This window comes from Artemia franciscana, chromosome 2 (assembly GCF_032884065.1).
Source record: "Artemia franciscana chromosome 2, ASM3288406v1, whole genome shotgun sequence".
Lineage (NCBI taxonomy): Eukaryota > Metazoa > Arthropoda > Branchiopoda > Anostraca > Artemiidae > Artemia > Artemia franciscana.
Genome location: NC_088864.1, coordinates 16037036 through 16157488, shown reverse-complemented (window position 1 = coordinate 16157488; position 120453 = coordinate 16037036). Strand labels below are relative to the sequence as shown.

At 34.5% G+C, this 120453-nt stretch overlaps 2 protein-coding genes and 1 non-coding gene across 10 annotated transcripts in view; 2 read left to right on the top strand and 1 right to left on the bottom strand.

The window, feature by feature from the left end:
• Positions 1 to 1904: 1904 nt before the first annotated feature.
• On the bottom strand, positions 1905 to 93580 carry LOC136037885 (chromosome-associated kinesin KIF4A-like). 5 transcript variants are annotated; one of them, XM_065720749.1, is made up of 19 exons: positions 93294 to 93580; positions 80757 to 80947; positions 78633 to 78785; positions 73839 to 73936; positions 69563 to 69771; positions 67113 to 67288; positions 65578 to 65925; positions 60595 to 60828; positions 57891 to 58072; positions 55619 to 55763; positions 49374 to 49595; positions 46534 to 46858; positions 43399 to 43556; positions 37001 to 37114; positions 32655 to 32852; positions 25289 to 25495; positions 19139 to 19387; positions 11633 to 11673; positions 1905 to 3211 (listed from the first exon to the last, which is right to left on the bottom strand). In XM_065720749.1, exons 1-19 carry the CDS (start codon positions 93532 to 93534, stop codon positions 3151 to 3153), a joined length of 3552 nt encoding a protein of 1183 aa, XP_065576821.1. In that variant the 5' UTR covers positions 93535 to 93580; the 3' UTR covers positions 1905 to 3150. The 5 variants fall into 5 exon arrangements, with proteins under 5 accessions (XP_065576821.1, XP_065576815.1, XP_065576840.1 ...); XM_065720743.1 differs by having other exon boundaries at positions 1905 to 2916; XM_065720768.1 differs by lacking the exon at positions 19139 to 19387.
• Trnak-cuu (transfer RNA lysine (anticodon CUU)) lies at positions 5306 to 5378 on the top strand. The gene has a single exon. It is a non-coding gene; the product is annotated as a tRNA-Lys (tRNA).
• A 6832-nt stretch (positions 93581 to 100412) lies between the features above and the next one.
• Positions 100413 to 120453, top strand: part of LOC136037862 (origin recognition complex subunit 5-like) — a 98901-nt gene continuing 78860 nt past the window's right edge. Inside the window, exon 1 of one of the 4 annotated variants that reach the window (XM_065720715.1) lies at positions 100413 to 100437. In XM_065720715.1, coding sequence (XP_065576787.1) covers positions 100432 to 100437 — 6 coding nt within the window. In that variant the 5' untranslated portion in view covers positions 100413 to 100431. Of the gene's footprint in view, positions 100438 to 104896; positions 105005 to 105035; positions 105151 to 120453 lie in introns of those variants that run through there. The other 3 variants (XM_065720732.1, XM_065720727.1, XM_065720719.1) reach the window with 3 other exon arrangements.

The window sequence follows — 120453 nt, the reverse complement described above, 5'->3', positions numbered from 1 at the left end:
CACTTTGTTTTGATTTCAATCGCTCACCGAGGGATTGTATGCTGGATCTGGGATTTTACTAAACACTTTCTTTAAAATCCTCCCCAGAACCCCAATCGTGCAGTGTAGAGGACACAAAATCCGTGGCAACCCGAGCGATATATATTTTTTAGCCAGGGTTAATGCAGAGCAGAATAACTTAGCAAACCAATGGCCAAGACTGTAGTCCGACAGTGACGAAGGACCATTGTAATAGTCCATTCCATAACCAAATTGTCTTGATCAAAGAGTATGAACATAGCAATCAATATCAGGATAAATGAATGTATTTTTTCAATTAGCCATTTTGTTGCTGAATGGGGTGAAAATGACATGTATTCACAACAAAAAATGTGTCCTTAAATGGTTTACTTTTAATGTACCGAAACTGCTATGTTGTTTTGCGTTTTCAGTAAAGCGCTAATTTACAGTATTCCTAAAACATAAGGAAATATCACCAATTGGTTTATTTGCACTATTTTTACAAGCAAATGTTAGATAAGTTGTGAAGTAATAATTTTTACCCGTTTTAAGTTTCAACTTCGCTCTTTACTTCTCTTAGAAAAACGGAAGTTTTTCAAAAATTAATTTGCACCCTTTCTTAAATTAATTACAATAAGTAATCCTTCTTTTAATATATAACTTCGGTTGGTTCCAGAATCACAAGCGTACACTTCTCTACCCTTCAAGAGGCAAGACCTCCATTCCCTTTTGAATCAAAATGTTTGACAAGTTCAAAAAATGAGTGCATCACATTTACAAAAAGATGTCCTCTAAAATTTTTCGTCAATTAAAAGGACACTAGAATATTGAATTTCCATTCGAATGAGCCATCAAACAGCTGTCTACGATGTTCTTGTTACCCGCTAGCCCTGGAAAAAAGAAAACACATCAGTGCTACTCAAGCCAAAAAGTGTTTTCCTTGTTGTTCAAGGTGGCAGACTGTAATTCCCCTGTACATGGTTTTCGACCATGCTGATCATAATGGTGAGTACTTATGACACATGGATGGGAACTCTGTGAAATTCTGTCTGGCTCAGCTGTAAGTTGTAACTGTCTAGTGTTTAGTTTCATCAATGCATTTGACCTATGATCATCACCTTTATACAATTTGTTCCTGATTGTTAGGAGCTTTTGACGGAGTCTTCACATATAGATCCCTACCCAGAAACGTGGAGAAAATGATCTTGAATGAGACATGGTATTTCTATATTCACACCATGTAGACACGCTGGTAATTTTTCTGGAATTGACCGATGTTACATTGACAATAAACTTGGACCGTCCATGTGGTGAAAGGACGGATGGTTCCAAAAGAAGATCTGATATCCTAATAAATGACCAATACAGGGGGAAAGTTCAAATACAGATATTTATTCGAAGGCCAGTAGCACACTATAATCCAGCAGGCTCTCTGACCAGAACATACGTGAATTTAGATTCCAAATTTGTGAATTAGGAGAAACTGCTGTCTAAGCAACTTATTTCGTGCCATGAAAAAAGATGACTAGACGAGTAACAACTGAGCGAAAATGGAAACGAAGAACGAACAGAACAGGTAGTATGTTGACTAGCTGACAGAATGAAATAGCACTTTAGGTGGTTTCTCAGAAAATAGGTACTATTTAAAGGACTAATGTGACTTTAGGGATATACAAGACCTGCAATATTAATTGGTTCATAGGTAACATTTACATTTAGAGTAATATCTGCAGTCAATACCAATAAAAAGTTTTTATTGACCACAGCATTCTTACTATAGTAGCCACTCAGACCATTTTAATCACAGTGACAAAAATATTTTCCTACAAAAATCAGTGGCTTCGTTTAACATTTGTAGTTTGACTAACTGAGAACCTATAAAAAACAAACAAAATAAATAATAATTTTAGTGCAAATTGATTTATTTCACTTAAAAAGACATAAAAAACGAAAATAAAATACACACGTCAATTCGACGACACTTCTTTCAACTCGTTTTTTTATTACCATAGTTGTACAATAAACACAGATTGAAAAGACTAAAAACAAATCTCAGTTTTTTTCTTTACATTCCCCCTTAGCTAATAAAGGTAATAAAGCATCCCAATCGTGGTTCTATCAATTTTGGTAACCTTTCGTAAGAGGATTCGCAAAATACTGCTTTTAAGTCGCATTAAATAGTACAACATATTTTTAGGATTTTGCCCAATAGATAAAACAAAAAGGGTTATTTTTTTTTTCAATCTGGGAAACATTTCTATGTCTCGTGTGACATTCATTATGAATTACTAATTGTTTATTAGCGCAGCGTTGACTACTATACTCTTTTAATTTTGCTCATGAGTCAATATTAATGATAAATAGAAAAAAATATATTGCAACTAGTCTTTTTTCAATTAAGCTTTCAAAATTTCTAGCAAAGTCTCTTAGAATTTTGATTAAGCTTCGAAAAAATTTCAGTAAGGATTCTAGAGCTATGCCGAAATGAATTGAGCTCATTTACCTTACAGTAATTACCCATGAATACTACTAAGAGGACTTTACCAATTAACTTATTTATAATTAAGAGTTAGTAATTAATCCATTAATTTTGCTTTAATAATAAATAATAATAAATTAAAAAACTATAATATTATAAAATGCAAAATAATAAAAATAATAAAAATATGAATGATAATAAAAAAATGAGTAAATTATATGATAATAATATGATGTTTTTAAAGATGATTAATTTAATACATAAATTACAAGTTAAAAGCTACTGTACACCCAAACAATTTTCAAATTCAAATTAAACTCTTCCGAAACGGCAAAAGTCAGGCCCGAGTACACGAACTGAACTTCATTCACATTATAATCGGACTAAAAGTGGTAATCATCCTTCTTTTCTTTGCTTCAAATTCATGCAATTCGGATCTGGAAATTAAAAAAAAGTCCACTTTTAAAAACTCTAGCTAAAATACAAGGACACCCACAAAAAAAAATTACATTTTCTGGAAAAATAGCACTTTTATCAAACCTCCCAATCCCCTTCCCTGGAAGAATCCTTTAAGAACCTTCGCTAATTTGGCCTATTTTACAATATGAAATGCATACTCTCGTCAAGCAAAAGCTACGGAGAACGTAAGGATACAAGAGACGTGGTCCTTATCAATTGGAATAACTGCCGGTTCTTCTTTTCTTCGGGGAAACGAAATCCTCATTTATTTGTCTGAAAATAACAATCAATTTAAACTTATAATTAGTACTAGAAAAAAACAATAAAACAAATATAAAATATAGAAACTACACAGTGCTTGATATTTTTGACGTGATACCTTAAATTAGATATTTCTTTCCAAGGCCACACTGGCTTTCTATGACGAGAAAAAGTAAACGTTCCAATAGGGATAAGTCCATTTATTAGACAGTGACAATAGATACAAAGTCTGTATATTTGGTCGAAATATCCAGACTTTAGTATCTGTTCTCACTGTCTAATAAATGGACGTATCTCCATTTGAAGGATTGTTTTTTGGCAATACTTCATGTAACTAAAACAAGCTTTAATTAATATTTACCAAGTCACTGCACGTTCATGGCAATGCCATCTAAGGTTTAAGTATCATTGTTGAGGCTGAGATTCGTAACTTAATGGCAAAGACTAACAGTTGTCGATATTAGTAGTGGCCGAAATTAAAATCTTAATGGCCAGGTTGTCAATCAAAGATTGGGGCCAAGTACTCAGGGGTCTTACCATTGTCATAGTTTATGTAGCCTACTAGAAGTGTTGGCAGTCTAATTATTTTTGCTTTTTGATTTTCACGATTCAATGTCGTAACACTGATGTAAACGTGATACCACCCTAAAAAATTATTAATTTTGAGACTACCAAAAGAATAGTCTTAGAAAAAAAAAGAATAACAGTTAATAAAAAAAAAGTTAAAGCAAAATACGAGCCATATTTTTTAATTAAGGTCAACATAAGTACACAACGAAAGATTATTTCAAAAAAGTAAATTTATTTTCAGAAACTACATACTTTACTCTATTTTTGGACATAGTTACCAAATTTTGAATCACTTATCATACCTCTCAACTAATTTTAAAGTCTAGTCTTTATAAGAAATTGCCGGTGGCCGACGTTTACCCCAAACTCCAGAAAATACCCCCCATGGAAAGTACCACCCCCGGTAAATATCCCCTCGTGGAAAATAAGGCTTTCCATATTTGAGAATTTTATTTGAGTTTTGTTTTTTAATTTCCGTGGGGGGAAGAAATTTTGGTACTTGTATATTGTGCGCCACTCGCTCAAGTTTACGCTGTGCAAAACTCGAAAGCAAACGGGTTTCTTTCAGCTTAGCGCGGGACAAGACAAAGATAAGTGATAGAGTATATGGGAAATATATAATTTGAGCTATATATTTGCACATAAGGGGGAGGGGGAAGTATTTGGGCAGTTTGAAGTCAGAAAACGATTCTTACTTCATATTTTGCAGAATTTATGTACCTAACACATTTTGCATGTAGACCCGCTACACTTTACCCCTCCCCCCTGTTGTGTAGATCTATAGTCCAAATTTGTTTCTAAAGTAGCGAAGAAACTAACGAAAAGAGAGTTTGTTATTAACACGATTCTTGACCTATTTCATAACGCGATTCTTGAGGACACCGGTTAGTTGGCTCTGACTAGTGATAGAATATAGTGTCTCACCATGGATTTTCAAATTAAGATTTGGGATTTGCCAAGGACCGAACAACAGTCAATTATATTTTTTCCAAGGGGTTGTTGCCCAAAACAAAACAGTACGTCAATGACGTCAATTGACACACCATGACTTTGCATTCTTACGAGAAGCAACATCTTTGGAAGTGTAACCTAACCTTCATTAGCATTAACCAAACTTCAATTCTCAAGCGTTTCTCGTATAATACATAAGTACCAAATAAAACAAAATATGATGAAAATATAATACTTAATTAACGAAATTGTGAAAACTACAACAAAGAATTATGGAAGGAGGGCCGCTCAGAGCACATAATATTAAGTACGTAATCTAAACTAGCTTAACTTAAATACCAACTAAATATTTAATTTAAATATAGCTACAATGTATTTCCCCAGCGATCCGAAGCTAATTGTCTGGTATTAACACCGTGAAAAACGGGTAATGTCTAATGTTCACCATACAAGTTCACGAGTCTCATTATATAACACACAAGTACCATTGATTTTTCCCCGGGCACCACCAACCCTAGGAACAGCTTTTAATGCATAGAACTTATGATATTACTTACAAAACATTTACGTCTTATATTCATATAAGCCCGGCTAGCTCAGTCGGTAGAGCATGAGACTCTTAATCTCAGGGTCGTGGGTTCGAGCCCCACGTTGGGCGTTTTTTTCCAGCTGAAGTTTCCATATGGAAGTTTTTACTCTTCCCTTTAAACTTAAATCAGGAAAGGATAAGTGAATGACAATTGGTTAAAACAGGTAAATTAGACCATGAATATAGGAAGTTCGTATAAAATTGGTCAATCGATTACTTAAATCTTACTTTTACAGTTTGTCCGCTCGTAGAGTCAAAAAGAATAAGAATATTCCAAAAAATCCAATACGATAATGCTTGAATATGCTAAAAAACGTTGACACACCTATGTTTGTGGAAGAAAAGGAGATCCACAGGAAAGGGAAGGGGTATTACCTCCCCCCTCCAAAGATAGTACATATTGTAACGTTCGGTGAAAATATTGTGCTGCTGTGACTAAATTTTATCTTTTTACATACATTATATTGTTTATATCTGTATTTCTATATTCTTTTTTTTTTACATTAAAATACAGTTTCACAGACACAAAATTCCAGTTCATCTTATGAGACTTTTCTGTTGTGCAATCAGAAAGTTTTCAAAACACAAAACCTTAATCAAACAGTTCGTGGTAACGAACTGTAAAGGAGCGACCCGGCTCAATAGTAAACGAAACTCTAAAAAACGGAATTTTGATACCAAAAGATAGATCAAAAGAATTGGATTTTCATGCTGATTTTAAATATACAAGTTTCATCAAATTTAGTCATTGTAATCAAAAGTTACGAGCCTGAGAAAATTTTCCTTATTTTGGAAAAGAGGGGGAAACACCCCCTAAAAGTCATAGAATCTTAACGAAAATCAGCATTCAGCGTATCAGAAAACCCTATTGAAAAAATTTCAAGCTCCTATCTACAAGAATGTGGAATTTCGTATTTTTTGCCAGAAGACACATCACGGGTGCGTGTTTTTTTTTCAGGGGTTATCGTATCGACCAAGTGGTCCTAGAATGTCGCAACAGGGCTCATTCTAACGGAAATGAAAAGTTCTAGTGTCCTTTTTAAGTGACCAAAAAATTGGAGGGCACCTAGGCCCCCTCCCACGCTCATTTTTTCTCAAAGTCAGCGGTTCAAAATTTTGAGACATCCATTTTGTTCAGCATAGTCGAAAACTATAATAACTATGTCTTTGGGGATGACTTACTCCCACAAAGTCCCCGGGGGAGGGGCTGCAAGTTACAAACTTTGACCAGTGTTTACATACAGTAATGGTTATTGGGAAGTGTACGGACGTTTTCAGGGGGATTTTTTTTTTTTGGGGGGGGGGGGGGTTGAGGGGAAGGGGCTATGTGGGAGGATCTTTTCTTGGAAGAATATGTCATGGGGGAAGAGAAATTCAATGAAAAGGGCGCAGGATTTCTAGCATTACTGTAAAAAAGAAAGAAAAAATAAACCTGAAAAAGTTTTTTCAATTGAAAGTAAGGAGTAGCATTAAAACTTAAAACGAACAGAGATTATTACGCATCTGAGGGTCTCTTCTCCTCCTAAATACCTCGGTCTTTATGCTAAAGTATTTTTAGTAAATTCGACTATTTATTCTACGGCCTTTTTGATTCAGGGGTCATTCTTAAAGAATTGGGACAAAACTTAAGCTTTAATGTAAAGAGCGGGGTATTAACGAGGGGCAAACCCCTTCATATATATAATAAAAATATAAGAATATAGAAGTTTGTTACATAAGTTAATTCATAAGTTACGTATATTTTTTACTAATAAAAACGTTCGTTAAAAATTAAAAGTTCTAGTTGCCTTTTTAAGTAACCGAAAAATTGGAGGGCAACTAGGCCTCCTTCCCCGCCCCTTATTTCTCAAAATCGTCTGATCAAAACTAAGAGAAAGCCATTTAGCCAAAAAAAGAATTATTCTGCAAATTTCATTATAATAATTTATGTGCGGAGAGCCAAAATCAAACATGCATTAATTCAAAAACGTTCAGAAATTAAATAAAAAAACTAGTTTTTTTTAACTGAAAGTAAGGAGCGACATTAAAACTTAGACGAACAGAAATTACTCCGTGTATGAAAGGGGTTGTTCCCTTCTCAACGCCTCGCTCTTTACTCTAAAGTTTTTTACTGTTTAATAAAGTAGAATTGAGAGAGAGAGTCAAACTTTAGCGTAAAAAGCGGGGCGTTGAGAAGGGAACAGCCTTTCATACACGGAGTAATTTCTGTTCGTTTTAAGTTTCAATGTCGCTCCTTACTTTCAGTTAAAAAAATTGTTTTTTTATTTAATCTAACATTTCGAATCAAAAGAAAATTTACGCCCCTCCCCGAAAACCCGTAATCGTCGAGAAAATTTGGCGTTATAATTTTAAATAGCTATTATCCCCAGGAATCCTGTACTAGTACAGCGGATTGTTCTCTACTTCGCAGTATATTTTTGATCCCAGCTGCTGCAATTTGGAGGACAAGCTTGTTACATGTCAGTGTAAAACAGACCCCGATACTGAAACGTTGACAAGTATCGACTTCCTATGTATCATCAATAGTTCTGGTGGATCTTAATAATTTTATCCCGATTATTCCCAAGACTAACGGGCCCATTTGATATTTTTATTGTCATGAAGAGCATATATCGTGGCTGTAAAACTCACATTAAAACTGACTTGTTTGTCACTTTAATATAGTAATTTGTTTTTAATTGCTTAGGCACAAAAGTTTTATTTATTTTTCGTTCCAATTAGAAATGCGGGGAAGGCTTCATTTTCAAGCAGGAATGTAAACTAATTTGTTGTTATATGCGTTAACAGTAAACTGAGGAAGCCAGGACCCTCATGAAACAGTGAAAGAAAAGTAAAAGACATAAAAAATAAATCATAAAAATGGTATTAATGGGGACGAGCCTGTAGCTCTTCTTCTAAAAGACCAAAAAGGAAAAATGAGGATAATTTTCTAAAGTTCAAAAAACAAAATGTTAAAACTTATTATTTGTTATTCCCCTTCGTTGTTATTATCATTGCTTCTTCATATAACACTGTTTGAGCCCATTTTGATATTGTCTTCCGTTTAAAGAGGATGGGTAACTTATAAGAGCTGGAACTGGAGCTAGTGTCGACAGAAAAGCTATCAACGACACCTAGCGAATGGCGACACTTATGCATTTTTTCAACGCAATAATAAGAATAATTAAATTAATTCGTGTAATTGGTAAAATTAGGGTAGTTACAAGTGTCTGATCTCAGTTCTTTACCGAAAAACCATTACAAAACTTGAAAAAATGACAAGTGTCGCCAAACATTAGATGGAATTTTGATGTGTTTTTTACTCTTCCTACTAGGTCCTTACTCTTCCACCAGTTCCTACTCTTATAAGTTACCCGCACTGTTTGTTCTGTTTTGTAAAAGGTTGCACTGATTGATTGCTTATTTTTTAGTCACATAAACTATCCTGTAGAGATTAAAGTTTAGAAATAAAACGTCCTTGCAAATTACTTGGAACCATTGATTCATTTGACTGTTCCTCCCTGAACACTTTCCATAATGGACTTTGTTTATTGACATAGGTATTTTGTAAACCACACGGGCCTGCCATAAAAAAAAAAAAACAAAAGAAATTTATATAGAAAAACTATGTAAAAGATAAACGAGAATAGAATTTCACAAGGCCAACGAAATTACTGAACGAAACAAAACAGATATTTCCCAAAACCGCCTCTCTTCTTCAGCGCTATAGTGCGGAATATTTTTGATGGTTCTCCGCGTTGGTTGACATTTCAATTTTTCAGTTTTTATAATTTTGGCTTTTTTTGCTGCTTTGCGTTTGCTTTTCGTGCTATTTGTTTTTATCCGGTTTGATTCCAGTTTCAAAAAATGTGAGCATGTTTCCTTCTAACTTTCTCCTACAGCGCTAAAAAAGGGAAGTGGTTGTCTTTTCGAAATATCCATTTTATATCGTCCAGTATTTTTAATGGCCTTATGAAACCCTATACTCGTTTTTCTTTTCTTTTGGTATTTTATTCTTTTTTATTTACATTTTCTGATCAAGAAAACACAAACCCTAAAACGCTACCAAGGATATTTTTAATTAACGTGTACTTATTAGTCAGTTGTTTCAGCACTGGAGCTTGATAATTATTCATTTCCAGATTATTACCCGCCACTAAGCACTTTTAAAAATTAAAAATTAATTAAAAAAAGAATTCTAATCATTATATAAAAAAATACAACAAAAAAAAAAAAAAACAGCAACGACAGTGAGGCTCTTTCAATGCCTCGCTTATATACTAATCAAATGAAGAAACACACCTTTCAAAGCTGAGATGCACTTTGTGAAATCAGAATCTGTCAATGCTTGTTCTTGACTGGCAGGTCAAGGATTATCAGACACCAATTAGCGTATATCAACGTTGGAATGATACGACATAGTTTCTAATTTTTATAAAATAACAATGATATTAGGTAATATCACCACCTTTCAGTCTGATAGCATGTCAATCTCATCTGATCCCTGTTTCTATATTTTCCATTAATTACGCTTATGATCAGTTACCTTTACATTTTTCTGGTGTTTTAACAAATTTAATATTTCATAATTACTATACAATCTGGCATTGAGGTTTTTCACATGAAAGTTGCCCGACACCAAGAGCAGGGTATTTTCCTGCTCTTGGTAATATTTCATAATTACCATACAATCTGGCATACAGGTTTCTCGCATGAAAGTTGCCCGACATCATGAGCAGGGTTCAGCATTCGACATAATAGGCTACAATTTTATAGGTCCATTCCAATTACTATAAATATCTGCGATGACTAACATCAATTCTAATGTTGACTAAATAAATATCTTACGCAAGTAGGTTAGTGCTCAATGCCTTGCTTATATACTAATCAAATGAAGAAAAACCACCTTTCAAAGCTGAGATACACTTTCTGAAATCAGAGTCTGAAATGCACTGAACTGAGAGTAGAAACTATGATTCGCAGAAAGCTAAATTCAAGTTTAGGACAGAGCAGAGACATTCCTAGGGTTGCTGGTGCCTCAGGTGAGATTAATTACAGTGCCCCCCCCCCCTTCTTGACTCAATATACAATAAAAAAATGAATCAAAGTAAAAAATTTGATCAAAGTGGGCAACCCCTCAGCCCCCGCCCGCTACGGTGTCTGAGGAAGCTACCCCAGTCACCACCCTTTGAACGGGTCCAGGTCAAGGCTGTATAAAAACCGAGTCTTGCAAGATTTGCAAGTGGGTCATATAGTGTTGAATATACTACACCAAATTTTTAACTTTAAATTGATGTTAGTTTAACAAATGAAAAAAAAAGCTGGCAACCATATAACCCATAATAATTTTACCCAGAGCAGAGTAAAAAGTTTTCATGCTTATGCATTCGTTAAATGTCTCAGAGACTTAAAAAAGCAGCCGGCAGTGTGCTGCGGCACTGAGTTTAGGAATCATTGAGATTTAGATTTAGGGAATTAACGATACTCTTTATTTTAGCGGATAAAAACACGGGAGCAGCTTTTGGCAAATTCCTAAATTTTGAGGTCAACACTGGCCAAGCAATTTTGACATGTTCCATAAACATGTCAAATTGTTAGTTGGCATGTTTCAATGTTAAGGCCTCCTGGGCCCATTAAAAAAAGAAACAAGGTCCTTGCCGCGTTTCGTACGGTAAGATTGTTTCCAATCATGCACGTTTCAACAGAAGAGGACTGGCACGACTATATTCCGGTTACTGCCCTCCCCCCTTGCAGCAATTGCTTTTCCCAGCAGTCAACAAGGACGAGAAGCTACTTAGGATAGGTTACTTTAGATACTGTAAGTAGCTAATCTACCTCCCTCGGTTATTCCACGATTATACCACAGCAGGCAAATTGTCAGGAAGTGTTTGCTGCCAGATACCCGACACATGTAGCTGAACTCGCGTTTACCTTAGCACGTAAAACACAAAACTATTTGGGTCGATGCGACTCATTTGAAACCTTTTCTGTTTATACGTGATGTTCGCCGTCCATTGTGTTTTTTTGTTGTTATTTCCTATTTTCTTTTAGCATTGTTACTTTTTTTTATACTGTACTCCACATTTACTTTGTTGTATTTGTGGGTAAAAATTAAAAAACATTTCTTATAGTAATTATATGTGTGGCTGTTTCTAATGACCTTTTTGTGAAATTAATGTATACACCTGGGAAATTTTAATCTTACCACATGAAAAAAAAGAAAAGATTCGATGAATACAAAATGAAGAAAAAAGAAGGCTGAATTTTATTAAAAACCGAAGAAAAGTTTTTATAAATTATAAATGATAATTAAAATGAGCTAAATATAGGCTGAATGTACTTACTCATTGTTGCTTGTCTCTCCATTTTGGCTATCTATGTTCTCCTAAAAGAAAAGAGCAAATTAATTGGCAAAGCTCATTTAACATCAATTTCACAAAATAGTACTAAATAAAACATTTTGCAAGTTCAAAATCAGGACTGGGTAGGAAGGAGTAAAGGAGTAAGGTGCTTAACAAGTCAATAAGTATAGAGGTATGCTAGGTTCTGTAAGGAACTGAATTTAGCTTCGGCAGCCAGATATACCCTCATCCCACAAAAATAAAGTATTCTTGAGAACAAATTATCGGTTCATTTTGGTTTCAGATCAGAACTGAAAAGTCTGTTCTTGGGGCCGAAAAAACTGTTTTTTAATGCGAAGAAACATTGGTGAAAATTGACTTTTTTTTTTTAATTTACTTGAGCTGATGTGCTCTAGGTTTAGCCACAGCTAGATCTAACGTTATCCGAAAAAAGAGTGATCCTAAGGGCAAAAATTAGGTTCATTTCTGATTCAAACAGGACTGGAAAAATACGCTCTTCTAGCCGACAAAATTGAATTTCAATACAAAAAAAGAACTTTCTGTTATATACTGGTGAAATATAATTCTGGTATTATTTTATTTTCAATATTTAAAATCAAATATATAATGCTTTAGTAACATTATTAGCCATTAGATTTATTGTTCGATAAGATCTTTCGCCCATAGAAAAGACGAAATATTCGTTTGCCATATAGTTGGCAAATGAGATGCCAACTAGATGGTATTCGCCATTTATGGTGCGATACAGATAATTTCATATTTTGTATTGTATTTGTCACTACAGGTTACTTTTCTGTGTTGTTTTTCCTCTCGATGTTCGAGAATAATAGCCTTTATAATCACCTTCAATTATTTAATCTTTCAAATATATTTAATATTTTTATATAAACAAGTTGCCTTATGTATATTTCTCTGCCAATAAATAAATTATATACCGCAGTCTATTTAATTTCGACCACTATATACATGTACTTGTCATCACTCTGTGAAATCGTACGTCAACTTTTAAATTTAGTTTAATTAAAACATGTGATATGTTTTCGAGTATGGTAGGTAATTTTTTTTCTTGTGTCTTGAAACGTAAGATATACTTATTTTATTTTGTTCTTTTCATTGTTACTGCATTGGCTAAATGGATAATTAATTTTGGACAAGGATATTACCTTTATTAAATAAAGAAACAAGTTTTTTTTTAAAAAGTAAGGAGCGACATGAAAACATACAACGAACAGAAATTATTCCGTATATGAAAGGGAATGTCCCTTCCTGAGCGCCCCACTCTTTACGCTAGTTTTTTTTATTGTTTTAAAAAGCATAGTTGTGAGAAAGAGTCATACTTTAGCGTAGAGACCGGGGCGTTAAGGAAGGGGCATTATCTTTCATATACGGAATAATTTCTGTTCGTTTTAAATTTTAATGTCACTCCATACTTTCAGTTAAAAAAATTTTTTTTTTTAATTTCTGAACGTGTTTGAATTAATGCAGGTATTGATTTTAGATCACCGTGCATGAATAATTAAAACAAAATTTGCATATTAACTTTACTCTTTTTTAGGCTAAATGGCTTTCTCAAAATTTTGATCGGACGATTTTGAGGAAAAAGGGGTGGTGGAGGGGGCCTAGTTGCCCTCCAATTTTTTGGTTACTTAAAAAGGCCACTAGAACTTTTAACGTTATTTACGAACGTTTTTATTAGTATTAAATATACGTAACTTACAAATTAACTTACGTAACGAACTTCTATATTCGTATATTTTTAGTATGTATTTGGACGGGGGGAGGGTATTTCCTCGTCAACACCTCGCTCTTTACACTGAAGTTCGAATTTTGTTCCAATTCTTTGAGAATGACCCCAGAACCACAAAGGCCGTTTAATTAGAATAAATACCTCTTTTGAAATTACTAAAAATACTTTATCGTAAAGAACTAGGTATTGAGGAGGGGACGAACCCCCTCAAATACGTAATGATTTTGTTTGTTTTAAGTTCTAATGCTGCTCCTTATTTTCAGTTGAAAAAACTTGTTTTTTTTTCATTTAATTTCTCAATGTTTTTGAATTAATGAAGATTTGATTTTGGCTCATCGTATATGGATAATTACAACGAAATTTGAATATTAATTTATTTTTTTTGGTTAAATAGCTTACTCAAAGTTTTGATCGGACGATTTTGAGAAAAAACGGGCGGCGGAGGGGGCCTAGTAGCCGTCCAACTTTTATGTTTACTTAAAAAGACCACTAACTTTTAATTTTATTTATGAATGTTTTTGTTAGCGATAAATATACGTAACTTATAAATTAACTTAAGGAACGAACTTCTATATTCGTATATTTTTATTACGTATATGAGGGGGTTCGCCCTCTCGTCAATACCTCCCTCTTTACACTATAGTTCAGATTTTGCTCCACATCTTTAAGAATGACCCCTGAACCACAAAGGCCGTTCAATTAGAATAAATACCTCTTTTAAAATTAATAAAAATACTTATTGCGAGAGATTAGGAAAACTTATTGTGAGGGAAAGAGCGAGGTATTAAGGAGGGGACGAACTCCGCCATATATGTAAAAATTTCTGTTCGTTTTAAGTTTTAGTGTTGCTACTTACTTTCAGTTGAAAAAAAACTTTTTTTTATTTGATTTCACCTTGTTGTTTTAAATAATGCTGGAAAATCCAGCGCCCCCTTCATGGAAATTCTCTTCCCCCATAATAAATTCCTCCATGGAAAGATCCTCTCACATAACAAAAAAAACGGTTTTTTAGAGTTTCGTTTACTATTGAGCAGGGTCCCTCCTTACTGCAGTTCCTTACCACGAACTGTTTGATATCACCCAGTGTTTCCACGTATTTAACTGAATTTCCTTCTATATTCGTATATTTTTATTACGTATATGAGGGGGTTCGCCCTCTCGTCAATACCCCCCTCTTTACACTAAAGTTCAAATTTTACTCCAAATCTTTAAGAATGACCCCTGAACCACAAAGGCCGTTTAATTAGAATAAATACCTCTTTTAAAATTACCAAAAACACTTATTGCGAGATATTAGCAAAACTTATTGTGAGGGAAAGAGCGAGGTATTGAGGAGGGGACGAACCACATCATATATATAATAATTTCTGTTCGTTTTAAGTTTTAATTTTGCTACTTATTTTCAGTTGAAAAAAACTTTTTTTAATTTAATTTCACCTTGTTGTTTTAAATAATGCTGGAAAATACAGCGCCCCCTTCATGAAAATTCTCTTCCCCCCATGATAAATTCCTCCATGGAAAGATCCTCTCACGTAACAAAAAAAATCTGTTTTTTAGAGTTTCGGTTACTATTGAGCCGGATCCCTCCTTACTACAGTTCCTTACCACGAACTGTTTGATATCACCCAGTGTTTCCACGCATTTAACTGAATTTCCTTCTAATACACTAGTCTAACGTGGATATAAATGAAAACATAGACTTTAAAATATAAGATACAGACTAGCAGTTTTCAAAGTTTTTATCATGACCTGTTCCCCGAAACTTGATTATCAATAGAAATTGCGCCTAGTAAAGTAGAATATATAAATCTATATTACGGAGATATATCATTTTAAAACTCTTTTTTATTCATTTGATTTTACAGAAAATATTGTGTATGTTTTCTTATTTTGAACCAGTAGTTCCAAACCGATTCCAGGCCATGCCCCACCTAGGCATTTCTAAAATCCTAGATCTCTCGTGATATTCAAATTTTTTATTCAAAATTTTACATGTATTCACCTTAATGAAACTTATAGGGTCATTAACTTGATATCTAATGAAAATGATTTTCTGAATGCAACACCTTATGTACAATGCATAGCGTCATAGCAATACTATTGTGGATCTTTTTTGCTTTTTAAATGCATTTGAATGTGACGTCATTCACATGAAAAATGTTTTTTTTTTCAAAATTAAGGCTATAATGCGTAGTTAATCAAAGGGTGCACGTCCAGTCCATGACCCACCAAAACATTGCCGCAACCCACCAGTACCCACATTGAGACACAGAGGGAGGGATCCACTGACAATTCCTTACGACAGCTTCGCGGACCTCCGGGGTTCTTTGAACCCTAAAATAAAAATCACTGATAGAGACAATAGGTAAACTTTCGAAATGTGTGTCATAACTTGAAGCATTCCAAATTATAAACAACGGTGACTGGATTTCTAAAGTTCATACAATGGTTTATTAGTTCGTATATTAACTAGGCCAGAACTAAACAACTTCTATCCGAGGCGAAACAGATTTTACCATGTGCTGTGTATTGAGCTGTTCATGGAATGACTAATATCTTAAATATAGCAATAATTGCAAAATACAAGCTTTATTTAATATTTTATTGTAACTAAGACAATGTCTGCATGAAAGATTAAACTAATATATGACACTGATTATTCAATTATATCAAGTACTAGCTGTTGGGGTGGCGCTTCGCGCCACCCCAACAACTAGTTGGTGGGGGTGCTTCGCGCCCCCCCCCCAGCCCCCCGCGCGCGTAAGTCGTTACGCGCCATATTAGTTACGCGCCATTGCAGTTGTGTCCCTGTGTCCCACCTGTGAATATATATATATATATATATATATATATATATATGTTTTTAACTACGTAAAACTTGCGAATATACAACATTCTTCGCTGTCCCATTGTCTGTACATATAAATAGATTGTCAGGTTTACCGACTCTTGAACATGCAACATATAATTGTCCATGGGAAAAACAATCCGTATTCAGATCTATACCTCATTATTCTAATGATTGTCCTTGAGCTTTGTTGATGGTGATTGCTAATCAAACATTCCCTGTGTCCCCATCGTCATTTATATATCCCCCTGTGCCCCCCGGCGTCCCCGTTGTAGTTGTGTCCCTGTGTCCCAGTCGTCATTTATAGTCGACAAAAATGACGTCAGTTGACACACAAACATGACGTCAGTCGACACACACGTCCCAGTCGTCATTTGTGTCCCGGTGTCCCAGTCTGTAATTTCTCTTTGAGAGTCCCGGTCGTCATTTATATTCCCTTTTTTTTTTTTTTTTTTTAATTTTCTTTTTCTCCTTTATTTTTCAGTTTTTTTCTTTTTTTAGTTTTTTTTTTCTTTTTCAGTTTTTAGTTTTTTTTTCTTTTTAGTTTTTTTTGCTGTTTTTACCCTTTTTTAGTTTTTTTTTCTTTTTTAGTTTAGTTTTTTACATTTTTTTAGTTTTTTAACTTTTTTAGTTTTTTTAGTAGTTTTTACCTGTTTTTAGTTTTTTTCTTTTTTAGTTTTTTTTTCTTCTTTTGTATTAATGCTAAAGCCAAGGTTCGAACCTGGAACCTCTCGGACCTAGAACCTGGAACATAACGCTTTACCAACTCAGCTACTTCGGCTTGAATACATTTACCTTTTTTATTTTTTTTTGTTTTTTTTTTTCATTTTCTTTTTCTCCTTTATTTGTCAAGTTTTTTTCCTTTTTTAGTTATAATGTGAGTTGTTCTTACTTATTTACTTGTTTCTTCTTACTTTTTTCTTTTCGTGTGTTTAATTGTCGTTTTTTTGTGTTGTTTTTAGTTATTTTTAACAAACAACTTTTTTCTCTTACTTAAACTGTTTTTTTCGCTTTCTTTTCGAATGAGAAAGGCTCCCGGATGTGGGGCCGAAATACTTGGAGCTTTTTCTTTAATCAAAATGTTCTTTTTTGTTCAGTGCTTTGTTGAATTTACAACCCATTTTTCTTACTTAATTTTTCGTAAATGGAAAAGCAGTGTGGCCTAAGAAATTATATACAATCCAAATCTCCGTTCCTCGCACTGTTTTTAATTGTTTTAATATGCTTTATTATCAACGAAAAAATTATTCTACTGTACCAGCTTAATTTTTTTTAGTTAATGTAATTAACTCTTATAATCAATAAAGGTTAAATTTCTCAGATTGTAGGCTATAATAACACTATTTCGCAATTCTATTATAGCGGCCTAAACGACAACTTATTTTTGGAGAAGTGATTCCCTATCATTACTATTACTTAACGTGATTCTCTTTTCTTTTGTAAATATTTTTTGGCACGCATCAATTCTTTAGAAGAACCCAAATTTTAATACGTATTTCCTTATTTGTGTAGGCCTATTTCTTTGTTTAGGGAGGCAAATAGATCATTCCAGAATAGGTTTTACCTTGAAAGGTGATGCTCTCAAATGCATCTCAGCCACCTTTAAAATTTAAAGTATAGAATAAGGCCGTTCGCTAACACGAATCACTAACTGAAAAAAAGGATAAGCACGAGTTTTAATTTTAATGCACCCACCATCCAGGACTTGGGACTTAAACTGGATTTAGGATTCAAGAACTGGAATGGTCTAAGTCAATTGGTTTCTACAAGTAAATTTAAGTATTCAAATAAAAAAGTTTATTATTATTGTAAGTAACAATCCTTATTTCTAGAGATATCCCCGAGTACAAGCTAGAATTCAGTAAAGTGCTTTGACGCACTAAAACACGAAATAAAAGTGAACAGGGTCAGATTAGGTTCTGAGAGTTTAAATCATATGATATCTTGAAAAAAAAACATAGAGGTTCCGAATTTTGAAGAAGACGTCTTCAGGTATCTACAAAATAATTTGTCTTGGAGGGAGAGGGGACATTTCCAGAGGGAGGGGAAGCACTGCTTAGCCAGGAAACAAAAGTAGACGAACGAATTAAACAGAAAAAAATAAGAAATCGTCCGAGCAACTGTTAAGAGTCTCAATATTTCTGAGGGAGCACCAAAAGCAAAGCGTATTTCAAACTTGATTTGGCCAGAAGGGTGTTTAACAAAGTTTATTTGGAGCAATAATTAATGTTTGGCATGAACAGGATTTTATCATTGGCTTCTCTGAAGTCACTGAATAAAATGTGTTAAAGTATTTAATGAAAAAGTTTTATTGTTATTATTAAAGACAATTTCTAATTCTTATTTGTGTCCCTGAGAATGAGCCATAATTCAAAGAAATGCATTTGACAATAAAACAAAAAAATAAAAGTGGCCTTGGTCAGGTTGTTCTCTGAAAGTTTAAAATGTTTCCCTGTCCACTGCCATGTATATATAAAATAATTTCGTTATGGATGGATATTTCCGTGAGGGGGGGGGGGGAGTTTCTCCTATTCTAAAATCAAAAAAGGGGATCCATCAAACCAAGAAAGTAAGATATCATCGGAATGCCTTTTGGCTATAAATGATGACGATACTGTGCGCTAGAAGCCTAAGAAAATGAGGATAAACATAAAATATAAAACAAACCATAAAAATAAAATAAGTGAACTTGGTCAGATTGGTCTCTAATAGTCTCGATTACACGATACTATGGAAAAAACACGAGGTCTAAATTCTGAAGAAGACAGATTCACAGTCAGGTACGTGAAAAAACATTTAGTTTTGGGAGACGGGGGGGGGGGGAGGATTATTTCTGAGTGCAATAGGTTAGATGTGTTTCTAAAAGCCCCAAATATAAGAGGCATAAAATTACCTTATTCAATGTTACGTGTCCAAAAGAATTTCCACACTTCATAATGACAGAACATTTACACTTCTCATCACAGGGCCGTTTCTCTTTAACGCAGAGGCAGTTGGCACAAGCGCCAGAAGTGCATCGACAGTTGCTAAGACTCTGACGCTTTTTCGGCTTCGAAACGCCCACTGATGCTTCCATACTACCCTCTCCAGAATCTTCAAATTTAATTGTCGCTTTGATACTAGTACTATTGTCTGTCCGGAACTAAAAATCAAAATGATAATGAAATTTCAAAAAACACAGAAAAGAAAGAGAAGCAGCGAAGTAAAGATGGCATTGCTGACATGTTTAGATGTACTAGTCAATAGTTGAATTAGCTACATGCAGTGATTTCAATTGGAGGGGCGGACATTCGACCCTCTTGTATTTGAAAAACAACCTTTTCGGACGGAGGGAGGTATTTTAAATTAAGAATGCCTCTTTTTTGGTGTTGTTGTATATTTGTTAAAATTGAGAAAAACGATCAAATTTGCACACCTCTTTATTTTGAGAAATGAATTTTGTCCTGCCCCCCCCCCCCCCCCAGGATTTTCAGAACGCAGGCAACATAAATCGACACCGGTAAAACTATACCTTTTACACTTCAGAAATTACGACGAGTGTTCTTCTGATATTCAAACATTTAACCATGACCATCGTTACAATGCATAATCTCATAGACTATTTTACCTTTTCTGTGAATTTTTTCGAGAAAAAACAAAGGTAGAATCCCTATAATTATACTGGATTATAAATTTACAAAAGAGACCCATTCCACATCAGTCATTCATTTTCATCTCATTCTTCTCATCCTTCAATTTAACTTAGATGGCACCTGTGTCTCTCAGCCTATAAAACAGTCATTAGAAAATTGAGGTCGCACTAGAATGTGGGAAAACCTGAAATTAGAATCCCTGTCTGCAATAGAATGTCACAACCTAAGAATAAAAACTATTCTACTTTCTATAAGGAACCAAAATTGAGGAGATACTCTGCCATTTAAATAGTTATTTCCGCTCTTTCAAGTGGTTTGTATGACGGTTGTGCCAAAACGTTTGTTATTTAGTGAAATAAAATTTAGTTTTATCCTAACCACAGCTTAGATACCAATAAAGTTATGAAAACTCGATTTATTTTTGGGACACAGTGCACGGTAGCGGCTGAAGACATGAAACTGGCAGTCTGAATCTAAAAGTCGGAGCCACAGCTTAGATACCAATATCCAATCTACTACCAATCTAAGCTGTGGTTCCCGCCTATGGTGTTATAGTACGATGTACGCGTCGGAGCGCGACCAAGTTCAGAGCTCTGTACCAAAAGCTTCTCATGGGCAAGATAGGAGTTTTCATAACTGTATTGGTATCTAAGCTGTGATCCTAATTAACAGTTCAAGACTTTTCGTCCAAGCAAAATAACCGTTCAAGAAAGTTTAGCTGAAACAATTCTATTAATTGGGCTATGATCGATTGAAAAAGACAATTTTAAATCTTTAATTGCTCTTTCCTTGGAATGACTTTCAAAGCAGTATGACAGTTTCACTCTCAGGGCGTGGTTTTGACATAAGCCATAGACATGTAGAAAATTGCACAATGATAAATTTACATGAACTTCAAAATGGGGAAGGGTCAGCACGACTCTGTTACTGTCACAACACTAATCAGCAAGATTCTGTCAAAACATTAATAACTGTTCGACGACCGTTTGCGTAGGTGCTTCAACCTGACCTTATATTCGGTGAGTTTCATCTACGATAATATATTTCAAAAGTAATTCAAGTGATCACTAAAACTATTTTTTTTATAAAAAAAAGTACTTTTGCTCTGAGTTTGGAGATAAATGTTCAAATAATTAAGAATATATTTCCTAGCTTCCTTAAAAGTTTTTTTTTTCAAATTTATCGAATTTTATCGGAACAGTCTTATATTAGACGCTTGCAGACCCTTGAACATTACAAAAGCTTTCGTGGTAGCATCCTGTCGTGGTAGCATACCTGCCTCTTCTGACCAAATCCTGCGAAAAATTTCATTTGAGATGAGGTTGCTGTTTGTTTTTCTTTGAAGATACACAGAGCAGCTATAATATGATAAAGGATAGGTTTGGACCTCAAGGGAATTTATAATTGTCCAGGTTAGAAAAATAGTCTTCCCATGAAAAATCCTCAAGGTTATCAGAGCTTGCCAAACATCCAATTAAATCCAACTATACAGTTAGAGAATTCTTTTTGGTATTTTGATGGCTGCATATCAACAAGTGGATAATGGATATTAGAGATTCACTTTAAATGTCAATTTGCACTAAAAAAAAAAAAAAAAAAAAAACACTGCCAAAGATTAGCTCTCTTTCAAGTTGGAAATTTGTTAATTTTGGGCCTCTATTCAGAGACAATCTGTGAAAGTAGTCTTTTTTTTACCTTTTTTATTCAATTATAATTCTTGGCCTATTGTAAATCGTTGATTTGTTTCATTTGTTGAAGTATTTTTATAATTCAATTACCGATTTTCAAGGAAAGAAATAAATATTTTTAATTATTTTCTATTTAAATGTGCATACATTGCCGGTACTGTTGATGACATTAAAAGTATAATTCAGTGTTACAACTTTCACTCAGTTCCTGTTTGTTATACTTTTACTGCTTCTAGTTTTCTAGCATCTATTTATCATGCATCACTCCGTAATAGTTTTCACAAGCATCAAGCGTCATTCAAAAAAGGCTATAAGCCTACATTTTATGAACGATGACCTGTAATAAGAAGCAGCGTAATAGCGCTGCCTAAGTAAAAAGCGATGTGGACACAATATATTATTTATTTATGATTATTATTTATTTTTAGTTTAGACCGGGGGACTTCGTATGGAAGAAGTTGTCGTAGAAACTTTGAAAAGGAATAATACGGTTGGAAATAGTCAAAAGTGATTGGAGGACAACTAACCCCCCTCCCTCGCCTACGATTTCCAAAACACATTCAATCAAAATTGTGAGGTGGCCGTTTTTTTAAGGTAGTTGAAAGATCCAGAAATTATGTCTTTGAGGATGAAGACCCCCCTCCCCCACAAATGGATATGCCCTGGGGGCATTTAAAGTTTAAATTACAAAGGGTGATCGTATAAACTTCGGAGGGGGCCTCCCCTCCCCCACACCTCATATTTTCCCGAATTATTTTTTGCTTTATGTTTTTTGTTTAGACCAGGGCAAATTGTATCGAAGCAGTTGTCATAGAAACTTCAAAAAGGGCTCATTCGATTGAAAATTGAAAGGGCTAGTGCTATTTTTAATAGTTGAAATGATTGCAGTGCAACTAACCCCCTCCCACAATTTTCCTAAATACATCCAATCAAAGTTTTGAGATAGTCATTTTCTTCAACATATTTGAAAGGTCCAAAGGTCCAGAAATTATGTCCTTGAGGATGAAAACCCCCCTACAGCTCTCAGGACAAGGGTTGTAAGTTCTGTCCAGGGGCATATAAGGTATATACAGAAAAGGTGATCTGGAAAACAATGATTAAGTTTAAAAAATAACTAGCATGTTTTAAAATCATGCAATACCAATCTACCTGTTAACTTGTTCCTCGCTGATCTAATGTGAATTTTAAGAAATAAGTTACATTTATAAGAAATAACTATAAAATTAAGAAAATTGAGAATAAAATAAAGAAATAAGCTAAGAAATAACTAAATCACATTCGATTTAGACTAAGTTACGCTCTTGCTTTATAGTGTTAAAGGGAAATGACAGGTAATAGGTTGGTTATTTTTTTTACTTCAGTTTTCTTAATATTCATTCCAGAATACATTATAGTTACTTCAGCAAAAAATATAGGCTTACTATGGTTTGACCGGAATTTTAAAAACATATTAGTAAATTAAAGCCAAATATATTGATTTATACCTTGTAATTATTAATATAGAATTATTACATTTTGGTATTATCGTATAAATTGAGTATGCAAACCAAAATATATCGCCTTATACACACTATAACATAAAATTAGTGAAAAAAAAAATCATCCTTCGTAATTACTATGTAGGGACTAAGCTACTGCACCAACGAAAGTGGCCTTGAGTTGTTAAACTTGTCAATTTTGTCCAATCCATGATCCCGCTATAATCCCACAATGATTGAAACAACTAGGAAAAGCAAAATTAGTTGGTGAAAAATGCAGATTTATTTGCCTGCCTTCTGCACCAATAAGCGGATTTACCAAGTAAAAGCACAAACTAAAACCCGACAAGTGTCATACGAACAGATTAGCAAACTCGTTCGTATCCTGTTCCTTGGTGCAATTAACAAGTGACTCTTTTTGCGTTTTCTTTGTTACAGAAAACGCTTTGTTATAAAGAACCGCTTTGTTTAGCGTTCATTTTTAGCGTTACGATACCTATTTGAATAAATGAATTATTATAAGGATATGAAACTAATAGTACAAGAACATTGAATGATTACAAAACCGAAAATATTTTTGGCGGCACAACAGGAAGATTTCGGACAAATTCGTCGATGTTGAGCTACAAAAAGTGAAGGGACTGTACTTTTCTGGATATACCTTAAGTCTTGCGTAAAAAAACTAACAAATAAACCATATTTATTCTACTTAACTTTGATAGACTGTATATCAATCTAGAAGGTATTTGTATTTTCGTTTCATACGTATGAGCATTGATTTATGACACTTGAGTATCAATAGGGCTCAAATGCAGTGACCTAGCCCAAATACTTTTAATGATTAGCTAAGAATTAATACTTAGGAATCTTATATATGATAATAAAACTGAAAAATCGGAAGGCTCCCGGTACAGACCGCGTTTCAGAGGAAATGATCAAGTCCAACCTAAGACGAACCTTAGACAGATGGCGATACCTTGGATAAATCCTCCGTACACAGATCACTGACTTCGTAAGATGCTACCCCACTGGCAACCGGAAGGCACGAGTCACCGCAGATGAACAAAGAGCATGCTTCGTAAAACGTACGAACGTGATAGAACAGCCCTCCAGATAAGTTTCATCACAGAGTAGAAAGACATCTACGCAGCGGCCTAGTTGAGGGAAAATGAGAGATTGGACATCTACTGAAACCCTTTGTGGCTCTGGAGGAGCTAAGGTCTAAGGCAATGAGCTCTATTCCAAGAATATTTCGAAAATGATAATTCTAATCAAACAAAATATCATCAATAATGAAATGTATTTAGATAAAAGGAAAAGCAACGATGATATTGAGTTTTTTACAAACTTGCTTTTTTTTGCTTGTTTTGCATTTGCTTTTTTTGTATTTTTGCAATGCTTTTTTTGGCATTTTAAAGATAAGATTCAACCAAGGTACTTATAATACCGAATACCTAAACATCGATAAAATTAGACTAAGAAACCACAAGCTTAGATGTCTGTGAAATTCAACCAATTGCATAAATAATTCTCTCTGACATAGACTATAGAACTCCTAATCAGTAGCTCAATGAAAACCGAAAGCCATAATTTTGGTCCCAGGAAAGAACTATACGTAACTTTCTAAAAAATAGTGTTATTATCATTAATAGGACTTGTCACCCGCCTTTTTCATTAGACCCCTCTGACCATAAACCATAATTGACAGCAAAGAAAAAAAGAAAGAAGAAAAACAAAGCAACAAAACCAAAGTGTTACTCAAATAACACAAATAAATAGTGTCAGCGGGAACAAATAACTTAACCTTTTTAAACTCAGTTAATAAACTTTGGTGTAAATTCAAGATATAACAAGAATACACCTTTCTAAGGTTTAATTTATAAACTTAATAATCCTCTATGACATTTTGGTCATAGACCTCTAATCCTCTATAACATATCTATGACAATCCTCAATGCCCTTCAGCTCACAAAATATAGACCAAAACTTTTCAAAATACAATGTCAGATTCATCAATCGGGCTTGAGCTTCACCTTTTTTTGTTAAACCATACCTTTTTCTCCCAATGAACGATAATTGAAAGCATTGTAAAAAAAGGGAAAAGCAGCACTTTGGGCAAAACCAAAGTGCTGCTCCCATAACACAATTAATCGGTGTCAGCTTGAACGATTACCATGACCTTTTTAAAGTTCAGTTTATAAACTTTGGTGTAAATAATTCAAGACAGAACAAGATTATACAATACCCTGCTGGTGATAGCTTTTACTCGTTTATAGCCTGGAGTTTTTTGCCATTCAGGGTCATCTTCGGTTTCATCCCCACTGTCAATCGAGTCTTGAGATGAATTGAAAAACTCAGCAATTGTGTAGCGAGGGGTACATATCTTGTCACCCGTTTTAACTTTCTTCTTCTGCTTAGAACTGTTAGCACTCTTCTCAGGTGTCTTGTGAAACTACAAAAAAAAGTTTAAAAACACTGGTAAGAAAATAAAAATGATCTAACGGTGATAAACAATTTCAAGCCTTGATGCTTTCATAGTCCCACAATATAGTGATAACATGTTTGAGATCAGAAAAGAGTTGGCGCGAGAGGGAGGTTTTGTCATTCAGAAAATAGCTCTAATGGTATTCGATGGTAAAAAAAAAAAAAAAGAAAAAAAAAATTAATTTGATTCAATACCTTTTAGGAAGAAAGTCAACGTCAATATAAAAATAGGACTCTTAAAGAATAAGTGGTACCAGACACAACTTCTGGGGATTAAAAAAATAGCATAGCCCGTTGATTGCTTAACATTGATAAGTTTTTAAGACGACAAAAAATTTTGGGAATTCAAAGTCATTGCGTAACCAGTTAAGGAGTGGTCGGGCTCAATAGTAACCGAAACTCCTGAAAAAAAGGAGTTTAATTAATAAGCCGAAAGGATAGACTTTTCATGCTGATTCCATATACAAAATTTATTAGGTTTAATATTACCAATCAAAATTTGCCTGATTTTCGAAAGAGGGGTTATTTCGCCCTAAGAACTCAAGGGGTCGTAATGAAAATCGTAGTATGAGATTCAGTACATCAAAGAACCATACTGAAGAGGCTTTCAGATCTTATCTACAAAAATGTGCGATTATATATATATTTTTTTTTGTCAGAAGAAAGATGACACATGCGTATTTTTTTTCCTCCCAGGGTATGATCATGAACCAACAGTTCTAGAAGATCGGGAGAGGGCTCATTGGGACGAAAATTAAAGGTAGTGCCTTTTCAAGTGAAAAAAAAGGAAGAAGATTGGAGTGAAACTATCCTCATTGTATGCCCCTTTCTTCTCAAAGACACTAGATCAAAATTGTGAGATATCAATTTTGCTCAGCATAGTTGAAAGATGAAATAACTATGCCTCTTGGTATGATAGAACTCCCACAGCCCCTGGGGAAAGGACTGAAATTTGCCCATTTTTACCCGGCAAACAGTAATGTTTTTATTGCCCAAACAAGCGTTTGTAAAAGCTGGAAGACCATTTTTTCACCCCATCTGAGCTTGATATGAATGTACCTTAAAAAAAAAATTGAAGGTTTAACACATAAAAAGAGTTCAGCCTGCTACACAGGAAGTGTCAGAGCCCTTTCTACTTCATTCAGCTTTTAAAGTACTGCTACTACTTTTAACTCACCGCAGCACCAAACTACCTGAGGTCAACACAGCTACACACGCTCCTCTTCCAATCCAATCTATTCAAGGCCTCCGTCTTTACACTCTCCCAGGAAGTTCCCGTTTCCTTTAAATCTTTATTTGTGACATCCTCCCTCCTCAGACGAGACCAACCTGCTTTCCGTTTAGCCCTAGACGGTTGGCCAAATACGACAATCCTCGGCAATCTGTCATCCTTCATCCACAGAACATGGAATAGCCTTCTCAACCTTTCTTTCATTATATTGCTTTTAAGATAAAATACTCTAAAATACAAATTCAGAGTTCAATGCGTTAACAGCTAAAATTGGATATCTTATGAACACTGCTAAATCAGTGAGTTTCTTGTCAATTGAATTAATTTAACATTTCACAATATTTGGTTTGGGATCATAGAGTCTTTTAATACTGACCTAAGCTTCATAATTAATTCAGTGACCTTGTTATTTCGCAACAATTGCCTTGGAATTATAGAGACTTTTAATCCTGACCTATGCTTCATAATTAATTCAGTAACCTTGTTATTTCGCAACAATTGGCTTGGAATTTGTAATGTCATATATCAGTGACCTATATTTATAAATTGAACGGTTTAAATTGTGTGGTGGTTGAAAACAGGTGCCTTGAAAAGATGCCAAGTATTAGCGAACAATCGGAGGATCTGAATGACTTTGAACTAATATATTCGTCTGTGTTAAATTTTGTCCAAAGTAATTGGCAGAATTCGATTTCTGAGAAGGAAATTATTGAATATGGAGTGGATTTTTTTGAATCACCAAAAATAGTTGAAGCTAAGGCTGATTTATGGTCGAAACTTGTGCCTGATGAAATTCCCCCTCGCCGCAGTAGTGCAAAGTCTGCAACCAGTAATATTAAAGACATGCTCGATCTTTTGAAGAAGTGTGATGAAGCTAGCATCTCTATGCCAACTTATGTTATTAAACTTCCAACTGAAGTTCCAGTGTTGCCGGCTATGGCCTATTCACAATTGGCCTCTAAAGTTTCTAAAGTTCATCAACTTGTTCAAATTGTGTCAGCAGAGTTGGACAATTATAGCCTCAATTACCCTCAGTTACCAAAACCTATAGGCTCTAATCGCCAGTCAACCACTATTGTCGTCTCTCAAGTGCCGTCTCATCTATCGAATCCAATTAAAAGGAAAAATACTATTGATAAAATCAATGGCCATGAACTTGTATCCAGTATTCGCCCGGTTCACGATAAGTGGTATGTAAATATTGATAAATCTGCTGCCGAAGACTTCCGTGCATCTGTTCCCGTCATTCTCGCCGGTACGTCAACCAAAGAAATTTCTAAGAAATATTCGGCCATTATAAAAGGTGTTCTAGAGAATTATGCGATTCAGTCTTTCACAAATTGTAGCGGTATTGTTGCTGCCAAAAGGCTGGGCTCTTCGAAAACAGTTAAGCTTGATTTTGTGGATTCTTTTGCTAAAGCAGCTTATTGCAAAGACGGTGTACGAATTGGTTATGAATTCTTTAGACTGAGCGAGTTTAAGGAAATTCCAAAGTGTTGTTTTAAGTGCCGATCGCCCCATCACTTCCAGTCTTCTTGTCCCAGTCCTGCGCCCAAATGTGCTCGTTGTGCCGGCCCTCATATTAGTTCAAAAGAAAATCCACGCAATGCCTCACCAAAATGTGCCAATTGCAATGGTGAACACGTGTCCTTTAGCATGTCATGCTCCGTTCTCCGTGGTTTTGCTAGTCAACAAACCTCTAAATGACTACAAATTTCAATCATATTGCACAATATCAATGGCACAAAAAATAAAGATGCTTATATTGACGATCTGTACGAGAACTTCGACGTTATCTCCCTGCAAGAAACTTAATGTGTTAACTGCCTCTAGCAGAAATTTCCTTCATCGAAGCTCTGTTCATTCGGTTTTTACTTCTGATGCTGTTACCACCCGTGGCCACCCTTCTGGAGGCCTGGCCTGTATTTTAAAAAAAAGTATTGATCTTTCGAACTCATCCCTTTTTTATTCGGATAAGCACATTCTTGCTGTAAGAGTAAATAGTACTGTGTTTGCTAATGTTTATCTTCCATATAAAAATAATACAATGGAGTCAATAAATAAATTTGCTATTACATGCAAGTCTTTAAAGTCCATGATGAATCGTGTCAAGGAAAATAAACTTGATTTTATAGTTCTTGGTGACTTTAACACGGATTTGGATGAACAAAGTTATCGATACCGAGAAATATTGGAGTGCATGCCCCCTTACGTGATCCTGAAGAAAGATTTATCATACTCCTACATCCATCAATCTGGTAGTGTTTCTAATATTGATCATATAATTAGTTCGTCACAGCTAAAATGCTTATTCATATTGATATTGAGTCTGATGACATTGACTATCTATCGCTTTCATTTACTACTAAACTGAAACGTAACCTTTGCAATGTTGCCCCTATTGGGAATTCTAAATGGTTTAAATGTAGTACTTAGAAAAGAACCGATATTGCTTTATATATTGTCTTTATCTACACTGCTTAATTGTATTCGTGTGCCTTATCATCTACTCTAATTGCAAGTAAAGGGTAGTAAGCATGATCTTGATAGATATTATGATGATATAATTAGATGTATGAAAGAAGCTGAAAAAATTGCGGTTCCTCAGGAACATATTCTTATAAAAACGTGGAAATCTATATGGGCTGCCGATCCTGAATTAAAGAATTTTAAAAATAAGGCAAAACTTTGGCTTCGAATTTGGGTTGATTGTGGTAGACCTATAACGGGGTCTGTTGCGGATATAAAGAAGAAAACAAAGAATGATTATAAAAAGTACCTTAAATCTATTCGTTATAAGGGTATGGAATTTCCAGCCTCTAAAAAGGATTGGTCTAAATTGATCAATTCTGAGAAGCTGGATAAAAGTGATCTTTATAATAGTGATTTGATTTCTAGTTCAACTTGGTATGTTTACTATTCGGGAATTTTTCCCAAAATTAATTTTTTTGTGCAGTCACATTATTCTCGGTTACTTTCTAAAATCCTACCGCCTTCGCTTCATCAGGGCCATATTATTCCAGTATCAATAACTGCTGTTGAAAATGTAATTAAGCAACTGAAATCTTCATCCATTGATATTGATGGTATTAGTGTAAATAATATAAATCCAAAGTGTGTTGTTCTTTTATTTCATTTTCAGTTGTTGTTCCAAATATGTTTAACATCTTCTCTGGTTCCGGATATCTTTCTTTGTGGAAATGTCACCTCAATTCTAAAGCAGGGAAAACTCCCTTCTCAATGTTCATCTTATCGCCCTATAACCACTACGTGTAACTTCAGTAAAATCCTTGAATATATTTTAATTCCTCATTTAAATGAAAATATAAATTTCGGATCAAATCAATTCGGGTTTCAAGATGGTATTTGTTGTCAACATGCACACCGGGTTCTTTCTTCCGCCCTTAAGAATAGCATGACTGAGGGGTCGCCACTTTATATGTGTACTTTGGACCTTTCTAAAGCTTTTGACAATGTAGTTCACAGTCAAGCTTTTTTTTTCCTTTTTAATAATGGTGTAAATCTTTCAGTCATTTTTCTTCTTCGTTTTTGGTATGATAATTCTTTCCTCCGAATTAATAAATCTGGATCTCCGTTTGTCCGTTTATGTCGAGGTGTCAAGCAGGGAGGGGTTTTATCACCTAGTATATTCAAAATGCATTTCTGGTATTTTAGATGAAATTAGATCAAATTATTTTATTGGACTCTCAGATGTTTCTTATCTTGCTTATGCAGATGACCTTTTACTTTTGTGTAAAAATAAGCAAGGTCTCTCGTTTATGGTCTCAAAAGTTTCACGTCTATTTTTTAATATTGGTCTTTCTCTTAATGTTGAGAAATGTGAATTTCTAGTTTTTAATGGTCCGATTTCCTCTAATGCTCCCTTAGCTTGTCGCGGTTTTTCAATACCCTTTGTTTCCGCCTTTCGGTGGTTGGGTATTACTGTTACGAATTCAATTTCTTGCCTACGGCAGTGCACTGTTCGTGATGTTCAAAAGAAAATTCAAGCGGGCTATTCTAAGATAGTTGCTAATCGAGGGAAGTATAATAGACGTGCACTCGGTAGACTATATGCTACATTTTGTGATCATTCTGTCCTTTATATTTCTGGTCTTTATCCCCTTCTAAAGAAAAAAGATGTTAATCAGATTCGGATTTTTTATTTCAGATATTGTAAATTTTTACTTTATCTCCCCCTTTGGTATAGCAATAGGAAGATAATTCGCAAGTTTGATGTCCCTGATATAAGTGCAAAGTTGGCCCTCATGTATGGAAGGTTGTCGGAATTGGCTTTTTATCGTTTATCGCCTCATCATCCTTTGGTCCGTCTGTTCGGTTAATCTCATTGTAGCGTAATGTTTTTTTCTATTTGTAGTGTATTTTACTTGTAGTGTATTTCATTTTTTTTTGTTACTCCACAAGTGCCATAACTTGTTATGATGTGGGTTAAAAATAAATTATTATTATTATTATTAAATATGTGAGTTAACATTCCATTGTTGAATAAGTTAAGAGTTATGTGTCTCTTATGTATTATTTACAACCGATTTATATACTTTTCCCCTGACCATTTCGTATAGATAAGAGTGTCGTAAAAACTTGGATGACTTATTCCATAAAACATTCCATTTGTGGTATCAACATGTTCCAAAAGGATAAAGTTAAAAAAAAAGGAAGAACATGAAAGGTACGGAGAAAAGATTTTAGATCTTCGAGAATTTTCAAGTCAAGAGCAGTTTGATAAGAATCTGAAAAAAAAATCACTCAAATGCTATCAACATCTAACACTACAAAATAAATATATTAATAAAATAGGGATCTTATGGCTTGATATACGATAAATTCTACAAAATTAAAAAGCAACATATCTCGGTTAACTCAGCCCAGCTTTTAAATGTCAAAATCATGGTTACGCTTTCACGAGATTAGCCTGCTGGCTCTGAAGCATTGGCACTCCGAAAGACGGATTTGCTACAAGTTTTCCAAAGAAAATGCCTACGAATTGTTTTGGCTACCGATTGACTGAACATATCTCAAAGAATAAGCTATGAGAAAAATGTGGTTCAATCCTGATATCTAGGGCTATAATGAGAGAAAGCTTAAGATGACAAGGACAGGGTCTTTGGATGAAAGATGACATATTGCCGAAGATCGTCCTTGTCGGCCAACCATCAAAGGCCAAACGAAAAACAGTTAGTTCCCGAAAGGGGTGAAAGGAAGTCGTAAGAAAAATTTATTGGAAACTGGAACTTCTTGGGAGGGTGCAAAGAAAGAGGCTTCGAATAGATTGGGATGGAGGAGTGTGCGTACCTGTGCTGGCATCAAGTGGCTTGGTGCTGTAGTGAAGAGTTAGTAGTAGTAGTTAGCCTACAGCTTGCTTTACTTTTGTAAGATCGAGGAAAGAATGATGATAGCAATTGTGGTATTATTTTATCAAACTTTTGAAATTACGCCACTGATTATAAAGGTAAAAAATCAAGTTTGCTTCACATTACTGGCCATATTTTGTAGAATCTGGCCTCTATTTCTTTTATCTCTTTCTATTGATTTTGCTCCTGACAATAAAAAGCAAAAGGTTGAAATGAAGCTAGACGAATCAAAGAATAGATCGTATTCCATGTCCACGTCATTCTGTGGATTAATAGTCTCCTTTCCCTCACTATCATCACTCGCTACAAAACTTATACAATCAAATAATATATATGGTCAAACTTCCGTGTAAAACTAAGAATCAATCTTCCTTTAAACAAAAATGAATATACTTTTCATTATTTGCCTTACTCTGTAAATTTCTCTTGGGAGTATTTTCCGACTGCAGATGATAATAAATAGGGAGAAATCCCAAGAGCCCAATAGTGGCACTAATGTTGTCTAAAATCAAAACAGCATCACTTACTTCTTTTAAATAGGTTAATTCGTTCTGCAGCTGCTCTATTTCGTTTTTCTTCTCTGCTAATTCTTTTTCTAGCTCTTTCATTTTCAATAGTTCCGCTTCTTGGCACTGAAGTTTCTCTGTCAATTTTTGACTTACATCGCCGTGTAAGGTGGAAACAGAAGAATCACAATATGGTGTTTGGGTCATCAAAGTTAATACCTAAAAAAAAAAGCCGAATCAGCATATGGTATTCTGTTCATTAATTTTGACATCTCACAAAAGAAATGCATCACAATATGGCTTTTCGGTCGCCAAAGGCAGTATTAAGATACAAAAATAGAATCGTCATTCAGGCGTTTCTCTCAAAATCGAAACAAGTGAATTTTTTGGCACAATGCTCCAATTTCTTGTTCGGGTAATGGCTCGATGATTATAATTCAAAAATCATCGGATTCAGTAAAATCACCATTTAGCGCTTGGATCTTCAATGTTAATACTCAGGATAAAACTGCACGTAGAAAAAAATATGTGACCTCTAGGTCATCAACGTTAATGGCTAGGATAAAAAGTGTGATCATCAGCCGTTACGACTGTCAAAAACGTTGATATTTAGGAAAAATAGTGGACAAGCCCTTAAGAGCATGGCACTGTTGAGAAAATCCGAATATAGAGCTTATAGAAGACTGCAATGGTATTTATATTAACGACAATATTAAACTGTAATGTATAGTGTAGTCGACATTTTCCCACGGGAGATCTGAGCGGGAAACCTCTAAATAATTTTCAAAGTATAGTCTCATACTCTCTTCTTCTAAAAAAAAGCCACGTTAGAAACGCTTGAGTAGGGGAGAGGTATGTTGTACCTCCGTTGAAAAGAAAAAAATATGCAACAACAAACCTTGGCAGGGACCACACTTTTCCAAAAAGACACTTCCCTCCCAGATTCAACCACCTTGTGTCGTTTCATAGCCTGTTCCTACCTTTTCTCCCATTTGTTGCCGTACCCTCAGGTGTAAAAAGACCTTTGACCCTCAAATTACGGAAAAAATAAACATAACATCCCGGCTAGCTTCCCTCTTCCTATTAATTGGTACAAGCACTTCCCAAGTTTTGCATTCTTTCGCTTAATTTTTATTTCAATGTAGCCTTTATTTTTTTATATTGACATTCATTTTTTATTGAAATATCTGTTTTTATCTTTTGACCAATGTCAGTTTAAATAATATCTTATGAATGGACTTTCATTTAGGTAATTTAGTTTTGGCATTCTTTCGGCAGTATTTATGCAATAAGAAACAGATCAGAAAGATAACTCAAGCTTCTCTAAGAAAAAGTCGATTCTTGCTTTATATATATATATATATATATATATATATATATATATATATATATATATATATATATATATATATATATATATATATATATTTATATCAAGGGGGAGGGATGGGGTTGTCTGACCTAGTACGGGGCTGAGATGTAGACTCCGGGATGCTTCAATCGTACTTATTGAAAAACCTTGCATGTCTTGGATTTAGACTAGGTGTAAGGAATCCGCCTTTTGTAAAATACTTTATGCAAATAGTTATCATTTTGTGCAAATTTGGCCCATTTGGCCTTGTAATAACCATTAAAAAAAAATGAAAAAGTTATAAGAAGGATTAAAAGAGGTATTACTGAGATTTGAATTTTCTTATCTCTTGGTAGATTTTTGCTTTAAGTTAGACTGGACTAATTTTGAAAAAAGGCTAAACATTCTTTTAACTTGTCTGTTCTACACACTTAGCCAACACAAACTATAATCAACGAAAGAGCTAAAAACAAAAAACTCTTTCAACTTTCAGACAGTTAAAGGTTGGATCCACATAAAATACCTAAAGCAGAAACGGCTACACATAAGATATTAAAAAAAAGACCTGACAATTGTTTCCCACCTAGAAAATAACCTTCAAAGTTAGAAAAAAAAAATACATCTTCATTAGTTTTTTCTGTTTTTTTTTCATAGTATAATATTTCACAATTGACTTAGTTCTGAACAGAAAGGCTTCATATTACCTGGAAAGACATGAAAATCCATACTTCAGACTAAAATAGATGATAATAGTTCTAAAACAACTGAGAGAGTTTTGTGTCTGAAGGTAATTAAAGAGTACTACTGAACAAAATTAATATTAAATAATATTTTATGATGTTTTTAATGGGAATCTAGATATATTATACCCCAACCATACTAAATTTATCGATGAAAAGCCAAGATTTGAGACTGGTCCGTGATTTCGGGTTACACCTGTGCTACAAAAGCAGATAATTTAAATGACGATATCGGTTTAAAATTCCAATCTAGTTTTTACTCCTGCTATCGTGTCTTTATAGTCCTTTATCACGTTTAGCACCGACTTTACCCACATAACCCGATTTAACATTACCCAAATCACCAGAATGCACAAGGCAAGTTTTTGGACTGGTCCATAATTTAGCGTCACACTTTAAAACTCCAATTTAGTTTTTGATCCTGCTACCGTGTCTTTATAGTCCTTTATCACGTTTAGCACAGACTTTACCCACATTACCCGATTTACCATTACCCAAATCACCAGAATGCACAAGGCAAGTTTTTGGACTGGTCCATAATTTAGCGTCACACTTTAAAAATCCAATTTAGTTTTTGATCCTGCTACCGTGTCTTTATAGTCCTTTATCACGTTTAGCACAGACTTTACCCACATTAACCGATTTAGCATTACCCAACTTACCGGAATACGTAAGGCAAGATTTGGGACTGGTCCGTGATTTAGCATCACACTTGTGCTACAAAAGCAGACAATTTAAATGATGAGATATTAGTTTAAAAACCCGATTTAGTTTTTGCTCCTGCTACCGTGTCACCAGAATGCGTAAGGGATATATTATTAGTACTGTAGCCGCACTTTAGCATGTTCTTACCGGTGAGCGTGACAATGATGTGCTCAGGGTCCTATAAATTTCAACATGCTAACTTCTAATTTATGAAGTAACGCGACCTTAATTTATCAAATAAATGAAAGCATAGAGAAAAACCAACTTAATACTTAAACAATGCAGTAGAACAAAACAGAGAAAAAACCTTTGAATAATAAAGATATGAATATTTTGACTCCACTTCCGAAAGCCTTTACCAACGGGGAAAAAATGAGTAAAGCTATATTAAACAAATCATATAAAGAAAACAACAAATAAACAAAATTCACATCTTAATAATCTCCACGTGTCACTACAAATAGCCCGAATAAGCAACACAGAAATGACAAACAGATTATCTCTCGTATAATTTCAATTTGTTCATGAGATCTAGCAAAAAAATTAAATACTATATTTATCTGAAAAAATTTATGTATGCCCTAAGTTATAACCCATGACTGAAATTAAAAGGTTAAGATCTATTGAGCTTTAGATGAAGTCTAAGATTAGCCTAAAGTATCGTTCCAATCCATCGTTTTATCCGCTGTTTTTCTGAATTGAATCTCTTTTCAGCATTTTATTATCCTTTTCCTTATTCGTGTTATTTGCTACTTTTTTTTACTCCACTTCTGTAAAGTGGTGGGTAAAAACAAATATTAATTTTTATAGCACTATATTTTTTCTAAAGAGCTTAGAAAAAATGAATAATTTCACAACCTTAATATATTTTACATGGGTTGAACGTAGTACTGCACTTGAAGGTTCCATTCAATGCAAAAAAAAAAAAAAAAAAAGATTGAAATTCAAACTCCGGTAATAAGTGGGATTCTAGGGATTTAACCCCCAAACCAAATCAACTATATATTCATACACTTCAATTTATCTTATACATAATACTGATAATAATCAATTCCTTATTTATTTTTTTTGTTCTTTCTATTAACTTTTTCACAATTTTGGCAATACTTTTTTTCTGAGGAAATATAACCCCTCCTCGAGTAAGTGTCAGCTAATAAACATAACTACACATTTCCTCAACTAAGTTAGTCAACTGTTTACTAGTCCCTGAATGGAAAATAGCTAAATTTAGATTAAAAAGAGGAATACTACTACTACTACTACTAACAACTCACCGCAGCACCAAGCCACCTGAGGCCAACACAGTTACGCACGCTCTTCCTTCATCATAATCTATTCAAAGCCTCCCTCTTTATACCTTCCCAAGAAGTTCCCATTTCCTTTAAATCTTTGTTTATGACATCTTCCCACCCCAGACGGGAACGACCTGCTTTCCGTTTAGCCCAAGACGATTGGCAGAAAAAGACAATCTTCGGCAATCTGTCAAGAGGAATGGATACAACTAATCAAGTCCTACGGCTTCATTTCCAGTCGCAGTTCGTCCAGCCCCGAGCATTCTTTGAATTCCTTACCTGCTCTTCCAATTCTTTCTGTTTAGCCTTCAATTCTTGTTCGTGTTTCTCTTGCAGTTGACATATGTCTCTTGAATACCTTTCAGTGTTTGATATCGCTTTCTCGTAATCGGACTAAAAAAAAAAATGATAGAAAATAAAAGATTGAAAAGATGATATATATATATATATATATATATATATATATATATATATAAATAAGTTGTCTGTGTGTGTGTCGAGTGACGTCATGTTTGTGTGTCGACTGACGTCATGTTTGTTGATTGACGAAATTACACACCGGGACATCGGAACACAAATGACGACCGGGACATAGGGAATATAATTGACGACCGGGACACAAGGAATGTTCGATTAGCAATCACCATCAACAAAGCACCGGGACGCAAATGACGACCGGGACACAGGGAATATAAATGACGACCAGGACACTCAAAGAGAAATTACAGACCGGGACACCGGGACACAAATGACAACCGGAACAAAAATGACAACCGGGACACCGGGACACAGGGAATATAAATGACGACCGCGACACTCAAAGAGAAATTACAGACTGGGACACCGGGACACAAATGACGACCGGGACAAAGGGAAACAACAACAACAGGGACGCCGGGGGGCACAGGGGGATATATAAATGACGACGGAGACACAGGGAAAGTTCGATTAGCAATCACCATCAACAAAGCTCAAGGGCAATCATTAGAATAATGAGGTATAGATCTGGATACAGATTGTTTTTCCCATGGACAATTATATGTTGCATGTTCAAGAGTCGGTAAACCTGAAAATCTATTTATATGCACAGACAATGGGACAGCCAAGAATGTTCTATATTCGCAAGTTTTACGCAGTTAAAAATATATATATATATATATATCTATCTATATTCACAGGTGGGACACAGGGACACAACTACAATGGCGCGTAACGACTTACGCGCGCGGGGGGGCTTGGGGGGGGCGAAGCGCCCCCTCCAACAGCTAGTACGCAATAAAACATACGAATAAAGAATATATATATATATATATATATATATATATATATATATATATATATATATATATATATATATATATATATATATATATATATATATATATATATATATATATATATATATATATATATATAACAATGAAATTTGCAACCAGAAGTTTTTAAGACTAAAATAAATAAAAGTACGGCTACACAGCATGAAGCTTGACATTGAATAGTTAGAAAATGTCACAACCCGTCACTTTCATTTCTAATTCCAAAGAATTTCAGCAATAGATCTATTTTTTTTTGTTTTTAGCGAATTTGGAGATAAGAGTTTGATTTCATTATTATTTGCAAACGACAAAAAAATTTCAAACACTTTTATCCTCAAATGAAATTTGCTACCAGAAAGTCTTTAAGACTAAAATAAATAAAAGCACGGCTAAACAGCATGAAGCTTGACATTGAATAGTTAGAAAATGTCACAACCCGTCGCTTTCATTTCCAATTCCAAAGAATTTCATTTTTTCCAGGCAGCGAAAGATTTAGTTTTTAGTGCATTTGGAGATAAGAGTTTGATTTCATTATTATTTGCAAATGACAAAAAAAAAATTAAAAAAATCAAACACTTTTATTCTCAAATGAAATTTGCTACCAGAAGTTTTAAAGACTAAAATAAATAAAAGCACGGCTACACAGCATGAAGCTTGACATTGAATAGTTAGAAAATGTCACAACCCGTCACTTTCATTTCTAATTCCAAAGAATTTCAGCAATAGATTTATTTTTCAGTTTTTAGTGCATTTGGAGATAAGAGTTTGATTTCATTATTATTTGCAAATGACAAAAAAAAATTCAAACACCTTTATCCTCAAATGAAATTCGCTACCAGAAAGCCTTTAAGACTAAAATAAATAAAAGCACGGCTAAACAGCATGAAGCTTGACATTGAATAGTTAGAAAATGTCACAACCCGTCGCTTTCATTCCCAATTCCAAAGAATTTCACTTTTTCCAGGCAGCGAGAGATTTAGTTTTCAGTTTTTAGTGCATTTGGAGATAAGAGTTTGATTTTAGTATTTTTTTTATTTGTAAATAACGCAAAATGTTTTTCAAACACCTTTATCCCCAAATGAACTAAAAGCTAGAATCATTATTTTCTTGCTACCAGAAAGTTTTAAAACTAAAATAAATAAAAGCACAGCTACACAGCATGAAGATTGACATTGAATTGTTAGAAAATGTCACATCCCGTCGCTTTCATTTCTAATTCCAAAGAATTTCCCTTTTTCCAGGCAGCAATAGATTTAGTTTTTACTATATTTTGAGAAATGAGTTTGATTTTATTATTATTTGCAAATAACACAAAATGTTTTTCAAACGCCTTTATCCCAAATGTACTAAAAGTTAAAACCATTATTTTTATGGCTACCAGAAAGTTTTTAAGACAAAAAAAAGGAAAGTATGGGCTGTGACAGCACGAAGCTTGACCTTGAGTAGTTAGGAAATGTCACAGACTGTCGCTCTTATTTTTAGTTTCAAAGAATTTTAGCTTTTCTAGGCATCAAGAATTTTATTTTATTTTATAGTACATTTGGATTTTATCTTTACACTTATAATAACAAATAACCAAATAAAAAGAAAAACAGTTGGAAGCCTAACTCAGGTTTGTATGATCTGCTACTGCTTCTATCAACAACTAATAGCAGCGCAAGCCCCCTGAGGACAAGAAAGCCGCACACGTTCGGACAACATCCGAATAAGTTCCAAGTCTTTACTCCTTCCCATGAATTTTCAATTTCCTTTAAATAATTTTTTTACGATTTCTGCCCAGCCCGGCAGAAAACACGATTCTTGACAACTCTCTACAAAACCATATTAACCCTTTTTCTATTACCCTAGAACGGGGATAAAACATCATTTTTCGAGCTGTTTATAGCTCGATGCACACATTCCATAAAAGATCAGTATCTTCAATTAAATTAGCTTCAAATGTATGAAAATTTACAACAAATATAGAAAATAAATATTGCAAATGCATACAGGTAGATTCCTGCTCAGATTGGCCCAAGAATCATTTGGACCAGGGTTTGCTCTCAGGTGCTGCAAGGATCAGGAGCTAACATTATATCTGCCCCAGTTAAAAAGACCCGGTAACTCAAATGTCGACCTTTGTCGACATCCAGCGCTCCATCAATGGCACTGGAGGATCTTTATATTATCCTTGAAGGTTGATATACGGTCAGTTAAACGAGTATCGAAAATAATCCTTTGATAATTCTACTTGGAAATATTTAGCAAATCTATTCAGCCTTTCAAAGCTCCCACGTTTCATTGCCCAATGTCATTACCTTGTCCCCCAGTATCTTAATCCTAGTTCAAATACTTTCTATTCTTTCAAAATTTCTTCAACAGTGAAAAGTCATCCCGCATCATAACTAGTCCACTTTTGCATATTTACTGCATCCACCATCTTTTTTAATGATGCTCAGCTAAGTGAAGCTAGCCACTTCTTCTATTTTCTCGTTACCTAACGAAAGCCAAAAATCTACTGAGTGCGTTGGAATATTTGCACATCTCCCTTGAAAACCTAATTGAAGCCCGGGATCATATGTATCGTTAATAACAAAATTATGCACATAAACAATGCCAATAATTCTCCCCAAGAACGAGACCGTATCTGGGAGTGCGGTAGGGTGTTTAACCCCCCTTTCCCGAAATGTTTGTCCGACTCGTAAAAACCTAACAAAAGTGCATATAAACAAATTTTTGATGCGCTTTTAAAGTTTTTTCATCGTAAATCTCTCCTCTCCCCAGAACAAAATCCTGGATATGGCCCTACCCGGGCATAATATAGTGAATTAAACTAAGTTCAGCTTTAAAACATAATTTTTGCGATTCACCAATCAGAGCAAAGATTAAAGACAAATTAAAGCTTGGAATATCAACTTCCCTATCGGTATGAAAAATCTAACAAAAGATACAAATAGATAGCATTAGTACAAAATACTTGGGAATAAGTTAGAGTTGATTTAAGCTTTTCAAACTAAGCTCCCGCCATTTCCTTTCCCGACTCCTGTAGCAAAGGTGCGCTGCAAAATCAACAATAAAACAGTGGTCATATGCAAGTCTGTTTTTATTGAGAGGTGCTGCTATAATGTGACTGTTGCATAGACTTTTATACAATTTTAATATTAATTGAATTTTCTAACCACACTGGATGCCAGATACCTCTATACTTTTTGCCAAAAACTCTCAAAACACCTTTAAATTAGTTTTTCATGGAGGATTTTCAAAACACATAATAAAACTTCTATACAAACTGCAATTAAACTTAGGGTGAAATCCAAGTGAATTTTTCAAAATACTATAGCTTTCTACCATGAACAGGTGTAAAGTTACAATTAACGAAGAGCACAGGTCATTAACAAGTCTTGGTTGTCTTTCTAATTGACAGATATGAATCTATTGTAGCTTGAGCGTAACCAACTGAAAAACTTGAAAATGGTTTGACCTTAGAGCTACCCTGGTGCTTCAACAACCTTATTATCGTGGCGAAAAATTTTGGCAAAAACTTTTAAATAAGTTTTCCATGGTTCATTTTAGAAACACCCTATGTTGGAGGGTAATTCAAGGTGAATGAATGCTTCAAAATAGTCCTTCAAGCCTTGAGCAAATTTTGTGGAAGGCTTTTGGCGAAAATAATTTCAGTTTTAGGTACCAGATGGTGATAAATCGAATTAGATTCAGTGACGGTTCTGGCCTCTCTTGCGCTAAAATCTTGGGGCAGAAATCTTGATTAGCGCAACCCTCCTCCCCTGTCCCCGAAAAATTTTTGGGCCATATTTTAACACAATTTTCATTCATTAACAAAACTATTTTCATTTTATTAATTAATTAATTTTGTAATTATTATTATCTTAATTTAATAATTATTATTATTTAATATTTTTGTGTTATTTTTATTTTATTAGTTAATTCATATTTACTTTTAACGACTATAATTCAATTACTTTATTTTACTATTTAATTGATAATTTATAAATTACTTTCATTTTTTAACTGCATCCTCAAATCTGTTTTAATAAAAAAAATGAGAAATCACGAAAATAATTATAACCATTAGATTATTTATTTTAAATTTTGCACCTCTAAAAATTCCGCGCCCGGGGTAAGCACCCTCTTCCCCCTAAAACCGCCACTGACTAGGTAAATATAATCTTAATTTTACATCTTAGAACAGTATTAATTTTCATAAATTAACGAAACGTTGGCTTAAAAAATGACACTATATTTCTTCAGCAAAGCAGAAACTGATTGAACTTGTAACGGACCTATTCTATCTTTACTTTTCTACGAGGTTTTTAGCGCAAATACCCACAGTTGAAAACCCCTTGATTAAAGTGGAGCATAGGGAAACATGAGTAATGAACAACAAAATAATCGATAAGAATCAGTGTCACGGTAACACATATTAAGATCAGCTAAATGAAGCAACAGCATTTAAAGATCCCCAATGATTAGCCATTCATTATTATATGGCCCAAAAGTTTTCGGGCCATATTAAAAAAAAAAATCATTCACCAAACTATTTTCATTTTATTAATTAATTAATAATTCATTTTGTGATTATTATTTTCTTAATTTAATTATTATTATTATTCAATATTTTTGTATTATTTTTATTTTATTAATTATTCCATTTTTATTTTTAATGATTATTATTTAATTATTTTTTCTATTTTTTATTTTACTGTTTAATTGATAATTCATAAATTAATTTCATTTATTAGCTGCACCCTCAAATTAATTTTAATAAAAAGATCATTATTCATTATTCAAAACATATTTGTGTATACCGAGAGGTAAACTCGAGAGACAAGGCCTAGACAAAGGATATAGTAATATACTATGAAACAAAAGCAACAACTAGCCCAGAGATACTACTATAATTATCAATGGTACTGCTCTATTATTTATTACGTAGATCATCTATTTTTAATAGTATGTATAAATTAATCATTTTAAAGTTTACAATTAATAATTACTAGGATTATAACTTTTATAAACAATTATATAGTTTAAAATCTGAATAACTAAAGTTCTTTAATTAGCCATTGGGGGATAAATCAGCGAAAGACCAAAATTAAACTCTAGCCAAAAGCCTTGCAAATAGATTATTAACTTATAAAAAAACTCTTTCAGTTCCTAGAACTTAATAAGGATTGGCGAAAGATTCTCCACGTAGGGAGTCAAATCGATGTTTCCGTTGCAGGGTCTTTTTTAAAGGGACAGCGAATCCCAACCCCTGATTGCCAAATATAGCATCAATCCACTGTTTCCTAGAACTTGTTAAAAACTAAATACAAATTTAAAATGCCTTTAAATCAGATGAAACTGAAATACAATACAAACCTGTAGTTTTGCCATTTCTGCTTTAATATCCTTTAGTTCAGCATCTTTGCTGCTAGCTTCGTCTTTGCTGTCCAAGAATCCATCAAACAGCAGTTTCATCGCAATTTTCATTTCGTTAACTGTGGACAACGAGTCCCAAGCATTCTTGCCCTTGGATTCTAAAACAAATAAACATTTATAATAGACCTACAAAATAATTATAATAGACCTAGAATAATTAAAATTATTCTAATAGACCTTTCTTGAATTGCCACTAAGCTAATGATTTATTGGAGCGACAAACCTTTCTGAAAAAAAAAACAGATTTCTAAATTTAGGAATATTTAAGAAAAGCGGACTAAAATTTAGCGAAAGTAAGGACAAAAACAAAACGGTGGAACATTGAGTATTAGGGATTCTTTCTCCTGGAACACAGAAAAAGAAAAATAAGATTTATAAAGGTTTAATAAACCTTTTCCAAATTACTAGTAATTATAGATTTATCGGAAATTAAAATTTATCTGAAAAAAATACACCAAACTCAGGAATATTTCTACATTAGACAAAAAGCAATATATATTTGAATAAGGAAATGAAAGAAAAGAACAGAAATAACAATAAATTAGAATAGCTAAAAAGCGACCGCCTTAAAAAGGGGAAAGCCAAGTCAAAAATTAGTAAAGTACGAGTAATAGACAAAAAAGCCCCAAAAACCAAAACAGTGGACATTGAGTCCCAGGCATTCTTCCGTAGAATTAAAACAAAAAGTGAGGATACGTAAAGCATAAATAATGTTATTTTTTAAGTCTCTTGATGCTTCTACTTTCTTGAATCCATCTTTCTTGCTTGAAAGAATTGTTTAAACTTTCAAAATTAACAATCAAATTTTTAAACAGAGGTACTACTAAAGTTTTCACCTCATTATAATATTAAACATATACAATTTTTTTTCAACTGAAAGTCAGTAGTAGCATTAAAATTTAAAAATGACAGTAGTTATTCTGTATGTGACGGGATTACCCTTTCTCAAACTTTACTCTCAAGATTTTTAGTGTTTAAAAAAAGCTTCTTTTTCCAAATCAACGGTCCTTGAGTTTTAGCAGCAGTTATTAAAGAATTGGGACAACGAATTCAAACTTTAGAACAGAAAGCAAGGGATTGACAAGGGACAGCCCCTCATATGCGGAATAATTTCGGTTCATGTTAATTTTTAATGTTGCTTCTTAATTTCAGCTTAAACACTTTTTTAAACACATTTTTCAAATCGTACCCAGGCCAAACGCAAATATTATACAGGGTACCAGCCCCCTAAAAATCCTATATCTTCCTCATAAATTATGTATATATATATATATATATATATATATATATATATATATATATATATATATATATATATATATATATATATATATATTTATCAATAACTGTAAATTGATACTTTCCTGCTTTTTCAATTGTTCTGCTTAATGCTGGATTGTAATTTAAACTTTAGACACAATTTGAATATTTAGCTACAGAAGAACCCTTCGAGTTAAAACATAAACAGTTAAAATTGTGCCCAACATATTTCCTATTTACCTTACTTATATCACGGCAAGGAATTAGCTAAAATCGAACACAGAGACTTTTTATCAAGAGCACAACTCCTTTTCCAAGATCATAGACACGACTAGGTTACAGAAGAACTTTTCGAGGCAAAATAGGACTACTATAAGCTTTGCTTAAGTAGCGGCAACAGAGAATTCGATTCCTTTCTACTTTAACTTCTACTGTCCAAACCGTCAGTGCTAGTTTCCGTTTCGTGCCCCTTCAGCCAGGAAATGCAATGGGTATGGGGGGGGGACTAACCATCCTAAGCTTTCGCACACCCTTACTGCTTACCTTGCCCAGATTTTCGAGTGACTAGTTTTAAATTTCCACGGAGTATAGTGAAATTGCATACATACATATGTCAATAGCTGGAAATCAGGACGCACTGAGTAGTGTTCTCAAATGCCTAAATAGTTAACTAACCTTTAAAGAACTTTAGTAAGTTAAAGTGGTAAATTTTTGGGAACATTTTTTTTGCCTGAAATGCTTTGCATGTGATCTTGCTGTATATTTGGTGCCATCAGTGTCGAGGGAAGTTCACCACACTCTTAAACTGCAAATTTACCGAAATGATAATTTTTTCTCCCTTGACAGTTTTCTTAGTTTTTAGACTTTTGGTTTCCATGCGCTATTTATCTAGGAACTTTTCTTAGTCTTTAGAATTTCGGTTTCCATGCGCTATTTTCTTAGAAAAGTTTTCTTAGCTGCTAGACTTTTGGTAAGATAAGAGATCTTAAGATAAGCGATCTTATAAACCTATCTTATTTCAAGAGGTTTCTTATAAGTTTTTATTTTAATAAACTGGAAAAAAAAAATATATCTACAACGGCCATTCTTAAGTAAAACAGATTGTATCTGTGGTTTGGCAAAAAAAAAGAAAAAAAAGAAAAAAAAAAGAAAAAAAAAGAAAAAAAAGAAAAAGAAAGAATCAAACAGAAAAGAAATAACTGACTTCCGTTTTCCTTTCGTTTCTATTTCAGTTCTGTTTTTTCCGTTTATGATTAAGCCAAATACTGAAACGGTCGTGATCCCTACTTCCTATGGCTGCGATGAAATAAAGATCAAGATAGTTTGGTCTATTTTTGAAACTAATGGACGATGGTTTGCCAAAAAACGTGCATTTTACCAATTCATCTAGGCTAAAGAAAAATGAGTAAATCCTGAAATGGTATAAGAAGAGGTCATAAGGAGAGATCTAATGGAGAAAATTCCATAAGAGGGAGCAGAGTGAATCCATTAGAGTAGAGAAAAAGCTGATACAAGTGTAGTAGCCTTGGGTAGCTCTGATCTTGGATGATCTGTCCTAGTACCTGTACTATTAGTAGTGGTGAAATATATATATACGAATCTGATTTCGACAGATTTGTCATGGTAACAGATTAAATAAAATATAATGTAAAACTGTACATAGGTTTTGCATTAAAAATTGCATTTCCAATTTGTCCTAGTTTTCAAAGACTTATATGGTTGTGAGATTTTCTACTTTACAACTTCTAACAGTCGGATTACAATAAATATGTCATGGCAACAGCTCAGATAAATAAATAATAAAAAAAGACTTACCCGGATCAATTGCCGCTAGTTTCTGTATTTCTAATATTTGTCCGCTTCTCATATCCAAGTTATTCTGCAAATCATTCAGCTTTTCTTGAAGTGTTTTCTTTTCTTGCATTGAAGCACTCCCCATTCGCTTTTTCAGAGCTGCTTTCTCTTTAGCCAACTCTTTCCTCTCTTGAATCATTGCTTCGGTTATCTTATTTGCTTGTTTCAAACTAAATTCGTAGTTGACATCACGTTCAATTAGGAACTTGATACGTTCCACCTGTTCTTCTGATTTAATGGTAGGATTTTTGGGTTTTTTGGAACACCTTAATTGGTCCAATGCGTCCTAGTAAGATAAAATAAAAAGAAACCTATTCAGATTCTGGCAGTTTATAATAATAAGAGGATACAAATTTGCGCAGTTTTTCCAACTGACAAAAAAAAACTCATCCCAATCATCCCATTTTACAAGTCTTGAATTAGATCCATCACGGAGTACGAATGCCCTCTGTATGGTGGTGTTCCAAAAACTTTGTTGATACCACTCCAAAAGATTCAGAATAGAGCTATCAGGGCAGATGCAGTCATTCCCCACGACTCTCTCCAGTCAGTGAGAGAGAAGTTTGACATAGCGTCGATGGCTGTCTTCTACAAGTAGATAAATTCACCTCATCCTCTAGAGCTTTCTCGTATTGAGCCCTCAATTGTCCAACCAACAAGACAAACACGAAGACACACAGCACGTTCTAATTTACCTTAGGATTGGTACACCGAGAACAGAAAATTTTAAAAATAGCTTCATTCGACGTTACAATTCGATAAGGAACGATCTTTCAGGGGGAAGTTATCCCTAAAAGTTTATCTGTTGACTCTTTCAAAAGAAGATTCCAGAGTCATCTGAAACTTCGATGAAAGACTAGCGGCAAATCAGCATCTGGCGCCGCTAACTTAGGAATAATAACAAAGAAAAATTGCAAGATGAATCATCAGAAAATAACTAAACTAAAGATAAATCACTAAATATAGAAGACGAATAGAGAGTACATAAAATAACCATAGAAACAAAGCTGATAAGTCCATATAAGAAAAACTCGAAAAAAGAGATAAAACACTCGGAGTAAAAAACTGAATAGACGTAGATGATTGTTTATTGGCAAAGAACTTCAAGAAAAAACTTGAATATGAAAATGATAAAATAAGGGATACAATTTTGGCACAGTCAAAAAAAATAAATAATAAAAAATTTTGTCTCCTGAACCCATCTTAGTATATTTATAACTGAAAACCCCCTTTTCAATAATTTGTCACTTGCTTCTTTTAAAATTATAAAGTTTTCAGGTCAGCATCGCATTTTCAGTAGTGTTGTCAGGTTGAAGCTTAAAAAACAAGGCAAACTAATCAATGAAATTCGACAACAATCTGCATCCGAAAAATCGAACGTTAAAGATCTGTGTGTTCACAAAGGCAACTACATCACAACTGGTGCCAATTCTTTTTAGCTTATTTTTCGGTGGTTTTTCATGCATGCTTCCTTTCTTTTAATTTGGTGCCATCTGAACATGGAGGTGCTTTTCATTAAAAGTTCAATTTTCAACCTTTTATAGTTTTTAAAGATATATATGGTTGTCGTATGAGTCCTTTTCTATTAGGAAGGAAAACTAACATTTCTACATTTTCCCAAATATTAATTTTAATTTGTAACTAGTTAGGCTTTTATACTTATACCTAAAATGTATCTTTAAATTATTTATTAAAAGTTGTAGAAATAGTAATTAAGCCTTGAAAATAAAGATTAATCTAAGTCACTATTCGAATTAATCGTTAATTTGATTTAATTCATTATTTCTTTTGATTCATTAAATCGATTAATTCGTTAATCGAGCTAATCAATTAAGGCAAGAATAATATTTGAAAAGGAAACAGTCCTCCTAAGGTAGCAAAAGATATTGCCAGCAGTAAGACAAGAGATGTCATCCGACAGAGCCCGTATCACAGGCTCAGTCCATAAATAATCCCAGGAATGAAGGGACATCATATATGAATTTTACCGCTACCACCCCTTCTATGTCCATATGAAGGCTAAGAGTTAAGAAAATGGGTAATAAAAATGCAGTTTCTAAGGCTGTTCAACAGCCCCTCCTCTTCAACAGAAAAATCCACCAACCCTCTTCCACAACAGCTGATGCGCAATTACACACCACTCTACAAAATTTTATCAAGCCTAAAAATAATGAACTAGCTCAATGGTTCTTTAAAATAAATGTCAATATTAGTCGTTTATTTTGTATTGTCTATGCGTATCATTACGTGCGAAAGTGCCGCCACGCAGCATTACTACCTCTGAAACTGAGAACCTCAGTATAAAGTTTTATGATAATTTTAAATTGATTGGCCAACTCAAAAGTTTCACTTGATAACTTACCAGCACAGGTAATAAAAATTCCAGGAGCTATACATAGACACAGTAATTTAGTCAGCAGACCAGCAGCTGAAGCAGCAACAAACCTGCTTATTAAATCTACTTGTCCATTGCCATTGATTCTCATTATTGTTGTCTAGACCATGGAGGCTCTTTAGTCACTTGCACGACGTCTTTTCAATATTACCTAGTATCTATTCAGATAATCAATCTATGAAACTGCACTAGTTCTTACTACCCGATATCTATTTAGATATTAAATCTATGGAATTTAGACTAACATCCAACTATGTCTTTTTAATTTTATATTTTCGGTTTATTTTTGTTTTATAGTTTGTTTTCTTTGAAGATGATCATAAAAAAAAAAAAAAAAAAAAAAAAAAAAAAAAAAAAAAAATGCAAAATATTTTATTTATTGTAAATTTGAAATGAATGCTTATACCTTGAACCGTTTGCTAACAGCTATTGCATCCTCAAGTCTCCTCTTCATGACAGTTTCTTTTCTTGACTGAATTCTATTCTGGCGAATCCTCTCCCCTTCCCGTTTTCTTTCACGTTCCCTCATTTGCATTAGTTCATGATCTTTCTGTTTCTTCCACTGACTGAATTTGGCGCTGTCTTCGCGAAGCTGCCGAATTAATTTGACTCGAGTAGACTTCAAATCCTAAAATAATCCAATAAAGATAAATTCTTTCATAATATACTAGTACAAAACTATACACACCATAATAAAATATTTCAAGACCACAAATTAGACAAACCAAAAAAAGTGCTGGAAAACATTGGAATCAAATATTGCCTTTGGTATTGTCTTCCATGAAGTGACAACCAAAATATATTTTTAATGTTTTCTGTATTCTGATACTTTCATAATAGATCTTGGAATAGAAATTTTATGAAAAAAAAAAAAAAAAAAAAAAAAAAAAAAAAAAAAAAAAAAAAAAAAAAAAACTTTCAAGGAGATAAGTTCAGTGCCCAGATTTTAAATAATTCAGTAACACCAATTACATCAAATTTGGAAATTCATGGTTAAAATTTATTAAAATAAAGTCATTGTACTTCACATGTGCCTGACAATATTGGCAACATGGTTCTGAAAACTACCGCTTAATCACTTTTTTTAAGCGTAGACACTCTTAAATCTGATTATACATGCTCTTTGGTGCGGATGGTTCGTCACAGCCAAAATTGACGATAAGTGAATAATCTTTCAAAAAGTCCAAGAAATTATTCAAGTACCAAGGACATCAAAACCCAACACCTTTTGTCTTTAGAACCCTTCTTAAGTCTATTCCCACCTGAAAAGCATGACTTTATAATATTTTCCTTAGTTTTGTTTCAAAATTATACATTTTTAAGGCATTACCCCATTTTGTCAGAGTTGCCATGTTGAACTTTAGAAATCAATAAGCAGAACTAGTTCGTTAAATTTGACAAAACTTTTCGTCCGAAGGACTCGAACATTAAAAATCTGCTGATTCCTTAATATAAACATACCTTAAAAGGAAAATTACACGTTTTTACGCTCCTAAGTATAATAATAATAATTAATTCGTAACCCACTAAAATATAAGACAAGTGGAGTAAATAAAAGATAATGAAAGGAAAATAACAGAACTATACGAGAGATAAAACAAATACAACACAACCATAACTTAACTAACGAAAGAACCTCTCAAAGATAACACAACTATAAAACGAAAACAGGCGATAACTAACGGATAAATAAACGAACTAAGGGGTGGAAGGAGCCCAGAGAAAAATATGCTTTTGGCTTATTTTCCCCCACGTTTTTTTATTTGATGTGTTACTACCAAAAACTGCACATGGACACCCTTTTCACTAAAAATTGAATTCCTAAGTTCTTTCTACTTTTTGAAGATATGTATGGTTGCATAAGTTTCCACTACAAAACACAAAATCACAAAGAAAAGAAGAACGAGGACAATAAACAGCCACTGAAAAAAATTTAAATTATACAAATTATTCGATCAAGACCTCCGCTTGACCGTCCTCAGAGCAAAATAAACTGATTAAAAAAGAAAAAAAAATTTCAGCAAAACACAAAACTAAAATTTGATGCACAATTTTCAATTTTTTCACTGACTGTTTATTGTCCTCGTTCTTATTTTCTTTGCGATTGTCATGATTAGCCAGTGTGGTCCCAGAAATTATTTATAAATTTCCACTTAAACAATTTAAAGAATAAGATTTTGGTTTCACTGTCCTTGGTATTCAAACATGTAAACAAGACCCAGAACTCCAGCAAATTTTATTCCAACATATTCCACTGTCACCAGTCACTTTATTAAAAAAAAAGAAGCAATATTAGTTTGTAACGACATTACAAATGTAACGACATTTATTGTAACAATATTCGTTTTTAACGACAAATTCAACAAACTCAACATAACATTAAGCCAGTAAGACAGTGCAGCTTCCTCCCCATCCATTAGTCTCAAGAGACACTTGAGTGATGCCTTTCTTTTAATAGCATTAAATAAAACGTTCTTTATCTTCTCTGTATTCATGCGTTAAGTAATTATAAACCATGTACCCTATAGACAGCTTGAAAGTACAAAGAGCAATATTGGAATGTACAAAATAAAAGACGCTTCTTGACAACCAAGTTCCATGCGTCGCAGGAATATGTCACACACAATCTGAAATATACTAATAACGGAACATAAACTTACACAATCATATACCATCGCAGCCGAGTGTTTTACATATCTTAAGCAGACGAACCGGAGTAAAAACATACAATGGTGTGATAGAAACGATCTATTGGATATGGACAGATTTCCTACAATATCCAAATATTTTGATATAGCTCACCTGTTAATGTGCATGCGACAGACCAGGCGAAAGCCATGTCAAGCTTATAGTTTTCAAGATTTTAGTTTTAAACAAATATTTTCTCGAACAAATGTTATTTTTATTTCACATGGAAGCTCATTGCCTGGAAACAATCCCAGATCACCTGAAGGTGAAACTAATCTAAGGGATAGAGCTATGTCCTGCGGAGACACTCCCCCCCCCCCCCAAAAAAAATGTTTTAGTACCGCATCTAAGAGTTTGCGGTCACATTAAAATTTAAAAGGCTAAAATCTATATACACGTAGGGTTTTTCTGGGGGATGTTGTTTTCTAGAGAAAAAAAACTACCACCATAACCACCGAAATCCTCTCACCAACAAGCAAAAACGATAATAAAGGGAGAAAAAATTTAAATTGTCAAAATATTCAGTAGCATTTTTGATAACGTTGTTTACATTTTGGATTTTGATGATATTTGTTTGGTGTTTGGTGACACCTAGAACATCCTAGAAGAGCTTGTTCTCTTCTAGGGTTATGGGGAGATATTAGATTTTCACACCCATGGAATCCTAAGGACTTTTAAACGGACACCGTACTTCAAGTTTCACTTATACAGCCAGGAAAATATTTGAACCCTGGAGAATTCTTCATGATGTGACGAAATCTTGTCAATGAAAGTCTATGACTATATTTATCAAAGGAGCAACCTTATAAGACAGTGTCAAATCTATTTATTGCAATGATGGAATGACCCCTATTTTCACCTCCTCGAGATAGTTATACTAAAATTTTGTTATACTGAGATACTGTTAAATACTGTGAAATACTGTTATACTGAAAATTTTCAGATTTTAAATTCCAAATTTAGGAAAATAGGGCTTGAGTTTAATGCTGAAAAGAGTGAAGTTGTGTCAATTAGTATGCCACACAATCGGCCCATCCCCGATATCGTTTGTCTTGATGGTCATCCTGTTCAGCTATCGCCAAGCATAAATTACCTTGAATTACCCATTGGAAGAGACTTAAAGCATACTCGAGCATTTTTATATAAGAATTCCTAAGTGTAAAGCTTCGCAAGGCATACGGCATGCTTGTTCCTTGCAAAGCACGCTATAAAAGAAGACTGCTTTCTAAAACTTATAACGCGTTTTCCGTGCCCCATTTGTTAGCTTGGCATTTTTCCGTTCCCATATTTTTTTTATAGCGTGTTCCTTGCAAAGCACGCTATAAAAGAAGAGTGCTTTCTAAAATTTGTAACGCGTTTTCCGTGCCCCATTTGTTAGCTTTGTCACCTGTTTGGAATGTTTTTAGTACGTCAGATAAAGGAGCTTGTCGGTCAGTTTTTTTCGTTACGCTAAGTTCCTACTGGGTGTACCTCTGTGGGCCAAAAATCGGCGTATGGTTTCTGTATATGCAGTTATCGATCTGTTTGCTGTTGTCATGCAGCGTAGATTACGTTTTGAACATAATTTGGATACTTCAAATAGTTTATTTAGTGCCTTTTTATAAAAGTTTTTCTTATTGAAGTTGATTTGTCTCCTTCTTCTTTTTTTGCCTTGTATGCTCCATTTTGACACCATTGTGTGTTTTTTTGGTTAATTGAGTTTCATTCATTCATTCACTAGTATTCATCTTGAATATTGCCAGGGGGACATACTTTCGTATGCAAAGCAGACACTTTTAAGAGAAGTATGCCATTAGTACTGGCATATTCCAGGTTCGACAGATCAAAACTAGAGTAATGTCTTTTCTAGATTATCTCAGAGCTGCCAAGATCCTAGCAAGTAAAAAGACACGAAACCTGAATTCAAATTGTCTATCAACATGATCATCATTTACCAATTGTGCTCCAGTTGACACGCTGAAAGCTCACATTACTAGCTCGAGTTCCCATATTCTTGCGGCAAAGCTCTTTGGGCCCTTAGGGAGTACCAAATTAACTTTCATAAACAGACCAGTCACGATTTCTTCCAGAAGTCCGATTTAAAATTCGAATAGACAGCACTGAAAGTGGTAGAATTTAAAGTTATGGTTTAAGATCGTATACGCTTCAATTTTTTTTACCACCTGGCTAAGGGGTGTGCCAGTTTGCAAAAGGGTTTCAGACGTGGCAAATCATAAAATGCCGAATAAACATTGACTTTCCTAGAATGAAGAACACATTTAAAGAAACTTTAATTTACGACACGGATTTGGTCGGTTTTATCAATTTTTCAGTGACAGCAACATTTTGCTCACGTCCTCCAAATCGACCCCACCTATTTATCACAAACAGTTTTGCATTCAAAGTTTGCTCATTCATCGAAGCTCTTTCTTCGCTGAGAACTCACATGGAAAGGGAGAAACCCCGCTCAATGCTGACAGATCCATGTGAAATCGTCAAAACATAATAAGTTAAATTTGAATTATAGTAAATCTTGCTTTTTATTGTATGGTAGGAGCTCAAATTATTACCCTTGGATAGACAGACTGAATAGGTAAAAAAAAGGTAAAGGATGCGGCGTTAGACTTTACAGTCCGTACCGGCGGCGTTGATCTCCGTTTCTTGGCCCTTCAGCCAGGAAGTGCAATGGGGGGTTGGGGGCCAGCCATCCTGTGCTTTCGCACACCCTTCCTGTTTACCTTCCCCAGATTTCTCCAGGTACCCATTTAGGGCTGGGTCGACTCTGGCTAGGCTTACAGAGTCACGCCACTGACACCCGTCTCAAACTGAAGAATTGGGTACACTGGGATTCGAACCCGCGTCCTCTCAGACAAGGGATTCCTGGCAAAGGGACAGACTTAATATTGCTGATATGAGTATTTTAGGAATAAATTGTACAAAATATCTAGGAGTTTTAATTGATGAATGTCTCAGCTTTAGAGAACATATAGATTATATTAGCCTTAAACTCGCTAGGAATGTTGGCATTTTAAGAAAGCTGCAGTATATATTCCCAAGAGATATTTAAGAACACTGTATTATTCCTTAATTCATCTTTATCTGCTATATTGTTGTAATGTTTGGGGTAGTACATTTCCTTCTCATCTCCATCATGTTCGAGTTTTGCAGAATAAAGCGCTTCGAGTGTTATGTGGTGTAGGTTTTAAAGACTCGGTACAAAAGAGGTATATAGAATGCAAAATCTTGCCTTTAGCAGGACTTATTACTTTTTATCGAAGCCTGTTTATATATAAATATTTCCAAAATTGTTTACCAATATGTTTTAAAAGTATGTTTGAATTAGGAAGTGATATTCGTACACATTCTACGAGACAGTCCGATATAATTCGTCGTCCGCTTGCTATTACCCGTAGATCTCAATTTTTTATTCGGCATCTAGGACCCCATGCATGGAATTGTTTACCTACGACTTAGAGAAACATGGACAGTTTTCTTGAATTCCGGCGGGAATTAAAGCTATTTTGACTTAATATTTATGGTTTTGATAGTTGAGTGGACCTCAAGTGGAGCCAAGATGTTGGTTTTGTTTTTGGCGCTACTGTTTCTTTTTGTTTTGTCTCTTTTGAAGCGTAATTCCGTTTCGATTGAAATGCAGGGTAATTGATTTTTTTTCTTCTTCTTTTCTTTTCTTTTTTCTTTTCCTTTTCTTTTCTTTTTTATTTTTTTCTCCTTTTTCATATTGTTTTTATTTGTATGTGTATTGGGGTTGTAAGCCCAAACAAGCTTTGCTTCGGGTCATTTGCTTGTTTTGTTTTGTTATTTATATTAATAAACCCATCTTTCTCTCTCTCTCTCACATATTTCACAACTTCAGAGAAGTTTGGACATTTTCCTCCCTGGGTCACGTTGTTCCACTTGTCGTCGATTCTTCCTTTAGTTTACAACACAAATATTTCTCGTAAAAGAAAAAAATGGAGTACTTGCCTGAATTTGGGAGGTAAGTTTCGACAAATCAGCCTCTATTCTTCGCTTTTGGGCAAGAATCTTATTTTGCTCAACTATCTTTTTCTTCATATCACTGATTTGACGCTCAAGCTCTTCCATCCGCTTTCGACGCTGTTCAGAAAGTCTACAAAATCCACAAAAGAGTTAGTCAGTCAATTTGATTCTAATTTTAATTAAAAGATTTTTTTTAGAGGGGGGGCACATGATGAAAATAGGAAAGAGGCACTTGCTTTCTGAAAACTTTTGTCTGTTGTACGACTAACTGCCTCTTTAGCTGGTAAACATTTAAAAGTCGAAACTAGCAGCGTATCATTAAGTAATTACTAATATTACTAACTATGTCATTACTAGTTATTGATATTAATTCTAATTACTGCAAATAGGATTGTCAGGTATAGAATTTGATGTTCAAACTTCTCCCTCCGATCCCGACACTTACCAAGAAGCTTTTGAAATTGGAGCTAATCAACGAAAATCTTATATTACTTCAAACATAGAGCGATTAATTCCCATAAAACTAGCGGAGGGTTTACTGATAAATATCAATTTTTTTATGCTGACAAATACAAAACTGATGGCTTTCACCTCTGCATTCATGTGTCTCAGAGATCTGTCAAATTAAATAACTAAGATTTTCTTTCATTTAAATTTTAGATTCCATAGATCTAAAATGAATATCTTTACTTAAGTCTTAAAAGATTAAAAGTCATTTTTTTTTATTAAAAGCTCCATTTTATCACAAGTCTGTACATGAAAGTTCCGTCTTGTTACATATTTTATTATAAAACTTTATTTTATATAAGAGTTCAACTACCATCTCAGGAGTTTTTACAGGGTTTACTGATGTAATTCAACTTCTGACAATATTTCAAAAAATATTTCACTTAAAATATATAACGTATTTCAATATAAAAACAAATGACAATTCCAATAATATTAAACTGATTGTTTTACTAGTGTATTCGTGAAATTCAGGTTTCTGATAGGCATAAGAGTTAATATTTTTCTTCGTTAAAAAGATTCAGTTTCCAGCACCTATTTTGGAAACTTTTAATAGCGTTAAAATTTTTTTTTAAAACTAATTTTATTTATTGAAGTTAGTCTTTCAACTTTCGTTGAGTCACATTTCACCATCTGACCATATTTTACCAGCTTTGCTCGGTGAAAAAAAAACAACAGATTTTTAATTTCTTTCACACAATAGCTTTCCATATTTATAATGAAAAATTATTCCACACTATCGACAATCAAATTAAACTGTAACGTAGTTTTTAAAATATTTAACACAGTCTCTCACCTTCAGCAAAACTTAGTACGACTATTCCAAGTGAGAAATTGTTTTTTCCGAAATTGAGACACAAAATGAATTTTCCCTGAGTTAAGACCTATCTAGATCGGTTTTTCCCGCCAATTTAGTATGTCAATGGTAGTATCCCAATTTCCAGGAAAAAATCAGCTTTTTTCAAGAAAAATTTACAGATTAATAAATTAGTATGCATACTGTGTGTACAATTACTGTTCGTCTAATAAGATATTCTGAGCAAACTGAAAATAATTGTTCGTCAAGCTTAACTGAGCCCAGTGTACTACAAAAACAACCTGCGACCAATGCTACTAATAAACGGAAAATCATAAAAGAAAAAAAACTTAGCATTTTCTTTATATTGGTATCCTATTCGTGTATATATATATTCATTTTTTGATAAAATTACTAGGTTGATAATAATTATAAATTCCAGTTCATTCATCTTATTATACTGTAAGCCCTAATACCCTTTAACAGTCAGGTTTCACGTGGATGAAAAAAAAAGTCTTATTCGACTTGCATTCAGTTGTTCAGTAACATTAATCATTATCATAAATTAAGGTTTTTCGTTTATCCAGTGGTAAACCATACCAACTTTTAGATAAGAATTCAAATGAATTAGCGTTTCACTAAAGAAATTCGAATTTTTTTAAGAAGTCATGTTGGAAGACTTAAGAAAATTTTGATTTTCACTTAAGATACCACCCGGAATTCACATAATGTCGTCGCTTAATCTTTATCACTGCACAAAATTTACAAAGGTTATAGGGAAAGACCGTTATTATTAATCTGACATCAAAATATAAATCTAATTACTGTATTACAGTTTCTTATCCCAGGTGTGTTCTTTTTTTTTAACGAATAAATCATTGGTTGATTGAGTAGTGTACTTGTCTATACCAAAATTCAAAGATGTTATTTATTTCACTATAGCAAACAACTTACTTGTTCAATGATGGATTAGCCTGAGCCTGTTCTAACTGTTTAACGAGGGCTTCTCTTTCCTTTTGGAGGTTGGCCACCTGAGATTCCAAGGATTGTACATGTTCAATGTCAACTTGGAGTGCCGTACAAGCCACAAGTCGACGAACTGTATCCTCTTTCTCAACGATATTTCTCTGTAGGGACTGGAAGAAAATATTTTGAGCTGGATTACTGAGAGATGGTTATACTCTTGACCATTTTTTTTTCTGAAATAAAGTATGAAGACACTGTTTTTTTTTCTTATTTTGTTAGGTGATGATATTGACAGAGCATAGCGAGAAAGTTTAGCCATGAAATTTTAGCTCTGAATATGAATATAATTCTTTAACGCAAATATTAATATATTACTGAAAATTCTTTCCTTTCATTTCTTTTTAAAGGTGAAACATCTCACTTTGAATGATATATTTTCTACTGAAACTTCTTGAGGTGTAAACTATTATGTAAGCACATCTAGCAATGGGTAAAGTAATAGAGAAAACGATTTACAAGCAGGTCCAGTTTGAGGAGAGAAAAGGGGAACACAGAGATTGCCATGCCCAGGCACGAAAAATAAGATTTATATGAAAAATAAGATTTTTCAGAAATTCTATATTATGTGTTTTAGAAAAGGGGACATTAGTAAGGGATCTTGTCCCTGGCTGATAGTTATGTCTGCCACGCAACTGTGCGGATTATGTAATTATTTAGAGCAATACATTTCGTTTACGTTCAGTACAGTTTAATTCCTACAACATACACAAAATATTACCTTTTCGATACAAGTTTATAGCGTTAATTGCAACTGGGCTTTTTTCATCTACCTCCGCTCCCTCGGACCTTCTACCACCATACGCTTATCACAATGACATCGCGTTTCCTTTTCTTTTAGTCCTTTTTTATTCCAATGATTCAAAAATTATTGTGTAAAAACTTCATTTTTCGAGCTAAAATAATTTACATGCAAATCCTATCAAAAGAAAGATTAACTAACAGACGAAATTTTAATTTAAAAAACAACAACAAATTTTCAAAAGAAAAATTACTATATATGAAGAGATTGTTAACAATTTTGTCACAATGGGTGGTTGTCACAAAAGTTGTCAACAATATGTGGTGTTCAAGTACAAATTTTTGATTCTTGCAGATTTCCCAATTCCATATTTTTGCAACCCTCAAAAGCCATCCGATCAGATGATATAGTCTCATAAAGGTTGACGATATCCAATGACATTGCACGGGGGAAGCACTGTCCAATCTAATCCTCCGAGCAAGAACGGAGCGCTATCCAATCCAAAGACATTGTGTGGGTGGAGTTTTGCTAGATAGCCAATGTAATGGAGCAACACTTCAATCCATGTATTTTGCTAGGAGTGAGATATACAGTGAAACTTAATAGAAAATCTGTGATTAAAAGTCCAGCGCTAATTTTATAAGAAATTTTCTTTGCATTAGTTTCAGGGCAGTCATACAAGTAATAATTAAAGAGTTTAAAAAAAAAAATCCGAATACCTACTACGTGAATTTGTATGCACAAATGCGTTTTTTTTTCAAAAGCCAGAAGGTTTAAAGGCGATCATCAGAAAAAAGTCGTGGTTGCCCACTAAAATTTGGATTATTCACTCATGCTAAAATCTTGAAGAACTATTATGTTATAAGATGTAAACATTCTGATAGAAAATATGGTCGGTCATTTCACAAGTTTGACAAAAACAATTATTTGAAGTATCTAGTGCTAAATTATACTTAATACAATTCTGTATACATTTTGGAGCCTCTCATATTCCAAATGGGAACCTGGAGAAATCTGGGGAAAAACATGGTAAGATTTAGATGATTTGCCCCCAACCACACATAGTATTCCCAGCTGATGGCAAAGAACCAGGAGATCAGTACTTGCGCTACGCGGACCACTGGCCAGCATACAAAAACAGTTCCTTTTAAGTTTCATGGCCTAGAACAAGATTATACATCTGCATTCGCTTCACTTCAGCGCATTGCTTGACTTTGCAAACCAACGCTATCCAGCACTGTGTTTTTGCTAGGTTTATTTATAATAAACAAATATCGTCACTCCGAATCCTGCGCAAAGATATTAAATGATAAATGAGGAGCCCCATATCATGATTCGATGCATTATTAGATACAAACAATTCATAGAACATTTATTCATTGATGGTTGACTCTTCAAATGATTACGTGACTCAATTAAAGACCAATTTAACATTAATTAAATCCACTGTACTAAAATAGAAATAATGTTTACGTGCGGACCTAATGTACTAATTGCTTTGAATTTCCGTTATGGAAGAAATCATCTAGTTCATTTTTTAAGCCCAATTCATAGGTACAATCAGAATATTTTTTTTTTTGGCTCAAAGGATCCTAGTTTAGCTATTTTTAAAATATTTTGCTTTAGTTCTTCGGCTTCTGGAAGCAAAACTTCAGAAAATTCGTGCACAAAATATTGGACAAAATATCGTTAAGAGCAGCGACCCTGGTGAAGACTTTGTCTATGATTTGATTCAACACCAAATTACGTATTACATGATATTCGTCACTACCGTGAAAATGCTTAGGGGGGGGGGGAGTGTCCTTATAACCAGTCTCGTTACTGATTTTCTATAACATTTATTTTGCTTTGAATCAGTTTGTTAAATGAAGCTGCATAAATTAAGTAGACTACCTCAATCTGTCTAGACATCTTTGCTCTTTCCAAAACATTTCTATTGGTTTCCTCTTTGACCTCTGTCTCTTCATCATTCACTGCGTCCTCGTCAAAAGGCAGAATTTCCTCCTTCTCTTCCGCATTACTCTCAACAACGTTACCCGATTGTTCTGTAATGACTCCGGCATTTGACGCCCGAGACATGTCTATCTCTAAATTCAGCAAACATTCCTCTCGATTTACATTTTCTTGCTAAAAAAAAAAGAATAATAAATAGTAAAAAAAAAATTAAATGACAAGCAGCGCCTTCAATAGCCAGAAGAAAAAAATTCACGTGAATACAAAGATGCAGAGAAGTTTTACAATTTGTGCAAAAATTTAAAAGCTTTACAACACCATGAATTACTGACAGCTAATTTGTTTTTGAGACTGCGGTACTTTTGATAATTTACGAAATTTTCCTAGTGCTCAAACAACTATTCTGATTAAAGCAAAATTAAAAACTTAAAGCGCTCCTTTTCCAAAAATGCATAGTCCAGTGAGTAAGAGTGTTTCTACCTTTTTTCCCCTTTGGCCAATAATGACGTGGAAAAAAATGGAAACAAGAGTAAATTCTTTTATCCTGGTTTTTGTTTTAGTATGCGCCTACAAATACTCACAGGTAAAAAAGGCATATTCATATTAAATTCCTCTAACAATTGTTCCTCATTTTTTTTTATTCTACCGTACGATTATTACTACTACTACTACCAATTCACTGCAGCACCAAGCCGCCCAATGTCAACTTAATTATAAACAACTCCACCAACACAATCTATTTAAACCTTCTATCTTTACCCCTTCTATAAAGTTCCGATTTCCTTTAAATCCTTCTAATTCCATTAGAGGGCGATCTGATTTGCGTTTGGCCCTAGATGGATGGCCAAAAAGCACAATGTTTGGGAATATGTGATCCTTTATTTGTAAAACGTATCCTAGCCATCTCAAGTTTTTTTTCACTATAGCCCTTAAAAGCGGGATCGAGCCACATTTTTCGTATAGCGTGTTGTTTGACATTATAGCCCTATGTAGCCTTCACTGTAGCCCTTCAAGCGGGATCGAGCCAAATTTTTCGTATAGCGTGTTGTTTGACATTATAGCCCTATGTAGCCTTCACTGTAGCCCTTCAAGCGAGATCGAGCCAAATTTTTCGTGTAGCGTGTTGTTTGACACACGGTCAATCAAAAGGGTACCCACAACTATCCTTAGGCAATTCCTCTGGGAAACGTTTAAAACATCTTCATCTGCCTTTCGCGGGCTCCACGATGACAGCTGGGATTACCGTAGCTACCAAGATTCTAATCTTGGTTCGTAAACTCATCTTTCTATTCTTCCCATCTTTTTTCAACTGTGAAAGAAACACCCTGAGCCTTGGCTATTCTGCTTTTAACATCTTCACAGCTCCTGCCGTCTTTAATAATAATGCTACCAAGTTAAGTGAAGCTGTCCATCTGATCAATCTTTTCGTTACCGAACGTAACTGTTTCATCTTCACTTATTCCCAGCCTTAGCGATTAAGTCTTCTTAACATTAATTTTCAAACCTATTCTAGCACCCTAAACTCGGAAAACCTCTAAAAGTTCATTCATTTTGCTCACAATTTCATTTAGGATGCTTAAATCATCAGCATAATCTAAGTCTAGGAATATTTTTCCTTCCCATTTGATTCCATGCTCCCCTATTGCCTTTCCTGTGCTCCTTAAGACAAAGTCCATAAAAATACATTGCCTTGGTTACCCTCCGCCTTGTTTATACTACTTTTCACATCTTCACTGCATCCACTTGATAAATTTTCTGGTTACTTAACATAACTTCTTTACTTTCATTTATTCCTACTCCAAGCGACTTTGTACTCCCGTTAATTTCTGAACCGATTCTTACACCCTGATCTTTCAAAACACCAAAAAATCATACTGTGCTAACATTTTACCTGGGAAACTCAAATCGTCTGTATAATCTAAGCCTTGGAGAGTCCATGCTAATACACAGTAGCTCTAATAATTCGCTCTTTTTTTACTTAAGTATTAAAGGTCTTCTTAGCATAATAATAATTAGTGGTAATAGTAACGACTGTTCTTTTTTCTTCTATATGACTATTCTCAGATGGACAAAAGATCTTCAAAAAGATCCTTGAATTGATACACATTACTGTTCTTCAGCTACTGATCTCTGTTCTGGCAGCTACTGTGCAATCAGCTACTCACACTTAATGAGGATTCTACTTTGCTGATTCCAGGGCTGATGGCCCTGTAAGCAGAATAAAATTTAAGACATGGTTTTATCCCTAAATACATTTAAAGACAAGATTTTTTTACCCTCCTGCAGCACGAACAAAGGCACCGCAAGCTCTTTTGCCTATCGTGATGGCAGTGGTAATTGCAACCTAGTAAAGAACATTAAATATAAAAGAATCGGGTAGCATATGAGTTACAATCCCCATTTACCATGTATCATACACCGAATAGGGTTAACCTTCTTCCATAAATGAACAAATTGGAATGAGATTTCATGACGTGATGCTAACTCGGGCAGACAAAAAAATCCACTCCCGTTTAGCCAAGGTCAGTCATTCTTGAGGGTCGAGGGAACAAGAAAATAGAGGGCCATCATAATGTCCACGAATAGGCTTGGTGGACAGAGAGCGGACGATCCCGGCTCTTTTGTCTATTTAAACACATTGCTTTCCAACTTAACATAAAAAGCTACGTTAAAGCTTCAAACGAACAGAAATTGTCATGTATATGAGGAGAGCTGTCCTTCTACAGCCCTTATTATTTACGCTAAAATTTCCTAGTGCTTCACTCACAGATTTTTCGATAGCAAAAATACAGGCATTTCGTAATGTTTTTTTTTATTTACCAATTTACCTTCAAAACATTTGAGCTGAAGCCTTTATTCTTAGATTAAATGCCAACTAACAACCCTATCCATTTTCTAGGCATTCAGAAAAAAACCTCTATCACACCACACTGGTGTTAGACCATCTGTTCTTAAAGCATTGAGGGGACATGTCAAACTTTAGCATAAGACGTGGAGGAGGTTCGGCAATCGCCTCCCCACCCCAAGTGGAGGGGGCTAATACGAATACCGAGGAGTTTCTGTTCGTTTAAAGTTTTGATGCCATTCTTTACTTTCATTTGAAAATTTTTCAAACTCAATTTCTGATTGCTTCATGACTTATTTAGGGTTACCCTAAGAGAAAGAGAGAAAGAGAGAGAGAGAGAGAGAGAGAGAGAGAGAGAGAGAGAGAGAGAGAGAGAGAGAGAGAGAGAGAGAGAGAGAGAGAGAGAGAGAGAGAGAGAGAGAGAGAGAGACGTTTATTTAAACAGCAATCGTGGCTCAAATGGCTAATTTGATGTTGAACTACAACACATGTTATTACGCACTATTATATAATGACGTAAAAAAGGGACGAAAGAGTTCTGGTAGCTGTTTGTCTGAGCACGCACGGGCACAAGTTTTAGCTTCTGTCTCGTATGGCTGAGTGTCGGGGCTTCTGGGGATAAAATGTCACGGTGTGCAGGGTTAGACAGCAACATTTTGCCAAACATCAGGATAAGGTCACCCAAACGGAGTTCCAAACTTTGGAGTTCAATGGGTGCTAGGGAATCGTGGTAAGGAATGTCTCTATTACTCAGGATGATCCTGGTTGCCCGTTTTTGGACTGACTCCAGTTCCTGCATTAGATAGACGGTTCTCAATACTAAAAGGCCCCAGACGGAACAGGCGTATTCAAGTATAGGGTATACGTAGCAAAGGTATGCCGAAGAAGACTATGGGCGTTGCACCCGGAGCGACATATTTTTGAAAGGGTTTGCAAAGATGAGTTAGCTTTACGGTTCACACTATTATTATGGGTAGTAAAGGTGCAATCATGTGAGAAAATGACGCCTAATATATTCATCTCACTCACAACAGGGAAAGGAACTTCAGGGGGGACAAAATCTCTCTTTAGCGGGTTCAGTCTAAGTATTTTTGACTTAGCAGAGTTAATAGTCAATTTCGTATCGGAGCACTGTGAACTTAGTAGATCAAAAGTGATTTCGGGGAATTGCTTGGTGGGGACATTACCGTGAAGAAGATAGGCAAGTAAGAGCGACAAATCGTCGACAAATTTGTATTTGTCGTATGTTCTACCAGCAAGTGGTTGATGATGGCAAGAAACGTTATTCCTGCCAGTTTCGTCCCTTGCAAGGCATCGCAGGTTATTTTACTCCATTCTGAGTCATAGTCCTCTTCGTATAAAGCAAATACTTTTTGCTGTCTTTCAGACAGAAAATCAAGCACAATGGTAGCCATCGCAAGATGAAATATTTTGTCAATTTTGCTAGGCATGGCGTTAGGGAGATTGGTCTTAAATCATCACACAACTTGGGCGGGTTCATTTTGGGAATTGCACGGATGTAGGCCTATTTCCACGATCTAGGGAATGTCCCGATGCAAAGCAATGGTTTATAAGAGCCGAGAGTGACAGGGCTAGGAGCAAAGCAAATTCACACATGAGCTTTGCAGGGATTTTGCCTGAGAAAGGACTCTTCTCATGAGCTGGGAATGTGTGCACCCATGTCTATGCCTCTTAATAGTCTAGTATCCTGCCCAGCTACCTTCACAGGAGGATATTTAACCAAAGTTAACTTGATAAACCTACCCCTGATCTTTCAAAGGGGTTTACCCAGAATATCCCAAAATAACTTTCGGCAACTGAGAGGGTTACAGCCTTAGAAGCTTTTGCGGTTACGGCCTTTGGTCTTACCCATAATAGATTTTGACACCCGGAATGTTTACAGCCTTTGCCTACAGAAAATAGAATTACTAAAAGTCTATCAGTTTTTACAAAGCTCAAAACTGATTCTAAAAGTCTTAACCCCTGAAACTTAAGTTTTAAACCAAGTCTTGAGACTGAGTCCTAAAACTAAGCTATAAACGAGACTAAATTGAGTGTATGTCATAAAAAACTCCTACCTGAATTAGTGATATGTGTGCTTTCACTTCTTCCATGTGTTTCACTAGTGGCTGTTTAGCTTCATGAGTTATATCAACTGTCTTGTTTAGCACTTCATACGTGACATTAGCCATATTCTGCAGCTCTTCCAAACGTTTTTTTAATTCAGTGTTGGCGTTCTCAAGGAATATTAGCTTCTCTTCATTGATTGTACTTTGTTCAATAGCTGAACTTAAGGCTGTACTTAAGCTGCCATTCTCGTTTTCCAGATGCCGAATACGCTCGCGAAGCTGCATTGTTTCGGTTGTATTTTCGTAATTCGTTGTCCCCTTTCCACAATTTTCCAATTGGTACTCCAGTGTCTTAACCTAAAAGAAAACTTTTATAATTACTCCATTAAGGAATGATTTTTCTGCTACTCGATTCATAAATTGCAAATTCACACACTTCTAAATTGAAGAGAACGAATGGAAGAGAAAGCGAGAAGAATTTTTCCAATGAAAATTGGGGAAAAAAGCAGAAAAAAAGAAAGAAAAAGGAAACAAACATGAAAACAACAGTAAAACCGGAGCAAAAGAAGCAACGCTGCTTTCTTGAAATCGTACAGAGCATGAAGAGAAAACACTCGGACTACAGAACACTAGAGAAACTGACAAGTTAAGTTATTACAAATTCTCATATTAACAATCATAAGAATATATATATTTATTTTACAGTTAAATAATCAAAAGCTAATAATTGTTATATTACTGATAGTTAAATGATTGTTACAATAATAATAATCTATATATTTTCATAAACTATATTGCCTCTTATACAGCATTCTGATAATTACTTTAAAACTTTGGATCGCAATTCGGGCTTAGATAAAAATCTGATTCCCAAGTAAACTATTTTTTTTTCCAATCTAGAACCGGTCTGGCCGTTCAGGCTAAACGATCTATTTAAACGAATCAGACAGCTATGAAACGTGAAAAAGAAGATGTCGATTTTGAAGTGCAAAAACTATTTTGGAGGGATTTTATTTTCAACAGTTCCTGAGCGAATTTTTTTTTTTTATTTAGGCGATTCATGTTTTTAGCCCAGCGACATAAAATAGCGATGAAACGAGAATAGTAGCACAAGTTTCTTTTAGAAACTTGCTAGGGCGCAAAGAAGGGGGGAGGCTCTGGAACTCTTCAAAACTAACAGCTTATAGAGGCTCTTAAACGAAGTTCTATCATATAGCACTCAATTTTATTTAATGATTGAACAGCAGTATAAAATGGATTCCAGCTTCCTTGTTTCATCTAAAAGAAATTGTTTGTCTTCCAAGTAATTCTTGCTGAAAAATCTCTAGAAAACACTTAAAAACATTTTTCCAAATTTATGCAATATATATATATATATATATATATATATATATATATATATATATATATATATATATATATATATATATATATATATATATATATATATATATATAACTAAATTTTAAAAAGTGAATAAGCTATCTAAAAATGGAACATCAGTCCAGTGCATAAAATCTAAAGAAAAATAAAATAAAACTTGCTTGTTTTTTAAGAGTGTCAAGTTCCATCTGGATAGGATCTTGATTTTTTATTGGCTTATTCTTTATTTTCCTAGCTCGATCTGCGTAACGTATTGTTGAAATAGTCTCGTCCATGTTATAGTCTGCTGGTCCCACACAGGCAATCATCAGTGTGTAGGAGTTCCCACCCAAAGAATCTAGAAGAAAAAAGAAGTAAAAAGGAATCCTAAAATGCAAGAAAAGGAAGGGAAAAATAGGGAGAAATAGAATGAATTAAAAGCTGTTTGTAACTAAACGTATTCAAAAAAGGACAACTAAATTTTGTACATGGTTGCCAAGAAACTAACAAAGCCAAATATTAAGAAAAGACACATAAATTTGATAACTTACCTACAAAATTTCCTCCATTCACTCGGGCAACCGGAAATCGCACAATACGTTACCCGAGAACGGAATAGTCCTACTACCCAAAAGCTCATTCCGACTAAGATGAAATCAAGATATTGAACGCTTCTTGTTGAAGGTTCTATAACTCCAGTTAAAAAAGTTATATCAATTTAATTTTTTCTTGGCCAGCCAATTATAGTAAAAACACATAAGCAGGGTAGGGTAGGATAACTTTACTCATGCTATAATTTCACTCTTAGGAAAAGTGCTGACACGTTAATCAGGATAAAACTGTAATTTTTTGTTGCTAGGCAACATAGTCATACAGAGTCCCCCCACAGACTATTTGATATCCTAGGCGGTGGAAGACCTTAAAATTTGATTTCTTATGGAATAGGATAATTTGGCTCTCAGGTTACGAACTGGTATCATAACGCAAGATGCCCTCCACTTGGTTTATGTTGAGCACTCGGCTATTGTATGCTAGTAATTTTCTTTCTTTATTATTTTCTGCTTTTAACCTTGTCTGTGGCATTTTCCCCCAACTTCGGGGGTTGCCAGCCCCTTGCTTGGCTTTTGGCCTATATCAGACTATTTAACCCAAAAATACACTATTTTATTTGCACAAATTACTAAAGTCATATAAAAGGCAATAATAAGCTTAAATCATTCTTAAAATAACCACAAACAAATCTGTGGTATTTCGAAGCACTTGTCACAATTTCCAAACTATAAAAGAACACTGTAAAGTGAGATTTCATTATGTGATTTGTTCATAATGCCAGATTTGTCCAGAATTACGATAAGATTAATTAAGAAGCATTAGATTTTCTTTGGGGTTGGAGGGGGGGGGTTATGGCCATTGTTTTTGATGTTCCATATCAACAGGTTGAAATGTAGAAATACAAAAAATATAAAGGACCTCTCTCTAAAAAAAAATTGCTGGATTTGAATCTACTATAATTCGAATTCATTTATCTTTCCATAACAAAACAAAAGCACAACTTCAACGATCAGTGCTGCCAACAAAAACAAATAAAAATAACGGACCTTTTAAATCCACTGTTCTTTACAAGACACCGTCTACATGCTTTATTGACTTGTTCTAACCACTTGTATTTGTTTTTTTTTCGGTTGTTTTTTTTTTTTTTTTGCATTTTTCCGCTTTCTTCTTCTTTCATGGCAAGGCAGTTCGAATAAAGATAGCTCAAACTTTGTTATAGAGTGAAGAAACAAGTCTCGACCCAAAATTTATAGTAAAAAGAACAGAGGGAAAATATGAGAAAAGGAAAACATAAATAAATAAAAAACATAAGAGAAATAATAAAAATCACGAGATCTAATCGAGTAGACATGGGCCAAAAGCCCATTCCTCTTGTACAAGAGAAGGCTTAAGAGAGGCAGGAGTGCCTGTCCATGTACAAGCATGAGAGTAAAAAATAAACAAAAGAAGTATAAAATTTAGGGAAGAAAAGAAAGCGTAAATAATTAATAAAAACAGAATGAGGAATAGGAGAAATCACAACCCAAAATCCTGTTTTAATGGGTAGGAGGGGTCGACGAATTTTACCTACAGGCTGATTTAACATTTCTACAGGCTTTTTTAGCATTGACTTGTAAAACACAATGTGAAAATGGAGAAATCAAAACTCAAAATCCTGTTTTTATGAGTAGGAGGGGGTCGACCTGATTTTACCTACAGGCTGACGTAACATTTGTTAAAAAATTACTTTCTTTATTTTTTTTTTTAATTTAAATGGGTAAACGATATGGGTCCACGTGTCATATATCCTATTTGTCATTATATAGGAACAACAAAAATTTACAAAATTTAAAACAATTAATCCAGGTTCGTATAATTTTTTTAAAGAGGGGGAAAATTCTGGAGGCAAAATGAACAGAATGATCACCAAAAGTTGAATGGAGTTTAGATAACGTACGTCCTAAATTCGGCGGGGCGTCCAACTTATTTAGGAATTAGTTCACCTTTGGAAAAAGTCTAACATATAGAAATTATAAAATATATAAATTCCTTAAAGAATGTAATTTGAAACTAACTTGAAGGTGACAAAATGCAAGTTTACCTTGAAGGAGACGTGTCAATTTTGAATCTCTATAGCTAATATGCTTCGAGTCGCCAGCTCCCAGTTTGCAGATAACGTTGCCAAGTGCTAACAACCCTGCATTTATCTTAATTCCTTCCTGAAATCTATTTCCGGTGGCCTTCGTCTTTGCAACTCTTTCTGACCCAGCTAAATCCACCATATGAAATTGAGATGACATAAACAGAGCACTGAAAAAACGAATTATAGAGACAACGGCAAAGAGCAGGGAAATCTGATAAGAGTGGATATTCAAGTTGGCCACCGAGAAAAAAAACAACAACAATAAACAATACATATATATATATATATATATATATATATATATATATATATATATATATATATATATATATATGAGTACTGAGAGATTTGCAATTCCTTTATTTTGCCTGCTATATAAAATTAAATAACATAATATATATATATATATATATATATATATATATATATATATATATATTAATCAAATTAAATATAATTGAATTAATTTAAATTTATTTAATCCGATCCAATGAAATATTAAAGAAATAATATATAAAATGTTAGAGCAAAATACAGAAATACAACTGAGAGCATTCAATAAGGCTCTACTAAAAAGAAACTGTTTCATTACAGTAACTAATCCCATTTTGGAAGTAGCTTGCAAGTGCGGCTGTTTTGAATGGCGACTGAAACTGGTTTTACACCACCATCGATAAAAATGACACAACCATGTTTTGATATGATTCGCGTCTTTTCAGTCTAAAGTGGACATCAGTTTAATTATTAACTGCTTAAATTAATTGTGGTATAATTTTGTTTAAGCTTTAGAGACAATGTACCATTTTAGTGACTATCAGAGGACATAATACTGGGTATTGGGTATGCAATTCTTTTCACTTGACTTGCTCTTCAAGTTTGTCAAAATATTGAAGTAAGTATTGTCCAAGAAACAATTATTTAGCTGTCTAAAGCGATAACGCAAACTTCCTGGTCCACATAATTTTAGCAACAACAAAATGCTATAGCGTTGCCTAAGTAAAGAGCCACGTACCTCCCAAGCATCATTTTCTATTTATGGCCCCACAGACGACCTGCTCTCCATTTCCTAGGGTAAAAGTCGTAAATTAAGTAAATTACCAATTGTTTAGAGATAGATTTTATTGTTGAAAAGGGGGTATATATTCGATGTTGGGAGCCCAAATAACTTGAAACTTTCAGGGTTCGTTCCCAGTATCAAGAGACACGCATTTTTGACAAGGGGGGTGTTAGGGAGCCGTAAATAGGCCAAAAATTTTCTTTTTTTCTTAGTTAGTTGGAAATTTACCACTGTAAGTCCTTTAGCCAAGTGAAGCCTAATGCACAGAACAAATGTTTGGGGGCAAAGGACTCCCGAAAACAGGGCCTGATTAAATGCCTAAAAAAGTTTTCAAACGGAGTAGCTTTTAGTGTTAAAGGCTAATAAGTCAATAATATTAGTGTTTAGGAGCAAACGGAAGCTTGATTTTAATTTTGGAGGAACAATGTAAGAGGTTAAAGAGGAATTTGTTTAAAAAGCGCTAAAGGGGATGTCGACATACATAGGCGACATACGTAGGCAAAAGACATACATCCTTATGTCCTTAGGCTAAGGGGCACTCGGCTGTAGCAGTAAAAGTAGAACCACAAATATTAGTTCCCCCGGAAACGGAGTCCGACAAAGATCCAAAATAACTCTGTACAAAAAGGATCAAAGATCCTTCTGTACAAAAATAACTTTGGTTTCATGGCATGGATCCTCCAAAAATGGGGCAACGAAAAGGGCCAATTTGCATCCTTATAATATTGGACCATGAGAATCCCAATGAATGCAAAAAAATTGAAAATAAAACTTGATCCCTCCAAGATTAGGACTAGAAAAAAGCCAGGACCTTTTTAGATAGGGCTATAAAACCCGTTTCTTCTGAATGCAGTTTCTTGATTGCAAATTGCCTGTTTATTCTGAAACTTGGAGGAATTGTTTCCTCAGCTTTGGGGACCAAACATCTTTTTGGGAGGGAGAAGGGTATTAAAGAGTCTAAAATTGGGCCAAAAGTTTCTTGACCTTGATAAATTTGGAGCTTAAAGTCGTAAGTCTCCACGCCAAAAGGAACGTATTAAAAAACAGTTAGGTAGAGGGCATGATCCCCGCAAAATCCGGTCCAAAAACTGATATTTCTAATCAGCCCGAAAGTTACATTCGTAAGTCCTTAGGAATCCAAAGCACCTGGAAAAAACTTACCAGTTACCCAAAGCTTAAAGCGAGCCAAAAAAGAAGAATAAACAAGACCCAAAACCAACAAATATTAAATGAATAATCATTCATAACGATGACAGATACTGCTATGGAAGAAAAGGTGAGACTTAAAACGAACAAAAATTAAAATGTATATTCATGTCAAAGCAAACAGAAATGACCAAAAATAAATTGTAGAAATACCACCCTAGTGAAGATTCTACAGGACAGAGCGTTATTTTCGATTTACTGAAAACAAAATTCATTTTAAAGTTTCTCTTTAATAAATTACAGCATTGAAAATAAAAGATTTCTCAGACTTCCATGAATTAATATAATTGCATTTTAAACAGTTTTGCTCAGTTTGCCCCCCTCCCCCCGCTGAAATTTTGTTTCTTCAAAAATCTTGTAAAAACTAAAATACGCGTGCATAATTCAAGCATCAACAGTTACATGCGCCACCCCAACACCTAGTTGGTGGGGCGCCCCCCCCAAGCCCCCCCGCGCGCGTAAGTCGTTACGTGCCATATTAGTTGCGCGCCATTGTAGCTCTTTTAAATTGAAAAGGCAGATCCGTTGGAATCTTGGGAATGCGAGGAATAAGAACAGCCTCACCCTCAAAAGGCCCTGTCAAGATTGTGGCCTCTATTAGGTTTTCCATTGTTTTTTTTTTTACGGCAGGTCGAGTGCCATAGCAAAGCTTTGGTGGGTTTATATTTCTTAAAAGTATTATTGGTAGGCCTATTTTTAGTTGTAGCACGTGTGGTGGAAACCCTGAGAATAATATCTCGAGGTAAAAACTGATCACCGACCATAACGATGGCCACTTCGTCGATAGTTGGAGCATTGTATCTACGCACATGTTGGCCAGAAGGCGTTTTGTCAGCGGAAATAACAATTTTATGCGTATAAGTAGGCATCAAATCGATGGCTGTTTTGAACAGACGCACTAAATTATTATTTTCGTGGAAAAGATGTTGTAATTGGGAAACGATTGTCCTTTCAATGTTGGGAGAAATTTCGCAACGTGCATTCAATTAAGAATTTCTATCACTGATGAAGTACAATTGTAAAAAATTATGATTCTCGCCTGAGAATGGTAGAAGAGACCCTGCTCTATGATAAATTTGCCTTTTTACTTTGAAAGTAGACATAAATTGATCTGGATTTTCAATTTGGGCTCCAAACGACGTCATTTGGAAACATGAGTTGTATTTTCTTATTCATTTATATTCCTTATGTCCCGGTGTCCCGGTCGTCATTTATATCCCCCTGTTTTCTTTTTTTTAAGTTTTTTTTTTAGTTTTTTTAGTTTTTTAGTTTTTTTAGTTTTTTTTTAGTTTTTTAGCTTTTTTATTTTTTTTTATTAGTTTTTAGTTTTTTTTGTAGTTTTTGCCTTTTTTTAGTTTTTGCAGTTTTTTTTTTAGTTTTTTACCTTTTTTGTGGATCGTCACCTGATCCACAGATCCACACACAGACAACTTATTTTTATATATATAGATATATATAATGTGTACAAAATAATTGCCCGAGTTTTCGAGTTGAGAGGAACGGGGAGAGGTGGAGGATCTTTCCTTAGGGTAAGACCTATAATAAAAAGGGTATTTAGAGCCACTGTTTTACGAATTTTCCCCTCAGAGATGGTTATCATGCTCTCCCTATCCCACACAGTGTATAGGTATGATTGTAGCATAGCATGTCATTCAAAACTCCAGAATTTACAGATTTTTAGCATATTCATTTTTGAAGCAAAAGCGTATACCAAATAAATTTATTTTGCCAAAACACAGACCTAGCCCATGTCTAATCTACTACTATTTAGTGAAAAAAAAGACATATTAAAAATTTAAAGACCACGCCAAGACCTACGTATTGATCCTAGAATGCAAGAGGCTGGGGGGGGGGGGGTTCTTGGAGAAACATTTCTGCAAAAACTTAAGAATTTGTTTTTTCACGAAGATTTGAGGAGTCTGCATTATAAATAACGTTAAAAATGTATATTAAGAATAAAATATTTCTTACTTGTCTTTCCACTGATCGACAGTTAATGTGAACACTGCATGGGACCGGCTAGATTTGTCATTCATCGCCGTAGCACCAATTTGTCTTCCTTTGGATCCCTAAAAATAAAGTAAGGCTTTTATAAACACACACACAAAAAAAATGATTTGCCCAGAATGTGGCAACTAGGCCATTTCAAACTTTTTATTATCACAATTTATAGCATTGTCGACGAATACTAGCACAAATACCCGCTTCGTGGGGGGAGAGAGCAATTATGAAACCAACTCTCCATGATGAAGGGAATTTTCTTTTTGCAGGAAGAGGATGATATGTTTTTTGCCTCTTAGGAGCACTGGCGTATTCAAGTGATTGCAATTTCAGTTTAGAATATTTGATAATTAGCATTCATTTTGCATATTGGCGTGTTGATACGCACGAGCCTTATCTGTCAGTTACATGCGCATCCTGTTTTGAATTTACAAAATTCAAGTAAAAATACATCTCAATCAAACATAGATCTGGATATAACATACCAACATTCACGAAGAAATTTATAAGAAAATGGTAGAGAAATTCTACATACTGTTTCATATATTTCAATATCTATGCTGCATTCTGATAGTATTTGCATAGAAATTGTAACCTTTAAACACTTTCCACTGCTTGCACTTTATAATTATATTTTTTTAAGTACTTTAGTTGACAATATGTCAAACTATCTTAACTCGAAGTAAACCCATGTTTCAGCAGTGTAACTGGTATATTACCATAATAATTTTCTAAATAGAAATTAGATATTTAAAACATTTAATAGGAGATTCTCTTCCTTTGAGAAGTCAACTTTATCAACTAAATTCATTTGATAGGTTATTTTGATTATTCATTGCATAAGAATTTATTATTTACATTTATTTACCTTTTGAACCCTTCTAACGGCATAGTAGACACGTAAAGTTTATGCCAACATTTGCAGAACACTAAAGTTTTTTCTTTTTCTTCAAGATTATTTTTACTTTTCCACCTTTCTTAAAAAATGATGTCGATACCTTTTTTCCAAATATTATGAGTTTTAGGAGAAATTCTAATATCACAATATAGATTTTCTTAATTAAAGTGTGGTTTTAAAGTTACTATATTATTACAGTTATTCACTCTTTCAAGTTGAGACGGAGTTACCCTTGGTAAGTCAACTGTTTCCTGATTCTTCCTTTCATCGAGTTCTGATTCCTCCGCAGTTCAGCCTCCCTTTTGAAGCGTTTTATTTAAAGTTGCTGTCTTCTCCTTCTATTTCAGCTCTTCAGATCAAGATAGAAACAATTTTTTAGTCAACCATTTCCTGATTTCTCCTTCTGTCGAGTCCTGATTCCTCCAGAATTCAGCCTCTTTTTTGAAGCGCTGTTTTAAAGTTGTTATGTTTTCCTTCTGTTTCAGCTCTTCAGATTCAGATGGAAACAATTTTTTAGTCAACTGTTTCCTGATTTTTTTTTTTTATCGGATCCTGATTTCTCCAGAATCAATCTCCCTTTTGAAGCATTGTTTTAAAGTTGCTGCCATTTCCTTCCGTTTTAGCTCTTCAAATTCAGATAGAAACAACCTTTTTAGTCGACTATTTCCTGATTTCTCCTTTCATAAGTTCCTAATTTCTTCTGATTTTAGCATCATTATGGTCCTCTCTTGTGCTTCACTTCCTCGATTTGGAATTGAGTCATGCTGTCCGTCAACTGTTTCCTCAACTCTCCTTTCACCGATTGCTGCGTATCTCTTACCTGTGATATTATATCTAGTCAATTTATCTATTCAAAAAGGTGTGTTCCCTGACGAACTAAAGCGGACAAAAGTTATACCCCTCCATAAAGGAGGCGATAAAAGAGATATTTCGAACTGGAGACCAATATCCATTCTACCGCTCTTCTCAAAAATTTATGAAAAAGTAGTGTATAAGAAAATATACGAGCACATGAATTCGCTTGGGTTTTTGTCAGATTCGCAGTTTGGTTTTAGAAAAGGTTATTCTACAGTGCATGCCGTTCATCACCTTTTAGATTGTGTAAATAGTGCGTTAGAAAATAATTTGATCCCTCTAACTATTTTTATTGATTTGAAGAAGGCGTTTGACACTGTGGATTTTGAAGTTCTACTGAAAAGACTGCGGAACCTTGGAATTAAAGATACAGCATTAAGTAGGTTTCGGTCTTATCTGTGTGGAAGATCAATGAAGGTGGTGATGAGTGATATATCTAGTGGAGCTATGCCTATAAATTGTGGTGTTCCCCAAGGATCAGTCCTTGGCAAGTTACTCTTCTTGGTATATGTGGATACTCTTCGATTTTATCTAAATGATTCAGTTTTAACCTCTTTCGCCGATGATACAGCTATCACAGTGTTTGCCCGGACTTCAAAAGAGGTTGTGAAAAAAGCAAACCATGTCCTTAGTCGGCTTCATGTTTTTACAGCTCTAAGCTCACTTTCAGTAAATCCAAGAAAAACAAATTTTATGGTGTTTAGTAGAACTGGTGTACCTGAACTTCTTGAAAATGTGCTTTATAACGGTGTTGGCATAACACAGGTTTTTTTTTGTAAATATCTCGGATTTTATATTGATTGTAATTTGTCTTGGAAGAAGCATGGTGAAATAGTGTCGGCAAAAGCAGCTAGAGGATTGGGAGTGATGAGGAGGCTGAAAAAAGTGTTCCCGGTAGCAGTTGTCAAATTGTTATACAGTGCTATTGTGCACCCTTACATCACGTACGGTTGTTCTGTTTGGGCAAGCAATTTCGTGATGAATTATAAAAGAACTCAAATAATACAAAACAAAGCACTGCGTCTGATAGGAGAATTTCAAAACTGTCAGAATACTGCGGAGTGTTTTTAGAAAGAACGATATTTTGAACATAGGCGAGCTACGCGATTACCAGCTAGCAATTTTTGTTTTTCAAAGTGTAAATAAGGTAAGCCCTGACTACTTTCATGATTTTTTTAAAACTAACTCGTTTTATCACCCTTATTTTACCCGAAATTCGGAGGATTTGACTCACGAGAGAAGAAATACAACGAGAGCAGGATTTGTTCTCTGGAACATAGGTGTCAGCGTCTGGAATGACCTTCCAGAATTGGTCAGAGCGGCAGTAAGTCTGGCATCATTCAAGAGAATGGTTAAATTCCATTTTTTAAAAAGGAGAGAAGTGTAATAAGAGGAAAGAGTATTTATTTATTTAGTATTTAATATTAATTATTTAGTTTTTTTTACCCCCCCCCCCAAGGATTTTTTTTTCTTCAAAATCATTTGAGGAAATGATTTAGCAGATCATGGTGGTTAGAATTGCGGCCACAGTCAGGACTCTTCTGTCTTAAGAGTGGCCGTTAATGGTAAATTCTTTGTTTAATTTATACGTTTTGGATGAAAATAAAAAATGTCTATGTCTTCTTATTTAAGTCTCCTATTTAAAGGATGATTCTAAGTTATTATCCTCTCACACCTTTTGTTCACTCATTTCAATTAAAATTGAGTCAATACTACGCGCAAAATGTTTCCAAAAAAAAAAAAAAAACTTACGGGAGGAGATTTGAACTCTGATATTGAAATACCTACACGAAGATACGACAAGGCCCATTTTCCCAACAACAGAATAGGTCACCCAATGGAACAAGATAAAGAACGTAATGGGAGGTTGAAGTAGAAATAAAGTTTCCGTATTTCCCCAGGCGAAAAAGAAATCGAATCTGACCTTTAGCCAATCTGCAGGGAATCCCTCATATAGTTTCGCGGATATAGGAGTACGGAATATAGTAGGAACACCATTAAAACAATGCTTATCGTCTGTTTTCTTTAAAAGGATTGTGAAACCCTGCTTACAAATCTATCGATATAGTCCTAATTCGGCAATCTCATCAAAAAGAGCAGACAAGAGCTTTAAAAGGAAGTCGCTAAAAGTACTAATAAGAAGAAATGAGATATCCAAAGGCACAATGCTTTTTTTTTTCAGTCCATTTTTAGATCTCCAATGGGGAAATGAAAGGAAAAAAAGAGATAGCATCAGCCAATAATTAGCAAGATAATGCCAGAAAGCTTTGGTCAAAAGAAGCAAGGAACCTGTAAAGGTCTTTGGTAATAACTTCAGGGGGTTCCAGTAGTTTGAAATTAGGCAAATCAAGTCTCCTGCCGCACGTTTTTTCTTCACCTCAGTATACCATTTTTAAGATTTGCTACTATGCAACATTCCGATCTTATTTTTGCAACACGGTCAAGCATATTCCGGAATTGTTTGTTCTTTAGTGTTTTTCTTAATTTGTTCGATTCTTACAGATTACCATTCCCGCAAGTCTTTAATATATTTCAAATTAGTGTTGTTATTAGTTGACTGATGCAAGACTTATCACTGGAACAGTTTCTTAATCTTTTCTTTGGGGGGGGGGAATCACTTTGATTGATTTACGCATGCATGTACCTTCAAGTCAGAGGCAAAGCTAGGAATTTTAGCGACCGGTGACAATGTCAGTTTGCTTTTCCCCCATCGTCACTACCACAAAGTAAGTAAACAAAATAGTAAAAAAAGGCTCAAACTGGCACCCCTTCGGCGGTTGTGCCTGAGGACAGCCATCTCCCTTGCCCCTATCCCTAGCTACACCACTGATTTAAGTCCCAAATATCTTTAAAGTACAATTGCTAAAAATTTGTATTTCATAAGAAACGCATTTTGTCACTGGAGGGCCGAAATAATCAGACAGCCAAAAAAATTTTGTAACAAAAATGTCAAAGTTTTCCTTTATAGTATAGTATGCTAGCCTATAGTTGGATTGAGGTGAACAAATTACCGATTCCAAGCATGATAGCGCTTCTGATGGTGATGTCACAACAATTTCAGACAACCCAGGAAGCTTGATTCCCCTAGCGTCTTCTCTAATTTCGATAATAGCCTCAGACCGAGGCTTAGGCGAGAGCAGGTCAAACAACTGCTCTTTGTACAACTAAAAACAAAAAAGAAAACACGTTAAGCAATTGACCAAAAATATAACCTATTTATATTGATTATTGTAAAAAACAGAAGTTTTTTACAATTGTTCACGTTGGAGATTCAAAAAAGATAGATTAAATATACAAACGTTAAACCATTGTAAGTTTTGATATCAAATAGAAGACAATAAAATAGTTAGTGGATAAGAATGTTGTATAAGAACGTATTCAATAATTTTTGTGCATATAATATATTCAATTGTAATATCGTTAATTATGGTATTTGCCTCTTTTACTTGAAAATAGGTCTTTCTAACATTACACCTCATCAGAAAACCAAAAGAGGAATTCATAATGTTTTAAACTAATTGATTTTGTAAAACTGTAATACCCCTGAAAAATATATGCTGTGTCACCAATTAACTAGGTCATTGACACTTCAATGCAACAAGCGCATTACCTCCATTACCAATTAAATCAGTGCATTACCTCCTGACGATTTTTTTCGGACCAATTACATAACTGCATTTTTTGCTCACAATTATGACAATAAAGATCATAAATATGTAGAGGGAGGGAAAGCGAAAAAATCTCAAAATTTAGTAGTGCCTGAAATTAAAGGAATGTATTTTTGAATTGACGAACATCACAAGGCTGGCGCTCTTCAGACCTATCTAAGCAGCCCGTCTACCCATTTTTAAATGTTGCATCAACGAATTTATAGATAAGAGACCATTTGGAGAATAATACTTCAAAACTAGTTGCTATAAGCAACAAGGACATCAAACTGAAAACATTTTTGACCACTGGCTCCATATTCAGTCTATTCATACCTGGAAATTTTTTCAATGCGAGAATTATCTTCAATATTGTAAAAATTGAACTGTGAAATGAGGTAAGGGTGAACTTTTCTTGTTTACAAACAAGACCAACTACACGTGTGTGTCAACAATTTATCTGCAGCTGATTGTCGGTCAACTCAACAATCAACAGGGTAAGACAACAATCATGTTCAGTCATGTTATTGAACAAATATAGGCAAGTGGGAATATGTAAAATTAAGTAACAAAAGTCACGTTTATTAATCGGAAGAAAGGAAGGATTCTATTAATGTATCGATAGTCAACTGAAGGGATAAATACAGCATAGTAGCATAGAATAATAGGTCTTTCTAAAAAGGTATAGGTAGGTCAGTTAACTAATAATTTGAAGTTTAATCTTAAATAATGTTAATAATATCTTCATTAATGCACTTCTTAGATTTATGGCAGTGTAGTTTCCGCTTAACCAGTTAAAAGAATAGGATTTTATTTTTAGTATCCTAGGTAACTTAAGCTCTTTAAGCTCGGATTTTTTTTCATTGCTCCTTTTTCATTGTGTTATCAAAGTAGATTAATGATATTCTCTAAAACATGAAAAAACAAAGAAACAAATACAACCTTTTTTTTATAGGTTCCTTAAAAAATGAATTTTGGATATACTGAATTATTGCAGCCGGTTTCATTTATAATTTTTTTTTATTATTATTCCTGAGTAAGCATGAAAAACCTTTTCTATTATTACTTTTGCAAGATTTTGAATTTGACTGACAAATACTTGTTCCATTTGAATTATTTGTGCAAGTTTCTTGGGAATTTCGCCGAATATTTTAATAAAATAACCCATGTGCTGAGCTAAGAAGTAATGGAAAACTCCATCTTCATAAAAATCTAAAAAAAAAGTTCTTGCACATCGCAAATACTAAATTTCCACTGGTGTTCCATTAATTGGGGCACTATAATAATTATTCTTACATTTCATGTAAATTTTAGAAATGAGTGTTTTCTTTTGGTAAATGATTTCTCAGCTCAATATTAGAAAAAATACAAATAAATTTATGAAAAGTATAGAGGCTTAGTACTTTTCAAAAATCAAAAATTGCTTCATCAGGTTCATCAATTAGCTCTGACATGCATAATAAAAATTGTTTAACATGATGAACATACCTCAAGAAAGGACACTTTGACTCCAAACTTGATGTCACTATACTTTGACATAGAGCTAAATATGTCTGTAATAGCTCTGGGTATGATTCCAGAACTTTCTTGGACGCTACTATAGGTGAAATCAGCAGTACCCATTGAATGAGTTTTTCCTGACCCAGTCTGTCCATATGCAAGGATTGTTACATTATAACCTGAAAATAAAGTAGCAATCATGCAACATGTAGTAAAACAGATAAAGAAATCTACTGAATATTCAAGAATGAGAAAATACAAAGATTCCTTAGCAAAATTTACAGCTTTTTGCATAGGAAATTTAAAGAAAAAGTCTGAAAGATTCTAAGATGTCCCTAAAAGCAAAGGATAAAAAAAGTAGGTTAAAAAATAAATTTAATGCAGGAAATTGTATCACCATGATCCTGAGGTTGAAAGTCAAAAGATTTTTTTTTTTCTTTAGCTAAGTAGCAAGGACTGAAACGGTATAACGTGCATTATTCATTATTAAATTATCAACTTAGAACAGATTTTTTGGGCACCCTCTTTTGGGGTTCAGAGAAGGTGGTCTGAGCACACAATCTTCCTTTCCTGAAAAAGAAAATTGAGAGAAAGAATTTTAAAGCAAAATTAGAAAAATTCCTCACAAAGAAGCACTTTGTATTATTATGTACATCCGTCTTTTGCACCCATCCTCATGGGTGCAAAATTCTTTTAAGAAAAGAAAATCCTTTTCTTTTAAGAAAAGAAAACAAACTGGTACCAAAATGTGTATCCATATTTTGGACAATAGTAGCCCATGAATTATATATGATTTAGCTAAAAGTGGTTAGACTACTAAATACTTAGTTGTAGGTTGTAATCCAGTTGTAATCTTGGTGTAAGATTTTTTTTTCCGAATTAGCAACAATCAATACAAAAAAAATAATATATTCAATTTATTTATCCTAGTTCCTAAATGTGATATCAACTGATACACCCCCCATAATGCCTAGATATAGCCCTAGGCTATACTCAAAATTTGCCAGTTTTGTTGTTTTGCCGTATTTGTACTTAATTTTTGGCACCGGTTTGTTGATAGTAACATTTCTTGTGGTGATTTCTTTAAGTTCATCCATTATTTGCCACATAGCAAAACCCATTGAAATAACATCAGTCAACAACTGGAGAGGTCTTTTTTTTTGTAAACTGTTCCATTTAATCCATAAATATATTGGCTGGCTATGCTGTTGCAACAAATAACATTACAGCTTTTAAGACAGCTTTGTTTAGAGCCTCTTTTTACAAAAGGCATATATGGAATTGCATCATTTCTGGTTTCAAAACAGTATATTATATAATAGTTTATTATATTTATTATAGCGTCAAAATAATATTTTGATGCTTTCATTTTGTTAGTTGAAGTATTTCTTTTAACTTTTTTTTGTACTGAGACAAGTTTATATATAAACTTATCTATCAATATAACATCAATAAATGTTATCAATATAACATCTATCAGACCACTCAATTGCTAGGCAATCAATTGTCTTTATTGTCTTTCTTGTGAGGTTTTTTATATTGTTATTACAAGTACTGAATCTATTTTTTTTTGTAATGTGACATACCCATGGGTCTGATTCAACTAAGTATTTTTTTTTCCTGTGAGAATTTTTTTTTTTAACCAGAAGGGTATACAAAAGCATAAGATAGCTGGAAGCTGTCATTGCACTTCCTGGTTAGAGGGCAGGTTTATTTCCTGCAAATATTATTGAAAGTATGACTCTCCCAGGGCAGTGTCTTGGGATCCACGGTTTCCCTTATCTACATAAACAACGTGGGAAACTACATGCCCTCTGCACTACTTTTCTAACAAAACCACAAAACTCAGCTGTCTCGAAACACAAAGACCCAGCACAAGCCTCCCTTTACCTACAGACACATTTTTTTTTAAATTGAAAAGTGGGTTGATTCATGGATGATCAACTTCAATGCATTGAAAACAAAGGAGCTCCTTACTACCCATTCAAAGGCTCTATTTAAACAACCCAGTTTTATTTTCAAAAAATAAACTATAAAGAGGGATGACAAGCATTGTCAATTGGGGATTCATTTCTCCACCAATCTCTCTTGGAATAACCAACTTGATAGGGTGAGAACCTCCTGTGCGAGAAGTTGGGAGTTACTGTTCACCTCAAAAACCTTCTTCCATCCAGCTTGATTATCCCACTCTACAAGTTATGCATCAGATCAACAGCTTAATATGGATGCCTACTATATGCTAGTGTTCCAAAAATGCTGTTGGCACTACTCCAGAAGATCCATAATGGCGTAATTAGGGTGGGATGCACCTCTACACATGATTTGCTCTAGCATCTAAGTGAAAATTTTATAGAATCGATGGATATTTTCTACAAGTAAATTAACTTGCTCTTTAAGACAAGCTCCCTTGCATTGTCCCTTGCAAGTAAATTAAGACAAGCTCCCTTTAAGACAAGCTCCGTTTAAGACAAGCTCCCTTGCATTGTATCCCCCTTTGTCCATCCATCAAGGTAGACACAAAGGCACACAGTTGAGTTCAATTATCTATAGGAGGACACACCAAGAACCAGGTACTTGAGGAACAGCTTCATCCAGCATTGCACTTCTATCTGGGTTGATCTTCCTGGGGATATTATTCCTGCAAATCCCTTTGTTAACTCCAAGAAAGGATTTGACATTTAAAACCTCAAGGTTTCAGAACTAGGTAAATAAATAGTGGCATATCAGATATCTTTATATACCTGGTTCTGTGAATATGGGAATAAAAAACAAAGAATGAAATAGAGATTGGAAATGCAAGTTTGAACTATGGAAAAAAGTAGTACCATGCAGTACCTTTTTCTCCTCTAATGCCTGGAAATAGGCTATAGACAAAAGTTAGCTTTTCAAATTGGCATTATTTGACATATTGAACCAACTGCTTATGAGAAACAATTAAGATATGAGATAAGATATTTATTTCAAAAATATCTATATCACAGGACCACAAAGGGCCGAATTTGGACTTTGGAGTCAACAAATCGTATTTTTGCACTAAAACTGACAGAAATGCAAAAAACAACAACAAAAAAGATGAATAATCATTTATGAGTCAATAATTAAACTGTAAAAAGTAAATATAAAAAGTTAAAAAGATAAATCTGGTCAAAATAAACTTAAAGAAATAGGAGTCAGAAAAAGAATTAAAAGGGATATTTAAAAAAAGGGGAAGGGGGCAGAATAAGTACAAACAAGAATTATATATATATATATATATATATATATATATATATATATATATATATATATATATATATATACTAGCTGTTGGGGTGGCGCTTCGCCACCCCAACACCTAGTTGGTGGGGGCGCTTCGCGCCCCCCCAAGCCCCCCCGCGCGCGTAAGTCGTTACGCGCCATAATAGTTACGCGCCATTGTAGTTGTGTCCCTATGTCCCACCTGTGAATATAGATATATATATATATATATATATATATATATATATATATATATATATATATATATATATATATGGTTTTAACTACGTACAACTTGCGAATATACAACATTCTTTGCTGTCCCATTGTCTTTGCATATAAATAGATTGTCAGGTTTACCGACTCTTGAACATGCAACATATAATGGTCCATGGGAAAACAATCTGTATTCAGATCTATACCTCATGATTCTAATGATTGCCCTTGAGCTTTGTTGATGGTGATTGCTAATCGACCATTCCCTGTCCCGGTCGTCATTTACATCCCCCTGTTTCCCCCGGTGTCCCCGTTGTAGTTGTGTCCCTGTGTCCCGGTCGTCATTTATATTCCCTGTGTCCCGGTCGTCATTTGTATCCCGGTGTCCCGGTCTGTATATACATTCGTTTTTTAGTTTTGTTTTTCTCCTTTATTTTTTTCCTTTTTAGCTTATTTAGATTTTTAGATTTTTTAGTTTTTTTATTAGTTTTTAGTTTTTTTTTCTTTTTAGTTTTTTTGTCCCGGTCGTCATTTATATCCCCCTGTTTCCCCCGGTGTCCCCGTTGTAGTTGTGTCCCTGTGTCCCGGATGTCATTTATATTCCCTGTGTCCCGGTCGTCATTTGTGTCCCGGTGTACCGGTCTGTATATACATTCGTTTTTTAGTTTTGTTTTTCTCCTTTATTTTTTTCCTTTTTTTTTTCTTTTTTAGTTTATTTAGATTTTTAGATTTTTTAGTTTTTTTATTAGTTTTTAGTTTTTTTTTCTTGTTAGTTTTTTTGTAGTTTTTACCTTCTTTTTAGTTTTGTTAATTTTTTTTTTTACTTATGTCCTGGTCGTCATTTATACTCCCTGTGTCCCGGTGCTTTGTTGATTGCTAATCGAACATTCCTTTTGTCCTGGTCGCTTTCTCTTTGAGTGTCGTCATTTATTTTTTTCTTTTTTAGTTCTTTTAGTTTTTACCTTTTTTAGTTTTTTTTAGTTTTTTAGATGAAATTTTTTTTTAGTTTTTTCCTTTTTTTCTTTTTAGTTTTTTATTGGTTTTTACCTTTATGTTAGCTTATTTTTCAGTTTTTTCCTTTTTTTTTAGTTTTTTTTTTTATTTTTTATTTTTTTTTAGTTTTTTACCTTTTTTTAGTTTTTTTAGTTTTTTACTTTTTTTATTAGTTTTTAGTTTTTTTGTAGTTTTTGCCTTTTTTTAGTTTTTTCAGTTTTTTTTTAGTTTTTTATTGGTTTTTACCTTTATTTTAGCTTATTTTTCAGTTTTTTCCTTTTTTTTTAGTTTTTTTTTAGTTTTTAGTTTTTTTAGTTTTTTACCTTTTTTTAGTTTTTTTAGTTTTTTAGCTTTTTTATTTTTTTTATTAGTTTTTAGTTTTTTTTGTAGTTTTTGCCTTTTTTTTAGTTTTTTTAGTTTTTTAGCTTTTTTATTAGTTTTTAGTTTTTTTTTGTAGTTTTTGCCTTTTTTTAGTTTTTTAGTTTTTTAGCTTTTTTATTTTTTTTATTAGTTTTTAGTTTTTTTGTAGTTTTTGCCTTTTTTTAGTTTTTTTCAGTTTTGACGTCACCTGATCCAGTTTTTTCAGGTGACGTCACCTGATCCACGATCCACAGATCCACAGACAACTTATTTTTATATATATAGATAGTTTTTTTTTTTTTACTTATGTCCTGGTCGTCATTTATACTCCCTGTGTCCCGGTGCTTTGTTGATTGCTAATCGAACATTCCTTTTGTCCTGGTCGCTTTCTCTTTGAGTTTCGTCATTTATTTTTTCTTTTTTAGTTCTTTTAGTTTTTACCTTTTTTAGTTTTTTTTAGTTTTTTAGATGAAAATTTTTTTTAGTTTTTTCCTTTTTTTCTTTTTAGTTTTTTATTGGTTTTTACCTTTATTTTAGCTTATTTTTCAGTTTTTTCCTTTTTTTATTTTTTTTTTATTTTTTATTTTTTTTTAGTTTTTTAACTTTTTTTTAGTTTTTTTAGTTTTTTAGCTTTTTTACTTTTTTTATTAGTTTTTAGTTTTTTTTTGTAGTTTTTGCCTTTTCTTAGTTTTTTCAGTTTTTTTTTTTAGTTTTTTATTGGTTTTTACCTTTATTTTAGCTTATTTTTCAGTTTTTTCCTTTTTTTTTTAGTTTTTTTTAGTTTTTAGTTTTTTTAGTTTTTTACCTTTTTTTAGTTTTTTAGTTTTTTAGCTTTTTTATTTTTTTTATTAGTTTTTAGTTTTTTTTGTAGTTTTTGCCTTTTTTTAGTTTTTTTAGTTTTTTAGCTTTTTTATTAGTTTTTAGTTTTTTTTGTAGTTTTTGCCTTTTTTTAGTTTTTTTTAGTTTTTTAGCTTTTTTATTTTTTTTATTAGTTTTTAGTTTTTTTTGTAGTTTTTTCAGTTTTGACGTCACCTGATCCAGTTTTTTCAGGTGACGTCACCTGATCCATCCACAGATCCACAGACAACTTATTTTTATATATATAGATATATATATATATATATATATATATATATATATATATATATAGATATATATATATATATATATATATATATATATATATATAAAGAGTTAAAACATTAAAGACTAGTCAAAAAAGGTGGGGGAGGGGGGACAAAAATAATTCAATAGATACAAAGCAAGCTAAGAGCTCATATGGCACTTGTGACCAGGTCAGAAGAGCCAAGAGCTCATATGCCATGAGTTCTAGCGAAATTATAAGATTCAATAGATTAATTTAAAAGGAAAATCAGAGGCTTAATGCTGGTCGGGATTTCAAATAAGAGCTCTGAGACATGAGGTCCTTCTAAATATCAAAATTCATTAAGGTCTGATCACCCACTCGTAAGTTAAAAATACCTCATTTTTTCTAATTTTTCCTCTCCCTTGAGCCCCCCCCCCTAGATGGTCGAACCAGGGAAAACAACTTTATCAAGTCAATTTGTGCAGGTTCCAGACATGCCTACCAATTTTCATCATTCTAGCACGTACAGAAGCACCAAACTCGCCAAAGCACTGAACCCCGCCCAATAACTCCCCCAAAGAGAGCGGATCCAGTATGGTTATGTCAATCACGTATCTACAACATTTGCTTATTCTACCCACCAAGTTTCATCCCAAATTCTCCACTCTAAGCGTTTTCCAAGATTTCCGGTTTCCCTCCAACTCCCCCCCCCCATGTCGTCAGATCTGGTCGGGATTTAAAATAAGAACTCTGAGACATGACTTCCTTCTAAATATCAATTTTAAAAATACCTCACAAACGGTCACCCGTTTTTAAGATAAAAACTCCTCAATTTTTCTGAGTTAACAACCCCTCCAACTCCCCCAAAGAGAGCGGATTCACTCCGGTTATGTCAATCACGTATCTAGGACTTATTCTTCCCACCAAGTTGCATCCTTTTCAATAAACTTACAAGAAAAAAATATGTTCTTTCAAGGCAGATTGTATTACTGAGGCTAATAGTCTAAAGAAGTTCCTAAAGAAAAAAAAAGAGAAAAGAAGCTTCTGATTATTGTATTAGTAAGGTCAAAGATTTATATTCTAACAAGCCCAAGCAATGGTACAGAAAGATAAAAGAGATATGCAGAAAAAGTCCTTTTGAAGTTAATGTTTATCTCCCTGAATCCCTTAATAAGACTGCCAACAATTTTGAACTTTTACCTTGCTTCCACTGTTCAAAGTCTCCCCCCTTTCACTGGCCCAAGTCTAACTATTCCTCCCAATACCTCCTTCCCCTAATGTCTCCCTCTGATGTTATAAACAAAATCCTAAAGCTTAGAAAATCAAGTGCTTGTCCCTTGAACATCCCAGTTGACTTAATTAAAATCTTTTCAGAAAAAAATGCTGAACCTTTATTAAATATTTTCAACCACATCACAAAATTTGGTAAATTTTCCAGCTGCTGGAAACAAGGTTTTATAACACAAGTCCCAAAAAAATGCACCAGTCTTACTTTCGCCAACACATACCTCATTTCACTTACTTCCGTTTTTTCCGAACTTACCAAAGTTTTCCTCTGTGACTGGCTTTAAAGTTAAAATTTGTCCATGTATTTACACTTTGGTAATCTAAGGAAAACTTCCACCACCCATTACCTTGTGCACTTAATACATACCATCATAAGTAACCTTGAGAAACAAAATGTTTGGCTAAACCTAGTCTTGGTTGATTTCCAAAAAGCTTTTGACCTGGTTGACCACACCACCCTAATTTGTTCACTACTGATTAAATTTGAATTTGATTCCCTCTTAGTGAATATTGTTATACTGTTTCTTTCAAATAGATCTAAATCTCAAGTTGTAAAATACAAAAAATATTTTCTCTAACACCCTCCCTATATATTGTGGAATTCCTCAAGGAATCTCATTGAAACTACTTTTATTTCTAGTTATGATTAACAATATTGGTAAGGAATTCCCCAAAAGGTGGAAATATGTGGATCACTTGTCAATCCTTGAGTATATCACAGGAATATTAAAAACGCCCCTGTCAAAATCCTAGCCCATGTTTTGGATGAAGCTAAGAATCTAAATATGAAAGTAAATTCCACTAAATCAAATATAACGACAATAAACTTCTTGAAATCCACTCCCATTTTTCTTGACCTTATCCTACCCAAAATGCTTCTGAAACATTTTAAACTCCTTGGCATCACAATTTCAAATAATCTTAAACAAGACATGCATGTTTCATTATCTATGTTAAAACTGTTAAACAAATTTAATTGCCCTAAGATGCATTCCCTCAGTGTTTATTTATCATTTATCAGGCTGCTACTTTCAAGTGAACTTGGGATCATCAACAAGGAGAGCAAAATTCCATACTCCTTCCTCCTTAAATCTGCATGCATTACCACATTAAGAGAAAGGAGAGAACAAATTTGCTTGAATTTTCCTAAATTTGTAATATCTAATCCTTGTACTGAGAACATCTTTCCCTATTTTCATGACTCCATTAGACCCCAATTCCCCCAGTTGGCTTCCTTGGCAATTCCAATTTATTCTCTTACCCACACCATTACTGAGAGGTTCCTTCCTTCCTTTCTTATGCATTGGTTGTATAACTTCACTTGTCCATTATGACCTATTCTTCCTGTTGGTGAATGGGCCTCCAAGGATGTTTTCATCACAAGGTGATGCTGATCTCCTAGGATTTTGACTTAAATCCCTTTTGGCTTTCTCTCTCTTTCTACAGTTTGCATCTATGTCTTGGTGAGAATGTGCCTTAAACTGTAGTATATTTCTTTTTACCATGTACCTGCAGTACTACAAAATACTATCAAAGTACTATTCACATTAATCAAAATGGTATGGATGGTGAAAATGTAATGGAATCAGAAGCTAACATTGATATCCTTCAGAAACTCCAAAATCCTTGAGAAAATCAGAGTTGTAGAACGCTTTGATAATGGATTTTTAAAATGTAGTGCTGCTACAGTAGGTTGCAATCCTTGGTCTCTTATTTTATCTAAAAGCTTTCTTCTTTTTGGGAAAAGGCCCTGACAATCAAATAGAATTTGCTGGAGAGATTTTTTTCACTGGTAGCAAAACCTAAACAATGGGCTTTGCAACTGCTTAGCTCTATATTTTTCGTTATTTAAACAAACTGACTCAGCTCAGATTCAAAAATGTGCACTGCTGACCAATCTAGATTGAAATAAGGAAGAAAGCTATGGAGATAATTTGGTCCAAATACAATTGATTTTGCTGCTCATTATATCCCTTATAGTTTTTGGTTAGACTCGGGATATTTGCTATCTGCTGCCTGTTATGCAGCCTCATCTGCTACCTTATTTCCTTTGATTCCATGGTGGCTGGGTGTATACTGGAACTTAATTTCTATTCCTTGTCTGGAAAGTTGTAGAAGCGAATTCCTAGTTGCTGATAAATCAGTCAGGAGCTTCCCAATTTATTTTTGAGACCAACATGAGCACAGATCAGTTCTGCTGATAGAACTGAGGAGCCATCAGATAGTCAGGGGAGCAGCTTCAAATTGAAATCAGGTATGAATATGCCTGCACCTGTCCTCCTCTCTCTTAGCAATCCATCCGTATATACTTCAAGGTAATCTAGGTAATTCATTTGTTTACATCTTGAAGATAGCTGAATTATTAACTGTTGTGGTAGGCTATGCTTAGAGATCAGCTCTAGAATGACTTGAAGACCAGCCATTCTCCAAGGAGGGGGGGGGGGGGAATCTGGTATAAGTAGCAAATTAGATACAGTCTCAGTTCTCCAATTCAAAATAGTCCCAGAAAAGTTTTACCTTATTTATTCTGGAGTGTATTAATAATTCCTGAACTATGTTCTGCACCAAAATTAACTCCTCTTACCCTTGTCTTAGTTGTTAGGGTATACTGACAATAATCATGCTTAGGTTTTTTTTATCTTTGGCCACTTTTATTTTGCCCATTTGTGATATTTACTTATGCTCTATTTCATTTTTGACCTTGTCTGCAGCACAATCCTTTCTTTAGTTGTAAATATTTCATTTTGACAGTTGATTTGACTTGATTTTAGTGTTTTTTGATTTTACAATATTTGACTTGGAATAAAAATTTGGCAATGCTTTTCTTCTAGTCTGTAATTTTGTTTTATCCCTCCTCCTTTCTGTTTTTGCCATTAATTGCATAAAGTTCATTTTAGTTCTTGTACTTGGATTTTTTTTCTTTTGTGTTAAATTTTATAGATCATTTTTATGCTTGATTGGTGTTTATTCTACTTTTGCCCAGCTGTAGTATTTGTTTCTTTATTTTGCTCTATTAGAGCTTGTGATAGCCTTTTGAAAAATATTATCTTATTTTGAACCTTAGCCAAACTCTTCAGTGGGTAACCAAAATTTATAAATTCCTAAAAACTTGATATCAGAAAGTTGGACTTCAATTCAAGTCTTGGGAGATTTGCTATTGTCATACCTAATTGAAAAATTGACTCCCATGACCCTTGCTTCTAGATCTGTCTGATCATCTTTTTCTTTACCTAGGTCTAGAACCATTCAAAGAAGGGCAACTAGGTTAGCTTCCCTAGGTGCTGCAGCCAAAAGAGGGGGCAAGGCTGGGGGGTTGCTCACTTTAATCAAATTTTCACTTTGATTTGGCTTTGAAGGGAGTGTTACAATTAATTCTTCCCTAGGCACCACCAACACTAGGAACAGTTCTGTCTAGGTCAATCTACCAACCTTGAAAACTTCTTCTTGACAAAATTTCAGCAACCTATTCCTCTTTCACATTGTGCAAACTGCAACTAAACTAGCCACTTTTAGCAGTCAATGTTGATATTACCTGAACAATTGTTTTGGGTCATGAAAGTATTGTTAATAGATGCATTTTGACTTTTTGAACATCTTTTCTCTCTTGCAAAACTACCACAAACTCAAGATTGCATTGATAACAGGTCTGATAACCTAGCTTATTGCTTCAGCAGGATTTTATGCATATTTCAAGAACTGTTTCAATTAGGTAAAATTCAAGAACTAAATTTCAAAAAGTGGTGGCTATATGAACTGTCACTGATCAGTATCACTATATGAGTCATTTGATAATAAAATTGTTTGAGCTGAAATTTGCATTTTTATACATAGTTTAGCTAGGATGAAAGTGACTAGATTGATGCCATTGTTTATGCTCTTTCATATTTCAATGATTGCTTCTGGGGGTAGTCACATTTTGAGCTCTTGATAGGGCCCTAAAAGGTAAGACAGTCCAAAGTGACCAAAACTTTTAACATACTAAAAAAAACTGTTTAATAAGAAAAAATTACCATTTGCAGCTGACTGAGGAAAGGTATTATTATTTTCTTTTGTCTTAAAGTAAAAATTTTGTTTTGGAAACAATTTTGCAGTAATTTTTAAAAAGAGCCAAGAACCCTTCAAAATAATGTCAGTTTTTAGGGTTTTGGGCTTTATCAAAAGACATCTGCAGTTTTTTAAAAATAACATTGTAAAAATACCTGAATATAATAATGACCATCCCTGAATCAAATACAAATGGCAATTTTGTCTCTCTAGAAAGTTTTATTTTTAGAGAAATGATTTTAACTTTTGGTTAAAATGGCCTGTTTTGAGCCATTTAAGTGCTAAAATGTAATTTTAAATTAAAAAGCAATTGCTGGATTATGAAATAACATAAAAAAGGCATTAAAATTCCAGTTGCGTGACTTCTTGCTATCTCAGAAAGGGGTTAGGTTAGGAAAATAAAACTTCTAGGGATGGGTCTACAGACTAAAGTATATCCTGGGAAGGTATTTTAAAGTACCCATTTCTACTCCTTCTCCCTCTAGAGAGCCCTGAAATTTGCCTACATGACAGGTCTGTACCTATTGAAATTTTGAAAAAACAACATTTTACCTTAATTTTCAGTTATGAGTTGCCTTTCCTCTACCTTTAGTATGAAAATGCAATTCCAGTTATTTAAGTAGAATTCTGAGCCATATCAATGTTTTTTTTTTCAAAATTGTGAAGCTAAAAACAATTTTGTTGTACTTCATTCAAGCAGAAGATCTATTTTGCAAGGTTTCACTTTCATAATACATATATTTTTGAAGGTCATCAAAGGTCAGGGCCCTCTAGAGGGAGAAGGAGTGGAGGTAGGTAGTTCAAAATACCTTCTTAGGATAAACTTTAGCCTGTAGACCCATCTGAAAGGCTTCAAGTGATATACCTATCTTCATTGTAGCTAAACTATGTTGAAAACTGTTAATTTAGCCAACTAGACTTAAGCCATTTCAATGATTTTTCCTAAAAGTTAAGAAGGCAAATAAATTCAGGCTACAAATCTTTGAAATTCATAAATCAGACTTGAACAAAGGCATGAGGCTCAAAAGACTTTCTTTGAGCCTGATTTGAGTAGTGGATCATTTCTCAAAGTTTCAATTTTATAACACAAAGATTATAAAAGGCCATTGAATGTCAATGCCCTTACAGGGGGTGCAGTAAAATGGTTCGAAACACTTCCCCAGGGATCAGTGAGGGTATGTACTCATTCTAGATAGATTCATTCACCTAACCCACCTATTTTCAAATATAGACAAGAGGTCATAACCTATAATTTTATCATAAGTGTTGACCAATAGAAATATTAACTACACTTCAAATACCTTTGAAAATCTTCTCAATAAGAGATGCAGCAGCTGTATAGTACACTGTTTCTTGTTTAGATGAGCCATCAAAAACGTAGTCAAAAGTGAAAGCTTCACCAGAACCTTTAATCTGTACTTGTGGACAATCTTTGATGGTTTCAATACAAGGAGCACATCCCTCGTCCAGCTCTTTTTGTAAAAATGGCCGGATTCTAAGAGCAACCCTTACAGGAATCGCTTTGTCTTTTTCTTCAGCCATTAACGATTTTAAGCATTCAAGTTTAAATTCAGACCGCTAAAATTTCAGATTTTATGGATTGTAAATCCCTATATATTGTAAATCCTTAAATTGCCTATCTAGAGAGCGTTTGAAACTTGACTTTGATTAACTGTGGTAACTCATAGAAACAGTGAATATGAACTCTTTATTTTATTTGTTTAACCCTTTATTTTTTATTATGTAATAAACTCTTTCGTTGAATTACATGTGACTTAAAGTGTCTAATCGCCCACATTGACAGCTACTCTCATTGTTTTTGTTTACCCTCAAACTTTAGTTGACCTTAGCTATTGTCAATTAGTAAAGGCAGTTTAATAGCATTTGAGAATGTTTGAAATTTCCCATAAGGACTTTCAAATTTTTGGCAAAGATTGCCAGATGGCATGTAAAAAGGATTTTATTTAATTTCCTCTGAAAGTCATGCCTGACAATCCTTCAATTTCAAAAAAGACATGAAGTTTCGACAATTGGGTCCTGTCAGATCTGCATTAAGAACAATAGTCGATTAGAGCATAGTTACGTCAAATATAGTAAGTACTATCATTCAGGGCCAAAACTCATGTTCAACCATAAGGAAAGTGCATTAGATAATCAAACCTTTTGGTGTTTTGAAAGTAAGCAAGATCGCACTTGTTTCTGGTAAGCAATTCTCATCGTAAAATACATACTCTAGCAACTTCAAATTAAAGCTGAAATTAAATCTCAATGGAAGGGCTTTTTTATTGTTAATGTGTATTGATCTCAAAGTGGATCCCTATATCTATTTTTACAGGTCCTTGGCAAACTTTTGAGACCATAAGAGCTAGTCTGCTGAAGCTTATATTAATAAGACCTTATACAATCGGAACCTTACCAACAGTTTCCATTCCAACGCATTCAACTATGACCTGCTAGACAATATTTTTTCCTTCCTTAATTTGGTGAAGAATTTTGCACTAGTAAATGATCTTTCGTACTATATTTCTCCTTTTGCTCTACTCAGTGCTTAGAAAATGATGAGTCAAAGGACTCTTATTTTTAGCTCGGCTGCCTTTAAATGTGGTCTTAATGACCAAACCGTTCTTAGATCCCAGTTAGCAAAGATATAATTGGTTGCATTTATTAGGGATATGGAATTTTGTTTGCGTTTTGACTCTTTTTATGAGCGTGTCAATACTTTCGTCGTCAAAGTATGTGCTACATCTATTTGTGATTCCAGGTCTATGGAATTCATTCTCTTTAATTTATGAAATACCCCAGGTGATCTCTGAAGCTGGAGAAGAAAGATGTATTCAACGTTTCAAAACCATTGAAATATGTGTAATTCTTTGATTTGGAAGGCTAGACTCCTTTATTGTTTTAGAAATTTTTTAATTGCGGAAAGAATGTTTGGAAAAATGAAAAGTTGTTAGTACTGCCCTGAATCCTACGTCTTAGCCTTCTTTTACCCCTCCCCCAAATTCTAAAGTTAAAGACTCAGCTGTTCAGGAGGTACTTAACTTTCAAAAGGTATTCGCCTCTTATTTTGTAATAGTTGAAAAAACATCTGCTTCTGCAGTAAGTTCCTCTTTAAGTAACTTTTATTTCTAGCCTAATTCCCGATTGTAGCTAAGCCCAACTTATTGAAATAAATGGCTCAGGAGGAGGTTTCTGAGATTAAATAAGTTAGCTTGTGAATAGATGATAAGGTTCAGATCCTTCAGATCCTGACTGTGCATCCACCAAGGTAGTGAAATTCATTTTTGTTTCAACTATTTCTCCCTTGTTAAAATTGTAAATCTACCTTTCAAAAATATAATTTTTTTTCAGTTCACTCATATAAGCTCGAGTGGTCTTTGCTTTAAGGATGGGCCTCGAAGAGACCTTGTTAATTTTATTCTATGTCTTTGTTGTCTGTATTTAGCAAAAATTTTTATAAGGCTCTGCTTCCCCGTCTGTTTTCTTTTCCAGAATAAAGGATTTCTTAATGATTTTCACTTCGGCTTCTATGCAAAGCATTCAATCTGAGTAAGCTTTTGAACCCCCTTTTCTATTTTTTTTACTTTCAACTCTTGATTCTGGTCTTGCCATTTCTATCTTGCTAAGTTCTTGGCACTGTATTTTTTGACGTCCGAATAGTTTTTGACTTCCTGACACACCAAATCCTTCTCTTAAAATTATTTCACTGTGGTGCAAGAGATAATATTAGCGCTGCATATAATTTTTGGTGATTCTCCTTGATCGTTCGTCGTCTCAGGTTTAGTTTTGGGTCTTAAAAGGATCAGTTCTAGTACCAGTTTAGATTTTAATTCATGCTACTGATCTTATGTATACGAGAAAAAGCCAAAAACAAACAGTCTACTGTCGTCGATGTCAGCCAGAATCGTTCAATGCCGACAATTGTAAATCCCCATCTATTGATGGTGACATTCTAGTTGTCTTCACTGACAACAGTACCCTTGCACTGTTTCAGAGCGGATTCAGTTGATTATTTTGTTTGAAAAAGGGGTCCTGTCCTTATTGTCTTAATGCATCCACTTTAAACTTCCTGACTTCCCCGCCAATTTCTTAGGCTTGCCCCAAATTTTCTGAAACCTATCTTTCAAGGGGTTCACTCAGTTGAAATAGTGTCCATTAGTGAACCTAACATGAAAATATCGTGAAATATCGGAATTCTTCGAAAGCTCAAACACATTCTTCTCGGGTCGATTCTAAAAATTGTATTTCCCTGTTTAATTTAGTCTTACGTCTCTTACTTCCCCACTAATAGGAAGGAAGGGAGGAGGGATCCCATGTTTCAGGTTGTTTGTTTATAAGACCAGAAAAGTCTTATTTTATGTAAATGACTGGAGGACCAGAGTAGGTACATATCCTTCCATTAACAAAAAATCCCTATACTACCTCTCCACTTGCTCTATAACATAAAAGGGGGATGTTTTACATCGAGTTTGAACCCTAACCATGCACAGTTTCGAAAGAAAGGATCAAGAAGGGTCCAGGTTGAACCGAAATCTAAAAAAACTTTCAATCACCATGATTAGAAAGATAAAGTGGGCCAGAGGCAGCTCTAACTCTGCCATTAATTCTTTAGTACGAAGGTAAGCATAATGTGCCCTGTTTGAACTAGAATTTTGAAAGGGTTTTTGGTCTGTAAGATTTGTGGACCAAATTGAGCCATGAGTAATTCCAAAACTCCTTATCCCTTTTACATCCTACTTTTTGGCAGAAAGGTATACACGCTGCATCTTGTTTGAATTTTAGCCGTAATCACTTTCTATCTGCATTTCTTAGGCGGAAAATGCGGCAACCATTTGTTAGCTATGTAAGAACTTTAGGGCAAGAAAGCTTGTCTTTTTGCAAGTGTTTACGAGCCGAATGTAAAAAGTATCGCATTCAATAACTTGTCACATACTGAACAAACAGTTTCAGCATACTGGTCAAAAAGGTTCAGCTGCAGGAACGCACTGCAGTGCTCGAAATTTATTTCCAGTCATGAGATCTTACGAAAGTGTAAACCCAAACAAGAAAAAGAAGAAAATCTTTGGGCTGTTGCAGTAGTTCCATCGTCCCCTTTTTGCAGGTCATGTAATCTTTAAAATGAAACAATAAATCATTGCCTATTCGAATGTAATATACTGACGTCTACACAGTATATCCTACAATGTAAAATGTTAGAATGCTTCAAACACCACAAAAATCCACTAACAGCCAAGAGTCTCGCTGACCATACTTGCACACAGAGCAGAGAGCTCAATATATATTCTCTTATAATTCAACTGCTAGCATCAAAAGATATACTACAAGAAATCTGAGCAGATACAAATTATATAAGACAAACCAGCTTCATAGCTCTGTCGGTCCCACAGAGTGAGTCAAAAGTAAAAGGGCTGAATAGTATCTACTGAAAAACCCCCGTCTGCTGAAGAAGAAGAAGAAGGTAGAAAGAAAACGTCGTGAATACCAGCTTCAAGGATGAGAGCAGGAATTCTGACACTAAAAGGAAGAATTAAACCGCTTGCAATAAAATATGCTTTGAAAATAGTGAGCGAATTGAACCATCTCAACCAAGAAATAATAAAACAGCATACCTCTGAAAATTGGAGAATTATTTGGCGGGATTATGCTAAGCCATCGGCTCCTGCTTTGGCTAATATTGCTCATAACTTAGGACTCAATGAAGCTTTCCTGCATATGGGACAACAAACTTCAGAACATAGTTTATTAAGACAAACTTATCTTGTGTGTAAAAAGAAAATCCACCGTAGTTTAAAAAGAACTGTTTACTTAAGCTTTTTATGAGACAAATTTCTATCATTTCAAAATTATTTAATAGATGGCTCGAAAAAAAAAACAAGTTAGAAAAATGAAACCAAGGAGCGACATTAAAACTTAAAACTAACAGAAATTACTACGTATATGAAAGGCGCTTTTCCTCCTCAACGCCTTGCTCTTTACGCTCAAGTTTGACTCTTTCTCTTAACTCTACTTTTTAAAACAGTAAAAAACTTTAGCGTAAAGAGCGTGGCGTTGAGGAGGAATATTAGTTTTTATTTTTTTTTGTAGTTTTTGCCTTTTTTTATTTTTTTCAGTTTTTTTTAGTTATTAGATTTTTACCTTTTTTTTAGTTTTTTTTAGTTTTTTAGCTTTTTTAGTTTTTTTTTCTTTTTAGTTTTTTTTGTAGTTTTTACCTTTTTTAGTTTTTTTTCTTCTTTTGTATTAGTGTGAAATAATTCAGACGTCATATGCGGACAAACATGACGTCACCTGATCCACAGATCCACAGATCCACACACAGACAACTTATTTTTATATATATAGATATATATATATATATATATATATATATATATATATATATATATATATATATATATTTAACTATGTAAAACTTGCGAATGTACAAAATTCTTGGCTGTCCCATTGTCTGTGCATAAAAATAGATTGTCAGGTTTACCGACTCTTGAACATGCAACATATAATTGTCCACGGGAAAAACAATCTGTATTCGGATCTATACCTCATTATTCTAATGATTGCCCTTGAGCTTTGTTGATGGTAATTGCTAATCGAACCTTTCCTGTGTCCCTGTCGTCATTTATATATCCCCCTGTGCCCCCGGTGTTTTTGTTTCCCTGTGTCCCGGTCGTCATTTGTGTCCCAATGTCCCAGTCTGTAATTTCTCTTTGAGTTTCGCGGTCGTCATTTATATTCCCTGTGTCTCGGTGTCCCGGTCGTCATTTTCGTCCCGGTTGTCATTTGTTTTCCGGTGTCCCGGTCTGTAATTTCTCTTTGAGTGTCCTAGTCGTCATTTATATTCCCTGTGTCCCGGTCGTCATTTGTGTCCCGGTGCTTTGTTGATGGTGATTGCTAATCGAACATTCCTTGTGTCCCGGTCGCTTTCTCTTTGAGTGTCCCGGTCGTCATTTATATTCCCTATGTCCCGGTGTCCCGGTCGTCATTTGTGTCCCGATGTCCCGGTGTGTAATTTCGTCAATCAACAAACATGACGTCAGTCGACATACAAACATGACGTCACTCGACACACAGACACACAGACAACTTATTTTTATATATATAGATGTCCCGGTGTCCCGGTCGTCATTTGTGTCCCGATGTCCCGGTGTGTAATTTCGTCAATCAACAAACATGACGTCAGTCGACACACAAACATGACGTCACTCGACACACACACACACAGACAACTTATTTTTATATATATATAGATATGAGGGGTTCACCCCTCGTCGATACCTCGCTCTTTACAATAAAGCTTAAATTTTGTCCCAATTCCTTAAGAATAACCCCTGAATCACAAAGGCCGTAGAATAAATAGTCAAAATTACTAAAAATACTCTAGTGTAAAGAGCCAGGTATTACGAGGAGGTAAACCCTCGTATGCGAATAATTTCTGTTCGTTTTAAGTTTTAAATTCGTTTAAAGTTTAAGTTTTAAGTGCAAAATCTAAATCCAGCTATTAATCATATCATACGTGACCAAATGGGCCTGTCTAGTATCGCAAATTCCGATGTTGTTAGTGTTCACCGGTTCCGTCTGGGTTCTAGTAACTCACAAAGACCGGACAAGGTGGCTCCCGTGCTCGTGAAATTTCGTTCTAAGGACATTACTAGCGCCGTTTTCAAAGCAAAGAAGAATCTTGCAAATAGTGGAATTTTTGTATCTGAAATCTCACAAAGAAAAAGCGCGAGTTACTGAATGCTGCCAGAGATAAATTTGGAAACCGATGTGTATGGTCAGATCAGGGGAGAGTTTTTGTGCGACAGTCTAGTGTTAGTCCCATTCAGCGTATTTGGGGTATCGATGATCTTCTGTAATATCAGTGATAGTGATAATAGTTTTCATTTCCGTTCATTTTTTCTTTTTCTTGTTGGAGTTTACAATATTTTTTGTTTTTTCGCTATCCCTTTTCTGTATATTTCCTTACCGTCAAATGCGGTCTGTACTATATTATGAATGGCTGTTCAAGTAAATAATGATATGCAGCAGTCCCGTTTAGACTTGTTTCGAAATTCGCCGTTTCGTATTGAAGATGTTTTGTCGTTATCGGTAGCGAATGATTTTGTGGGTCATCCATTTAAGCCGCTGCGGAGTAGCAAATATATTCGGTTAAGTGATATTGAAATGCCTGGGAAATCTGAGTCTTTGACTGTGGCTCAGTGGAATTGTCATTTGAATTCTAACCACCATGAGGTCACCCGTCTGCTAGATCTTTATAAAAATAAGGTAGAAGTATTAGGGATTTGCGAGTCGTTCGTAACTCAAGACACTTTCCTCTCGTCACATTTTTTCCAGGCTATAAACTTGTGTCAAAATCAAGGAGTTCAATGAGAGGAGGAGGTTTGACTTTTCTGCTACCAAATTCTTTGGATTACGTAATTTGAGAAGATTTAACTCTCTGGAATGAAGGTAAGCTCGAAACTTTATCAATAGAAATAGAGTTAGAGAAAAATAGAAAGTTCATCATTTCTTTGATTTACCGACCGCCCTGCGCAAACCCAGATGAATTTTTTAGAGAATTCCATGGATTTCTTCAAAGAATTTCAAGTACTAAACTCCAATGTATTTTTTTAGGCGATTTTAACTTCGATCTTTTAAATCTAGAAGGATTAAACCTTGATTTTTTTAACCTTATGCTTTCACATAACCTTTATCCCGCAGTGTTAATCCCAACTAGGATAACAGATCATTTGGCAGCCCTGATTGACAATATCTTCCTTTCTTCGGATGCAATTGTGGAGTGCTGTGCTGACGTTGTCTTACACCCTGGGTCTGACCATCTACCAGTATTTTGCACCATTAAAAGATTTGGCTGTCAACATAAAACCACTACTAAGCTTCAATTCAGAATGATGAAAGCTGAAAATCTCAGGAAATTTAAAAATGAAATCAGCACAGTATCATGGCAACAAGTCATGGCAGAGAAAGAAGACCCCTCGACTGCTTTTGATAAATTTATGAGTATTTTGTCTCCCATCTATGATCAGTGTTGCCCATTAAAAACTGCAACTAAGAAGAAAAACCAACCGCGGAAGCCATGGATTACGGAAGAGATACTGGAAATGATGAAGAAGAGAGACCAATTATTTTCAGATTATCTCAATTGTGAGAGTGATGATAGTTGGGAAGAGTACAGAAAGGCAAGAAATAAGGGGAATTCTGCACGACGAGCTGCAATGAGGGAGTATTTCGGAGAGAAATTAAAATCGCAGAAAGGAGACATTAGAGGGACCTGGCTCACTATTAAAAGCTTTCTCGGCAATGGTAAGGATTCAGCATCAACTGAACAGTTATCCTTAGGTGAAAGAACTGTGAGTGGGAGGCAAGAATCTAGTGAAGAGTTTTGTAAGTTTTTTTACCAAAATAGGATCGCAAATAAGCCAAGAGGCAAAAGATCAAAGCGGACAGCTAGATACTGAGGAGTTTGACGATAATCGCGGTCTCCATCATTCATTTTACTTTACCGAATGTACTATGGATGACATTACCCAAGCAGTGAAATCGATCAAATCTAATGCAGCTGGTGTTGATGGCCTAAACATTAAAGCCTTTAAAGCAGTTGCTGCGTATGTCTTACCTGTGATATTACATCTAGTCAATTTATCTGTTCAAAAAGGTGTGTTTCCTGACGAACTAAAGCGGGCAAAAGTTATACCCCTCCATAAAGGAGGCGATAAAAGAGATATTTCCAACTGGAGACAAATATCTATTTTACCGCTCTTCTCAAAACTTTATGAAAAAGTAGTGTATAAGAAAATATACGAGTACATGAATTCGCTTGGGTTTTTGTCAGATTCGCAGTTTGATTTTAGAAAAGGTCATTCTACAGTGCATGCCGTTCATCACCTTTTAGATTGTGTAAATAGTGCGTTAGAGAATAATTTGATCCCTCTAACTATTTTTATTGATTTGAAGAAGGCCTTTGACACTGTGGATTTTGAAGTTCTACTGAAAAGACTGCGAAACCTTGGAATTAAAGATAGAGCATTAAGTTGGTTTCTGTCTTATCTGTGTGGAAGATCAATGAAGGTGGTGATGAGTGATATATCTAGCGCAGCTATGCCTATAAATTGTGGTGTTCCCCAAGGATCAGTCCTTGGCCCATTACTCTTCTTGGTATATGTGGATACTCTTCGATTTTACCTAAATGATTCAGTTTTAACCTCTTTCGCCGATGGTAAAGCTATCACAGTGTTTGCCCGACTTCAAAAGAGGTTGTGCAAAAAGCGAAACACGTCCTTAGTCGGCTTCATGTTTTTACAGCTCTAAGCTCCCTTGCAGTAAATTCAAGAAAAACGAATTTTATGGTGTTTAGTAGAACTGGTGTACCTGAACTTCTTGAAAATGTGCTTTATAACGGTGTTAGCATAACACAGGTGTTTTTTTGTAAATATCTCAGATTTTATATTGATTGTAATTTGTCTTGGAAGAAGCATGATGAAATAGTGTTGGCAAAATCAGCTAGAGGATTGGGAGTGATGAGGAGACTGAAAAAAGTGTTCCTGGTAGCAGTTGTCAAATTGTTATACAGTGCTATTGTGCACCCTTACATCACGTACGGTTGTTCTGTTTGGGCAAGCAATTTCGTGATGAATTATAAGCGAACTCAAATAATACAAAACAAAGCACTGCGTTTGATAGGAGAATTTCAAAACTGTCAGAATAGTGCGGAGTGTTTTAGAAAGAATGATATTTTGAACATAGGCGAGCTACGTGATTACCAGCTAGCGATTTTTGTTTTTCAAAGTGTAAATAAGGTAAGCCCTGAGTACTTTTATGATTTTTTTTAAAACTAACTCGTTTTACCATCCTTATTTTACCCGGAATTCGGAGGATTTGACTCACGAGAAAAGAAATACAACGAGAGCAGGATTTGTTCTCAGGAACATAGGTGTCAGCGTCTGGAATGACCTTTCAGAATCGGTCAGAGCGGCAGTAAGTCATTCAAGAGAATGGTTAAATTCCATTTTTTAAAAAGGAGAGAAGTGTGATAAGAGGAAAGGGTATTTATTTATTTAGTATTTAATATTAATTATTTTGTTTTTTACCTCCCCCCAAGGATTTTTTTCTTTCTTCAAAATCATTTGAAGAAATGATTTAGCAGATTTATGGTGGTTAGAATTGCGGCCACAGTCAGGACTCTTTTGTCTTAAGAGTGGCCGTTAATGGTAAATTCTTTGTTTAATTTAAATGTTTTGGATGAAAATAAAAAAAATATCTATCTATCTATCTATCTAATGCTGCTCCTCATTTTCAGTAGAAAAAACTTTTCATATTTATTATTTCATTTTTTTAAATAATACTAGAAAATCCTGCACCCCCTTCATTGAAAGTCTCTTTCCCCATGAGAAAATCCTACATGGAAAGGTCCTCCCACGTAAACCCCTCCCCTTAACTCTCCCCCAAACAAAAAAATCCTCCTGAAAACGTCTGTACACTTTCCAGTAACCATTGCAATATGTAAACACAGGTCAAAGCTTGTAACTCGCAGCCCCTCCCACGGGGACTGCGGGGGAGTAAGTTGGCCCCAAAGAAATATTTATTAGGCTTTTCAACTATGATGAATAAAATGGCTATCTCAGAATTTTGATCCGGCAACTTTGGGGAAAATATGAGCGTGGGAGGGGGCCTAGGTGCCCTCCAATTTTTTAGTCACTTAAAAAGGGCATTAGAACTTCTAATTTCCGTTATAATGAGCTCTCTTGCGACATTCTAGGACCCCTGAGTCGATACGATCATCCCAGGCAAAAAACAAACAAAGAAATAAACATGCATCCGTGATCGGTCTTCAGGCAAAAAAAGTGAAATTCCAAATTTTTGTAGATAGGAGCTTGAAACTTCTGCAAAACGATTCTCTGATAGGCTGAATTTGATGGTGTGATTTTCGTTAAGATTTTATGACTTTTAGGGGGTTTTTGTCCCTATTTTCTAAAATGAGGCACATCTTCTCAGGCTTATAACTTTTGATGCATAAGACTAATCTTGATGAAACGTATATATTTAAAATCGGCTTAAAATGCGATTCTCTTGATGTAACTATTGGTATCAAATTTCCATTTTTTAGAGTTTCAGTTACTATTGAGCAGGGTCGTTCCTTACCACAGTTCGTTACCACGAACTGTTTGATCAAAGAAATGTGTGAATCTTGAAAAATATATCAGTCCATCTGTAGAATACTTTAAAAGAAAACTACTATGAAAGAAATATACAAATTCTGGAATTGGAAATATATACAAATAACAGGAAAACAGCTTGATTAAGCACCCAAAATATTATTGCTTGTTCATATACCCGAAAGGGATATACAGGCTTGGGCAAGCGACATATAATCTATTCGCAACTTACTGGAAGGGTGATCGAATACAGGGAGCCTAAGGACTTTATTAGAGCAAATGTATGGCTTACTCCAGTAATGATGAAGTGTCCACATTATCACCCCTTCAAAGTGAAGACGATAATGGGTTTTAATTAGCAAAATAGCAACCTCCTATCATCCTTGAAGTTCAAAATGATTTAATTTGGGTTATAGAGATCCCCAAGAAGAAAAAGAAAGGAATTGCAAAGGGGTTGTGCTTTTGCGCCTCCAACTAATCAAATAATAATAAGAAGAACATCGTTGAACTAGGAGTGTGTTCCAAGTAGAAATTGTAATTTAATTCCTATTTACTTCAAATAGTGGTTTTTAACTAATGCCTCAAGTGCATTATAATAAAAACAAATATAAGCAATTTATCACGAAATATGTCAAAAGTAAACGTGTTGGTGCATTATTACTTATTAATGCTCATTGAACTGACCATTTACCTCCGTTTTTCGCAATTTGACGATGAGAGCAGAAGCATATCCACTGCTTGATAGAAGTCGGAAAAAAAATAGATTCATAATAATAAGTTAAACTTCGATTGTTTCAGCTATTAATAGACTAATCTGAAAAGAGAAATTTAATTTGTTTAAAGAAGTCCATTGAGGATTCCAGGTGCTGGTTTTCAGAACAAAGATCTATAGTGCCTACGCAAGAAATTTTGAATAACGACGAATTGGGATTGAAGTGAATCAAACATTTAAAAGGTGCTAGGCCTATATAGGGCTACCCTTCTGGGATAGCTCTGTTTATGGTTTGTGGTAAATTTGCAGTTTACAACATCATTTGTTAACATTCTAGACAAGCTCATTTTTGCTATCTTGGAAAGTGGTTTGATTAGAAAAAAACATTTTGTTTTGAATCCAGGGCCAACAATTTAATCTTGGAAGGTAGCCTACTGCCAAGCCACTACTTTAACCCCTTTTTGATTTCTGAGTCTGAAATGACATCATTTTAGTAGAATGCTAAAAAGGGTTTATTCCATATTTGCCTCTCATTCACTTGGACTATCTGTCTTGGCTTTTAATCTACAATTAGCCATGGCTTGATGCCCTTGAATTAAGCCTAGGCCCACTTGATTTTAGTTCATATTTGCCTTCTGGACAGGTGAAATTTTGATACAAAACATCTTGGCATATCAAAATTTTGACTAAAAATTGTAGTCTATCTTGATTTTCAGTTTTCTTTTCTCTGGTTTTCAAACAGTTTGTGGTAATAAACTGTAAGTAAGGAGCAACCTGGCTCAATAGTAAACAAAACTCTAAAAAACAGAATTTTGATACCAATAGTTCTATCAAAATAATTGGCTTGTTATGCTGATTTCAAATATATGCGTTTCACTAAGTAACAGCTACAAGCCTGAGAAAATTTGCATGATTTTCAAAGAAAGGGGAAATCACCCCCTAAAAGTCATAGAATCTTAATGAAAATTATAACATCAGATTCAGCATATTAGAAAAACTTACTGTAGTGGTTTCAAGCTCCAATCTACAAAAATGTGGAATTTTGTATTTTTTTTACCAGAAGAAAGATCACAGATGCATGTATATTTTTTTTTCCCAAGGGTGATTGTATCAGTCCAGTAGTCCTAGAATATTGTGAGAGGGTCATTCAAAGGGAAATTAACAGTTTTAGTGTTGTTTGAAGTGACCAAAAAGATTAGAGGGCAACTAGGCCCCCTTCCCTGCTCCCTTTTCCCCAAAATTGTCCAATCAAAATTTTGAGATAGCCATTTTGTTCATCATAGTTCAAAGACCAAATAAGTGAGCCTTTAGATATAACATGACACCCCCAGGGGAAAGGTCTGTTAGTTATAAAATTTGCCCATTGTTTATGCATAGTTTGTTATTGGAAAGCATGTATACATTTTAACATGAAGGGGACAGATTTTCTGCTTGGGAGTTTTTCTATGGGGGAATTTTCCAATGGGAGGGAGGTTTCCAGGAGGTGAACTATTTACCTTAAGTCACAATTTGGAGCAATATCAGGATTTTCCATCCTTGTGATGGAACGCTTGTCAGGGGAAATTATAGACTGGGGAGTATACAAGAATTCCTATACAGAATTCTTTTTGTATGTCTTGCTTTCACTTTCCCATCATAATTTTATGCATGGAGTTGTTAAGGGTAATTGTCCTGGGTAAATTTTCACTGGGATTGAATTGTTTAGAGGGCATTTCCTTGGGAGGATATTTCTCCATAGAGATGGGGCCTATTTCCTGGGATTATTTAAAAGAAATAAAAAAAAAGTTTTATCAGCTGAAGCAAAATTAAAACTTGAAACAAACCAATTATTACATATATGAAGGGGTTTGCCTTGTCCTCAACACCTTGCTCTTTACACTAAAGTTTGAATTTTGTTTCAATTCTTTTAAGAACAATGCCTGAAACACAAGGGTTGTTTAATAGAGATTTTTTTTAAAGTAGCCTACCAAAAAAGCATAAAAATTGAGGTGTTAAAGCAGAGGCAGCCCCCTTCATATATGTAATAATTTCTATTTGTTTAAATTTTTTAAGTTGCTCCTTACTTTCAGTTGAAAAAACTTTTTTTTAAACTGTTAGTTATGAAAATGCAATTCCTGTCATTTGAGTAGAATTTTAGCCTTAGCTGTATCACCGTTTTTTTCTCTCTAAAATTAGAGAATATATTTGAAGGTCTTTGCAACTTTATACATTTGGATTATACAAAGGTGTGAAGCTAAAAATACTTTTCTTATAGGCCTACTTTGCTTAAGCAGAAGATCTATTTTGCAAGATTTTTTAACACAAAGATTTTTTAAGGTTATCAAAGGTTAGTGCCCTCTAGAGGGAAAAGGAGTAGAGATATGTACTTTAAACTTTCTTCCTAGGACATAATTTAGTGTGTAGATTTATTCCTCTAACCTTCCTTTTCCTAACATAACCACTTTCCAAGATAACAATAAATAGCTTGTCTAGAATTTTACCAAATTATTTAGCTAAGATGAAAGCAAATATCTCTTTTATGTGTTCTTTCAAAATTGAATAATTGTTTCTGGGGGAAATTTCCTTTTTTAGCCCTTAAAGGGCTCAAAAGAGCCCATAGTAACCAAAAGTTTAAATACATGCTTCTGAAAAATCTGGCTAGTGAGAAAGAATTGCCTTCTGTAGCCAATTCAAAAATGGTAATTATTGTTTTCTTTAGTTTTAATAGTAAAGTATTATTTTTAAAAATAACTTGTAGAAATTCTTTAAACAAGCTAGAAACCCCTCAAAAATGATGTGAGCTTTTGATTTGATGTGTCAGGCTCTTTTGAAAAAATTCATTTGCTTTCAAAATAATATTTCATCCATAAGACTAAGGAAAGCAATAAGTAACATTCCTGAATCAGCTACAAATGACAATCTCATTAGCCAGAAGCATTTTTAGAAACATGTTTTGAACTTTTGGTTCCTATGGACAGTTTTTCCTAATTTGTCCAAGGAGCAATTATTGAACTACAAAAGAGCATTAGAAAAGACAGTGATATATCCACTTTTATCCTATTTAAATTATGTTGACAACTGTAGAAGTTGGTTAAAATCTTTTATTATGACCCAAGCACCTATAGTAAAAGTACACAATAAGCAAAGCACATGAGATAGAATTAATACTTGTAGGGGGAAAAGCACATTCAGGCTAGGGGGTAATACTACACATATTCCTCCTTCCTGATTAAGCTGTCTATAGGGGGGGGGGCAAGTCTGGCCGAAGTCACTCATAAATTCATTTTTTTAATAGATCTCACTGTTCTGCAATCGCACATTTGATGAGCTTGCGTGGTAAGAGTTTCAGACGGGTGTTTGGTGCTAGGCTGGAGAGTGCTGGTTGTGGAAAGTGGGTTTGTTACTGTATAATAACATGAGGATGTTTTTTTTTTGGAGTGCATGGTTCAGATGGGTGGGAGGAGTGACATGTTGTTCTTATGGCAGGAGCCCTATCATGGGCAATTTGCACCTTCTTTTCTACTGTCCCTTTTTCCAATGAGTCATTGGAACCTGGATTACTACTCCTTGGGCACTGAGCTGCCAATATCACTTCAGGTGTTGAGGGATAGGGCTGGGGCATATTAATCTGGTTTCTTCTCAGCAAGGGCCCAGTTACTGGTTCTTATAAGGTATGACCTTGGATTTTTGCTCCATAACACAGCTTCTGCTTTGGTCCATTCTCCACTTTCCTTTTCTTGTATAAAAACCTTATCCCCTGTGTGGAGCTTTGGCAGTTCTTTTGTTCTTTTATCATAATAGGACTTTTGTTGGACCAGGTGTTTTATTCAGTTATCTGTGAATACTATCTGAGAAACAGTTTTTTTCAGATGTTGGTAAATGCAAGGCAGAACTGATTGAGGTTAATGGCTCATTAGCAGCTGAGCAGGGGAAGCCAACTCTTCTACCAGTGTGTCCTGGTACTCTAGAATACCAATGTAAGGGTTACTTTCACTCTCAAGGGATTCACTGCTTTCTCTATAAGCCCGTTTGACCTCAGGTAATAGGAATTCATGTCTTATGCTGTATTACCCATGATTTTGTGAAATTTCCGTTTCACATTATGGTAGCTGGGGCCCATTGGCTGATATAATCAACTGTGGTGTGCCATGATTGGCAAATTGGGCCTTTAGATTCTGAATGGTTTTTCTTGAAGTTGTGCATGATGCTTATCTATTTCAAAATAGCGGCTATGATAGTTGGCAGTAATCAGGTATTGTTGCTTGCTCCACTCAAACAAGTCAATTGCTATATAGTGCAGTGGTAGGATGGGAATGCTGGCATTTGTCAGGGTCCTTTTGCGTTTTTTAGAGCAAACTTTGCATAGGTTTCACATCTTTGAATATAACTTTCAATATCAAGATTTAGACAAAGCCAATACATGATCATGCAAGCTCTCTGTTTTGTTTTCTCCATTCCAAAATGGGCAAAACAGTCTGATGTCAAAAGGGCAGAGATTTTGAGGGGTTGTTCAACCTTCCTTGAGTGTAGTGTCTAGTTGGACTATTTGCAGGCCTGATTTTGTCTTTTCTTGATTTCTTGGATTTTAGCATCACTGACAGGCAGAAAATTTGTGATGGCGTGTAAAAAGACTTCTATATCTGCATGCAACTCCTTGTCAATCTTGGGCAGGTGGAGACAAGAAAAAGCATCAGCTACAGGGATGTCAGGGTTAGGAGAGTAGCAAACCAAGAGATCATATGGCTGAATTTGAACCATGAGTCTTTGTATCCTGGTAGGTGCATCGTGGAGTGGCTTCAAGAGTATGGTTTCTAATGGATGATGGTCTGTTGTCACATAAACTTTTCTGCCATATATGAAATGATGAAAATATTTACATCCATAAACAATTGTATAAGTTCTTTTTCAAGCTGTGCGTAATTTTGCTCTGTTTTATTCAATGCTCTAGATGCATAACCAAATACGTTGTCATTTTCTGATATGTTTGCTCCAAGGCCATGTTTTGAGGTGTCCACATGATGCTGCTCTTGTAGAGCAATTAAATAAAAAAAAAGTTTTTTTAACGGGAAGTAAGGAGCGACATTAAAACTTTAAACAAATTATTTTGTATATGAAAGGGCTGCTTCCTCATCAACACCCTGCTCCTTACGCTAAAGTTTGACTCTTTCTCTTAATTCTACTTTTTAAAACAGTGAAAAACTTTAGCGTAAAGAGCGGGGCGTTGATGAGGAAGCAGCCCTTTCATATACAAAGTAATTTCTGTTCGTTTTAAGTTTTAATGTTACTCCTTACTTCCCGTTAAAAAAAACTTTTATTTTTTATTTAATTTCTGAACGTTTTTGAATCAATGCATGTTTTGATTTTGGCTCTCTGCAGACGAATAATTAAAACGAAATTTGCATATTTATTGTTTTGGCTAATTGGCTTTCTCGTAGTTTTGATCGAGTGATTTGAGAAAAAAGGAGCGGGGGAGGAGGCCTAGTTGCCCTCCGATTTTTTGGTTACTTAAAAAGGCAACTAGAACTTTTAATTTTTTACGAATCTTTATTAGTAAAAGATATACGTAACTTACAAATTAGCTTACGTAACAAACTTCTGTATTCTCATGTTTTTATTACGTATATGAAGGGATTCACCCCCTCATCAGTACCTCGCTCTTTACACTAAAGCTTAAATTATTTATTAAATTATATATTGTAAGAGTGAGGTACATCAGTACCTCACTCTTACAATATATATATATATATATATATATATATATATATATATATATATATATATATATATATATATATATATATATATATATATATATTAAATAAAAAAAACAAGTTTTTTAAATGAAAGTAAGGAGCAACATTAAAATTTAAAACGAATAGAAATTAATCCGTATACGAAAGATGCTTTTCCTCCTCAACGCCTCGCTCTTTACGCTAAAGTTTGACTCTTTCTCTTAACTCTATTTTTAAAACAGTAGAAACTTTAGCGTAAAGAGCGGGGCGTTGAGGAGGAAAAGCCCCTTTCGTATACGGAGTAATTTCTGTTCGTTTTAAGTTTTAATGTGGCTCCTTACTTACATTTAAAAAAACTTGTTTTTTTTTATTTAATTTATGGACGTTTTTGAATTAATGCATGTTTTGATCTTGGCTCTTCGCACATAAATAATTAAAACGAAATTTGCATATTAATTAATTGCAATTAATCAGAAGATTTTGAGAAAAAAGGAGCGAGGGAGGAGGCCTAGTTGCCTCCAAGTTTTTGATTACTTAAAAAAGCAACTAGAACTTTTAATTTTTTACAAACGTTTTCATTGGTAAAAAATGTACGTAACTTACGAATTAACTTACGTAACGAACTTCTATATTCGTATGTTTTTATTGCGTATATGAGGGGGTTCTACCCTCGTCGATACTTTAGCGTAAAGAGTGAGGTATAACAAGGAGGTAAACCCCTCATATGCGTAATAATTTTTTTTCGTTTTAAGTTTTAATGCTGCTGCTTACTTTCAGTAGAAAAAACTTTTCATATTTATTTTTTCATTGTTTTTTCAAATAATACTAAAAAATTCTGCGCCCCCTTCGTTGAAATTCTCTTCCCCCATGAGAAGTTTCTCCATGGAAATATCCTCCCACGTAACCCCCCCTCAAATCTCCCACCTAAACAAAAAAAATCCCCCTGAAAACGTCTGTACACTTCCCAGTAAATATTAGTATATGTAAAGACAGGTCAAAGTTTGTAACTTGCAGCCCCTCCCACGGGGACTGCGGGGGTATAAGTCGTTCCTAAAGACATAGTTATTAGGTTTTCGACTATGGTAAATAAATCTCAGAATTTTGATTCGGTGAAGTTTGGGGAAAATGAGCGTGGGAGGGGGCCTAGGTGCCCTCCGATTTTTTTGGTCACTTAAAAAGGGCACTAGAACTTTAGATTTCCGTTAGAATGAGCCCCCTCGCGACATTCTAGGACCACTCAGTCGATACAATCTCCCCTGGGAAAAAAAGAAACAAAAAAACAAATAAACACGCATCCGTGATCTGTCTTCTGGCAAAAAATGCGAAATTCTACGTTTTTTGTAGATAGGATCTTGAAACTTCTACAAAAAGGTTCTCTGATACGCTGAATCTGATGGTGTGATTTTTGTTAAGATTGTATGACTGTTAGGGGGTATTCCCCCCTATTTTCTAAAATGAGGCAAATTTTCTCAGGCTCGTAACTTTTGATGGGTATAACTGATCTTGATGAAACTTGTATATTTAAAATCAGCATTAAAATGCGGTTCTTTTGATGTAACTATTGGTATTAAAATTCCATTTTTATAGTTTCGGTTACTATTGAGCCGGGTCGCTCCTTACTACAGTTCGTTGCCATGAACTGTTTGATATATATATATATATATATATATATATATATATATATATATATATATATATATATATATATATATATATATATATATATATATATATATATATATATATATATATATATATTCTAATATAAAGCCCATGCTACCTTTTTTTAAAGCCATTCTGAAGGCTTCTTAGCCCCTTCCCTTGCCTAGAAAATGTCGCCTGTCATTCCTCTCTTGGAAATCTTAATCATGAACCAAAATTTTCGTTTTATCGTTTTTAACCGTTTCCCTTGTTCGGCTGGTACACACCCAATGAAGTCCAAGAAAATAATCTTAACCAATTTTCAACACAACGGCTTGCAAGGAAAAGACTCAAAATATTTAAACTCTTTGGATCAGAAAAACTCATTGGATCAGACATATCACATGACAGGATTAACACAGTGTACGTAGTGCTGAACTTCTGGCGATTAGTGTTCAATCAAATCTGGCACGTTTGAAAAAATACAGGGTTATTCTGAAACATGTGGGAATGATGGAAAAAATATTGAAAGTATTGTTTTCCATTGTTTGGCTGGTACACACCCAACGAAGTCCAAAAAATAATCTGAACCAATTTTCAACACAGCGTCTTGAAAGAAAAAGACTTTCAAAACAATTTAGTGCAGTCAAAGAATTCCTGATTGGATCAGAGGATTAACACAGTGCACATAGAGTTGAACTTCTGGTGATTACTGTTCAGTCAAATCTGGCATGTTTGAAAAAATACACGGTTATTCTGAAACATGTGGGAATGATAAAAAAAAATATTGAAAATATTTTTTTCCCTTGTTTGGCTGGTAGACACCCAACGAAGTCCAAAAAATAATCTGAACCAATTTTCAACACAACGGCGTGAAAGAAAAAGACTATCAAAACAATTAAGTACAGTCAAAAAACTTCTGATTGGATCAGACTGATCACATAAAAGGATTAATACAGTGCACATAGAGTTGAACTTCTGGCGATTAGTGTTCAGTCAAATCTGGCACGTTTGAAAAAATACAGGGTTATTCTGAAACACGTCGGAATGGTGGAAAAAATATTGAAAATAGAAAAATAAACTTTGAATTGGCTTTAAAACAGATAAAAGGTAATAAAGTAGTTCATTCTCTGATTCAATAAGTAAAAACCTTAGCAACAAAAAAAACAACTCAAATTTAAAAGTAAGGAGCCAAGTGAGTCAGTTGCAGACTTTTTTAACAAGAGAAATTAAAACTCAATAATCAAATATCAATAATCAATTGAAGGCATGTCTCGCCCTCGGCACCTTTACAAGGAAACTGCCTCAAGTTTTCAAGTTAAATTTCAGACACGCTATGAAAATGTATGGCATCTATATCCTTTGGCTGGTTCTCACTCAAGCAAGTCGCATGGTGTGTCGTCAATTCAGATGGTCGGTAAAACTCCCTACAAACATATATTATAAAATCACGGGCCTGCAGCAAGTCCGCTGATTCAGACGCATTCCATACGGATGGTCAAACTGCAGAATGAATGAATGAATCAATGAATGAATTTTATTATCCGTAAAAGTATAAAAAAAAACACAAATTACGGAGTATTATAAATAAACAAAAACGATAAAGAGCAAGAAAAAAAATTCAAACTAACAAAAGACAACATGGACTAATTAACCAGTATCAATACGGAAAAAAGGCTGCAGAGGGTCATAAACGTGAATAAAGTAGATAGTCTTTTTACATAAATCATCACTGGAAGACCGAATCCAAGAAGGCATATCTATTAAACCAAATCGAGTTTTTTCTGTTTTGGTGCCATTTAGGAAACCGGAGGAGGATTTTGCGATATCTGAAATAAGCCGCACGGAGAATATGGGGATTTTTCTTACGAAACAGATGAGCCATGCCTCATAAAAACCCAAAAGCACAGGGGCGCAATAAGCGTTATAAATCATGCACAAACCGTTGCGGTTGTAACGGCTTTTGCTTGGGGATATTTTTCCGTAAGCGACGCGTAGGTTTTTCACGGCTTGATTCACTAGGGATGAAAAGGTAATGGAAAGTGTTGGACCGTAACACAGACCAAGCCAACTAACTAAAGAAGAACATGGCAGAATTGCAGTCCCAGCAACGAATGGAGCGACCGCATAAGGGTTATTAAAACCAATAAACTCGCATTTAGACGCATTAACTGACAGTCCAATCTTAGATAGCTCATTGGTTAATATAGTAAAATTGGAAAGCAATCCACAGCAAGTCCGGGCAACAAGAAGAACGTCGTCTGCATATGCAACAGAAGACAAACCAATATTACGGTAAGAAACGGAACTTTTAAGGGGACGCAGGTACGATGCAAGCACACATTTAAATATACTAGAAGACAATACAGAGGAAGTTGCAACCTATCTATTTCTAGCCGCAGTTTTCACCACATGAAGTGGCTAAACTATGAGACTAAGTCGAAAATTTTCTGAGAAAAAAGGAATGAAACAAGAGCTAAGAGCTCATATGGCACTTGTGACGAGATCAGAAGAGCCAAGAGCTCATATGGCATGAGCTTTAGCAAAATTATAAGAATCAATAGATTAATTTAAAAGAAAAATGAGAGGCTTGATGTTGGTCGAAATTTAAAATAAGAGCTCTGAGACACACGGTCCTTTTAAATATCAAAATTCATTAAGATCCGATCACCCACTCACAAGTTAAAAATACCTCGTTTTTCTAATTTTTCCTCTCCCTTCAGCCCCCCCCCCACCCCCCAGATGGTTGAATCGGGGAAATCAACTTTATCAAGTCAATTTGTGTAGGTCCCTGACACGCCTACCAATTTTCATTGTCCTAGCACGTCCAGAAGTACCGAACTCACCAAAGCACTGGACCCCCCTAAACCCCAAGCACTGCTCCACAGAAATCTGGTTCAGTTGACGAGATGACAAAACTTAAACACTAATGTCAGAAATATAAGCCCAAATTGACTACAGTATGCAACATTTAGCACAAAACAAGGGATTTTAGCTCACTGTCGACCCAGTGAACTGTGAAATAATTTCAATTTTCTTTGTTATATAACTTTTAAACAAAAATTAAACCAAGTGTTAATCGTACTATATTTTTTTTCGTCAAAAACAATACCTTATTTCATATCCAAAAATAGGGCATGGAGCTATATCTGAGTTTACTCTAAATCTAAAGGGTGATGTTTTCTTGTACATTGCCAAAGCACAGACACACAAAAGCTATATCTGAGTTTGCTCTAAATCTAAAGGTGATGTTTTCTTGTACATTGCCAAAGCACACACGCACAAAATTTTCCTGTCAAAGGTAAAGTATTTGAAAAACAAGTACATTAAAAGTATCTTAAGTAATATGTATTTCGTAATCTTACTTAAGTATCAAGTAATAAGTACACCCTAGAGTTTTAACTTAAGTACAAGTACAAGTAATGGAAAATCTTACTTAAGTAGTACTTCAACTAAAAGTACTTCAAGTAAGTGACAGCACTGCCCCTGAATCATAAAACCATAGAATAAGTAGTGGAAATTACTAAAAATGCTTTAGCGTAAAGAGCGAGGTATTAGGAGGAGGTGAGCCCATCATACTCGTAATAATTTCTGTTCGTTTTAAGTTTTAAAGCTTCTCCTTACTTTCAGTTGAAAAAACTTTTTCATATTTATTTTTCATTGTTTTTTTTTAAATAATGCTAGAAAATCCTGCTCTCCCTTCATGAAACTATTCTTCCCCCATGACAAATTCCTCCAAGGAAAGTTCCCCCAACATATCTTCCTTTTCTCAACCCCCCCCCCCCCCCCTCAACCTAAAAATCCCCCAGGAAACGTCTGTACTCTTCCAAATAACCATTACTATATGGAAGCACTGGTCAAAGTTTTGAACTTTTGGCCCCTCCCACAGGGACTGTGGGGGAGTAAGTCGTCCCCAAAAACATAGTTATAAGGTTTTTTGACTACGCTGAATAAAATGGCTATCACAGAATTTTGATCCGGTGACTTTGGGAAAATAATTAGCGTGGGAGGGGGCCTAGGTGCCCTCCAATTTTTTTGGTCACTTAAAAAGGGCACTAGAACTTTTCATTTCCGTTAGAATGAGCCCTCTCGCAAGATTCTCGGACCACTGGGTCGATACAATCACCCCTGGAAAAAAACAAACATATAAACATGCATCCATGTTTATTTCTGGTAAAAAAAATTTTCTGGCAAAAAATACAAAATTCCACTTTTTTGTAGATAGGAGCTTGAAACTTCTACAATAAGGTTTTCTGATACGCTGAGTCTGATGGTGTGATTTTTGTTAAGATTCTATGACTTTTGGGGGTTGTTTCCCTCTATTTTCTAAAATAAGGCAAATTTTCTCAGGCTCGTAACTTTTGATGGGTAAGATTAAAGTTGATGAAACTTATATATTTAAAATCAGCATTAAAATGCGATTCTTTTGATGTAGCTATTGGTATCGAAATTCCATTTTTTAGAGTTTTGGTTACTATTGAGCCAGGTCGCTTCTTACTACAGTTTGTTACCATGAACTGTTTGAAAGACTCTTGTTTTAACAAGTCTCTCAGGGGTTTGTTTTTGATAAGTCAGGAATGTACCTGGAAAGAAAATTCAACATTCTAAGTAGTGTCTGAAGCTCTTCCTTAGTTTTAGATTGAGGCAAATCATTAATGGCTGCGAGCTTTTTGGGGTCTGCCATCTTTGCTGATCACATGGCCAAAATATTGAAACTTTTCCAGACCAAACTGACTCTTGCTTTTGTTGAGTTTTATGCTGGACTTCCTGGCTTGCTTCAGGACTTTTTCAAGCTCTTTTTGAGTTCATCATGTTCTTTTTGAGTTCTTTGATAGATTAGGGGATCATCAACTAGAATGCACAGCCCTTAGAGGCCCTCAAACACATGTTCCAGTCTTTGCTGGAATTCATCTTGTGCTGATATCAATCCAAAACCAGCAATATCTGCCATATACTGTGCTAAATGTTGTCAGGTATGATGCCTTTTCAGATAGTTTAAGTATCCAGTAGCCTGACTGTGCATCTAGCTTTGTGAAGTAAGCAGCTTCATTCAGGTTACTAATAGCATCATCAAAGGCTGGGATCAGATAGTAGGGTTGTTTAATTGCTTTGTTTAAGTCAAATGGGTTGATGCACAGCTGTATGCTTCCATCTTTCTTTTTTTAAATGACCATAGTATTAACCTATCCAGTTGGTCGGCTGGCTTCTCAATTATTTCTAGCTCTTCAAGGTGGGCAAGCTTGTGCTTGAGCTTTTTTCTCATCGATATGGGCACCTTTCTTGCAGGGTGTACTGTAGGGGTGGTATCTTCTTTCAAATGTATTTCACACTCTTCTGTAAGCTTTTTAATCCTTTCAAAAAAATTAGTATAACCTTGTGGTGTGCTTGTTGGATGATCTTGCTGCTTCTGCATCTCAACATTGAGGACAAGTTTCACCAAATTTAAGTCTTTGCTTGATTTCAGCCTAATTATAGGAGTGGTTCTGGATGCCACTACATAGATTGTCTGGAGTTGAATTTGTCCTTGTTGGTAGCTGCACTGCAGTTCACAATTTCCAAGTAAAGTATCTGGAAACCACAGTAACTTGTGAGTCTATGTCTAGTTGTCTCTAATATTACCTTAGGGGATAGCATATCCAAGTAATGCTTTGCGATAAAGTTTGCTTGGACACCAGTATTAACCTTAAAATCCACCTTTATCTGTCTGTTAATGGTTATTGTTGCATAGACTTCATCCTTGCTGTTATCCTGGTTGACTGCATAGAGATATAAGCCTGATTCTTCATTTGAGTTAGAGCTAGATGGGTGTTCTCCACCTGCTTCATATGCACTATTCTGATTTTCAACAGCATTCACTGTTTTGCTTTTGCAAACCCTGGCAAAATGATTGACTTTTTTATACTGTGCCCAAAACTTCCCTTTTACAGGACAGACATGATGTTTATTAAATTGCCCACCAAAAAATAGCACTCAGGATATCTGGCTACTGGCTTTTTCCAGTTTCTTGATACAGAGTCAATTTCTTGCTTTATTTCTTGTTTCTCTTCAAATGTTTTTAGTTGTGCGTGGGTTGTTTCATATGTTTGTCAGATTGTTATGGCCCTTTTAAGTGTTAGTTGATCACCTTCTGCTAGCAATCTCATGGATTTTTGTATCCTTTACATTGCACACAATCTTGTCCCAAGTCATTTCACTCCCCTCAGTGTAGCCGTAAGCTTTGATAAGAATCTTAAGTTCGGTAATGAATTTGTCCACACTTTCTGTTTCTAGTTGCGCTCTTTTTTGAAACACATACTGTGAGAAAACTTGGTTGCGTTTTGGTGCAGCATTATCTTTAAACTTTTTAATATATGCTGCTATTTTATCCACTTCACCGTCTGGCCTATCAAATATTTTGAATATTTCATGTCCTCAATCTCCAACCCAGATAACTAGGTAAGCATATTGCACTTTTTTAGTCTTTCCTACTAAAAGACCATCAAACATAAGTGTAGCATGGTCTTCAAATTCTGTCCACTCGCTGTCCAAATTGTGTGCATCCCAATTGATCAAAGGCTGTTGGACATCCATTTTTAGATTTTTACTTCTAACGCCATGTAGAAATTGGCTTCAATCTTTTATTGTGACCCAAGCACATGGAATAGCATTAACACTTGCAGGGGGGGGGGGACACATGTGGGTTAGGCAGATAATATTACACCTACTGTTTGAACATTTGTTTTTGTAGTCCAAATTTTAGCTTTTTGGCTTGCTTCAAATGATAAAGTGCTTCCTATTAAGTTGGCTTCAATCTTGCTTCTTGATATTACCAAATTCTCACCACCTGCAAGTGTTTAACCAGCCAAAAAGAAAATCTGCTTTAATGCTTATAGGATATTATATCAGATAGGCTTGTGCTTGCTCTGGTGATTTTTTCTTGCTTATTTGCTTTAGTAAAGACTATCGCCCCTCCCCCTCTACTTGCATTTTTTTCTTTTTATTGTCATTTTACTTTTTTGATTTTATTTGTGTTTATTTTTACATAATTATTGTTGATATTTAACCCAATTGTGATGACTGACAGGGCAGCTAGTAGTCATGTCACCTCTGACCCAAATAATGGTAGTGTGAGGATTTTGGCTTTAGGAGTCAATGATTCTAATGGAACCATCAAGTTGTTGGCATCAGAGAGTTTAAAAGTTATTGATAAAAAAACTACTTGAGCACCTTCAAAACCATGAAGTTTATGCTTAAAGTTTGTGATTTTAAACAAGATGTTCAGTTTTTACTAAAAATCTTTGTTCATGGTGATAAGTATACAGGAAAGCAGTTTATCCCTTAGACAATACAGTACTTCAATTGCCAAGGTTTTGGCCAGGTAGGTAGCATGCTAGCAAGATAGTACCAATAAAAATTAGTATGCTGCTACCATTCACAATTCCTTGTGTTCACTGGGTAATCTGATTGGTCTGGCCTAGGCTCAAGAAATGGATTGAAATAGATTGGGTGGCAAAATTGTATTTTAGTGCCTTTTGCTACTGAGTTTTGAATTGATTGTTTGGCTGTTTGATTGGGCTCTGTAGTTTACTTTTAGCTCTAGCATATTTTCCAAGTAATGCAGGCCATCTTTTTCCCAATTACTAGTCAATTATTTTCACAACCGTCTCCCTGTTCTCTGTTTTCCATCTCCCCTTGGCTGATTTATCATTCCTGGCTGACTACATAAATTGGCTGACTTCGTAATGTGACTACATGAATGAAACTTTCAAAATTAGATCTAAATTTGAAATTAGGGCTCAGAAAGGTATTTTCAAGTGCCTCCCTCCATTTCTTGCGCTTATCTAAAAATATATACATATCTACAAGCTCTAAAGTTTATGTAAAGACAAAGCCTCTTTTTTTTACCATATCTTCTGCCAAGTCTGCTTCTCTTTTATTCCAGGTATTTCAGGTAAAGCATTTCCTATATATGATATGTGTTATTTTTCTTGAAAGAAAATTTCTGTTTCGCAAATGTGATTTTTTCTTGAAAGTTGAACATAGACCAATTTTTATAAAATTTTTCAAAATTGACAAGTAGGGAATGAAAGAGCAATAGGGTTAAAAATACCTTGCTTGACCCAAGTTTGAGCTGTAGGCTAGATCAATTTCTAAACATTTATTCGCCTTGACTAACAGAAGCATATTTAGAGGAAGACCTGCCCCTGTAATTCCAACACAATATTTTTTTTCTTAAGTGTTCAATGTCTTGTTCTCAGTATTTCCCCTT

Coding starts and splice junctions, on each gene's coding strand:
- LOC136037885 (XM_065720743.1), bottom strand. CDS start 93,534: ATGGCTGAAGAAAAAGACAAAGCGATTCCTGTAAGGGTTGCTCTTAGA. Junction 73,937..78,632: donor CGCTATCATGCTTGGAATCG/GTAATTTGTTCA, acceptor CTTTATTTTTAG/GGATCCAAAGGAAGACAAAT. Junction 67,289..69,562: donor ATTGACACGTCTCCTTCAAG/GTAAACTTGCAT, acceptor TTTTTCTTCTAG/ATTCTTTGGGTGGGAACTCC.